Source organism: Mesoplodon bidens (assembly GCF_964165515.1).
Source record: "Mesoplodon bidens genome assembly, chromosome: 4".
NCBI classification, from domain to species: Eukaryota; Metazoa; Chordata; class Mammalia; order Artiodactyla; family Ziphiidae; genus Mesoplodon; species Mesoplodon bidens.
This window is the reverse complement of record NC_138160.1, coordinates 128,151,912-128,289,298: the sequence shown is the minus strand read 5'-3', so window position 1 is coordinate 128,289,298 and position 137,387 is coordinate 128,151,912. Positions and strand designations below refer to the sequence as shown.

At 45.3% G+C, this 137,387-nt stretch overlaps 1 protein-coding gene across 3 annotated transcripts; it reads right to left on the bottom strand.

Annotated features, from left to right (window-relative positions):
• Positions 1-54,245: 54,245 nt before the first annotated feature.
• ARHGEF37 (Rho guanine nucleotide exchange factor 37) lies at positions 54,246-121,120 on the bottom strand. 3 transcript variants are annotated; one of them, XM_081233608.1, is made up of 14 exons: positions 120,851-121,120; positions 102,040-102,236; positions 100,333-100,456; positions 90,507-90,654; positions 81,353-81,552; positions 80,041-80,171; positions 79,282-79,386; positions 76,954-77,064; positions 75,953-76,279; positions 72,288-72,416; positions 68,402-68,597; positions 66,706-66,863; positions 62,174-63,969; positions 54,246-61,186 (listed from the first exon to the last, which is right to left on the bottom strand). In XM_081233608.1, exons 1-13 carry the CDS (start codon positions 120,909-120,911, stop codon positions 63,760-63,762), a joined length of 2,097 nt encoding a protein of 698 aa, XP_081089734.1. In that variant the 5' UTR covers positions 120,912-121,120; the 3' UTR covers positions 54,246-61,186; positions 62,174-63,759. The 3 variants fall into 3 exon arrangements, with proteins under 3 accessions (XP_081089734.1, XP_081089733.1, XP_081089735.1); XM_081233607.1 differs by having other exon boundaries at positions 75,953-76,282; positions 120,851-121,119; XM_081233609.1 differs by lacking the exon at positions 76,954-77,064 and having other exon boundaries at positions 75,953-76,282.
• Between the last annotated feature and the right edge of the window lie 16,267 nt (positions 121,121-137,387).

Below are 137,387 nucleotides of genomic sequence, written 5' to 3'. Positions count from 1 at the left end.
TCTAACCAGAAACCCTTACAACTCTCAGTCGCTCCAGCAAGGCCTGCACCCCCTTGGGAGAGACAAGGAGGGGGGTGGTTCAAGGGCTCTCTTTTCCTTCCTCCCTCCCTCCCTTCCTTCCTTTCTTCCTTTCCTTCTTGATTTCTAACTGAAAACAGCTCATTGTGGCTTTATTCACTCCAGTTATTAATGCAAAACGTGCTTAATTGTAAAATGATCAGGAAGTCCAAAAAAGGAAAAAAGGAGAGAGTAAAAAGTCACTCTCACCATTATCAGGAAATAATCCCTGTTAACATTTTAGTGCCTGTCCTTCAGGTTATTTTTCTGGAATGCACACAATTTTTTTCACCATTTTAGCCATTTTAAAGTGTACAGTTCAATGGTGTTTAGTACATTCACAATATTGTACAACCATCACCACTATCTAGTTCCAGAGATTTTTCATCATCCCAAAAGGAAACCTTGTACTCATTAAGGAATCAATCCCTATTCCCCTCTCCCAGACCCTGGTAACCACTAATCCTGTTTTCTGTCTCTGTGGATTTGCCCTTTCTGAGTATTTTATATTACTGGAATCATATGTACCTTTTGTGTCTGGCTTCTTTCACTTAGCATAATGTTTTCAGTGTTCATCCATGTAGTAGCACATACCAGCACTTCATTCTTTTTATAGGCAACTAATATTCCCTGTATGAATATGCCTTATTTTGTTTATCCATTCATCATTTGAAGGACTTTTGTGTTGTTTCCACCTTTCGGCTGTTGTGAATAGTGAACACCTGTGAACATGCATATATAAGTTTTTGATTGAACAGCTACATTCGATTTTTTGGGATATATATTTAGGAGTGGAATTGCTGGTTAGATGGTCATTGTATGTTTAACTTATTAAGGAAACATGAAACTGTTTTCTACACTGGCTGTAACATCTTACATTCTTACCAGTGATGTATGAGAGTTCCAATTTCTCCACATCCTTGTCAACTCTTGTCATTGTCCACTTTTTTTTATTATATCTATCCTAGTAGATGTGAAGTGGTGTCTCATTGTGATTTTGGTTTACATTTCCCTAATGACTAATGATATTGAGCATCTTTTCCTGTGCTTGTTGACCATTCATATGTATTCTTTGGTGAAAAAGCTTTTCAAGACATTTGCCCATTTGAAAAATTGTGCTGTTTGTCTTTTTATTGTTTAGTTTTACAGTTTCTTTACATATTTTGGATACAAGAGCCTTATCAGATACATAATTTGCAAATATTTTCTTTCATTCTGTGACATTCTTTTCATTTTCTTGGTAGTGAATTTGATACGTAAAGGTTTTTAATTTTATGGGTGAAAGGTGTCAAAGGGTACAAAATTCTAGTTGAAAAAATAAGTCATGGGGCTATAACATACATCACGGTGACTACAGTTAATGATACTGTATTGTATAACCAACAAGAACCTACTGTATAGCACGGGGAACTATACTCAATATCTTGTAATAACCTATAATGGAAAAGAATCTAAAACAGAATATATATATATATCCTTAACCACTGTGCCACCAGGGAAGCCTGCTTTAGGGTGTATTTTTATCTTAACAATATTATGTCTTCAACCCACAAACATAGGTGTCCATTTATTTAGATCTCCTTTAATTTCTTTCAGCAATGTTTTGTAGTTTCATTATACAAGTCTTGCATCTTTGTGGTTAAACTTATTCCTAAGTATCTTATTCTTTTTTGGTGCTATTGCACACAATTTTTTCCCAGGTTTTTTTATTATGGTAAAATACGTATAACATAAAATTTATCACCCTGCACATTTTTAAAAAATAAATGTATTTATTTATTTATTTATTTATTTAATTTATTTTGGCTGCATTGGGTCTTCGTGGCTGTGCACAGGCTTTCTTAACCACTGCGCCACCAGGGAAGCCCCACCCTGTACATTTTTAAGTATACAGTTTGGTGGTATTAAATAAATTCATAATGTTATGCTACCATCACCAACATACAATTCCAGAACTCTTTTCATCTTATAAAATGGAAAATAGGGCTTCCCTGGTGTCACAGTGGTTAAGAATCTGCCTGCCAATGCAGGGGACACAGGTTCGAGCCCTGGTCCGAGAAGATCGCACATTCCACAGAGCAACTAAGCCCGTGTGCCACAACTACTGAGCCTGCTCTCTGGAGCCCGCAAGCCACAACTACTGAGCCCACGCACCGCATTTACTGAAGCCCACGTGCTCTAGAGCCCATGCTCCACAGCGAGAGTCCTGCGCACCACAACAAAGCATAGCCCCCACTCGCCGCAACTAGAGAAACCCTGCGCACAGCAACGAAGACCCAACACAGCCAAAAATAATAGATAAAAATAAATTTATTTTTTTAAAAAACTGAAAATATATTCCCATTAAACAATAGCACGTCATTCTCCCCTCCCCCGCAGTCCTTTGCAGCCACCATTCTGCTTTCTATCTTTATGATTCTGACTACTCTAAGTGACTCATATAAGTGGAATCATACAGTATTTGGTGACTGGCTTATTACTTTTAGCATAATGTCCTCAAGGTTCATCCACGTTGTAGTATATGTCAGAATTTCTTTCCTTTTTAAGGCTAAATATTATCCCATTGTATGTATACACCACATTTTGCTTATCTGTTTATCTATCAATGGACACTTGGGTTACTTTCATGTTTTTATTTTTTTAAATTTTATTTATTTACTTATGGCTGTGTTGGGTCTTCATTTCTGTGCGAGGGCTTTCTCTAGTTGCAGCAAGTGGGGGCCACTCCTCATCGCGGTGAGCGGGCCTCTCACTATCGAATCCTCTCTTGTTGCGGAGCACAGGCTCCAGACGCGGAGGCTCAGTAATTGTGGCTCACGGGGCCAGCTGCTCCGCGGCATGTGGGATCTTCCCAGACCAGGGCTCGAACCCGTGTCCCCTGCATTGGCAGGCAGATTCTCAACCCCTGCGCCACCAGGGAAGCCCTCATGTTTTATCTATTGTAAATAATGCTGCTATGAACACAGGTGTACAAATATCTCTTGGAGAACTTGTTTTCAATTCTTTGGGGTATATATCCAGAAGTGAGTTGCTAGATCATATGATAGTTCTGTTTTTAATTGTTTAAGGAACCGCCAATCTGTTTTCCATAGTGGCTGCATGATTTCACGTTTCCATCAACAGTACACAAACTTTATAATATCTCTACACGTAACTTTTTGAATCAAAAATTTTAACATTTGGACCTCTTTCCATGTTGGTGGTATAGAGGGCTACCTAATCATTTATGGCACTTTATGGATATACAACAATTTGTTTCAATAATCCCTTAATATCAGTTATCTTTTTAAAGTTCTAATGAATGTTGCCAAGTTGTCCTCCAAAAATATTAGACCAACACCCACTCTGAAAAGCAGTGGGAGAGGCGCCTGCTCCTCACACAAGGTCTAAATGATTTTTCCCCAATGTCACTTCCAGAGGGGCAGTACAGGGGCTTTCATATGCTCCTTCACAAGGCAGAAGCCTTGAACAAATTAGAAACAGTCCCATTCAACAGAGAGGTCTTGCTCTTAGACATAGAAGGGCCCTTAGCAAATCTTATTGGAATTTTTATTGTAAAGACAATTTGTCTGTTTTATGTTTTCACCTGTTATTTTTCTTTTCTTCCTCCAGACTGTAAGATACAGGTGGCATGGCTCTGTGTGTGGCTTGTTCACTGTGAGTGCCAATGTCTTGTACAGTGCCTAGCACGGGGAAGATGTCAGAAAAGGTTACTTATTATTAGGATAGGTAGAAGACTGCTTACCAAAAGCTGAAATTCCCTGAGAATAGGAACAGCGTCTGTCACTGCCTTTTGTGGTTCTAGGGCTGGCACAGTCTCTGGCACACAGTGGCAGCTCAGGGGGTGTTTGTCAAATGAATAAAGAAAGTGCCTGGCTCTAGAGTGTCAACAGTAGCAGCAGATCTGAAGACTCCTAGTCCAGCACCCTCTCTGCACTCTGCATCTTCTTACTTTTATTTTAATGTTTGCACTGGATTTCTGTCTTTATGGCCTCTTGGCTTCTGTGCTCCTGCAAAACAGCCACATTTCTGCTGCCAAACAGACAAGCATGGGACATCACCCGTCAGCAGTTCTGAAGTCCCATCTCACACTCCCAGATGATGTTCCAGTGGTGAGGACAAGGGAGGGAATTTCCCCATGCGTGCCCAGCTGTGACCCATCTGTGCCCCCTTCACTGGGATGCTACTCTGTGGGCTGGAGTCAGCATGAGAGCTATTTTTGACTAAGTGGCTACCTAATCTTACATAACCCTCAGCGATTCAGCCAAGGTCATTCAGCTTAGTGCGTGAAAGACATATCAGAGATAGTGATCCCCCTTCCCCAGAGCCCCTCCAGAGCCTGGGAACTGGGAGGGTAGTGCCAGTGGTTCTGGGCCTTCACTGCGAAGCCCAGCTAGGACCTTCTGGGCACAGCTCGACTTCTGTAACAGTCCCTGGGAAAATTCCCCCAATATCTTGTTTCCCAATGTCTTTGGCACTTGCGTGGAATTACAAACTCAGGATGCAGGGAGTTTGAATCCTCCACTCCCTGCCCCCAACGCACCCAGTTCCTTCCCTAATGTGGAGGTGCCTGAGCTGAGGACACTTGAGAGGCCCCATGGGTGGGGAAGATCTTTGTCTCTCCTAGAGGAGAAGTGATAAGCCCACATTTAAACCTCAATTTTGTTTTATTGGAAAAGAGATAGAACCAGGGCATCCAAGGTCCTCTGGTATCTAATCCCAAATAGCTTTCCTATCTCATCAGCAAGCCCCTAGCCAAAAGCCTGACCAGTAATAGGTGCTCACTAAATGCTTAGTGAATGGACTTCACTGGCTGCTCCCCAAGACTTCCTGCTGCACCCAACTAACTGCCACCTCCAGGTCCTGCCGGTGGACTCTGCACTCTGCATACACTGTTTCCTTCACCCTATAAGCCCTTTGCTGCATGTTCTACCTTCAGGGCCCAGTTCAAAGCCCAATGCCTCAACACGACATTTGAAGATGCCCCTAAACAGAACGTGTTGTTCTTTGTCTATATTTTCCTAGCATGCTGCTGACACTTCTGTTCTGATTTTCTTAAAACATAACTGGTCATGTACTCATCTGTTTCTTCTGCCAGACTGCGAGCTCCTTGAGGGCAGGGTCCGGCCCTCAGTTATCACTGCATCTCCAGCACATATTGCTGCCTGGCACTTATTGGGCTCCCTGTAAATATCCATTTGTTGGATGGATGGATGACTGGAGACATGAGTGAGGTCTGCGGTTCACAGAATTATTTGTTTTTCAAATCTACCGTGGGCTGGCTGAAGGAGAGAGCCATAAAGGATACTGTCCCGAGTCAATGTTCTGAACTCACAGAATCAATTATAACTTTTCTCTTTTCAAAAACTTTAATCTCACAAATAATTGGTGTCCAAACACAGCACAAGTGCAAGAAAATCACTTTTAACATTTTAGAATATCTTTTCAGACTTTTCTCTCCTATGTTTTTACAGGAATGGGACCTCACGGTGCTTACTGTTTTGTTACCCATTTCCATTATGAATATGTAGAGGATAACTGAGATTCTTAGTGTTCTTCTCCGCTTAATTCAGGAGCTCTCATGTTAGGTCAAGGAGAGCCCTCCCCGGTCTTAGTGGATTGGTCCAGAGGCAGGTTTTGATGCAGCTTGGCCCATCACAGTGTCTGGCTGCCCTGCCCACAGTTGACTGGCTGTGATTTGGGCACTTGACCTAAGGTGACCGATATATTCCTTGCTTGGGATTCCTGGATTGAAGGCTAGAGACAGCTTCAGGTAGACTCTTTCCTGTGTCCCAAACCTTGTCCCCTGCTGTCTGGTTGGCAGTGAGAAAGTGAGTCTTGTACACAGGGAGAGGCAAACATGGCAGATGGAGAGGGTGTCCTGGAGCTGAGACTGGATTCCATTTCTTTCTTTCTTTCTTTCTTTTTTAAATTTATTTGGTTGTGCTGGGTCTTAGTTGCTGCAGGCAAGCTCCTTATTTGCAGGTCATGGGCTCCTTAGTTGTGGCATGAGAACTCTTAGTTGGTGGCATGCATGTGGGATCTAGTTCCCTGACCAGGGATCGAACCCAGGCCCCCTGCATTGGGAGCATGGAATCTTAACCATTGCGCCACCAGGGAAGTCCCAGGATTCCATATCTTAAGATCTGGCCACACTGTGGTCCTTCCCAAATCTTGAATGTTCAACTCTCCTCTGGATTCCATGGGCCAACAAATCCTCCCCGTGCTTTTCCCATTTTGAGATGGATTTCTGTCACCTGCTACTGAACAGCTCCTAACACATACATAATGTGTCATGGATGTAATTTCATGTCAGTTTGCCCAACATCATTTGTAATGAGGCAAGGTATTATCTGAATTCCTACTTTTAATGAGTCTCCTGTTGTTGGATATCTAGATTATTTTCATTTTTTCACTGTGATAAGCAATGCTACGTAAACATCCTCATAAATTCATCTTGCTTCCATGCACTATTTTATCTAAATGAATTCCTAGAGGTGGAATCGCTGTAACAAAAGGTATTCATATTTTTTAACGCTTTGTGACACAACTTTTGACCCTCTTGACACTTTGTGACCACTGCCTCTTCCAGCGACACTGTTCACACTGTCCTTGGACACCTTCATGGGATTACATTATTTTGGACTGAGTTGGTCCCTGTGAGTTTGCCCTTCATTGCTCATTGAGGGGCCGGGGTGGGGGGGTGCCCAAGCTTTGACTCCAATCTGCCTATAAACCATGTCCAAGTATTCTGTTGAAAAAATAGGTATGGGGTCAGTCAAGGTCCGGAGCATTTTCAGAGGATTTTGTAAAGAGAAGGACTAGTCCCTGAGGGTACAGTGGACACCTGGGGTGTGGACAAAAGAATGTCCAGCTTCAAGCTCATTGATTGGGTTCTGAGGGTTTATTCCAGAAGGCAAGGGAAGGACATGTCTGGCACTGAACACCACGAAGCAGGGCACAGTCCTCAGTCTGGAGGTCGTGGGACAGCAACAGTCCCTGCGCTGAATGCTGGGCTCAAGAGCCAGGTTACGGGGGATAAGGCCAGGCCTAGTGGCCTGTGCTGAGAACTCTTCCCTGAGGGCAATGGGAGCTTTGGAGGGGACAGCAGGGGAAAGATGCAGTCCATTTTCCTCAGGGGGAAGCAGGGACAGATTGAATGAGAAGTAACAGAGTGTGTTTCTGCCACTTACGGCCTGTCCCAGGGGCCCAGGCTGGTGGGAACCTTCTCTGCCCATTACACTTGGATCTCAGACCTCTGAGCTCACGCCCCTGCAGTGAGAGCCAATCCAGGGCCTCAACCAGCCTTCTCGCCCTGGCTGATGCCCTTGTGTGTCAGCCCAGGCTCCTATCCCAGAGCCTCCTCTTTGAGTGGGTAAATATAGCACGCTCACAGAACAGCATACACGTGAACACATCTCCACTTCTTACATAAAGAAACAACATTCCCCCCACCCCACCCCCGCCTTGCCTCCCATACAAACAAGAATCTTTGTCATGAAATTAAATGAAATGAGATAACGGAAATGAAAGTGCTTTGTAAAAGGAAAAAGGGCTAGAACGGGGGCTTTCAGGGTTTTTTGTTTTGTTTTGTTTTTTCTTTCAAGCAGCAGAAGTCTTTTTCAAATAAAATCCTACTGTACATCCATTTATCCATCTGCTCCCATTATGTGGCCTTTGGGAAACATCTCACATTTCACATGCCCAAAACTAAGGCCTTGGATTCCACCACCGGCTTGCTCATGATTTTTTTTTTTTTTGCCATGTGGCTTGTGGGATCTTACTTCCCCAACCAGGGATTGAGTGCACCCGGGCCCTCGGGCAGTGAAAGCACCAAGTCCTAACCACTGAACTCCAGGGAACTCTCTCTACCATCCTCTTCAAATCTGCTCCTCCCATACCTTCTCATCTTAGTTCTGATACCTCTTCTCACACATGTGCTCATGCTGGAAGCTGGGCGGGGGCAAACCTGATGCCCCCTCCTCCCTGCCTCCACACTCACAAGATGTCAGTGCCCCCACCGTCGCCTGTCCTGCGGGCGATTCTCCAAAGTGTCTCTCCAACCCATTCTGAGCTTCTCATCACCACCACCACCACTTGCCTGGAGTCTGTCACAGCCCTACCTCGTCTCCCTCAGACTGCACCTGCCGGCTTTCCGCTTCAATGCTCACATACTGGCCGAGTGGAACATACCTAGAGAGCCATGCACAAATCATAACAGTTAAGCTTGATGAGTTTGTCTAAACTGCACACACCTGTGTAACGAACACCCATGTCAAGAAGCAGAATATCACCAGCATCCCAGAAGTCCCTATAGGCCCCCTCCTAGTCATCCCCATTACTCCCCCAGGACAACTACCATCCTTATTTCTAATGCCATAGATTAGTTTTGCCCCTTTTTGAACTTTATATACAAGAATTAATACAATGTGTATTATTTTACACCATTGTGTTTGAGAGATCCATCCACATTGTTCTGTATAGTTACAATTTGTTCACCTTCATTGCTGTATAGTATTCCATTGTCTGAATATATCATTATTTATTCAGTCAAGCACTGAGAGACATCAGAGCGGTTTATGGTTTGGGGCTTCCACAAAGAGAAGTTATCAGGATTTTTGTCTTCGGCCCATGTAAATATGTATTTGTGTTGGATATCTACCTAGGGGTAGAATTGCTTCATCATAGGGTATCTGTATGTTCACAGAGTGATATCTTTTTTTTTTGGGGGGGGCGGGGGTTACGCAGGCCTCTCACTGTTGTGGCCTCTCCCGTTGCGGAGCACAGGCTCCGGACGCGCAGGCCCAGCGGCCATGGCTCACGGGCCCAGCCGCTCCGCGGCATGAGGGATCCTCCCGGACCGGGGCACAAACCTGTGTACCCTGCATCGGCAGGCGGACTCTCAACCACTGCGCCACCAGGGAAGCCCAGAGTGATATCTTTAAAGCACAAGCAGGTTGCAGCATTCCCTCGCTTAAACCCTCCATGACTTCCCATTGGCTTTAGAATAAAGTCCCGACTTTTTATCTTAATTTACACGGGCCTTGCGTGTTCTGGCACCCCCGACCTCTCCCTCCCCGCCACAAACCCTGCTCTTGCACAGGCTGCTTTCCCACCAGACTGACCTTCTATTCCATTCTTGGGGCCTGCCAAGCTTTTTCCTCTGCCAAGGGGCCCACCCGTTTGATGTGCTGCAGTTTCCAGCTGGCCAGTTCTTACTCATTCTTTACGTTGCTGGTCAGATAGAATATTCTCAGAAAGGCCTCTCCTGATCCCCTAATATAAAAGAGGAATCACCGTTATTGTCTCTCATTGCCCAGCTCATAATTACGCTGAACTGAATGTGAAATTGTCTCGTCGTTAATGACTGCCTCTCCCAGTAGACTGTAAGCAACAAGGGCCTGGGACTGTCATGTTCACTGCTGGATCCCCAACACCTAGCACCAGGCAGGAACATAGTAGGTGCTCAATAAATAGCAATACTCTAATCTGCGGAGTAGATAAGAGGAGGACCGAGGCCTGCAAGTCCCCCAGGGACCAGGGTGCAAATCTTGGCTCCATTACTCACTACTCTTGTGCCGTTAGGCAAGTTATCTAAGTTCCCTGGACCTCAGTTCCCTCCTCTGTAAAACAGGGATAATCCTGTGGCCTGAGAATGTATGTGCGCACATCACAGTGTTGGCGACGTGGCAAGTGCTAATTAAGCAGTGGCTTTCTGTGCACCAGCTCTTGGAAGCCTCACCACAATCCCACAGGCAGGAACTATTCTAAATCCCCATCTCATAGATGAGGAAATTAAGAAACTAAGGCCCAGGGAGGTTAAATACTTTGTCCAATAACTCTGGCTCCAGGTCCTAGGCCCTCCTCCATGACAGTGTTGCTGGTAGCATGTGAAAGATAATAAAAACAGAGGAAGGGGCACTGGTGAGCTCCAAATAGCCAACCCCACTCACTCCCACCCCTTTTACATGCATTCATCCCCATGAAACCCAAAGGTTAGGAGTGTAGCATGAAAACCACTGGGTTACACAAACATCCGTGGTTATGAATAGTTATGAAGGAAAAAATAGAAAGATCTGATTACAGAAAAATTTCAAACTTCTATATGACAAAAGACATCACAAGTGAGGTCTAAAGATAAATGAGAGTGTGGGAGGAAATATTTAAACTTCAAATAACAAAGGCTTACTCTGCCTGGGATGAACAGTCTGCTCCAAATAAACTGGAAAAATACAAACGACCCAATGGAAAAAATAGGCAAAGAATGTGAACAGAAGAGGAAATGACAATGGGTAGCAAACAATGTGTAAGCAGGGAAATGAAAAGTAAAGAATGAGCTCCTGCATCTCTCCTAATCTTGGCAAAAATGAAAAACATTGGTAACATTCATGGCTGATGAAGGCATAAGAAAACCAACACTAAAATACCCATCATTGAGCTGTAAAAAAAATTAGAGCCTTTTAGGAAACATTTTCTAAAATATTATGACAAAAATAATGTGTGACAACTTTCAGAAATTAAAGCAATAATAGATGGTGATATAAATAGATAGATAGGTAGATAGATAGACAGATACAAAAACAGTCATTGCAACATTTTTGTAACAACACAACCTAGAAACACCTTGATTGTACCAATACAGTTGTATATTACATAGCTATTAAATGAGGTAGATCCATACGTGCCAACTTAAAATTACCTGTAAAACGCATGAAGTAAAAAAGAATGTCAAGGAGTAATGTCTATGGTTTGGTCCTATTTTCTCAGAAAACAAAAATAAGTATAACCAAATCACCTTGAACACTTCTTTAAGCAGAGAAAAAAGTAGGAAAATCAAATTTCTAATTACAGTGTGTCAAAGGAGTCAGACTAGAGGGTGTTTTGCGTAACATACATCTTTTTTTTTTTTTTTTTTTTTTTTTGCGGTACGTGGGCCTCTCACTGTTGTGGTCTCTCCCGTTGCGGAGCACAGGCTCCGGATGCGCAGGCTCAGCGGCCATGGCTCACGGGCCCAGCCGCTCCGCGACATGTGGGATCTTCCCGGACCGGGGCACGAACCCGTGTTCCCTGCATCGGCAGGCGGACTCTCAACCACTGTGCCACCAGGGAAGCCCTAAGATACATCTTTAAGTTTGAATTGTTGCAATGAGCATATATTTTATTAAAAATTAATTAATAAGCCCTGCTCATTAATAATGACTTAATAAATGTTGCCTGCCTATCTACTCTGGTAAAACCTTTCCTGCTTTAACACTTACTTTGCTTCAGTTCCTACAAATAAGCTGCTGGTTGCAAAGAAGGTGTTAATTGTCTTCTGAACAACTTCCTCTGATTAACCTCTTGGCTTGCTCTGCTGCCCAGCCTTTCAGGGAAAAGAAACCTGATATTATTATTCTAAAAAGAAATATATGTTCTGAACATGCAGTACATGCACGTAGTAGCAAATTCAAAATGAACAAAAGAGGGACTTCCCTGGTGGTGCAGTGGTTAAGAATCCGCCTGCCAATGCAGGGGTCATGGGTTCGATCCCTGGTCCGGGAAGATCTCACGTACTGCAGAGCAACTAAGCCCATGCACCACTACTACTGCACTCTGGAGCCCGCGAGCCACAACTACTGACCCTGCATGCCGCAACTACTAAAACACGTGCTCCACAACAAGAGAAGCCACCACAACGCAAAGCCCATGCACTGCAACGAAGAGTAGCCCCTGCTCACCGCAACTAGAGAAAGCCCACGCACAGCAACGAAGACCCAACGCAGCCAAAAATAAATTAAAAAGCAAACAAACAACAACAACAACAAAATCCCCAAAATGAACAAAAGAGTATATAGTGAAAGGTAAGTCTCTCTCTCTCCCTAGTACCTCAGCCACCCAGTTCTACACCATTTTCTTGTGTATCCTCTCAGAGAGATTCTATGCATATACTAGCATATGCATGTATGTAGTCTATTTTTTTAGAACACAAATGCTGTACATAATGTCTATATACATGAATACATTCATAATGGAGACACCTTTTGATTTCTTCTAGCCAGAACCTGATTAGTTCCAAGGTTGCACTTCTTTCCTGCTTGAGAAGCCAAATTTCCCCAGCAGTAGCAGTTTATCCATCCATCCATCCATCATTCTATCTGGCCATCCATCCATTCATCCAATAACACCCGCTAACAAGTATTTGGTGAGCACTCACTCTGTGCCAGGTACTAGCTAGAAGCTGGAGATAAGGTGGTGAAAAGATAAGGTCCTTGTTCTCACCCAGCTGGCCTTCTGGGGAAGTAACAAATTATGTAGAAGAAAACAAATAATAGAAGAAAACTAACACATTTCAGACAATGGGATGTGCCTTGGAGAGACTCATTCTCTGTTAAGAGAGGGGGGAAGGAAGAGAGGTGAAAAGGAGAGGGGAGGAGGAGAGAGGGCCTATTTTAGATGGATGGCCAGGGAAGATCTCCTTCAGGTGGTGACATTTAAGCCAAGAACTGAATGACAAGAAGGAGCAAACGTTACTGGTTTCCTCGCTCTGATGACTTTCCAATGAGAGAGTCCACGGGCAGAGTTTCAACCTGATCTGAGTGGTGAAGAGGGTGGGCTCTGAAGACCTGGAGATGTTCATTTGAACCCCAGCTCTGCCGCCGAAAGCCAGGGGAGCCTTGGGCAAATTATTTAACCTCTCTGTGCCTCAGTTTCCTCACCTGTAATATGAGGTTATATAAAAATAGTACCAACTTAATAGGATCACAGTGAAAATTAAGTGGGTTAAGCAATGTGGGCTGCCCAGGCTGGCACAAAGAAAGTGATAAAAAAATGATCAAGTTTTAAAAAAGTATAATGTTAGGCAGAGTTCTTAGATGAAAAGTCAAAAGTATGATCTATAAAAAAGTAATAAAAGCTTTTATCAAAATTAGAAATGTTTGCTCTGTGAAAGACTCTGTTAAGAGGATGAACAGACAAGTTACAATCTGGGAGAAAATATTTGCAAATCACATATTGGACAAAAGGCTTATATCCAGAATATACAAAGAACTCTCAAAACTCAGTAAGAAAACAAACAACCTGATTAAGAAATGGACCAAAGACTTGACCAGATACTTCACCAAAGAGGATACATTATGGCAAATAAGCACATAAGAAGATATTCAACAGCATTAGCCATTATGAAAATGCAAAATAAAACCATGATGAGATACCACTATACACCTATTAGAATGGCTTAAAAAGAATCTGACAACACCATGTGCTGACAAGATACAGAGAAACTGCAACCCTCATGCATTGCTGGTGGGAGTGCAAAGTGGTGCAGCCACTCTGGAAAACAGTTTGGCAGGTTTTTATAAAGTTAAGCCTACGCTTAACATATGCTCAGCAATCCCATTCCTAGGTGATTACCCTAGAGAAATGAAAACTTATGTTCACATAAAGACCTATACACAAACAGCAGCTCTATTCATAATCATCAAAAACTAGAAGCAACCCAAATATCCTTTAAGGGATGAACAGATAAACATACTGTGCCAAGTCCATACTACCCAAAAGCTACTCAGCCAAAAAAAAAGGTACGAACTCCCTCTACATGCAACAGCTGAATGAACGGGAAAGAAGCCAGTCTCAAAGGGTTACGTATTATGTGATCCCTTTTATATGACGTTCTTGAAAAGACAAAGCTAGAGCAATGGAGAGCAGATCAGTGGTTGCGGGGTAGGTTTGGGGAAGGGTGTGACTGCAGAGGGGCAACTCCAGGTGGTTTTTGGGCTGATGGAACTGATTTGTATCCTGACTGTGGTGGTGGTTACACAAATCCACATGTACATCAAAATTCATACATAGATACACCAAAAAGTCAATTTCATTGCATGTTAATTTTTTTTTTTTCTTTTCTTTGCGGTACGCGGGCCTCTCACCGTTGTGGCCTCTCCCGTTGCGGAGCACAGGCTCCGGACGCGCAGGCTCAACGGCCATGGCTCACGGGCCCAGCCGCTCCGCGGCATGTGGGATCTTCCCAGACCGGGGCACGAACCCGCGTCCCCTGCCTCGGCAGATGGACTCCCAACCACTGCACCACCAGGGAAGCCCGCATGTTAATTTTTAAAAACAAGAAAAATAAAAAGTGATGAATGATCCTGTCACTCTAACTCAGCCACTCACTACCAATCCCTCCTGCCTCCTTTCTCCTCATTCTCTACAGCCAGAAACTTCTTAAAGAAGAGATACTTCCACTCCCTAAATATCTGAAGACATCTTTAGTAACTTGGCTTTGTTGCTCTGCATACAAAGGTAATACATTTTTCTTGGAACGAAAAGAAGGAAGGAAGGGAGAGAGTGAGGGAGGAAGGAAGAATTCAATCTACAGAAATGCGTAACGTAGAAAGCAAAAGCCCTCAGGAACCCCACCCTCCAGAATTAACGGCTGGGAGAAGCTGCCACCAGAACCCATTCAAAGCGATGTTATACAGTTGCTTCCTCACAAGGTCAGAACCCATATGGTGGGATTACATCTGATTGATTGTTCAGGGAAACATGGAGGGCCCTGGGGTGCATGACCTTGAAAGGTTAACATCCGGGACGCCAGCCCGGCCTCATATCAAGTCAAAGCATTTCACAGCTGGATGGAGTCTTAGGGTGATCTAGTTCATTAAAGGTCATCCAGTCCCTTCCTGTCCCTCTCCACCCCCATCCCCACAAGACTCCCTATCTCACGGCAGCCTCTTGCCCACACCCGAGCTCTCTCCCTCTGTGTGCTGGCTGCCTCTTCCCTCTCAGCCAGCTCCGTTTGCAATCACTGTTTGGATCATTCAGTCAACGTTCAGCAAATCATTCATTATCTGTTCCTTCCTTCCTTCGTTCAAAGATACTTACTGAGCACCTCTTTTGTGCCGGGCCCTGTGCTGAGTCGTTGGAATACCTTGGTGAACAAGATCCACATGGTTCCGGCCCTACTAGAGCCTCCATTCCAGTCAGAGAGACAGTGCCTAACCACAAAACGATTCTAACACGTATCTCAATAAGAACTGTGCTGGGCTTCCCTGGTGGTGCAGTGGTTGGGAGTCCACCTGCCGAAGCAGGGGACACAGGTTTGTGCCCCGGTCCGGGAAGATCCCACATGCCGCAGAGCGGCTGGGCCCGTGAGCCATGGCCACTGAGCCTGCGTGTCTGGAGCCTGTGCTCCGCAGCAGGAGAGGCCACAACAGTGAGAGGCCTGCGTAGTACAAAAAAATAAAAAATAAAAAATAAGAACTGTGCTAACACCTGGAAAATGCAAGTACACGGCATGGCGATAACAATCCTGGCCAGCCCAGGCTCCCCTGAGGAAAGGCGGGCGGTTAAGCTGAGACCTGCAGGAAGAGCAGCAGTTGGCCAGGTTTAGAGCAGAGGGGAGGAGACCCAAGGCTGAGGGAACTGCACGTGCAATCCTGAGAAGTCAGGGTGCCTCCCACGCACTGCGGGGACCAGCAGGTGCTGAGGTCACAGCAGTAGACAGGGCATAATGATAGCTCGCTGGGGAGATGTTTTGGAGACCTTTGCCACTGACTCTGTGGGCTCCCTTGCCCTTTCCCTTAAAAGGGAAACAGAATGTTCCCTGTAGGGCTCAGGGTATGGGATCTGGAATCAGACGTAGGCTCCATCACTCCCTATGTATGTACAAAGAGACAACAGCTTACTGTCTGTGTGCCTCATGCTTTTCCACCTGTAAAATAGGTATGACGCTGTAACTTGGGAGGATTTAATTAGATAACCCACATAAAGTCACATCAAGTCATGATCACAGTGCTTGGTACTTCAGCAGTGCTCGTTCGTGGTGGCTAGTGCTATTGTTATTCCTATTATCAGAGGCACCATGACCCTGGAGGCGCAGTCTCTATATAGTCAAATATGAAGTTAACACAGAGCCAGGGAGGGGCTCCCAGCCTCTGGATTCCTGTAGAACCAAAGTCCAAGGTATGACCCCTTTGGAATGACATTCGTGAATCCATCAAGTATGTTTTGGGAGTGGACTCGATTTGTCAGTGACCCAGGCTAGAGAGTAGAGGACAGCTAAGACCCAGAAAGGTTCCTTAGATGACAAATGCACGCAGTCAGTGGACATCAGCCCACCCCCATCTCCTCCTCCTGCCCTGAAGGCTGGACTCCCATCCAAAGGATTCCAACAATGCTGTCGGTAACGAGAGCCCCAAGATGTCCTCTCGGAGCTGAGGGGTCACGAGTTCTGCCTTCCCAGAAAAGCACCTTTGCTCCAGCGGTAGCACGCCTTTGGGCTGATAGAGACTCGCCGGGTCCAGTTATGGGTAAGAATATTGCAAGGGGCTGAAGCTATTTTTTGCCACATGCTCTATCTCTCCAGCAGGCAGAGTGACAGTGCTTGAGATCCAGATATTCTCAGCCGTAGAAGGTCATGGAGCTGAAGGCTAGAAGTCCTGGCTCTCAAATAGCTAGATTGGGGGTGGGGGATTATTTGCATCACCGGTTGGGGGGTCCTAAGACCTTGAGCTGTCATCCCTTCCATCCCCTGGCCCAGCACCGACCACTACCCACAGGACTTCTGTTGAACCGATTCCCCTGGGCCCAGAGTCTGGTGGCAACTGTTTATTTTTAGCCTCTGATTCTCTGAGAATGTGGGTGGGCCCCTTGGAGCAGGGGGAGGGAGGAAGGAGGAGGAAGAAGAAGTTCAGGGCCTGGAGGGCCACGGAGGACACAGCCCAGTCCAAGTCCTTAGCTCAGCTCTGTGACCGACAGTCCTCTCCCTTCTTGGCCCACCCCAGCTCAGGATTAGGTTGGACTCATGTCCCCATATTCCCCTTTCCCTCTGCCCTGAAGGCCCTAGAGGCTGTGTGCTTTCCGTTCCTCTTTATAGCCACGCCCCTGCCGTGTGCCCTTGGTCCTTTGATGTTCTCATACTCAACCACAGTGGGTGTGGAACAGGACTCCTCAATCCCTCCCTTCCTCCCTGAAGAGACATCCCAGGTCCATCTCCTTGGGCCTGCCAGAGTAGGTGCTTAATAAATACTGGTAGGCTGAAAGATAGACTTCAAGGCTCTTCCATAAGGGCAAAGGCCTGAATAATGGAAGAACCAATAAGGGGAAGTTATAGGGGTTTAGAAACTTACAAAACCCTTAAGTCATTGTCTCTGGTTGCTAGTTCCTTTCTCCTTTCTGAGAAGTTCCCTGGAGCCCCTAGGCCCCGTCTTTGTCTCTGTGATCTAGAAGGAAATGCAGCTACCTCTTCTTCCTCTTCAGTTCTAACTTCAGTCTTCCCTGACAAAAGGGGAACTGCCTGATGAGCTGGCCTCAATCCTGGCACAAACTTGCCCTGTGACCCAGGGCAAGACACCCTGCCCACTGCACGACATTGTAAAGCACTCTGGTGGGATTGTTGTGAGGACTAGCGAGAGTGTGTGTAAAACGGCTGGCATGTAGTTGGTGCTTAATAAATGCTTGTTGCTGTTCTATGATCATTAAATAAATGGTACAGTAGACCAAGCCTTCTTTTTTAACATCTGCTTCTTTCACGCTATACCTGATCATTCTTCACATTTTGTAGAGCGCTTTAATATTTTATAAGGCACTTTCACATACATTAGCTCATCTGAGCCCCACACAACCCCTTGAAAAGGGCCAAGTCATCATTCCATGATTATTATTCCCATTACACAGATAAAGCCACTCATGTTCCAGAAAAATGTAGATGGGTCTCACTCACCATTACGTCGTCAGCGTCTGACGCAGGGCGTCGCACAGAGTGGGTACTGAAAACAAAACAAAGCAAAGCAAAATCCTTTTGAAGGAATGGCCTATAGGATGTAACCCTATATGCCATTTACCCTTTCCTCACCTGTAAAATGGGGATCAATGCTATAGGATACACACAGGAAATTCAAATTCTAGGATTCAGCTCCATAGCAAGGCTTGGTCTTTTTAACAGACAGAAGGCAGTGAGGTATGTGTAGCAAGCCCTTTCCCCTTCTCCTAGAGGCGAGACCCATTTTTTTAGTTTCAGGAGAATAATTGGGAAGTGCCTCAAACAGGCAGATGGTTATAGCTCATTCCTGGGAGAGGCTCAGACCAGATTCCCAATGTCCTTACATCCTGGGACTTTGGTTTCTCCTGGTTTCTCCAGCTGGAAGCTGAATTTTAGAAAGGAGATGGGCCTATGTGCATCACGGGAAGCAAATCCCAGAGGCAGTGGGAAGGGTTCTGGAGTAGAAATTAAAATGTCCTCTAAGATTAACACCATGGGGAAAAGATGCTGCCGCATTTGGAAGAGATGGGGTGAGGTGGATGAAAACATAAGAGAAAATTTACATATGTGCAATCCCCTTTTAGGTCAAAAATCATTTTACTAATTTCGGGACATAAAAATGTATTATATGTAAGTTGATTTTTACTGCAAATGATCACCATCAGTAAATTACACTTCAAAGTATAATCTTTGTTGTCAGGCAATAATTATAAATCTGTGGCTTACTTTTAATTTATTGAATTTCAAAAGAAATAAATGTTAAATTTTTAGATGTTAAATTTTAGGGAGTCTCTTCAGTTTGCCCATTGAGGAGAAGCAGAAGTCACCCACACTTGACTTCAAGAAAGCCTCTAATGTGTGGGAGCTTATGGTTTATAAGGAGAGACCACACAACTTTAAGCAAGTTACCAAGACTGTGTAGGAGGGAAAAACTCAACTCACTGCTGACAACACATGTCTCTTGGAACTGAACTCACCACTGTGTGTACATTTTCTTTTCTAGTGACTGTAAATCACATTTTTTCCCTCAGAATACTTTACAATACTTTTAGATCCTTGGAATCTAAAATAAAGCCGAGGGCTTCCCTGGTGGTGCAGTGGTTAAGAATCTGCCTGCCAGTGCAGGGGACATGGGTTTGAGCCCTGGTCTGGGAAGATCCCACATGCCGCGGAGCAGCTAAGCCCATGTGCCACAACTACTGAGCCTGCGCTCTAGAGTCTGTGTGCCACAACTGCTGAGCCTGTGCTCTAGAGCCCGCGAGCCACAGCTACTGATCCCACACACCACAACTACTGAAGCCTGAGCGCCTAGAGCCCATGCTTCACAACAAGAGAAGTCACCGCAGTAAGAAGCCCGTCGACACAACTAGAGAAAGCCCGCACGCAGCAACGAAGACCCAATGCAGCCAAAAATAAAAAAATAAAATAAATAAAAATTTAAAAAATAATAATAAAATAAAGCCGACGTTTATTAAGCATCTACTATGTGGTAGACATTTTTGTGAGGACTTTCCATGCTTTCATTCATTTAATCCTTATCACAGCCCCATGACAGAGGTACTATTATTATCCCCATTTTACAGATGTGAAAAAAAGTTCAAGGACGCAAAGTGATTGCCTAAGGTCCCATGGCTACCAAATAGCAGAACCAAGATTTGAACCCAGGTTGAGAGCAAAGTGGCAAATGGTTCAGCATGAAAATTAGGCCCCTCTTCATTTTTTTTTTTAAGATTTTTTTTGATGTGGACCACTTTTAAAGTCTTTATTGAATTTGTTACAATATTGCTTCTGTTTTATGTTTTGGTCTTTTGGCTGGGAGGCATGTGGGATCTTAGCTCCCCGACTAGGGATCAAACCCACACCCCCTGCATTGGAAGGTGAGGTCTTAACCACTGGACCACCAGGGAAGTCCCAGCCCTCTTCATTTAATCAAGTTACCTCCTCAGAGTGAACTGAGGCAAACTACCCACCTCTAGCCTCATCATCCCATGGAACCATGTGGAACACTTTTCTCCCCAGATCCTGCCCCAACAGGAACACATTCGTGACTTAGGAGCTGCTGAAAACACACCAATGCTTTTTCAATATTGCTTTAGTTTTTTGAACTCAGAGCAATTTTTAACTCTTTAAACTTTCATCTTAAAAGGATTCTTTCTTTAATCCCTTTTATGGATGATGAGGTCACAGAGAGGAGAAAAAGCTGATTTCTAATTCCCTCCCAGCTCCATATCTCTGTCATGCTCTCACTAATTTGTCTGGAACCTTGTGAGCAAGCAGAGAGTAGGATCACATTTCTGGCCCTTCCCATTCCCTTGTTCCTTTAAAACTTACTCATGGAGCCCCAGACCCTATCGAAGGCGTTAGGAACTCGGGGAAGAACATGGAGGGCTCTGCCCTCAGTCGGTGAACCTTCTAGTGGGTCGTTACTGACAGTAAACAAGGCACAAAGAGAGAGACTGAAATACAGTGACTGTATCTACGCTCTGAAGAAAATCCCCCGTTTTTTGGTTTGGCAATGTCAGTGCCCAGTCGAGCTCACGGCCCCCATCAGGGCCTGGGGAGTGGGCAGGAGCACGCCCACCACTGAAACTGAAAGTATATAAGAGGAAGCCCAAAGCGAGGGGGCATGGAGATCCCTATCTTGCAACAACAGCAATTTCTGGGTCCCAGAGGGGCCGTTTCCCCTTGTTGACCCACGCTCGGGTCGCCCTGCCCTCGGTGCCCTGGAACTGCACTGAGACCACACCAGCCACAGCTTTGCCTTCAAAACCTCCCTGTGGCTTGAGTTTTAGGCATCCCTTCAGGAGAGCAAAGTCTACCTGGTAGTGTTTGGACAACTTATCTTAAGTGTTTTATTTGGGGGAGATTGGTTTTTCAGGTTTAATGTCTTTGAGGAGCCAAAAAGTCCTTGGAATAAAATGACACTGATCACACCCCACACCTCTAACTCCTACCTTCACAGAAGAGACCCAGTGGGAGGATCAGGGCGGAGATTGCCACCTTTTTCTTTCTTTTTTAAATTAATTAATTTTTGGCTGCGTTGGGTCTTCGTTGCTGCGCACGGGCTTTCTCTGGCTGCAGCGAGCGGGGGCTACTCTTCGTTGCAGTGCGTGGGCTTCTCACTGCGGTGGCTTCTCTTGTTGCAGAGCACAGGCTCTAGGCATGTGGGCTTCAGTAGTTGTGGAGCACGGGCTCTAGAGCACAGGCTCAGTAGCCGTGGCGCACGGGCTTAGTTGCTCCGCGGCATGTGGGATCTTCCCAGACCAGGGCTCGAACCCATTTCCCCTGCATTGGCAGGCAGATTCTCAACCACTGCGCCACCAGAGAAGCCCCTGCCCACCTTTTTTTGAGCCTGACACAAGGACTGTCCCAAGAGCCATCCCTCACCGGCCAGCACCACAGAGTCCTGGAACACTTTTCCTCTCTGTGATGTCAACCAGTCCACACGACAACTGGGAGAAGGAAGACAGAGGTTCTCATCCCCACTTTCAGGACTAGAGCAGGTCAGTTGCTGAGTGGTACTTACACATAATTTCATGGTTCTAAACCCAGTGCTCTTCTTACAATCACAGTGTCTCCCAACCTCTGTCACTCAAGTCCTCCCTCTGACTTTTGCCAAATCCCTGTAACAGTTGCACCGTGATTAATACATTTTTTTCAAAGCTGCCTGCTTTTTCCTTAGCTTAAATGGCTTTGTTTAAAAACAAAACGTGCTATCACTGCTCTAATTGGAAACCTGGTTTCACTTACTGTAAATGGAAGGCAGCCATAAATATAAATGCAAGGAAATGTAGCAAATCCCAGCTAGACACTGAGGCCTCCTGATGGCTCTGAGCCTGAGGCCTGCTCTCTTTGTTAAAAAAAAAAAAAAAAAAAAGGGAGGGTAGCAAGTGTCAGAGGTGTTAAAGACAGGCTAGCTCCCAACTGAGGCTTTCTCCTGGAAGGACTGAGGGAGAATTGAGAAAGTGCTGAACTTTCTCACTATGTGAGCAAACGAACGCTCGGTTGTGCCTATCTTGGACACCGTCCAGCAGGAGCACTTGTCTTGCCCCTGGGAAAACTTGCGGTGCTGCACCCTTTCTTGGAGAAGAGAGGCGGCTCCCTTGCCGTGGCGCCTCTCAGGTTGGTTCCCCCATGCACCACTCCCGAAGTGGTCCTCTCCTGTCTTGGAGGCCGTCCTTTGCAAATCCTCTTATCTCTGCCTCCCCACTGTGAGGTTGCCCAGGCTCCAACCCTGCCCACTCGTGTCCCAGCACAAGGTCTCTTCTCTCACCCAGGCCCTCGCCTGGACCAGGGGGCAGAGCTTGGCTGGATTGCTGCAACCCCCCCACCTTTTTTTTTTTTGGCGGTACGCAGGCCTCTCACTGTTGCGGCCTCTCCCATTGTGGAGCACAGGCTCCGGATGCACAGGCTCAGAGGCCATGGCTTACCGGCCTAGCCGCGGTGGAATCTTCCCGGACCGGGGCACGAACCCGTGTCCCCTGCATCGGCAGGCGGACTCAACCACCGCGCCACCAGGGAAGCCCTGCAACCCCTTTTGAAACACTCCCTCTGCTTCCCATTCCTCCTCCTTCAATCTGCCCGCCACGCCCAGCCCAGGTGCCTTTCTAAAGCCCAGATTGATCATGCTGCTTCCCTGATAAAAACCACTTGGGGCTTCCCCGATGGCGCAGTGGTTGAGAGTCCACCTGCCGATGCAGGGGACACGGGTTCGTGCCCCGGTCCGGGAGGATCCCACATGCCACGGAGCGGCTGGGCCCGTGAGCCATGGCCGCTGAGCCTGCGCGTCCGGGGCCTGTGCTCCACAACGGGAGAGGCCGCCACAGTGAGAGGCCCGCGTACCAAAAAAAAAAACCACTTGGCGTCTCCCACTGCCCTCAGGATCACGTCCTTCCTCCCTCCCTCGTGGGCCTACGAGGCCCTGCCTGCCCTGTCCTGCCCACACGAGTCCCCAGCCTCACTCCTCCCCACTTCCCTCCCCCAGCTCTATGACCTTGCCATGTTGGACTTCTTCACTTCCTTACCAGTCTCTTCCTTGACTTGGGAATTTCATAAACAACGTTCCCTCTGCTTGAAGGGAACGCTTCTGCCTTCACCCACACGTTCTGCCTGTCTCAGCTTCAACATCACTCTCTCCCAGCAGCCGCTCCTGGTCTCCCTCCACGCAGACCCCTCCCCTTTGATGACCCCGTGTTTCTCCCGTGGCTCACGCTCTATTGGAATCACCTGTGTCTGTTCGCTGCTCTAGCCCAGAGCCTAGCAGAGGGCCTGAACTGTATGGAGCCACAGAAATGCTTGTTAATTGAATGGAGGGTTATTATTAATTCCCTGCACCTGTCAGTCCCCAATCCCAGTTTCTACCTGCCCTGCCCTTTGTCTTCATTTAACTAAATTCTCCCTCTCCCAGCCTTGATAGTCCAGGTCAATTCCCACCGCTCCCATGAAGCCACCCCTGATTGCTCTAGCCCAGACAGAATTCACCTTCTGTAGAACCCCTAGAGCATCTCTTTCTTTGCTGAATGAATGAATGGGACATATTCTATTTTTATTTGGCCACGCCTCGTGGCTTGTGGGATCCTAGTTCCCCAACCAGGGATAGAACCCTGGCCCTCGGCGGTGAAAGCACAAAGACCTAACCACTGGACCACCAGGGAAGTCCCTAGGACATATTCTAAATGGAGCAGAGTGAGAAAACGATGTCATTTAAAACTCAAACTCATGGTAACGACCTCTGTTTTTTAAGAGGGAAGGCATAATTCCTATCAGTGGAAAAATAAATCTCTAAATGACTTCCTTGGAGAGGCTGGTGGGAAAAAGAGAGACAACAGGCTAAAATCACAAGACTTTTTTGGTTTTTCTTTGAAGTAAATGTGAGACCCTAAGAAGAAGTCCTCTTTCAAAAAGTGACGTGGTTTTTTGGAAATAGATAAAAGTTTGCACATGGTACAAAATTCAAAAGGCAGATGGCCTTTCCTTAGCACGCCACATTAATGAATTTGAATGTGCGGGGAGATAGGTGTAAGTGGAATAGAGAATCCATTGTTCCTAATGATACAGTGGGGGAAACTGCATTCCTAGGGGAGTCCCCACAGGGGGAAAAGTGGACTCTAAGGTCAAGGGACCTAGCACGCAGATATTGTTCCAGGGTCTGTGCAGGTGGATGGCCGGGGAGGAGGTCTCCGGGCAGGTGGCCTAAGGGCCTCCAGGCCAAGGGCCAGCCAGCAGTTAAGTTGCCCTTGCTTGCCTTATCAGCCACACCAGGCCATCAGCCCTCAAATCCCTGGAGGGACAGTTTGGGGGGCAAACAAGGAAAGTTGGCTCCAGTCACCCTGGAATCAAACAGCCTCAGAGACAGCAGGAACCCAGGGTCTGGGGACACAGGGAGGACAGTGGCTCTGGGGACTTGTGGAAACCTTGGGAGGGCTTCCCACTGAGGAGGAATTGGGCTCCAGCCAACGGTATTTAATCTCAAAGGACACGTGACCTTAGCTAACATTGGAGTTACAAGCAGCCTTGCTTTACATTATTATCTTTCTCGTTTATTGACACTCTGTATTCCTGACTAGACTATAGGGTCTCTGAGGCCAGGGACTGGGTCTCATTTCCTCTTGTTCCACTCCCGACTTCCCCAGCCAATAACAGCGAGCTCAGCACTGAATCCATTTTGGTGGCCACCTGTGACATTCTCACTGAGAGAGCACTGTGACTGTGATTCATATCAACCCCCTCCAAACACACACACACAGCACCTGGAAACAGCCCAGGGGAGGGTGAAGGCACTGCTAGGCTGCCAGGAGCCCTGGGCCCTAGCCTGTCCCCCACTACCAATGTGCCACTTTGGGCAATCTCGGGGCAAATCCCTTGGCTAACTCAGCTCTTGTTTCCCACACCCTGGAATCAACAGCTCAAGGAGCCACAAAGCAATGTTTATGGCTACCGCACTGGCTGGATTGTAAGAAGGACAAGTAAGGCCGTTTCTAAGTAATTCCCAAACTGTTCAGATATGAAGGTTATAATGGCCAGGGACTGGCATGGGCTGGGGAGCCAAGCAAAGAAAGATTGCCAGAGGCCTTTGTAACTGCTTCTATGGCTGTACTGGTGGGGAACCAACTCCAAGTCAAATATGTGTACAAAGAGGACGCTCAAACCCCTCCTCTCAGCCCAGCCCTGGCTTGCTGCCTCCATTGGAGAGATAAGAAAGCAAAGACTCAGAAAGTTTAACACAGTCATGTGAGCATCAGTAGGGTAGTCAAGAATTAACCCCATTAGGCCAATACTAATTCCAGACTTCTTAAAGGCTCCAAGGGACTGAATTTCTGCCAAACTGAGGTTCTCATTACCTTCTAGGGAAAAACATTCTCCAAATGATGCCACCATTATAATAACAGTGTGAGACTATTGGGGGCTTATGCTGGCCATCAGCTTGGTACTCTGAATTCTTGACATTGCTCAATTTAAATTTTTTTTTTTTACATCTTTATTGGGGTATAATTGCTTTACAATGGTGTGTTAGTTTCTGCTTTATAACAAAGTGAATCAATTATACATATACATATGTTCCCATATCTCTTCCCTCTTGAAAATTTTTGGTTTTAATTATTTGTGAGTGAACTAGAATGCTCATGGCATGCACTGATGTGTCATTTTGTTGTGCCCAAATTTAAATCAGAGCACTGGGAGGCTGGTGTACTGGAAATATTAACAGTAAGTAAGGCCAGCCTCTTGCCCAGCGGCTACATTTCAACATTGCTTTGTTGTTGCCACAGGTCATATACCCTGGAATTCTCAGGAGGTTATATAAAAAAAATTTTTTTATTTTTACTTTCTATAAAATATAGTTCTTGAAAAACAAGCCAACTTGTCTTGGTGATGGAAGGGAGTAGTATAAGAAGTATAAATTCCTGTTGTTTCTTAAGCCAGAAAATAGAAGTTTTAGATGAACTGCAGAGTAGGAGATTGAACCCAGTGGAGGCTCAGATCCTAAAAGTGACAGGTTCATCTTTTTCTCTAAACAGTAATTTAAAAAAAGCAATTTATAAAACCATTTCAAGCAATCAGTGGCAACAACAATAACAGTAACAAAAACAACTCTTCAATAAGCAAAAGAAGAAACTTTAGAGAAGTCAAAAAAGCATTTGATCTGTAGCATGAAGATGTAACCCTTGATGGAGATGGGATTCTGGAGGAAGGCAATTATCTGAGCAGATTTTTCCATACATACAAATTTAGGGTGCACAAAGGTCTCCAGCTCTTAGTCTGGAGAAGATTGGAGGCCACTGGGAAGTCTTGCCTCACCATCAACTTGCTCATCCTTCAAATTTACCCCCACTCCCAGCCCATCCCAAATGGGATGTCATGATGGCGTGTCATCTAGTGGTTGAAATGATCACTGCAAATAACTGCCTTGCGCTTCCTGTTTCAATTTCATCACACCTTTATCTTTATTTATTTGTTTATTTATTTAATGGATTGTTATTTTGTGCCTGATGCTGAGACTATAACAGAGAATATAGACATGGGCTTTCCTTCAGGAACCTCATAATCTACTGGGGGGATCAGACACAGAAAATAAAATATGAGGGTAAGCTCATTATATATTATAGGGAGCTAACAGAAAACTGAGGAAAGGGCACCTAAGCTAGATTTGGTGGCCAGGCAAGCCTCCCCAGAGGAAGTACCATCAATGCTGGGACCTGAAGAATCTCGTTCATTAGGAAGTCATTCACTAGGAATTCATTAAGCGAAGGAAGGGAAGGGAAGAGCCTTCCAGGTAGAGGGAACAGCATGCTTAAAAGCCAGGTATCAAGAGTACACAACAACCAGCACAGGCTGGGCTTTGAGCTCTGTTAAGAACTTTGAACTTCATCCTTGGGTGCAGTAAGAGCCATTTCTTTTTAGGGGAAAATGAAGAAAGCCTATAGAATTTGAATTTCCCCCAGGCCCTGGCTTACACCTCTTCCTCTTAGAGTACATATCCTCAGCCCCCGGTCACACCCCCAAAGAGTGGCATGATGTTATTCTTTTTGTTTGTATGTTTTCTTCCCAGGCATGAGTTGCTCATCCCACATGCCCTTGATCTCTCTTTTCCTTCTGTCAGCAAAGAAGTTTGTTTTGCATTGTAATCATTCCTAAGCCAGGGCAGAAATTCAGGTCCTGCACAAATAGGTCTGGGAATGCCAAACTCCTTTCTAAGGCCAAAGTCCTTAATGGGGGAATAATGACTATTCTGAGGGGAAGGTCCTGGGAACCTGTGCCTCTGCATCCTCTGGCCATTTGTTAAAGAGGTAGCTCCCCAGATCCCATCCCAGGCCTGCTCAGTCCTCACTCAGAGGTGGCCGGCCATGGAATAGGCACCAGTGCCCCAGGTGACCCTGCTACTCACTCAGGTAGGAAGCACAGGTGCTGTGGCCAAGAGCACCAGCTCTGGGGTCAGTTCCCTCCATGGCTCAGTCTCAGCTCTGCCTCGACCTGTAAGTGGCTCATCTGTTTGACCTTAGGCCAATGACTTCATTTCCCTAAGCACTGCTTCCTCTTCTTGAAAAGGAGAATAAAAATCATAAAACCTACCTGATAGGGCTATTGAGAGGAGAAGATGAGGTTATGCATGTAATGCACTTGGCACAAAGTCTGGCATACAGGAAGTGCTCAGTAAAGATTAAAGAACAAGGACGGTCATGTCTTGGACCCTGTTTCAGTCATAAGTGGGCACAGGGCTTAAGGCAGCAGGCCTGGATAATCAGGAACTGAAATCTAGGATTAAACACACCCAGAGGAGTAGGCTGGTACTGAGGGGGAAGAGGGGGCCTAGGTGCATCAGACATGTTACTCTGAGAGGAGGATGAGAGCCAGCAGTCCAGACAAGCAGTCTGCCTTAGGGCAGCTGGGAAAGGCCTAACACAGGGTCCCAAGTGCACAGCAAAGGGGGTGGAAATGAAATCTCCATGAAATGTTCAGAGAATCTGATAGGAGGCTTGGCTCTGCCAACTCTGGGTAGCAGTCACAATTCTTGCCACTACAAACCAGCCTAAGCAAAAAAAAAAAAGAAAATTTGGGCAGGGGTTCATTTAACTAAAAGGGCCAAGGGTAGCTGAATCCAGTTTAAACAAAGTCGTCAACCAGTCTCCAGTTCTCAGCTCTACTTCCTTCTGTCTTAGCTTTGTTGTCAGGCAGGCTTGTTTTTTGTCATGGCGAAAAGTCAACCAGCAGCTCCAAATGTAGCTCTGCATGTAGCAACCCCAGCAGAGAGACAGCCCCTCTTCTGCCATAGCTCCAGCAAAAATCCTGAGGCTGACATTCATTAGCTTGACCTGGGTCATATGCCCATCTCTGAACCAATCACCGTGACCAGGGAAATGGAATGTTCTGATTGGCCAGGCATGAATCATATGTTCAATCTGGAATCCAAACTACATGAACTGAGCATAAAGAATTCCCTGAATAAAATAGCAGCCTTGATTCTGGCAGAAGATGTCAACCTAAAAAAGACAAAAACAAAAACAAAACCATGAGAGTCCAGTCCAGAGGCAAGGTGTTTATTTGGGACCAAAGAACTGCAATTCGGGGTACACAGAATTAGGTAGAAAACCAAATAGTGTCCTGATTACAGGAAAGGGTCTCAGGATTTTTATGGGAAAAAAAAGAGAGAGAGATGAGGTAAGCTGTTTTTTTGTTTGTCTGAGGTAAGCTGTTTTTTTAAGAAGAGTTCATTGGTGTAAGATCAAGTAATTTATCAGGTGAAGTGTTCATTGATGAAAGATGAGGTAAAGCTATATTTGTACTTCACTGATCAGGTGAAGTGGTCACTAGGTAAAAGTTCATTGATAGTCCTTTCAACAGGACATTCTGGTTTCTCTGCTGAGTTGGAATGTTGGTGGTTTTGTCCAGTTCAGAGGTACAGAAAACAGGACTTGCAAGGCAGTTCCTCTGGAATGGCTGCTACGGCTCTATTTCATATGGCTCCACTCATGTCATCTTTCATAGAGGAATGAGGACAAGAGGTGACCTCATTTTGTCCATGTGTGAGACACCCCTGAGGCCAGAGGTCCCTGGAGCCAAGTACTCAGTCCCGTGAGCATCCATCCAGTTCTGCTGCAGCCACCACAGGCTTGGTCCTTGGACAGAGGATTCCAGCAGCACTGGACATCAGGTGGGAGGAGTCTCTCCCCACAGAGAGCTACGACACTACAGATGGTGCTTGCTGAAAAAGCAGTTCTGGGGAGAATTAGGCACAGCTGGTTTGTACAAGCCCCCAGCCAGATCCCCCTAGTGTCCTTCAAGAGAATCTGTAAAGGACAAAAAATAGGGGACCTTATTAGGGGAGGGGAGTAGGGAGATGCTAAAATGCCTCTAGCTCTTCAGAAGGCTAGGACTCCTCAGCCACGGTACCTGAAGCCCATGGGGGGGCTGGCAGTCTTGGGTTGGGAGGGCATTAGGGATGGTGTTCTTGCTCAGACACTCTTGCCTTTCTCCCTCCCTTCTTCTTAGTCCATCCTCCACCCTCACCCCAGCACCCTCTGAACTATGCAGCCCTGTGAATGAACCCCTTCACGCCTGACATGAGTCTCTTGGGCCCTTGTATTCATTCAGTCACTAGATTAGCGTCTGCTGTGGGGCACGTCCTGTGCCAGGAACTGCAATTGGTCCCTCGGCATAGCCCACAACCTCTCGGAACACACAGCTCTAGAAAGTGTGCATTCTTTACTTTTAATTGCACAAGTTATGCATGCAGTGATTCTCCTTGTAAAATATTCCAACAATATCTTTACTACTAAGGCCACTTGACTCCACTCTCCCCAGCCAGTCACTCCCTCCAAGAAACCTCAGTTATACATTTGATGTTTATCTGTTGAAACAATTTTCTACATATGTACATCCTAACATGTTCACTTGCAGAAGCATATAGCTTTTGTTTTGGTGACAGTTAAAAAATAGGTCCAAAAGGGTACACCATGAAAAGTCTCCCTCCAACCCCATCCCCCAGCTGGGGATGTGAAATCCCCTCTTGGAGCAGCCAGTCAGGGTCACCAGTTTCCAGTGCATCTTTCCAGATAAGCTAGGCCAGAAGTCAGCAAACCTTGTCTGGAAAGGGCCAGATGATAAATATTTTAAGCTTTGTGAGCTTACTGGTCTCTGTCACAACTACTCAAATCTGCCATTGTATTGAGGAAGCAACCATAGACAATACATTAATTAATGAGCATGGCTCATTAATAAAACTTTGTTTATGGACATTGAAATTTGAATTTCATATCATTTTTATATATAATGAGATAATATTCTTCTTTTGATTGTTTTTCAACTACTGAAAAATCTAAACATCATTCTTAGATAGCTGGCTGTACCAAGGCAGGCAGCAGGCTGGATTTGGCCTGTGGACTGTAGTTTGCTGATCCTGGTCTATGCACAAAAAAGCAAGTACCCGTGAATATTCTTTCCCCTCTTTTTTACATAAGGGGAGCATGCTTACACATTGTTCTGAACATTGATTTTCTCACTTTGTGATATATCTTAAAGATCGTGCCACATCAGTTCATATAGAACTTTTTTGTGTGTGTGGTACGCGGGCCTCTCACTGTTGTGGCCTCTCCCGTTGCAGAGCACAGGCTCTGGACGCGCAGGCTCAGCGGCCATGGCTCACGGGCCCAGCCGCTCCGCGGCATGTGGGATCCTCCCGGACCGGGACACAAACCCATGTCCCCTGCATCGGCAGGCAGACTCTCAACCACTGTGCCACCAGGGAAGCCCAGAACTTCTTCATTTTTGCCATTGGCATACATAGTATTACATTTTATTCCATGATAACACATGTACCATAATTTACCATAATTTCCTTAGCCCACCACTTATTGATGTGTTTTTAGGTTATTTTCTTTTGCTATTATAAACAAAGTTTCACTGAAAAATCTTGTATTTATTTGTATGTGTGTGCATTTTTAGCTTTATTGAAATATAATCCATATACCTTACAACTCATCCACCTTAAGTGTACAATTAATTGGCTTTTAGTATATTTACAGAGCTGTTCACACAGCGGTACATTCAATTTTAGAACATTGCCATTACCCCCAAATAAACCCCTTACTCTTTAGCTGTCATCCCCTCGAAGTCCTAGGCAACCACTTAACTACTTTCTGTCTCTCTGGATTTACCTATTTTGGATATTTATGTGGAATCATAAAATATTGATCTTTTGCGACTTAGCATAAGGTTTTCAAGGTTAATCCATGTTTTAGCATGTTATTAGTACCTCATACAATATTCTACAATATTCTATTGTATGGCTATACCACATTTCATTTATCTATTCATCAGCTTATGGACATTTCAATCGTTTCCACTTTGGGGCTATTATGAATAATGCTGCTATGAACATTTGTGTATACGTTTTTGTGTGAATATATCTTTCCATTTCTCCTGGTTATATATCTAGGAGTGGAATTGCTGGGTCAGATGGTAACTTTATGTTTAACCATTTGAGGAAATGTCAGAATGTTTTTCCAATGTTTTTCCAAACATGTTTTCCAAGGTAGCTGCACCATTTTATACTCCCACCAGCAATGTATGAGGACTCCAATTTCTCCACAGCCTTGCCAATCTTTGCCATTGTCTGTCTTAACTTATTTCTATATCTCAGGCTTTTTTCATATATATATGTAGATCTTCTTTGTGATTGTTAAATACTAGGTGGTATGCCAGAGCAAAACTGGAGCCCAGTTCAGCCATTCCCTCTTGATGGCTATCTAGACTGTTTCCAGCTTTTTATCGGTACAAACAGCACAGCAATGCACATTCTTGTTTTACTTCCTTGTGCATAGAGTAAGGACAGTCTTTGAAGTGGAATTGCTGGATGAAGGGGTATGCACATTTACATTTTTTGAAATATTACAAACTACCCTCTGGAAAAACGCTACCAATTAACATTCCACCAACAGTGTATGAGTGCTCATTTCACTACATCCATGCCAGCCCTGGATATTACCCCCTTCATTGATGCCAACAAGCATCTTGTTTTCATTTGCATTTCCCTCATTAACGTGAGGTTGAAATCAGAGCCATATCCCAACTTGTGGCTCTCCTCCTCTTTGGCATCAGGGTGCTGCTCCTTCATCTGTGTGTCTTTCATACTGCCCAGCCCAGAGCTGAGTGCAGCAGCTACGGATAAATGTTGGAGTCAGGCACTGTGATTTTTGCAGTCCTATGTGACAAAAATATGTTCTGAGACCCTACAAAATTCTACAGTGTCTTAGATCTCCAAGATTTAATTGCGGATGTTAGAGCTCCTATCTGAGCTGTGCTGACTTCTAAGCCTTAGAGATATCAGAAATCCTTGACTCCTGGTCTAGGGAGCAATTTTTTAGTAAACAGCAAAACAACTTGAATACCTGGCAGGCTGGAACACGGGAGTCTTTCAAAACAGGTCCTAGGATCCTGGGAAGCAGGAGATCTCTTCTGTTGGAAACTTCCTGATACCATCATCCAAACAGAATGGAAAAAAACCTTAGGGGTCATTTAAAGCTATCCTGTTGTGCAAATCAGGAGACGGAGGCCCCAGCTAGAGAAGTGACTAGCTCTACGTCACATAACTAGTCAAGAACAGAGCTGTGAGCGCAGCCCAGGTTCTGATTCCAGGTCAGTGCTCTTTCCTCAGAACATGTGAAGTCAGAGGTTCACCTACAGACTCCTCCCCACACTCCTCTGCTCCTAACCGGAGAACTTGACCTTTCTCAGAAGCAGCATAGAATGGGGATTAAGGGCCCTGGTATTTGAACCAGACAGCTCTAAATTCAAAACCCAGTGCAGCCACCAAGGTCTAGTAACTTTACTCTTTGACCCTTGGTGTCTTCTTCCTTGACGGTTAATATCACCTACATCACAAGATTATAGCTGTAGTTAGTATTATTTACCTCACAGGATTATGTCAGATTTAAATGAGCGAAATTCAGTAAGCACTCATTAAACTGCCTTTTATTTTTCCCCTCTAATCTCCTCCTCTCTTGAGTGATTTGTCTGTGAGGGTGTAAAGATTAATTTATCAGAGTGTAGGGAATTCCTGGTTCAGAACTCCATGCAGTTGGGAGGATCATGCATCCCCTGCTTTGTTACTTCACTTGGCTAGGTTTGAGTTGCCACTTCCTATGTTATTCCTTTATTAAACCACCATTCACAGCAGAGTAACTGTCTGCATCCTCGTTTATTTGCATTGCATAAATTAGAAAGAGCTGAGAAAAGAGTTCCTTTGACCTCAGTCAACCTTGGCTGCCATTAGAATCATAGGGGGAACATTTCAAAAGCACAAAGACTGCACCCCATCCCTTCCCTTATCCCTTATCCTGATCGGATTGGTTGGGAGTGGGGTCCAGGTGGCTTAAAAGCTCTCCCGGTGATTCTAATTGAAGGCAGGCTGGCGATCCTCTGGTCTGCATGAGTAGAGTTTAACACGCATCTGAATCACCTATAGAGCTGGGCCCCTTCCATTCAGTAGGTCTGGAGCGGGGCCTATGAATTTGCATTTCTTACAAGTTTCCACGTGATGTGGATGCTGTCGATTTGGGGAACATTCTTTGATAAACGCTGATCTAGATGAACCTGAGAGGACCTTTGGGTTTTTTCCTTCCCAGCATCATTTCCCCCTCTGGTAACAGCTCATGACTTGCCTTTAGTGAACTACCCCTCCTCATATCTTAGGCCACAGGTGTAAGCGATACTCACCCTCCTCCCAACTTCAGGAGCAAGAACATGACAAAGTCTGGCCAATCAACAGAATCTACACCCTGGCTCCAGGGAGTGATTTGTTCAGCAACGGGCATGTCACTTAACAGTCCAGTGAGAGTCAGCCCTGGGATGTTTGCTGGAACCCTTGGGAAGAAGTGCTAAGCTGGTAAGTTGTAAACCTGGGGCTGCTGGGGAAGAACCTGCCTGAAGATGAAGCAGGCAAAGGAGAGCAGAAGAAGAGACTAAGAGAGACCAAGTCCCGATGACACCTTCTGATCCCCTGGATCCAGCCAAGCCTGAATTTAGACCTAAATATTTCAGTTATATGAGTCAATAAACTCCCTTTTGGTACATCACAGGGAATATAACCAATATTTTGTAATAACTTTAAATGGAGTATAATATATAAAAATATTGAATCACTATGCTGTACACCTGAAACTAATATAACATTGTAAATCAACTATATTTCAATAAATAAATAAATTCTCTATTTTGCTTAAGCCAGTTTGGAGTGGGTTTTGTCATGTGCAATTCAAAAAGTGCTGGGAATTCCCTGGCGGTCCAATGATTAGGACTCCGTCCTTTCATTGTCAAGGGCCCAGGTTCGATCCCTGGTTGGGGAACTAAGATCCCACCATAAGCCACGGTGCGGCCAAAAAAAAAAAAAAAAAAGTGCTGAGTACATGGGACATCTACAATGCCTTTCCACCCAAAGGGTGGGATTCCAGGTTCTTTCCTGGATGCTACTCCCATCAGGCAATGATCGTCACAAAGGCCCCAGAATGGAGCAGAAGAACTCCTAGAGGTCATTTAGTGCCATTCTCCTCCTTGTTTATGTGGGGAGACCGGGGGGACAAGGAAGGGTGAGGACACGTCCTGAGTCATGCATACAACAAAGCCAAAGGATATCAGCCCTTAGCTCTGTCAGTAAATACACCCAAACCAGTGGGTGATAACAGCCAGCAGTGCAGTGCCAAAACACTGACAAGTTTCCTTCTCAAGGACACCCATACAGGGACAGGGGCTCCCTCCTTCAACATGAAAAAGAGCATTACTGTGTCTTAGTTTCTCTAATTGCAATTGAACAAACACACAGATAAATGCTGTTGTTCTCTTTTTTTTTTTTTTTTTTTGGCTGTGTTGGGTCTTCATTTCTGCATATGGGCTTGCTCTAGTTGCGGTGAGCGGGGGCTACTCTTCGTTGCAATGCACGGGCTTCTCATTGCGGTGGCTTCTGTTGTTGCGGAGCACGGGCTCTAGGCGTGCGGGCTTCAGTAGTTGTGGCACACAGGCTCAGTAGTTGTGGCTCACGGGCTCTAGAACGCAGGCTCAGTAGTTGTGGCACATGGGCTTAGTTGCTCCGCAGCATGTGGGATCTTCCCGGACCAGGGCTCCAACCCGTGTCCCCTCCATTGGCAGGTGGATTCTTAACCACTGCACCACCAGGGAAGTCCCAATGCTGTTGTTCTTTTTTTTTTTTTTTGTGGTACGTGGGCCTCTCACTGCTGTGGCCTCTCCCGTTGCGGAGCACAGGCTCCGGACGCGCAGGCTCAGTGGCCATGGCTCACAGACCCAGCCACTCTGCGGCATGTGGGATCTTCCCGGACCGGGGCATGAACCCGTGTCCCCTGCATCGGCAGGCGGACTCTCAACCACTGCGCCACCAGGGAAGCCCGCTGTTGTTCTTTTTTTTTTTTTTTTTTTTTTTTTTTTTTTTTGTGGTACACGGGCCTCTCACTGCTGTGGCCTCTCCCGTTGCAGATCACAGGCTCCGGACGCGCAGGCCCAGCAACCATGGCTCGCGGGCCCAGTCGCTCCGCGGCATGTGGGATCCTCCCAGACCGGGGCACGAACCCGTGTCCCCTGCATCGGCAGGCGGACTCTCAACCACTGCGCCACCAGGGAAGCCCCCGCTGTTGTTCTTAATCAACGAAATGGAGTTTATGGAAATGGGAAAAAAGTTTTTTCAGGGGATAAATATGAGGAAAAAGAGGAAAATGAAGCCCCTGGTAATCTCACTACCTGTGCTAACATTGACAACATTTAGGGAGCATATTCCTTTGTGTTTGTTTGCTTTATCTATGAAGATTTACATCAGGTAAGGTGGAGATGTGCTCTGGGGGACCCAAACTATCCTTCTCAGGAACGAATTGGGGTGAACCTTGGAAGTGAAAGAGGAAAAGATTTCTTCCATTCTTGGGGGTTGTATCAGACAGGGTTCTTCGTGGGAGCACCAGAAATTAGAGAGCAGGGGATTTTTTTGGAAGGCCAATGGAAACTTACACAATTGATGAAAGGCTAGAAGAGCAGGCTTGTGTCAACAGGACTTAAGGAAACTGAGGGTCAAGAAACGTAAGTAGGAAAATCAGTCATTTCCTTTAATAGGGACATAGGTAAGGATGCTATCAATGACCCACAACTGCTATTGCCACAAAGAGAACGGCCAGAAAACACTTCCTTGTTCTTGACAGAGATAAAGTCCTGGGAAAAGAGCATTTTAGAGCACGTGTTCCCCACTGATTCACCCAGGTGAGTCGAGGAGAGATCTGACCTCTTTGACTTCAACTGGAGGAGGCCAGCAGGGGAAGGAAGGAACCAAGAAGTACCCCTTCCCCAAGACAGTCAGGGAGGGGCAATTTCCCTTAATGAAACTGGGGTGCTTTGGGAAGGAGGATGGGTGGTGTAGAGCCCCAAACTAAGAGCTACCCACTAGTGAGCCTAGAGAGGGCAAGAGCATGAGGGCTGCCGCCTCTAGGGCCAGTTTATCACTGAGCCTGCAAACCAGTCCCAACCTACTACCCTAGCACACTGTTGGTGTACTTCTGAACGAAAGCAACCATGTTTGAGCATATGTGGAAATACAGAGCTGTAACACTGGGTGTCCAGGCTATGTGTCATGGAATATGTGCAAAAAAAGTCTTTTCCCTTTCCCACATCCCCCTGGGAAGCACCTGAAGGACCAGCCAGATGGAATGTGCCTTGATCAATGAAGTGGTTTCTTTAGAGGGTAGGGGCTGTACCTGGGGCTGGGTGTTGTCGACCACGTGTCTCCAGGCGGTGGAGGAACACGGCCTTTAGGCAACCAAGTTGCCCCTTTTCAACAGTGCCCTCCTATGGCCGTCTCAGCAACTGCAGGATATCTAGTGGTCAAGCTTCTCTGTTCTCCTTCAGCAGATGGCAACTAAACTGCCCCTTAGGACTAAGTAACTGCTCTGAGAGTTATCCTGGAAGGGAGGGCCACAGGTTGGGAGGAGAGTCATTCTCAGAAGAGGTGGGATGGGAACTCAAGTCATTCAATTTTAGTAATAAAAATCACGTGACATGGTGCTTCACTGGTGGCGCAGTGGTTAAGAATCCACCTGCCAATGAAGGGGACACGGGTTCAAGCCCTGGTCCAGGAAGATCCCACATGCTGCGGAGCAACTAAGCCCGTGCGCCACAACTACTGAGCCTGTGTGCCACAACTACTGAAGCCTGCGTGCCTACAGCCCGTGCTCCGCAACAAGAGAAGCCCACGCACCTCAACAAAGAGTAGCCCCCGCTCAACGAAACTAAAGAAAGCCCGTGTGCAGCAACGAAGATCTAATGCAGCCAAAAATAAATTTTTTTTTAAAGTATTAAAAAAAAATCACGTGACATAGCATCCTTCTACGTAAACACTATTCACCAAGATCCTTTGGGTACTGATCTCCTTCTGGCTAAAATCCATCCAGCTGTCCTTGAATCTGTCTCACAGTTTTCCATCATATATAACCATGAGGATAGCATGCCTCTGCTTGTCCACTGCCTTGCTCAAGTTCAGACATATTATGTCTCTATCATTTCCTTGTCAAAGAGGGAATCGAGGGGCTCACTTATTGAAGGGAAGCGAAGGAACTAAATCCCTGACCTTCAGTGTCCCCTTTATTTCTGGGGGTGGTTTGTAAGAAACTCACAATGCACTGGAAGTTCGGAGTCTTGATCCTTGCTTCCAGCTTGGCCGTTAACTTGCTGTGTGATCTTGAGCAAGTTGCTGGAGCTCTCTGAGCCCCACAACCCTCCTCAGGCAAATAACCTCCACAATGCACACCTCAGGGCTGCTCATTGGTTCGAATGAAGTTAATGTTGCAGAAACCTAGAAAAGACAAAATAAGTAATTATTAACAACAAGTAATGTGGGGAGATTTTCTGCTGCAGTATTGGCTTTTCTGCATCCGCAGAGCTGAGGAACTAGGAAATAGGGTTCTGGTTCCAAAAAACAGCTGTTAAGGGATCTTTCTGTGTGTGTCTGCATCTCTCTCTGACTCATGTTTCTCTCTGCGTGTCCCTCTGGGTCTCTATCTCTCTCCTTCCCCCACTCTTCCCTTACCTTTTCCCAGTCTTAGGCCAGAGTTGATGTTTCTTCACAAGTGACAATTCAGGGCCCTTTTAAACCAGGTCTGCCCTCCCCTAATGGTTGTGCTAGGCAAGATGAAGCCAAGTCAAGACAGCTTCTGGGTTTCTCTGGCTCCAGGCTTGGAAGGTAGAGCATTTCAATTTCTTGCAAGTCCCAGTTAAACAGGACCTTAGTAGCAGATCAGGGCAGAGAAGTCCCAGGCTGCTGTACTAGGCTCCTGGGGAATGGGGTGGAGGGAGAGGAGGGGGAGGGGATTGCCAGCAACTTGGTGACTGACGGCTTCAGGCCAAGGTAGGCGGCACTGATGCCACCGTCTCAGCCCTGCTTCCTGCCCACCTGCTGGCTTCTGCCAGCTTTCTGCCTCTCTAGAGCATCTGGGGTCAAGACAAACCTGGGTACAAATCCTGACTCCCCCATCTGCTCACTGTGTAACCCTGGCAAATCATTAACCTCTTCTAACTTGATTTCTTTGTCTGGAAAATGAAGATGATAAGAAATAAGTTGTAAGGATCAGGTTGAATAATAGCATAGCATAGAGTGGTAGCCAGCAAGTTATAGGCTGTAGACCAAACCTGGCTCACTCCGTATTTTTGTATAACCTGCAAGCTAAGAATGGAATATTTCTAAATGGTTGGGGGAAAAAAAATCAAAAAAGGGTAATATTTCCTGACACTGAACATGATATGAAATTCAAATTTCAGTCTCTAAATAAAGTTTTATTGGCACACAGCCACACCCATTCATTTATGTATTGTCTAGGGCCACAGAACTGAGTAGTTGGGACAAAGATTGTATGTGGCGCTCAGTGCCTAAAATACTTTCTGGCCCTTTACAGAAAAAGTGTGCCTACCCTGGGCATGGGTTTAAGAGTACAAACTACCTGGGTTCAAATCTCTGTTCTGTCACTTACTAATTTTGTGACACTAATTTTGTGACATTTAATCCATATGTGCCACAATTTCTTCTTCTGTAAAATGGGAATAACAATTGTGATTAGGGGTTGTTTTAAGGATTAAATGAGTTAATATTTGTAAAGCACCAGGACCAATGTCTACATGCAGTATTATGTAAATAAACAAAGAAGATCATGTATATGAGGAATTAAGCAATGATCTTGTGTTATGGATTTGGTTGGAAGCAAAATCAGAAGGAACGGTGGCTTTATCCCTGATACCGTCCTGGGCAACATTTTTTTGGTCAGACACGTGAATGAAGACATCTGAGGTAAGACAGTGGAATGCACGGAGGGTGTGGATGGGAGTGCTTGCGGGAGGACGGAATTGGATTCCTAGAGACCCTGTCAGGAACAAATGCACTGACTATACAGGTGACAATTTGGAGGGCCAAGCCTACATGCGGCCAGTTACTCTACAGAGATATTAATGTGTGTTTTGTCTTTTGGGGGTTTTGTTTTTTGTTTGTTTTGCTGCTATTGAACATTAAAAAGAACGAGAGCTGGTTTCTTGTCTCCTCCTTGACCACCTCACCTCTCCAAGAGGACAAGATTTTGCATTCATGGAGTCTTGAAAAGAAGTTGAAAGTGGAGGCATTTCTCCCAAGGTGGAAGAGGGTTTGGAAGACTTGAGGTGAGCGAGGAGACATGACATAGTAGCGGCATGTATGACATCCATTTTAATACAAAGCATAACGCGCTAAAACAAAGTGAGTACAATATCAGGCCACGTTAATATCAATAGAAGTAGGTCTTGTAGAAAGAGGGAGGTGATGTCCTTCCATCTACTCTGGCCAGCGCACGTCCTATCCTGGGCAATTTAAGAGGGATGTGGACACATTTGGTGGTATCCCCATACCTTCTCATCAGTTGCACTGGGTTCTTCCCCACCCTCATCATCCCTGGCCCATAGGAACAGTTGATAAATGCCAGTAGCTCCTGTCTTCCAATCATTCTCAATTATGCAGAGCTCACTCACTCTTCCCTGGTGAAAGCGGGCCTGGAGGATGAGTCCTGCTTCAGATCAAAATTTCTACTTTATCAGCAGCTACAAAGACATTAACTTGATCCCTGGGTGCAAAGTTTAGCTTGTTCGGCATCTCCTAGAATCACCTGGCCTTAGGAGATCCTGCTTAGGCCCCACTGGTCTCAGAGACTGGGTGGCCCATCTCAGTCTTCAAGGACCCCTGCCATGTGCCTACAGCCTGATTTCCCAACCTTACCTTCCACTACTCCCCTTTACACTTGTATGACTCAGCCAAAGGAGAGCACAGTTCAGCTTTTTCAAAAGCATGTGCTATCTTAGTCGTTTTTTTGGTTGCAAGGGGCAGAATGCCAACTCAGACGAGGTTCACCAAGAAAGGAAAGTTTATTGGCTCATGTGACTGAGATGTACACTGCTGTCTGGCATCAGGCCCAGTTGTATCCAGCACCTTAGGATCTCTCTGTCTCAGTCTCCAGGCTCAGCGTTAGCTTCATTCACAGACCAACGTTCCCCTAGGAAGTTGTAAAATGGTTGCTGAAAGCTCCAGACTCAAATCTGGAGCTCAATAACCCTGGTAGAATTTCACTCCCCCAAGAGTTTGAGCCCAAGGCTCAGGAGATGGCTCTCTGGCAACAGACTGGGGTTATCCCAAATCAAGTCCTGTGGCAAGAGGCACTGAACACAACAATTGAATAGGCCCAAGTCACATGCCCCAAGATGCAGGGAAAGAGACCCCATTAAGAGCTGGGGGTACAATTAGGGTCCGTGTTTCTTATACCCATGACTTGAGAGTGGGAAAGAGTGGTTCCTAAAGGACATTGCATTCTGTGATTAGAAGCAGTGGAAACAGGTGATGGGCAGGCGATAGCACATGCCGATCACCACACATGCTGTACCATTCCTCCTGGCAACCTAGTGATTTGGTATCAGTCTGACAGAGAGCAAGGGAAGTAAAGCCAGGAAAGGCACCTCTGGATGTTGGAGGGAAAGTCCTGCATTTCTTTAGGACACCTTGCTGGCTCTGGGAGGGGACTGGAAGAGAGGATGAAGGAGCCATGGGGAAGATTTTGAAATTTGAAAGTTGATCTTCCTGCAAAGATCATGACTAATGAAAAGAGAGATGCCTCTGGAGCCTGGGCCCAGAATCAGGGAGGGAAACCCAGGAAGCTGGGGAGGAACTGTGCAGCATACACTACCCCACATCCTTCTTCCCCCTCCAGCCTTCTTTGAAGAGCCCTATACTGTTCAGGTGTCCACTCAGCCCAGCCTCAGGGTGAATCATGATTGCTCCAAGCCTATCATGATGCCCCACCCTCTTGCCAACAACTGGACTAGGTATGAATGTGTGATGTAATTCTGACCAATGATATGCTGGGGCCTTTTCAGAACCATTTTCTTTACTGACAAAAAGAAACACATAGGAAGACACAGACCATCCCCCTATGCTGGACACTGTCATGTCTGGAAGTGCAGCAGCTATCTTGTAGCCAAGAAGAGAGCCAGCCTGAAGGCCATGTGATGCCTGAAGAGCACAGAGAAGAAAAATGGAAAGAACCTGAGCCTTTGCTTATGACACTGAGCCACTGAATTAACCAATCCTGGAAACATCCTACTTTGGATAATAAGTTATCCTTCTTGCTTAGGCCAATCACAATGGAGTCCTCTCTTACTGTAGCCACAGCACACTAAGTGACTCACATAGGCTTTGCTTTATTGAAAGAGTATCTGAAGAGAGAGGACATTTCCGACACTGGGTGTTAAGGCTCTAGGCAAGCCGCACAGCCACTCTGGGAAGTGCAGGGTGGTGGAAAGAGGATGTGCTTTAGAGACTCATATGCCTAGATCCGTCACTTATTAGCTGTGTGCCCTTGAACACATTCATTCACCTCTCTAGGCCTCAGTGTTTTCTTCTGTAAAATGGGAAGAATAACCTGTACTTCATCGAGTTGTTGTAAGGATCAAAAACGTGTACAGAGTTCTGACATACAATTATAACGGTCACATATGGAAGGATCGCTTTTGTCTGTACGTCACTGGACCAGGATTTCAATGATGTCCAAACAAACAATGACTGATAAAGCGTGATGATACTTTACCAGAACCTCCTCAGAAGCTTCTTGAAAAATCTGAATTCCTGGACTCCATCCATGGGGATCATGATTCAGTAGATCTGAGGTAGGATCTGTGTATTAGTCTGGACCCTTTCTTTCTTTCTTTCTTTTTAATATTCCAACCCCTTTATTTTTAGAGTATCAGCACCACTCCCAGAAAATTAAGTTCACAGCAGTTTCTGGGTACCATAATTTTTTGGGGAGAAAAACAAAGCTCTCAGGGTGATACCTATTATCCCCGTATTCAACTTCCCCTTCTCCTGTGCTCTGCAACGGGAGAGGCCACAACAGTGAGGGGCCCGCGTATGGCAAAAAACAAAAAAAAACAAAAAAGGGGAAATTTACACACAGAGACAGATGCCTAGAGAGGGACGACCATGTGAAGACACAGGATAATAGCATCTACCAGCCAAGGAACATCTGAGGATACCAGAAACTAGGAACCCTTTGAAACCATCAAGATGCCAGTTTTCTCATATGGACACCAAGGGGGGAAGTGGCGGGGTGAGAGTGGGGGTGATAGTCTGGACCCTTTCAGTTGCAAGTTGCAAAAACCCAACTCAAACTGGCTGAAGCAAAAGAAAAAAAAGAAAGAAAGAAAAGAAAAGAAAGAAAAAGAAAAGAAAAGAGTAATTTATTGGCTCATACATTTGAATAGCCCACAGGAATAAACTTCAGACCTGGCTGGATCTAGGTGCTCATAACATGTCATGAGATTGCTCTATCTCTCTCTCTCTCCTCTCATCCCTTGTCATGATTTGCCTCTGTGTTGGTTTCATTCTTAGCCAGCAGTCCCAGGCTGATGGCTACCAGCCTAGAGCCTCTGAAAAAAGAGAACATCTCTTCCCCTACAGCTCTGCCAAAATCCTGGGGCTGCCTGCTCCAGCCTAGCTTTGACCTCTGGGCTGATCCCTGTGTGATTGGCCCGGCCTGGGGAACAGGCTTGCCTCTGGAGACCACCCAAACTACATGGGGCCATGTGAGGCAGTGACAGCTCTCTAAGGTAACCTAGGGGCTCTTCTCAGAAGAAGAGGAAATGGGTGCTGAGCAGACAAACACGCTACAGGTCTCAGAATCTGTATTTTTTACCCAGTCACCTGGTTGATTCTGATGCACAGGCAGGTTTGGGAATGACTGCTGGACCGATCACTGGTTTTAGGACTCACTAGAGCCATGGAATCCCTCTCCTCCTAGAAAATCTTAAACAGGAGAAAATAAACAAAACAGATATCCCAAAATGGCCCTGTCCTAGTGGAAGGAGGGGTTTGGGGGCCTTCTATCATCCCCCAAGCAGCCCCTAAAGCCACCACCCCCCTGCCAAGGGTTCCCTTGAGCTCCCTGATTTTGCTGTTCTCTTTTGCTCTGACTCTTCAGCCCTGCATTTGGTGCAGTGGACTGGGTGGGGTGGGAGGGGAGTCTCAAAGAGCTCACCTAATGCTGTCCCCGCTTCCAGCCCTCGCCCACGCCTCAGCAGCCAGTGCCAGAGGAGTAAATAGGGACAGGAAGGGCCAGTGGCTGACTTAGAAGGCACGTCAGACATGCCACATCGGATGCTTCTAGCTTTGAAAGCCCATCCTGGCCCGAGGCCAAATGGCTTCATGGGCTCTGCAGAGCGCTGGGCCCTGGGGCTGCGTGGGCGTTGATGACCCGCCTGTCTGCCAGTGACAGAGGGGATGGCGGCAGGACTGCATTAGTGGTAGCAGAGGGAGATGCTACAGGGACACACTGGCTGGGGAGACGTGGCGGAGGATGAAGTCAATTTCACACTTTATTAGTCAGTCTGGGGCCAACTGAGGCCATCCTAAAACTGGGCTGAAGCCCCGACTCTCCCTCCTCCCTTCACCAGCAAGAAAGGCCTTTATCACCTGAAACTCTTCTTGTTGAAGGAGCAGTATTTTTTTCTACTCAAAACCCCACAGCATTCAAACAAGGAGTTGGGATCCTTTTTATTCTGCAGCAGAACAAACCTGAGGGGTGAACAAATCTGATGTGTGTGTGTGTGTGTGTGAGGCGAGGGGGGGAAGTGGTGTTGAACCACGTTGTTTATTTATTCATACATTCATCCCTTACCTATTCAACAGACATATATTGAGAGCTTACTATGTGCCCGGTGCTCCGTGTAATAAAGCATAATGTCCTCAGGGAACCCTCATTCATTCCCCAGCTTTTCACTGAGCACCTACCAGGTACCTGACACCATGCCAAGCTCTGGGGATGCCATGTGAATAGGTAGACACAGCCATTGCCTTCTTGGAGCAAGGGAGAGACCCTCAAGTAAGAAGGCAATTTCAACAGAGAGGGATAAGGACCTGAGTAGAGGCACCACAGGAAGAGCACCGGAACCAAGGAAGGAACGCTTCCTGGAAGAAGTGATATGCCGCTGAGACTTGAAGGATGACTTGGACAGGGGATGGGGGAGTGGGAAAGGGTGTACCACCACGTGAAGGAGTGAGTGTGAAGGGGGCCAGAGAGAGAGCGGTGCAGATTCAGCTCAGCCAGAGCACAGAGTTCAAGGAGGGGAAGGGATAAACAGCAGCCAGACCATGAAGCCGTGGTCAAGAACCCTGGAAGGACCTCCAAGAGCCCTGGATTCAGATCTGTGTTTCTGAAAGCTGACCCTGGTGGTGGCCCTGTGAAGGACGGAAGCCTGGGGGTTCGCTGGCAGTGGGGATGGTGAAAAGTGGGTGTCTTTGGGAGCTCTGAGTGATGGCATGCTCTGGGGGGGGGTGGTTCTCTGTAGGCCAGAGGTTGAGTACTGGAGACAAAGACTGTACTGGGAGTCAGATGAAGCTGGGTTCAGAACCTGCTGTGTTCTTAACACCTATGTGACCTTCAGCAAGTATCAATACCTGTACCTCTCTGTGCCTCCTTCATAAAATGGGACTCTATACCCATCTACTGAGATAATAGTGCATGGAAAGGCATGCACACAGGGTTTCTGTAAGGGACATGAAAGAGCTTGCGAAGACAATGGGAAGAACTCAAAACTCAGTCCATAGGAAAATATCTCAATGCAATCTCGTCTGCTTCCTGCCTTCTTTAAAGCAATCATAGATCCAATGTTTTTTCCTTATAACCAGTGTTGAGATCCTAGCTCTGGACCTCTCTTTGTGGCTTTTCTGGACACTTGACTTCTTGAAGCCTCAGTTTCCTCATCTGTAAAATGGGGGTGACAATATCAACTTGGTAGGGCTGTTGTGGGGATGGACTGAGAAGATGTGTGTAAGGTGCTTAGCACAATGCTTGGTACATAGTAGGTGCTGAATAAACAGTCAGGATTCTCATTAATATTTTCCATTCTTATCATCACTCACACAGGAAACCTGAGCACTTCCTCTGTGCCAGATCCTATGCTGGGCATCAGAGACGAACTGCAAATAATAAAAATGTCTGTAAATGTTTATTAAATGCTTACCTGATCTAATGGCTTTTTATGTCTGTGTACATAGATGTTAACTAATTAAATCCCCATATCAATCCTATGCTGTACCTACTATTATTGTCGACTCCATTTTACAGAAGAGGAAGCTGATGCTCAGAGTCAGTGGACAACTTTCCCAAAGTCACACCATGGGCGAGGGAAGTTGGATTTGATCCTGCTTAGTCCGGTTCCTGAGTCCACACACGATGCCACCCAGCCTCTCAAGGGTCGGCCATCCAGTGATCCGCTCGGGACCTCCTCAATTATGAGTGACAGCTACTCCACACAGTGGTCAAGCACTCTGGCATCTGACTGCCTGGGTTTGAAGCCCAGCGCTGCTGCTTAGCGTCTGTGTGAACGTGAGCACGTTATTTAACTTCTCTGTTCCTCTGTAGAGCGAGTGACAGTAACACCCTCATAGAATTGTGTGAGGTGGCAGCCTAAATGAGATAGTGCATCCAAAGGCTTGGCCCAGTGCCTGGCACACACAAGTGCTCGAGAATGTTGGCTATTATTTTGAAGCAAAAGGAGAATTTACTGGTGCTCATAAACAAACTACAGAAAGGATGGGGTGGCACTGACTTTGGGTCACTGAACTGTGGGACTTGAACACTACCAGAGGGTGTCTTTTGGTCTACCTGTGACTCTGTCTGTCTCTCTCTCTCTTCACTCATTCTCTGTTGCTGTCTTGTTCTCTCTCCCACCCACCTGTCCTCCCTCCCTCCCTCACTTTCTCTCTTGTCTTCCCATACCGGCTTCATTCTCTCGGGATCATGTTCCCAAGATGTGGGACCATGGGCCTCAAGTAGGATTGCCAGTTAAAATACAGGGCACCTGGGCTTCCCTGGTGGCGCAGTGGTTGAGAGTCCGCCCGCTGATGCAAGGGACACGGGTTCGCACCCCGGTCCGGGAAGATCCCACATGCCGCGGAGCGGCTGGGCCTGTGAGCCATGGCCGCTGAGCCTGCGCGTCCGGAGCTTGTGCTCTGCAACGGGAGAGGCCACAACAGTGAGAGGCCCGCGTACCGAAAAAAAAAAACAAAAACAAAAAACAGGGCACCTAGTTAAATGTGAATTTCAGATAAACTAGGAATCATTTTTTAGTACAAGCATGTTCCATTTGGGACATACTAAAGGTTATTTGGATTTAGGATTGAAAAAGATGGATAAAATCCTTATCCATCTTACTTTCTAATGAGGGAAGCAGACAACAAACAGATAAACTAGAAAATAGGAGGGAGTGGTACAGTCTCTAATGACAGTAAGACAGGGTGATGAATAGTGAGTGCTGGGGTCAGGGTAGGAAGGGTTGGACACTAGCTAGATGGAGTGGTCAGCGAAGGCATCACTGAGGAGCTGACCTGTGTGGCAAGAAGCCAGCCAAGGGCAGATCTGGGGGAAGAGTATCCCAGGGAAGGGAAGGGCCAGTGCAGAGTCCCTGAGTCAGGAAGGAGCTTAGGGTAATTGAGGGACAGAAAGACAAAAGCAAGTGTTGGCCGTATCACAGTGATCAAGGTGGAAGGTGGTACATGGTTTGGTGGGAGGGAAGCAGGGCCCATCACACGGCCCGGTTAGGTCTGAGTAAGGAATTTGGGTTTTGTTCAGTTTTAAAAGGCGTGACATTCTCTAATTTACTTTTTTCGAAGGATCACTTTGACTGTTCTATGGAGAGTGGGTGAGGGGGAAGCACAGGGGTGGGAACTGAGAGACAGTCCAGAGGCTCCTGCAGAAGCATAGGGGAGAGAAGAGGAGTGGAGGTGCTGGAGAGGGGGCAAGTGGACAACTTTCAGGAAGGTTTTGGAGGTAAAGTTGACAGCCCTTGCTGAAGGACTGAACGTGGAGGGCTGCGAGGAAGAGAGCAAGTGGAGTAAATCCCAGCCTTGTTGGCGTTACCCCTTACAGGAGCCTAAGGAAGCATGACAGGCAGTGATACAATTCAAATTCCATATTTGGTTTTATTAAAAATAATGTAGGGACTTCCCTGGTGGCGCAGTGGTTAAGAATCTGCCTGCCAATGCAGGGGACACGGGTTTGAGCCCTGGTCTGGGAAGATCCCACATGCTGCGGAGTAACTAAGCCCATGCACCACAACTACTGAGCCTGCGCTCTAGAGCCCAAGAGGCACAACTACTGAGCCCGTGTGCCACAACTACTGAAGCCCGCGCACCTAGAGCCCGTGCTCTGCAACAAGAGAAGCCACCGCAATGAGAAGCCTGCGCACCGCAACGGAGAGTAGCCCCCGCTCGCCACAACTAGAGAAAAGCCCATACACAGCAACAAAGACCCAACGCAGCCAAAAACAAGTAAATAAATAAATAAGTAAATAAAATAACATTAAAAAATGTATTACGTGCATATTGTAATACATTAAGAAAAACAAAAACTACGTTATAGTCACAATACAAACTGCAAAAAGTAAATCTGGACCAGGTGCTTTTGGCTGGTATCTGTCCCCTCCAGGTGGGGATGGAGACACCTGACTCCTAAGGGGAGTGTCATGCCTTGGAATCTCTGGCCTGGGACGTGGCCAGCGGGGTGGTGTGAAGGGGAAGAAAATAGATGTTGAGATTTTTCCAGTTGTGCGCGTGTCACTGTATTTTTCTTTTATGTTCTGCCTCAGCTTTTGGTGAGGAATGGGGGAAGGTTGAGAAAGAATTTGAGGAAAAAAGTTTAGAAATGTGGGGGGAAAGAAAATAGGGGGGAGGTATACTCACAAAGGCATATCAGCAAGGCTGTCTCCCACTGCTTGGCCTGGGGCTATGAAGAAGCTTCCTGGGAGGATGAAGATGAAGTAATTCAAGATGGCGAGCTCTAATCACCAGGGAGTATCGGAGGACGTGGTCACATTACATTCCCAGGGGAACAACCTTTGGCCTCTTAAGACATCCACTTGCTTTCAGTTTGGAAAGAGCTCAGGCAGTGAGGGGCTATTTTTTCAGAGCCTGAGGTGGTGAAGGGTCAGGAACACAGACGTTAGAGCAAAGGTTGAAAGTACAAGGAGTGTTAGCGCAGAGAAGACTCGGGCTGGGGTCACTGCTGGCAAAGCTTAGGAGGAATACTTTGGAGGAGGTGGGAGCCAGCAAAAATGGCTGTGTCTTCGAGGATCAATCATTTAAGCAGCACTCATATGTCCTAGTCTGCCAAAACCTCCACGCGTGATCCCATTTCGACATTCCAACAGCCCTCTGAGGTACAACTGTTTCCTGGTTTACCCACAAAGAGGAAAGTGAGGTTTTAGAGAGATGAAGTAACTTGTTCAACGAGGTCACACAGCTGGTGAGTGTGGAGTCAGGATTTGAATTTGGACGTTTTGCAATGTGAAGTCTGGTCTCCTGGGCTTCCCTGGTGGTGCAGTGGTTGAGAGTCCGCCTGCAGATTCAGGGGACACGGGTTCGTGCCCCGGTCCGGGAGGATCCCACATGCCGCGGAGCGGCTAGGCCCGTGAGCCATGGCCGCTGAGCCTGCGCATCCGGAGCCTGTGCTCCGCAACGGGAGGGGCCGCAACAGTGAGAGGCCCGCGTACCACACACACACAAAAAAAGGTTTAAGGTATATATCACTGTTTAAAATTGCTCTCTGAGGGCTGGGCTTCCCCCTGGTGGCGCAGTGGTTGAGAGTCCGCTTGCCGATGCTCCGCCTGCCGATGCAGCGGACGAGGGTTCGTGCCCCGGTCCGCGAGGATTCCCACATGCCGCGGAGAGGCTGGGCCCGTGAGCCATGGCCGCTGAGCCTGCGCATCCGGAGCCTGTGCTTCGCAACGGGAGGGGCCACAACAGTGAGAGGCCCCGCGTACCGCAAAAAAAAAGAAAAAAAGTCTGGTCTCCTGACTACCACAGCCTCTTCATCCCAGACCCTCTCCCACGTCCAGACCATCTTGCTCCCTGGGTTCAATCCTGTCATCAGATGGGAGGGTTTCCAGCAGCTCTGGCCCCCAGGGCTCAAAATGAAGTCACTTGTGTCCAGCTCTCAATCCTGCCTCCTGCCAGGATCTTTGTATTTTTAGTGGACCTGATCCTTAAGTCTCCAGGACCTGGTACCTGAACCTCAACCCAAAGACTGGGATCCTACTGCCTGCTTTCTGACCTAGCCTTGATCTCTGTCCTGCCGGGACACAAGGTGATAGCTGTCCTCAAGGGCCCCATTATGGTTCTGGACACCTACTGCTTATCCCCACGTCTCTGGGGAGTGTGCCCTGAGATCACTGTGACCTCCCAACCTCACAACTCCTTCCCCTGACTCGTCCTTCTTCCTAGCCCTGGCAGCTGGAACTGTGTTGCCAGCCCCAGCTCTGCTCCAGGGGAGAGGCCTGGGGCTCAGCACTAACTAGACACCAGCTTATCCTACAGAATAAGGTCCACAGTGCCTGGTTGCTGTTGCGATTTGAGTTTTCTTGTTTGTTTTTGTTTTTCTTTAGTTCGCAGGTCTTGAGAACTTCTTATATGCCAGCACTGGATTAATCACGTAAAGTGGATTCCCTCACATAACCCTCAAAAAGCCCTGTGAGAAGTGAACAGAAGCTGTGGTGATTGCTAGTAGTGCACTAGCCTTTCCCCAGACCAAAGGCTCTGCTGATGTGCCTGGAATCACTGAGGCCCCAGAATCAAGACAAGCAGGCTTTTTCCTGGCCAGAAGCCTCATCTCCACTTCCTGTCTCACTGACCGGGGGCTCACTGTCCCTCCTGAGCCAGGGCCAGACTCGAGGCACTGTGGCTGGAAGGAGGTGACCCTCTCCTCCTGCCCACAGCCTGGCTCTCCTCTCACACAATGGCCCTTGGGTCTCCTCTGTGTCCTTCTTCTCTGGGCCCTGCAGAACAGCTTCAGTTGGCCCAAAGAAGGGCTGCTCGGCAGATTCTCACAGCCACTGACCCTGGAAGCGTGACCCACTCAGCTGCTGTCTATAGCTGAAGACACTTCCAAGAGATCTGGGTGGGGAGGGCCGGACTGTTCCCTGACCCAGGGAAGGTACAGCAGACCTGGTGATGGTCCCAATCTTCTCTGAGGGCTCGGCAGCCTGAGGGGCAGAGGTACCTAGGAGCCCCCCAGCTCTACTACCCACTCCCTCCCTGTATCCCTAGCTGCTGAGCTGCACAAGAGTCACTGACCAGTCAGAGAGAGAACCACTCCATGCCTTGTGAACAGAGGGACTTAGGGAGGAAGTTACACAGGTGAAAGAAGATCCTAGAAGCACCACAGGGATTAACAACAGCAAAAAGACACTAGTCTTCAGGTTGGAGGAACGCAGGGAAGAGGCAGTGTTATTAGGGCCCAGTATCTGAAGCTATCTGACAGAAACTGGAAGTATAGCCAGCCTGTCCAACGGGACCTAAGACCAAGAGGCAAGGACCATCCAGTGGAAGCGGGAACCATGGAGAAGACCAGCTAAGGCAGAGATGCTGCCTGAAGCAGAGAGAGGGAGAAATACCTGGGGTTCTCCCCTCCTTCCCCCTGCCAGTGCCTCCCATTGGACAAACCCACCAGAAAACCAGAGAACAAAGGAGCCTGGGCAATGTAGTTCCTTGAAGTACAGAGCTGAGCTGGGCAGGGAATAAATGTGAGAGCAAGCAAGCAAATAACCAACCTCTGAGATGTGAGCTGCTCAGAAGGGGTGGATGCAAGTCCTATGCCCACTCTGGCCCAATCCTCCTAAGGCTCAGGGCTGTCCCAGACCTGCAGCCACTGAGCTCTTTCTACTCACAGACCTCAAGGATGCCCAGATCCCTGATGACAGGCAAAGGGGCCCCAAACAGGGAAACCAGAACCACCCTGAGGTATCCTGGAAGCATGGTGGTGGCCTGAGACCTAACTGAACAGCATTAGCCGGTGCTCCTGAGCCCAGCATAAGTCAGAGCCCTCAAGGACAAATCTGATCTCACCCTCTCTTTGTTCCTGAATCTGACAGTGGAGGCTCCAGCAAGGAGCCTTTGTCCCCAAAGCTGCTGGGTCCCCTTGGAACACCCTGAGAAGATGCTCCTGGATGTAAAGGGCCCTGAGCCTCTGACCAGAGTTGCTGCTCCAGCGCATCTGCATGCCTGATTATTGCCTGAGTACCTCCCTCACTTGTCCGGGTGCAATGGACTGCAGAAAGCCCTCTCGCTGGGGAGAGGCAGGAGAATCTGGGCCACTCCTGCCCAAGATTGGGATTGCCCTGGAAGGGGAAATCTGCCCACCCTGACCCAGATGCAGCACCAGGGAACCCGACAAGGGAAAGTCCCAAGAATGCTTTTGGGGTGTGACAACAGCCTCTGAGGGAAGGGCTGTATCCAACCTCTACCAGGCCCTCAGGAGCCGGAACCAGGGGGCTTCATCTACATAAGGGAGTAGCCAGGCCTTGTCACCATCCCATATATATATAGAGAGACAGGCCCTGCAAACCTTCCTCCAAATGTCATGCCATCTTTTCTAAAGTCCCCATAATAATATTTATTGAGTACTAATGAGCCAGGTGCTGGGCTAAGCGATATTATATCAGTATCTCATTTATTCCTCAAAAAACCCTTGTGAAATAGGTACTATGGAGATCCTCATGGGTGGTCAGAAAATATGGCCCACGATCGAATAAATGATGACAACAATAGTAACAATAGCAGAAAACGAAACAGTGCTCCCCAGAGATCCAAGGAAGGAAAATTAACGTCTAATGAAGTAGTGAGTGAAGTGGAGACACATGACGGCATTTCACAGAAAACAGATATGAAGCTAATTCTTCAGAGGAGATTCTCTACCAGGGCAGCCAACCCACACTCTGTGCCAGAAGATGCAAAAAGGGGGACCTGTTGTGACCCACACGATCTCCACACAGATTTCACATCAAAAATCAAAACAAAACCCTGGTTTCTGGCTTCTCTTGAAAAATCAGAATCTCTGGCACCACTGGGCCCTCATTCTGATGTGGCAACACTGGTTGAAGCCAAGAAGCTGCAAGCTCCTTAGATGGAATATATACGCTCTGGTCCACCACAGTCCCTGCCACTCCCTAATGTCTTTCACCTGGCCCTTCCTCTCATTTGCACCACCTGCCCAGCACCCTGGGCATTTCAATTTGCTGAGGTGGTGCCTCCCAGCCCAATCTCACGTGATTCGTAGAGCCCTGCTGCCACCTAGTGGTCAGAGTTCACATATTCCCTCCCTGCACAGCCGTGATGCTCCTGTTGTGATCCACCATCATTCACAAGTGTTTCATTTAATCCTCTCACTCACCCTGTCAGAACAGGAATTGTACCCATTTTACAGATGAGAAAAACAGAAAACATAAGTTCCAAAATTACTGATAAGAAAACAGAAGAGCAAGGTTAAGTGAGTGTATTGTTAAGGAACCCAGCTCCTCGGGATGTTGCCAGGAGTGGAATCCAGCTCTTTCCTTACCCCCAGTCCAGGTATTTGAGTCTCTGCCCTACCACAACAGATCCTAAAATGACTTTTCCACGCTGGAAGGTAGGGCCTGGTAGAGGAAGCCAGCGACTCCTTGAGAAAAGCCAGAATTCTACAGTGAGTATTTTGGGGGCTGAGTAGGGAGGACAACGCAGGCTGGGGGCTCTAACCAAACTTCTCCACATGCAGAAACCATAATAAATGAGTTTGCTACTTGCCTATGGCCAAGAGGGCCTTGAACTCAGGGGCTTTTTTTTTGTTTTTTTTTTGCGGTATGCGGGCCTCACACTGTTGTGGCTTCTCCCTTTGCGGAGCACAGGCTCCGGATGCGCAAGCTCAGCGGCCATGGCTCACACGCCCAGCCGCTCTGCGGCATGTGGGATCTTCCCGGACCGGGGCACGAACCCGTGTCCCCTGCATCGGCAGGCGGACTCTCAACCACTGCGCCACGAGGGAAGCCCCTAACTCAGGGGCTTTAATGTCAAGTGCTGGGCACTTCTCATACTACTACACTGCCTCCCTGGGCCTGATAAGGCCTCCCCTTCCCTTTTGCTTCCCCCAACCCTACTTATCCCACAAAGCCAGCACCTGCCCCACTTCCTCCAGGAAGCCTCCCTGACCACCTCAGCGACCCCAAAACTCTTCCTTGTCTGAGCACCTATGAGCCTGGTCCATAGCACCTTTCTGGGGCTTACGGCATCCTGCCTTGTGGTGCCAGGTAACTGCCTGATGCTTGTCTGTCTTTTACAGCTGGATGGGAGATTCCTTGGAGGTAGGTTTTAGTGTTCCCATCCCATCTGGGCTGTTTATCTGAGCAATGTGTATTGAACATCTATTACTTGAGGCATGTGACAGATGCTTAGGGAGATTCCAGGATGAACCAGAACTTGTATCCTAAAACACAACTCTGGGCGTGTCACTCCTCTGCTTGAAACCCTTTAGTGTCCCCCACCACTGCCCTCAGAATAAACCCCAAATCTCCTTACCATGCAGACCTCACTAAGCCATCTCGCACTGTACCCACCACCCTTACACACACCCTGTGTTCCAGCACTATAGCATTTTAGTTCCCTGATGAGCTGTGCTTGCTCTTAACTCTGGGCCTTTGCATGTGCCCTCCCTCCCACCTTCATCTAACCTGTTACCCATCAGCTTGGATATCACTTCTTCCAGGAAGCCCTCTTAGCCACCAAGTCTGAGTCAGGGGCTGGCCTCTCCCCTGGGCTCTGGTGGCACCTGTTATCACCCTAGCCTAACAATTAACACTGTGTTTAACTGTTGCCTTTCTGCCTCCCTCATCAAACTGTGGGCTTTCGGAGGGCAAGGCCCCGGTCTCTCTGACTTCTCACTGCATCCCCAGCAGCTAAGGCCAAATCCTGGAGGCACCAAAGATGTGCAGTAGACACTCACTAAATGAGCACATGAATAAAGGAGGTGCCATTTTTATCTATGGCAAGTATCTAGTGAACAAATGTCACACTGGGGTATCTGACCATCCAATGGTTAGAGTCACACAAATTTCAGCGGCATTTCATCTTCAAGTCCTTTATTCTCAGTAGTTGACATCAGTTATTCACCAAGCTAGACTCACCACATTAACCACGAATTTGCTCATCTTTCCTTTGATATTGTAATCTTGTCCTCATGTCTAAAACTAGGTTGGAACCCAAGAGATTAAAGAGGTCTCAGTCTGTTGCACGGAGCAAGGGGCACCCCTGTGGATCAGTCTTCACCTCCCGGAAGTCTTGTTCAATTCACAAATACCTTTGTTTGTAAGTCTAATATGTGGCAGTCCAGCATTGAAATACATAAGACACAGGGCAATGGTTCTACGTATTCGGAGGGGGAAAGGCACATTACACAGAGTCCCCTGGAGAAAATTCAGGCCATTCTCCATCTTCTCAATTATGCATTTTCTCACCCTTCAGTGACTTTTAATCTCATCTCCTAGGAGAAACCATTACCCATGTGCTACTGAATACATTGTTATTTTTCCTCATGAGATAGATTTGGTTCCAAGAATATTTCAGTTTTCTCCCTTATGCCTACAAGAATATCCAGTTTTGTTCAGGTCCCTTTTAATGGCACTTAATAAATGTACATTCTGAGACCTGACAGAACAGGCTGTCCTATTTCAAACCTCCTCTCAAGCTGCTTGTTTTTTTTTTTTATATAACTTTTTTTAAAATTAATTATTTTTGACTGCGTTGGGTCTTTGCTGCTGTGCGCAGGCTTTCTCTAGCCGTGGCGAGTGGGAGCTACTCTTCGTTGTGGTGCGCGGGCTTCTCATTGCAGTGGCTTCTCTTGTTGCAGAGCACAGGCTCTAGGCGCGTGGGCTTCAGTAGTTGTGGCACACGGGCTTAGTTGCTCCGTGGCATGTGGGATCTTCCCGGACCAGGGCTCAAACCCGTGTCCCCTGCATTGGCAGGCGGATTCTTAACCACTGTGCCATCAGGGAAGTCCCTTTTATTTTTAAATAACTTCTAAAATTATTTATTTTGGCTGCGAAGCTGCCTGTTTGAAACATCTGAGCAAGTACAAAGTTTGGATGGGGCACGTCCTAGCTAACAGCTTGTGACCATTTCCAACCCCAGGTCTATCTCGTCCACCACTGTGTGTCTAGAGCAGAGGTCCCCAACCCTGGCCACACACTAGAAATACTTGAGGAGCTCTCTGAATTCCTGAGGCTGGGCCACACCCCACACCAATTACATCAGCATCTCTGAGTGGGATCCTGCCTTCAGTCATAGTTAAAGCTGCCCCCCGTGCAAGCAGTGGGCAGCCACATTGAGAGCCCTGAGCTAGGTTTCTAGCACACCGTAGGCTCTCATTAAGTATTATGGAACCACAGTTGGATTTCCTGTTTTATTATCTGTTCCCCTGTGCTTCCTGTTTGTATCAGAACCCTGAGCAGGGAAGAGAAAGGAAAATGAGTCATGAGCATCTTGGAGAGTGAATTTGATGCTAGGAGAGGGATTGAAGGGACTGAGTTTTGCATTATGTATGCAGCCTTCACACTTTCACAAGCCCAGAGGAGGTAAGTTACAGACTGACAAAGACATGTATAGACTTGTAAAGGCTCTCCAAATACCAGAGCTAACAGTTTTAGGCACTACAGTTATAATACAGAGATGTTCCTGGAATTAAGTCTAAACTGCCACATATTTTTACACACACTCTAAGGTGGGTTGGTTCCAAAAAAATTTTTTTTCCAAAAATGTTTTATTTGTAGCTACTTGGCTAATGGTCATGGTTGTAATATATATATATTATTTTTTAAAAACATCTTTGAGTATAATTGCTTTACAATGTTGTGTTAGTTTCTGCTGTATAACAAAGTGAATCAGCTATATGTATACATACATCCCCATATCCTCTCCCTCTTATGCCTCCCTCCAACCCTCCCTATCTCACCCCTCTAGGTGGTCACAAAGCATGGAGCTGATCTCCCTGCGCTATGCAGCTGCTTCCTACTAGCTACCTATTTTACATTTGGTAGTGTATATATGTCAATGTTACTCTCTCACTTTGTCCCAGCTTACCCTTCCCCCTCCTCGTGTCCTCAGGTCCATTCTCTACGTCTGTGTCTTTATTCCTGTCCTGCCCCTAGGTTCATCAGAACCTTTTTTTTTTTTTAGATTCCATATGTATGTGTTAGCATACAGTATTTGTTTTTCTTCCTGACTTACTTCACTCTGCGTGACAGACTCTAGGTCCATCCACCTCACTACAAATAACTCAGTTTCGTTTCTTTTTATGGCTAATATTCCATTGTATATATGTGCTACATCTTCTTTACCCATTCATCTGTCAGTGGATGCTTAGGTGGCTTCCATGTCCTGGCTATTGTGAATAGAGCTGCAATGAACATTGTAGTACCTGACTCTTTTTGAATTATGGTTTTCTCAGGGTATATGCCCAGTAGTGGGTGATATGGTAGTTCTATTTTTAGTTTTTTAAGGAACCTCCATACTGTTCTCCATAGTGGCTGTATCAATTTACATTCCCACCAACAGTGCAAGAGGGTTCCCTTTTCTCCACACGCTCTCCAGCATTTACTGTTTATAGATTTTTGATCATGGCCATTCTGACCGGTGTGAGGTGATACCTCATTGTAGTTTTGATTTGCATTTCTCTAATGATTAGTGATGTTGAGCATCTTTTCATGTGTTTGTTGACAATCTGTATATCTTCTTTGGAGAAATGTCTATTTAGGTCTTCTGCCTATTTTTGGATTGGTTTTTTTTTTTTTTTTTACATTGAGCTGCATGCGCTGCTTGTATATTTTGGAGATTAATCCTTTATCAGTTGCTTCATTTGCAAATATTTTGTCCCATTCTGAGGGCTGTCTTTTCGTTTTGTTTACGGTTTCCTTTGCTGTGCAAAAGATTTTAAGTTTCAGTAGGTCCCATTTGTTTTGTTTTTATTTCCATTACTCTAGGAGGTGGGTCAAAAAGGATCTTGCTGTGTTCTGCCTATGTTTTCCTCTAAGAGTTTTATAGGGTCTGGCCTTATACTTAGTTCTTTAACCCATTTTGAGTTTATTTTTGTGTATGGTGTTAGGAAGTGTTCTAATTTCATTCTTTTACATGTAGCTGTCCAGTTTTCCCAGCATCACAGTACCATACTGTCTTGATTACTGTATCTTTGTAATACAGTCTGAAGTCTGGGAGCCTGATTCTTCCAGCTCCATTTTTCTTTCTCAAGATTGTTTTGGCTATTCGAGGTCTTTTGTGTTTCCATACAAATTGAGAAAATTTTTGTTCTAGTTCTGTGAAAAATGTCATTAGTAGTTTGATAGGGATTGCACTGAATCTGTAGATTGCTTTGGGTAGTATAGTCATTTTCACAATGTTGATTCTTCCAATCCAAGAATATGGTATATCTCTCCATCTGTTTGTATCATCTTTAATTTCTTTCATCAGTGTCTTATAGTTTTCTACATACAGGTCTTTTGTCTCCTTAGGTAGGTTTATTCCTTAGGTATTTTATTCTTTTTGTTGCAATGGCAAATGGGAATGTTTCCTTAATTTCTCTTTCAGATTTTTCATCATTAGTGTATAGGAATGCAAGAGATTTCTGTGCATTAATTTTGTATCCTGCTACTCTACAAAATTCATTGATTAGCTCTAGTAGTTTTCTGGTAGCAACTTTAGGATTCTCTATGCATAGTATCATGTCATCTGCAAACAGTGATAGTTTTACTTCTTTTCTGATTTGGATTCCTTTTATTTTTTTCTTCTCTAATTGCTGTGGCTAAAACTTCCAAAACTATGTTGAATAACAGTGGTGACAGTGGGCAACCTTGTCTTGTTGCTGATCTTAGAGGAAATGGTTTCAGTTTTTCACCATTGAGAACGATGTTGGCTGTGGGTTTGTCATATGTGGCCTTTATTATCTTGAGGTGGGTTCCCTCTATACCTACTTTCTGGAGAGTTTTTATCATAAATGGGTGTTGAATTTTGCCAAAAGCTTTTTCTGCATCTACTGAGATGATCATATGGTTTTTCTCTTTCAATGTGTTAATATGGTGTACCACATTGATTGATTTGCATATATTGAAGAATCCTTGCATTCCTGGGATAAATCCCACTTAATCATGGTGTATGATCCTTTTCATGTGCTGTTGGATTCTGTTTGCTAGTATTTTGTTGAGGACTTTTGCATCTATGTTCATCAGAGATATTGGCCTGTAGTTTTTTTTGTGTGTGACATCTTTGTCTGGTTTTGGTATCTGGGTGATGGTGGCCTTGTAGAATGAGTTTGGGAGTGTTCTTTCCTCTGCTATATTTTGGAAGAGTTTGAGAAGGATAGGTGTTAGCTCTTCTCTAAATGTTTGATAGAATTCACCTGGGAAGCCATCTGGTCCTGGACTTCTGTTTGTTGGAAGATTTTTCATCACAGTTTCAATTTCAGTGCTTGTGATTGGTTTGTTTATATTTTCTCTTTCTTCCTGGTTCAGTCTCAGAAGGCTATGCTTTCCTAAGAATTTGTCCATTTCTTCCAGGTTGTCCACTTTATTGGCGTATAGTTGCTTGTAGTAATCTCTCAAGATCCTTTGTATTTCTTCAGTGTCAGTTATTACTTCTCCTTTTTCATTTCTAATTCTGTTGATTTGAGTCTTCTCCCTTTTTTTCTTGATGAGTCTGGATAATGGTTTATCAATTTTGTTTATCTTCTCAAAGAACCACCTTTTAGTTTTATTGGTCTTTGCTATTGTTTCCTTCATTTCTTTTTCATTTATTTCTGATCTGATATTTATGATTTCTTTCCTTCTGTTAACTTTGGGGTTTTTTCATCCTTCTTTCTCTAATTGCTTTAGGTGTAAGGTTAGGTTGAGATTTTTCTTGTTTCTTGAGGTAGGATTGTATTGCTATAAACTTCCCTCTTAGAACTGCTTTTGCTGCATCCCATAGGTTTTGGGTAATCGTGTTTTCATTGTCATTTTTTCTAGGTATTTTTTTATTTCCTCTTTGATTTCTTCAGTGATCTCTTGGTTATTTAGTAGTGTATTGTTTATCCTCCATGTATTTGTATTTTGTACAGTTTTTTTCTTGTAATTGGTATCTAGTCCCATAGTGTTGTGGTTGGAAAAGATACTAGATACGATTTCAATTTTCTTAAATTTACCAAGGCTTGATTTGTGACCCAAGATATGATCTATCCTGGAGAATGTTCCATGAGCACTTGAGAAGAAAGTGTATTCTGTTGTTTTTGGATATAATGTCCTATAAATATAGATTAAGTCCATCTTGTTTAATGTGTCATTTAAAGCTTGTGTTTCCTTATTTATTTTCATTTTGGATGATCTGTCCATTGGTGAAAGTGGGGTGTTAGAAAGTCCCCTACTATGATTGTGTTACTGTCGATTTCCCCTTTTATGGCTGTTAGCATTTGCCTTATGTATTGAGGTGCTCCTAGGTTGGGTGCCTAAATATTTACAATTGTTATGTCTTCTTCTTGGGTTGATCCCTTGATCATTATGTAGTGTCCTTCTTTGTCTCTTGTAATAGTCTTTAAAGTTTATATTGTCTGATATGAGAATTGTTACTCCAGCTTTCCTTTGATTTCCATTTGCATGGAGTATCTTTTTCCATCCCCTCACCTTCACTCTGTATGTGTCCCTAGGTCTGAAGTGGGTCTCTTGTAGACAGCATATGTACAGATCTTGTTTTTGTATCCATTCAGCCAGTCTTTGTCTTTTGGTTGGAGCATTTAATCCAGTTACATTTAAGGTAATTATCGATATGTATGTTCCTGTTACCATTTTCTTAATTGTTTTGGGTTTGTTTTTGTAGGTCTTTTCCTTGTCTTGTGTTTCCTGCCTAGAGAAGTTCCTTTAGCATTTGTTGTAAAGCTGGTTTGGTGATGCTGAATTCTCTTTAACTTTTGCTCATCTGTAAAGGTTTTAATCTCTCCATCGAATCTGAATGAGATCCTTGCTGGGTAATCTTGGTTCTAGGTTTTTCCTTATCATCACTTTAAATATGTCCCACCACTCCCTTCTGGCTTGCAGAGTTTCTGCTGAAAAATCAGCCATTAACATTATAGGGATTCCCTTGTATGTTATTTGTTGCTTTGCTGTTGTTCTTGCTGCTTTTAATATTTTTTCTTTGTATTTAATTTTTGATAGTTTGATTAATATGTGTCTTGGCATGTTTCTCTTTGGGTTTATCCTGTATGGGACGCTCTGTGCTTCCTGGACTTGATTGACTATTTCCTTTCCCATGTTAGGGAAGTTTTCGACTATAATCTCTTCAAATATTTTCTCAGACCCTTTCTTTTTCTCTTCTTCTTCTGGGACCCCTACAATTCGAATGTTCATGCATTTAATGTTGTCCCAGAGGTCTCTGAGACTGTCCTCAATTCTTTCCATTCTTTTTTCTTTATTCTGCTCCCTGGCAGTTATTTCCACCATTTTATCTTCCAGCTCACTTATCCGTTCTTCTGCCTCAGTTATTCTGCTATTGATTCCTTCTAGAGTATTTTTAATTTCAGTAATTGTGTTGTTCATCACTGTTTATTTGCTCTTTAGTTCTTTTAAATCCTTGTTAAATGTTTCTTTTTTTTCTGCATTTTTTTTCTGAGATTTTGGATCATCTTTATTATCATTACTCTGAATTCGTTTTCAGGTAGGTTGCTTATTTCATCTCATTTGGTCTTGTAGGTTTTTACCTTGTTCCTTCACCTGTAACATATTTTTTTGTCATTTCTGTTTTTTTTTTTTTTTGATGGGTGGAGCTCTGTTCCTGTCTTACTGGTTGTTTGGCCTGAGACGTCCAGCACTGGAGTTTGCAGGCAGTTGGACAGAGCTATGTCTTGGTGCTGAGATGAGGTCCTCCAGGAGGCCTCACTCCAATTGATATTCCCTGGGGTCTGAGGTTCTCTGTTAGTCCAGCAGTTTGGACTCAGAGCTCCCACCACAGGAGCTCAGGCCCAACTTCCGGCCTGGGAACCAAGATCCCACAAGCTTCATGGTGTGGTAAAAAAAAAAAAGAAGAAGAAGAAAAGGAGCAGTACAAGATCAAAGAATAAAAAACAAAATAAAATTAGAAAGATAAAAAATATATTAGGAAAAATAATGAATCAACAAGGTAAAACAGAACCCCAATCTAAAAGAGGAAAAAAAAAAAGCCTTGGCTATGTGGGCAGAGTTTAGGCAGGGGTGGAACTTAGGCAGGGGTGGGGTTTAGGGTGGGTCGGGACCTAGGCAGGTAGGGGGACATTCAAGCATGGGGCAGGGCCTGTGCTTAGGATCTGCACAGAGGAGAGAGGCAACACGTGGAAAGGGGGGCCTTTGGAGTGTGGAGTTCCGGAGTTTGGGGGTAGGGCCCTGAGTGAGGGTGTGTGGGTGGGGTTTAGGCCCAGCACATTGGACGGGGTCTCTGAGTGTAGAGGTAGGGCCCTGGGTGGGGTTGTAGGGCCAGGGCTCGGGCTTTGCACGGCAGGAGGGAGGCTCCAAGGGTAGAGGATTAGGCCCGGGAGCCCAACGGGGCTCCAACTGACCACGTTCCCTTCCGTTCCTTCGTGCCCCTACCCCACCATCTCCCCCAGGGTCTCCCCCATCACAGCTGGACCCCTAACCATGGGTGGGTCCCGCTGGGTGTAGGAACTCCTCCCCTCCCTTAGCCACCCTTCAGGGGTGCTGGTCCCGGAGGTCCGGCCTTTACTTTTGCTCCCTCTTCCCTCCCTCCCACTCCCTCAGGACCCACGCGGCTGGAGGGGTCCTCGGTGGGCAGAGGATCAGGCCCAGAATCTCAGCAGGTTCCTGGGGGCCTAAGTGGGTAGGGGAAACCTGGCCATGCTCCTTTTTGATCCTCTGCCCTCCCAATGGGTCCCCAATTTCCCTCTTTGGGCATGGGATCCCTTCCCCTCCCCCAGCCGCCCCTCAGGGTGCCAGTCCCCTCCCGCCTCCACTTCTCCTCCCCCTTCACTCCCCCCACGCCCCACGTCCTACCCGGTCACTGTAGGTTCCTCCCGTCCCCTTAGATGTCCGTGGTCGCCCACTGGTGCCCGGTAGGTGCCCTAGTTGTGAGGAGACGCGAATTCCGCGTCCTCCTAGTACACCATCTTGACTCTGCCCTCTCTGTAATATATTTTTAAACGATCTGTAATTTGTTTTAAAAGTTACAATGGATCACCTTTTCTCTCTCCTGTGAATCTTGCAATTTATGTGAGCCCCAAGTTACAACCTAGAGATGATGATCCAATAGCGGCTGCACCCAAATTTGCCCCAGCGGTCAGTCTTCCTTGAACAGGAACTGTTTTGAGGGGCTTCAATTTCTAAGTTCTAGAAAGGGATGACAATAAGTTTGATCTCACCAAGTTCAAGAGTTTGTTTACCTAGATTGCAGCGTTGGGAGGGATCCTGGGTTTATGGGAAAGGATGCCACAGTGATTAATAATGTCCATCATGGCCATGGGCATGGTGAGTGGCCAGCCGATGGCTGGGGCCATCCTGAGACCACTTCCTAGACATCCTGCAATTTACATTTATATCACACTTCACGACTTGCAAGGAGCTTCCACATCCTTAGCATCATGTCATTCTCACCACAAGCCTATGAGTTAGGTCTTTATAGATGGGAAAACTGAGGTTGTGTCCTATGTCTGAGGGGCCACAGCCAACTGACATCACCTCCACTGTTGCCTCCAAGCCCTCAGCAGCCTCCTGAAACCACTGGGGGTTCCACTGGCTCCCCTTCTTCCAGAAACAGGAAACCAAGTCATTACCCACCCACCAGGCCTTTAGTTACCTGCTTCACAGAGTTTCCTCTATGACTTGCATACCCCTCTGTCTCCTAATCCAGAGAACACAGCAGCAGTGTACAACTTCTGCTAACAGCCTCACACACCCCACCTAACACACCCTCAAAAATCCCCTCTTCCCTGGAGCAGCCTCTGCATTTGCCTTAACACATTCCAGAATCGTGACTTGCTCACACCTACTCCTTGGCACAGCCAAAAGTCTCCTGGGAACCTCTCCACTGCCCCAACAAGCCCTCGTTCCCTTGCTAGAGAGGGCTCCCAGGGGTTCATCGCCCAAGATAACTCAGCTCCCAGCATGGAGAAATACAAGCTGACTGGTCGGCTGTTGTATCTCTTTATACCACAGGAAGGAAGTGAACTGCCAGGCCAGGCGGTTCTGGACTCTCCAGTGTGCCTCCATGCAACCACACGGTGCACAGGTAAAGCTCACCTGGGTGACCCACTCCCATGGGCGGGAACAGACGGGGCACAGGTAAGATTGGCCATAAGCAAGTCCTGGCCAATCAGCTGTGACCTGCCATCCCAGGTGTTGTGACTCAGGTTGGAACGCCCTCTTCATGCAGACATAATGAGCCGTCCTGGTTGGAGCCTTTCATGTCCACCCCCACGCCAGGCACTCTGCAAGGCCCACCTACCTCTTCTGGCTGCCTTCTGGGTACCCTTCACCCCACCCTGACCTGATTTCCCCATCCACCCCACCTTCTCTTTGCTTCTTTTCCCTCCCAGGGTCACAGCCTCTAAGCCTCTTGGAACATGGGCTCCAAGGAGGGCACCCTAAGAGGGAAGACTCCAGCCCCACAGAGCTGGACCTGGGGCCCTGGCCAGGAAGCTGGAAGGCACATAGCCCCTCTGTCCGTTCACTTCCACAAGGCTCCATTCTGGATTCCCCTTCTTGTCCTGGGCCTCCAGGACAGTCACCTGCTGGCCTGCCTGCAGACTCACTTCATGGCTGCTTCTGGCCACAAAGGGGTACACTGCCACCACCTGAAACACACGGGGAGTGACACAGAAATGGTCAGGGTGGGAGGACACACAAACCTGACCTAGAGAAGCTGTTTATCCTCTTCCCTCCCACCCGACTCAGTCCCCATCGCTGAGCAGTCATTGCCTCCCAAATACATCCTTTGTCCAAAGCCATTGGCTACTTCTGCCACTCCCACTGCTAATAGCTACTATGTGGCAGGCTCTTTGCCTGGTTTTGATTTTCACAATTCTATAATTCTGTTTGCCCCATTTTTCAGATAAGGAAATTGAGACTCAGAGAAGTCAAGGAACTTATTCAAAATCACAGAGCAGTGAAGCTGGCCTGTCTGACCTCAGAAGGGGTGCTCTCAGTCCACTGCTGCCATCTCACTGAGCAGGGGACTCAGCATCCCTTCCCACCACCCTCCTCAGATCAAAGGGTGTCATCTGCCCAGGCCAGTTTCCCAGCTTGGAGCAGAGACAGGAAGGAGGTTAGGTGACTTTGTTGAAAGGCAAAAAAAAAAAAAAAAAAAATTGGAGGAGAGGGCATTTGTTAGGCTGATATTTCACCTCCCTGGGCCTCATTCTCATCATCTGTGAAATGGAAGTAATGATATCCTTCCCTCCAGGTAATTGTGGGAATTTAATGAATGGATGCCTGTGCCTGGTACATAGTAAGGGCTCAACAAATGCAGGCTGTTTTCGCTATTTTTACCATGACTTTTACTACTGTGTGCCAAGGCTCAGGAACCGTCAGGGGCAAGGGGGAACTGGGATGACCTCATGTGAGTCCCACTGAGCAGCCCCATGACCAAAGAGGAAGCGGCTGCTGTGTCTGGGCAGATGGACGGCTGAGCTCACCACGTGAGCCCCTGGGCGGGTGTTCTGGGACACTACCCACACTGGCGGCCACTGAGACTGAGTTGGGTGGCCAGGCTCTCTGGAGGGATCCCTGTGGGTTCTTTGCTGATGGGTGGGTATGTCCAACAGGAGGCAGCCCTGGTGTACCACTTCTAGCTAAGGCTCCCAGCACTGGCCTGAGAGCCTTCCCAGCATGTGCCACAGCTGTACATCACAGCTTCCGCAGGCTTCTATGCAGCCCTCCTGCAGCCCACTCCAGGCTCCCCCAGCCACCCTAGCCTGCGGCATCCCCTGGCTATTCACTGCAAGCCTCTGGGCTCCCACCCCTCAGCCTGGGTCCTTTCTGTTGTTCATCCATCACCTGTGAAGCTCCTCCTTTATAACTGTGAGTGCAGCCTCCATTTACTGAGGCTCACATGTGCCAACCAGCTAACTACCTCAATCAGCCCTCACAGTGACCCCACTAAGCTTCTGCCCCGAAAAGCCTTCCCAACACTTTTTTGTTTTGAGATATAATTCACATGCATACATTCACCCTTTCAAAGTGTACAATAAAGTAGTTTTTAACATGTTCCCAAGGTTATGCCACCATCACCATTATCTAATTCCAGAACATCTTCATCATCTCAAAAAGAGACCCTAGAGCACTTAGCAGTCACTTCCCATTCCCCCTGCCCCCAGCCTCTGCCAACCACTGATCTACTTTCTGTCTCTATGCAATTGTCTATCCAGGACATTTTGTATAGAGAATCATACATTACATGGCCTTCTCTACCGAGCTACATGTGGTAGCATGTGTCGGCACTTCATTCTTTCTTATGGCTGAATAATACTTGATTGTGTGAATGTGCCACACTTTGTTAATTCCTTCATCAGTTGATGGACATGGGTTGTTTCCACTTTGGGGCTGTTATGAATAATGCTGTGACGAACATGCATGTACAAGTTTCCCATGGCTTTTTTTTTTTTGCGGTACGCGGGCCTCTCATTGTTGTGGCCTCTCTCGTTGCGGAGCACAGGCTCTGGACGCGCAGGCTCAGCGGCCATGGCTCACGGGCCCAGCCGCTCCGCGGCATGTGGGATCCTCCCGGACCGGGGCACGAACCCACATCCCCTGCATCGGCAGGCGGACTCTCAACCACTGCGCCACCAGGGAAGCCCTCCTCCCATGGCTTTTAAGGGAAGGCCGACACCCTCACCAAGGCCACAGGCCCTGCTGGCTGGCCCCGCCCACCTCTCCAGCCCACCACCCTCACCGTCCCAGCCCCACTGGCTCCACTCAGTTCCTCACTCACCCTGTCCTCCCCAGCCCTGGGCCTTTGCATTCACTGGGCATGCTTTCTGGGAAGCTCTTCCCATCCACAACCATTTATCCAATTACTTCCTAACCACCCTTCAAATCTGAGCAAAAGCATGATTCTTCTCAGAAAGACCTTCCCTGAACCTCTCCCACACCTAAGGCTCTGGCACTTAGCACTAATAGAACTGTGATTATTTATATGGTTATTTTATTAATCGCTGTTTTCCCCACCTCCCAGATTATAAATCTGAGGAAGGCAAGGGCCAAGGTTGACTTCTGCTCATCACTGCATCTCTTATCTAGCACAGTGCCTGGTGAATACTGAATAAATGAACAAATGCATGAACAAACGAATGAACGAAATAATCCCACGTGCTCTGCTAATGGGGAGTGAGGGATTAACTCCCTGCTCTTGATGTGGCAAGGACGAGAGGCTCCTTTCTCCAGGTCCCACCCTGGCCAGGACACTGGTGTGGCCACTGACCAAGGCCCTGGCCTCACAGGGTGGTAGCCCCTCTGGACAGGAGGAAAATCAAAGCCCCACTCCAGATGGCCATGGGGATGTGAACCACCCCCCCGCCCTCTTCCAGGCTCACCTGGGTCACTGCTGGGACAGAAGGGACAGGGGCCAAGGTGGGCTCTGGAGTCTGACGTTGGGAGTCCCTGTGAGGCCTCGCCTGCCCTCTGAGCTCCTCCTCACAGGGGACCACGTGGTACAGCTCCAGTTTCCCAGCTGGCACATACCCTCGATGTCCTGCAGGACACATAGAACGTTATCTGGCTGTGGATCACACTGCCCATCCCTTTCAGAGGTAGAGGAAGTCACCACCATTCATGGATGTGAATATCTCCAATACAGCTTCTTCACACTAAAATGGACCTCAAAAGGTTATCTCGGAACCTCACAAACTGCCCCACCCCCCGCACCCTGCACTCACTCTTTCTAGCTTCTGCTTGTTCACCCCAGTGACAGTGAGCTCATTCCTTGCAGAGGCAGCCCACTCCATTTGGAACAGCTCTGGCAGAGATAAAAAGTTCTTCCTTGGAATGGTATGAAAACTATTTTCCTGGTGCTGGCACCACTGGTATCCTTTCCAAGCAAGGCCACTTCCTCACCGCAGGACTGCCTTTCCCAGGAGGCAGAAATTGCCTTTCTCTTCTCCAAGTGCCCCCAGTTCTTTCTCGTGTAACAGCTACTCCAGTGGTGCTCTGGTTGCTGTCACTGTGAATGGCCATCACCTCCTGAGAGCTTGCTTGGTGCCAGAACTGGCATCTGATCACCTAGTCTTTCCATCAACTCTCGAGGTCCGTATTGTTATCTCCATTATATGGCTGAGCCAACCGAGCTCAGAGAGGCTCCATAACTCCTCCGGGATCATGCAGTTAGTACAGCGCAGAGTTGGGGCCCAAACCCGGTCCTCTTGACCCCAGGGACCTTATTTTAATCCCCATTCAGCTGTTTTTCAACTTGAGTTAGGATTTGACCCTTTCATGATTCTTGCCAGATTTGTACCATCTTCTTAATTTTTTTTATAAACGCACTTTTTAAAACTTAGTGTTAAAAAAAACCCAAAAAAACCCTTAGTGTTGTACTATATAATAATGAATAAAATCACGGGTTTCTGTGCTAGTTATATTTTTTCTAATACACATTAAAATACTGAATTAAAATAAAATGTCTGAAGGGGGAAAACTGTTGGCAGATCCCCTCCCAGTAATCCTGTGTAAACCTCATCTTGTGGGTCACATGCCCCTCTGTGGAAGACACTCTGCTGGGCCTTCTCCTCCTGGGTTCATGGTGCTCCTTGCCTCCTGCCCCGCTCCCTTCTGGGGCCCCTACGTCTAAGCAGCACACCCAGGGACATGACCAGTGCAGAGGGAACAGGATAACACCTCCCTTGTTCTGGATGTCAGACTTCTGTCCACACAGTCAGGATCTAAACGTCCCTTCTCTGCGTATCTCCATCCCTTCTCCGTCCTTCAAGGTGATGCTGAGTTCTCTCTACACAAATGATCTGTGAGGTCCCCAAGGCAGATCTTTGTCTTCCTTACACAGCACCCAGCACACAGTAGGTGCTTGGTAATGGATATTGCAATGTAAGACTGAATTTCTCTTTTTGGCATATCATGCACCACACTAAGCCGGCTGTACCCCACGCCCTCCATGTTCACCTGTGTTCATTCCCATCCTGGATTTGCACCCCTGCCCACAAGAGTGCCTATGTCTCCCCACTGGCTCCTGTTGGACAGTTTTCCCAAAGGGTTGGGAAGTGCCCATGAAGTCCCACGTACCTCCGGTGTCCACCAGCCATCGGCTGCTGTTGCCTTTGGTGTCCTTGTCTTGAAGGAGGGCTATGATGTGGCCCCGAGGCAAAGTCAGGTCCAGAGTCCCAGCCCCGCTGATGTTGCTTGTCACCTGGTACAGCTTTCCCGGGCCATACCTGCTCAGGAGAGCCTGCACCTGGCGTTCAGCCCCTGGAAGGAGTGGCTAGGAGAGAAAGGACAGAGACAGACGCAGGTGTTGGTGCTGGAGTGTTAAAGCTGGCGCCAATGTTGGCCCACGTGCTGACAGCGAGGTGTCCTGGGCCAAGCACACCTCTGCTGCCCATCGGTCCATCCCAGTCGGGGCAACCGTGTCCTCATTAATAGATGGCTGGATCAGATGAGAAACACATGCTCTTAGTATCCAAAGGCATTTCAGAAGAAACTTCTAACTTAACTTCTAAAATCCTTCTCTGGTCTAAACTTCTTGGGTTTTCTAAACTCCTAAGGCAGTTTCTGAATCTCTCCATTACAGAACTCCAGGACTGGGGCCTCAATTCTGCCCAGAGCATCAAGCTAAGCTGTCCCACAGGAAAATGCCTGACACACGTCTTTTAACCCCAATGAGCAAAACTATGAGCTTCATGTGGGCACCAGGCCTTACTCGCCTGGCATCTTAAACAGCCAGCACAGGGCCAGCACATGTAGACACATGTGTGAACAAAGAGAATGTGGTTTTTTATTCCATGTGTTTTGAGGTCACAAGTATTTATTGAGCCCCCTACCATGTACAAGGCATGGTAAGCCTTGTGAATGGTATAGTAGAAACAGATTTTCCCTGACGGAAAATGCCATCTAGTTGAAGAGAATGATTCAGTGTATTTTCAGAGCATCCAAAAATCTCCTGGCACTGCCTTTGTTTTTTCATTCACTGCTTCCAGCTAAAGTATCAACAAGAAAGGACTCAGGCGATTGTCCCCTTTTTGTAAAACAAAGAAGAAATTTAAAATGTTGGATATAGATTTATTATATATTCTCTCTCGCTAGATATATATGGATGGATATATATTCATCATATTCTATATGATTATTTCCAGGTGGAGAGGTGCTGGGTGTAGACAGGTAGGCAGAGGTGCCCTTCAGGGACATTTGGGCATGGACTCTGCCATTACCCCTACCTCCAATGGGTTCCTGAATCAGGATCAAGAACCAGGAGAACTCCAGGTTTCTAAACAGGCCCTCAAATGGAAGTGTAGAGACAGGGTAGCTCTTTTTCAGAATGGTGGTGTTAACAGGAGTATGGGGTAGCAAACGTTTGCCTTCTTTCTCAAGTCTCTGCCCCTACCTGTGCAGAGAACAGCAGTGCTCCCTGGAGGGACCGGGGAGGCCTGTAAAGATCTCACTGGGACTCTGCTGTCCTGGGTGGCCACCTCACTCCTCTGGGTTCTGTACCCATAGCCAAATAACTCAAGAATTTATAGGAGGGTGTGTGCATGTTGCAGGGGTGGGTGAGAGAAGGTGGGGAGGGTGGGGCTGGGGGGGTGTCTCCTCTCTTCCTACCAACACACCAGGACTATGATGTTCCCATTTGTTTTTTATTTTTTCTGTATCTTCTTTTTTTTTTTTTCTGCAATCAGCATGGATTGCTTTTCCAATAAGAAAAATGTTATTTTGTCTTAAGTAGAAAAAGATAGAAGTTTCCATGACTCATCTGAGTGGCTGCTCTCTTCTTGATTTTCTGCACCCTTCCTCTCCCCAAGCTGCAGAGCCCATGAGGCAACCCTGATGAGTCCTCTGCTGGGGCATCTCAGGGTGGGAGAGGAAGTGGGGACAGCTGTGGCCCCAGGAGGAGCCAGCCCCACTTGAAGTGCACATACACCTCTGATGGTCTTTGACGTCCTCTGTGCTCTGGCCAGGTGCAAAGGCCACCTGTATCTGTCCAGCTCTGCTGGGCTCCTTTACTGCCCCTATGTCTCTGGGGCCCCCTTCTCCCTTCTGGGGAATCTTGGAGCTGTCTCCTGACCCTTCACTTCACATCTCACACGTGACTAAATACAGTTTGTTTTCTCAAACCAGGTTTCATGATGCTCTGGGAGCCCGTGCTCCCTTCAGCTACTTCAGTTACTTTTCAAATATAGTAAAAGTAACTACACAATATTTTATATATTCTTGAAGAATTCTTCAAGTGGACTGCAAGATACCCTTTCCCTATATTTTAGAGAAAAATGTTTTACCAAAAAAAAAAAAAAAAGACTTTGGCTGGCCAAAGTTTTGTAAACCACAATGCAGCTGAGATACTGTCCTTTGCAATTAAAAATTCCACAGCAAAAATAAATTATAAATGACTTCTTATTCAAATTTTTTATTCATCCTGAATGCTGGTATTTGAAGCAGGTTCCATGAGAAGGTGGTGAGGAAACAGTAAATTTTGATGAAAAATTTGAAGAAGTTCCAAGTTTCAGGCTGTAAATGCCACTTAGCCATTATGATGTCTAATCTCACCTAAGAGTAAAAAAGTTTGCATTTTCCTCCTCCTGACCTGCTCTTATGCTTACTGGCCATGAAGAGCATGTGTGTGTGTGTGTGTGTGTGTGTGCGCGCGCTCTCATGCTTACTGGCCATGAAGAGCGTGTGTGTGTGTGTGTGTGTGTGCTCTTATGCTTACTGGCCATGAAGAGCGTGTGTGTGTGTATGTGTGTGTGTGCGTTCTTATGCTTACTGGCCATGAAGAGCATGTGTGTGTGTGTGTGCGCTCTTATGCTTACTGGCCATGAAAAGCATGTGTGTGGGGGCTTCCCTGGTGGTGCAGTGGTTGAGAATCTGCCTGCTAACGCAGGGGACACGGGTTCGAGCCCTGGTCTAGGAAGATCCCACATGCCGTGGAGCAACTAGGCCCGTGAGCCACAACTACTGAGCCTGCGCGTCTGGAGCCTGTGCTCCGCAACAAAAGAGGCCACGATAGTGAGAGGCCCGCACACCGCGATGAAGAGTGGCCCCCGCTTGCCACAACTAGAGAAAGCCCTCGCACAGAAACGAAGACCCAACACAGCCAAAAATAAATAAATTAATTAATTAATTAATTTAAAAAAAAAAAGAAAAGCATGTGTGTGTGCGCGCGCTCTTATGCTTACTGGCCATGAAGAGCGTGTGTGTGTGTGTGTGTGTGCTCTTATGCTTACTGGCCATGAAGAGCATGTGTGTGTGTGTGTGCGCTCTTATGCTTACTGGCCATGAAAAGCATGTGTGTGGGGGCTTCCCTGGTGGCGCAGTGGTTGAGAATCTGCCTGCTAATGCAGGGGACACGGGTTCGAGCCCTGGTCTAGGAAGATCCCACATGCCGTGGAGCAACTAGGCCCGTGAGCCACAACTACTGAGCCTGCGCGTCTGGAGCCTGTGCTCCGCAACAAAAGAGGCCACGATAGTGAGAGGCCCGCACACCGCGATGAAGAGTGGCCCCCGCTTGCCGCAACTGGAGAAAGCCCTCGCACAGAAACGAAGACCCAACACAGCCAAAAATAAATAAATAAATAAATAAATAAATAAATAAATTTAAAAAAAAGAAAAGCATGTGTGTGTGTGCGCGCTCTTATGCTTACTGGCCATGAAGAGCGTGTGTGTGTGTGTGTGTGTGTGTGTGTGTGTGTGTGTGTGTGTGTGTGTGTGTGTGTGTGTGTGTGTGTGTGTGTGTGTGTGTGTGTGTGAGAGAGAGAGAGAGAGAGAGAGAGAGAGAGAGAGAGAGAGAGAGAGAGAGAGAGAGAGAGAGAGATTCCCACCCGACCCCCATCCCCAGCTCACAGAGAAAGGAGAGGGGGAGGAACACTGGGAAAAGAAAAGGGAAAGGAAATAGGGGATTGACCTCACTCCACTGGCAGGTGAAGGACTGGATAGTCTTTGCAGGGGAGGGAGGGACGCTTACTTGTTTGGTGAGAGGTGGCAGCACTTTCTCGAAGTTCTCTTGAAAGGAGTGAAGCTGATGACCGGTCCGGCCCAGTGCATCCTCCACCAGCTTCCTGAAGGCTGGATCAGAGATGCGGTGGTGGGGAAGCTAGGTGGAGACAGACACTGTCATCAGAGCCCTCCTTGGGAGAGAGGGGACAGGGAGACCCTGACAGCCACACTCCAGCCCCAGATGTGTTAGGATGGCCCTTTATGTCTTGGTCAGCTGTTGTTTTGGCCTGGCTACTGCCCCACCTTCCTTTAAGGAAGCGTCCCTCTCTGGGGGTCCAGTGGTATTACCCCTCCTGGTGCCTGGCCACAGGACTGACCGTCATGGCATCCCTTTTCCTAAGCACTGTGATCGGTCAGGGAGTAGACAGTGGAGCAAAGCAAGGCCAATTGGAAACCACCCATCAGATTTTTAAAAAAAATTTTTAATTTATTTTTTACTTTTTAATTTTACTTTTTTTTTTTTTTTACAGTAGGTCCTTGTTGGTTATCTATGTTAAATATAGCAGTGTGTACATGTCAATCCCAAACTCCCACTCCCATCAGATTTAGTACATGAAGGCTGAGAATGAGAGGGTGACTCTTAGATTCTGAGATGTAAAGATAAACGCTTAGAGCTGTTGGGAGCCACTCTCTCCAACTTTCCAGAAAAGGCCTGCTTGACAATAAAGCCAACCCAGAGAGGGAAACAGCCAGGAGATGGAGTGAAAGTCAGAGCCTCGACAACACTGACTGCAGCTGGGCAACAATGACTGCAGCTGGGCCCGAGGCTTGATCCCCTCCTCGGCCTCCCAGTTATACAGGTCTTTATGCCTGAGCTGGTTTGGAACCCGAAGAGTTCTGAACGATGGTGCATCCCGGGACCTTGGCCCTGTTGGTCATCTCCTGCATTCTCACCAGACAGCCTAAGAGTGACCAGGGCCCCACAGCTAACAGAGACATGTCCTCTCTGCTGGTCACCAAAATCACCACGCTTCATTCTAGCTCAGAGCCTTTCCCCTACCCCCAGGATGAAGACAGATTGAGGTTCTACCATGTGGGCCTTTCCCAGGCTCCACAGGACTGTCCAGGTGAATGGGCCATGGGACACACACAGGAAGCTGGCATCAATCATTGACAGGCCCTAAGATTCTGTATTACAGGATCAATCAAGAAATGTCCTCTTTCTGGGACTTCCCTGGTGGTCCAGAGTTTAAGACTCAGTGCTCCCAATGCAGGGGGCATGGGGTTCGATCCCTGGTCGGGGAACTAAGACCCCGCACGCTACACGGCGCAGCCCCACCCCCCCAAAAGAAAGAAAAAGAAAAAAAGAAATGCCCTCTTTCTGCTCTTATGAAGTTGACTTCCCCATTACTGTATCCTACAACACTCCCCAGCCCTGCACATCCCCGTCTAAATACAAGGGGAGCTGGCCACCCTGGACAGAAAACTAGAGGGTGAGAGAAGAATGAAAAGGTCATCTAATCAAATTTACCCTCTGCCTTCAGGAAAGAGAAATGCTTCTTTTTGCAGATGGTTCAGGCTTAATTCAAAAAGAGTGTCTGGGGCTTCCCTGGTGGTGCAGTGGTTGAGAGTCCGCCTGCCGATGCAATGGACACGGGTTCGTGCCCCAGTCCGGGAAGATCCCACATGCCGTGGAGCGGCTGGGCCCGTGAGCCATGGCCGCTGAGCCTGCACGTCCGCAGGCTGTGCTCCGCAATGGGAGAGGCCACAACAGTGAGAGGCCAGCGTACTGCAAAAAGGAAAAAAAAAAAAAAAAAGAGTGTCTGGGCTTCCCTGGTGGCGCGGTGGTTGAGAGTCCACCTGCCGGTGCAGGGGACATGGGTTCGTGCCCCGGTCCGGGAAGATCCCACATGCCGCGGAGCGGCTGGGCCCGTGAGCTATGGCCGCTGAGCCTGCGCGTCCGGAGCCTGTGCCCCGCAACGGGAGAGGCCACAACAGTGAGAGTACCAGAAAAAAAAAAAAAAAAAAAAAGAGTGTCTGAGACAGAACTCTGTACTAAATGCTGTGAGGGCCAAAAAGAAGAAAAGCTCAATGAGGGGAACCGGCTTCATCCATCAGGCCAGCAGGAGGCAGGCTCTGATAAGCGCTTAGCAGAAGCACATCCTAAGGGCTGCTGGGGTACAGAAGATGGAGAGGTGGGTTCTCCCACCTGGAGGAGGGGGATTCTGAGAGCTTCATGGAGAGATTCATTCGTCACATATTTGGGCAGGTCCCACCATAGGCCAGGCACTGCAAAAGGCATGGGGGCAACGGGGAGGGACATTCCGGGCTGAAGAAGGAGTCTGTGCAAAGGGACCGTGGTCACACTCAGAAGTGGTGCACTGGAAGTGGAGGCTGCAGACGCAGAGTGAGACTATGGGTTGGAAAGGTAGGGATGGGGGTGGGTGGCAAATTTTAGAGGAATTTTTATGCAACAGATTGGATGGGGAAAGCTGAGCCGGGGCACATGAAGCACAGGAGACAGCATGCGGTATGAGCAGTACCGAAATTTCTCCAGAGCTTAGATCCACAGGCCATTAAGCTCTGATGTTGATATCAGAGAGAGATTTAAGAGTTCTTTCCTATACCAACCCAATCTTCAAAATTCTAAAATCAAAGTTTGCACTTGGAGATGTGTCTAAACCTCTTTGTGACCTATTTATGCTTTCAGCAGACAGGCTGTCGGGCGCTATGGTTCAGAGCCCAGGCTCTGGAGTTGAACTGCCAGGATTCAAATTGAGCTCTTAGCTGTGTGGCTTTGGGCAAGCTGCTTAACCTCTGTGCCCTGGCTTCCTTTTGAAACGAGAATAATAATAATACCTATTCTGTAGGGTTATTGTGAGGATTAAGTGAGACAATATATGGAAAGTGTTCCAAACAGATGCACCATAAGTGCTCACAAGGAGGCAGCTGCTAGAAGTAGTTAACAGTGTCAGGAGCACAGCTTGAGACATTTACTCCTGACTGTGTAGAAAGGACCCTGTCTTCTCTGTTACCTACTTCTTTTTGTTTTGTTTTTTTTTTGGCTGCATTGGGTCTCCGTTGCTGTGCGCAGGCTTTCTCTAGTTGCGGCGAGTGGGGGCTACTCTTCGCTGCAGTGTGCAGGCTTCTCATTGCGGTGGCTTCTCTTGTTGTGGAGCACGGGCTCCAAGCTCACAGGCTTCAGTAGTTGTGGCACGCGGGCTCAGCAGTTGTGGCTCGCAGGCTTTAGAGCGCAGGCTCAGTAGTTGCGGCACACGGGCTTAGTTGCTCCGCAGCATGTGGGATCCTCCCGGACCAGGGCTTGAACCCGTGTCCCCTGCATTGGCAGGCAGATTCTTAACGACTGCGCCATCAGGGAAGTCCCATCTGCTACCTACTTCTAATACACTCCAGGGAATGGCCCCAAGGCCTGTATTTTCCCAGCAGAGCCTCCTGTGCTTCTGAGTCCCAGAGCCTGAGAGTGGCCTGGAGTCCCAGTTCCACCCTTGCTTTCATGGTCTGACTCTATTAATGGAGGGAGAACAGGCATAAGAGAGATCCAGAAGGTCCCCACAACCTCCTCCTAAGCACCTGTTGGAAGGCCCAGACCAGCCCCTGCAAACAGCTGGCTGAAGGGGCAACCAGGCCCTGCCTGGCTATTCCCCAGGGGCACCCCAGTCCCAGAGGCCTTACCTGGGCCAAGCTGTCCTCTGCCCTCTGCAGCACTTGCTTTGCAAGGTCCCTCTGGAGGGTCACAAATGTGCACAGGATCTGGCCCAGCCACTGCATGGCCAGCTGCTTAAACTGTGGGAGCTCAGCCACTAGCAGGGAGTTGAGTGCCTCGTACATGTGCCGGGCCGCCTCCTCCTCATAGGTCATGCTGCCCACCTCCAGCAGCTTCTCTTCCACCCTCTCAAAGTCCAGTAGTTTGTCCAGACGCTTCTTGATCAGATTCTGAGGGCCGTCCAAGGCTCTGGCCAGGCTGCACAATGGCTGCCACACCAGGGCTTCCAGCCGCTGCTTCTGTGGGGAGAGGTGAACTTGGGAGTTGAGGAAGGAGGTGGCAGAGGGCGGGGCACAGGGAGAAGGGGCTTTGGATGTGGGCAGGACTGGGCTCCAGTCCCACCCTCACCGACCAGCTGTGACCTCTAGCACGACATCTAACCTTTCTGGGCCTCAATGTGCCCATCTGAAAAATGGGGACAATGTATGTAACAAGCTTAGCAGAGTGCCTAGCGCAGAATAAGTATTCAATATATATGTCACTTCTTAATACGGTTACTGTGCACAGATGTTGAAAAAATTTTGTATGGAATGGTGGTCAAAAGCATAGCCCTTGGGGCACAGATCCTTGCCATTGACCATCTGAATAACCTGGGAGGTCACCCTCTCTGAGCCTCAAGCTCTCATCTGCAGAATGGAGCTATTAATAGTATCTACCCTGTAAGCTGTGTTGTGAGGATTAAATGAGGGGAAGAATGGAGAGTTTAGCACAGTGCCTGGCAGATAACAAGGGTCAGTAAATGTTAGCTGGGGCTATTTTTATCAGGAAGATGCACTAATAATCATCTCTGCCCTGCTGACTATCCAGGGCTGTTATGGATGTGACAGTCATGCAGAAGGCCTGGCTTCTAAATAGTATTCTTATAGGCTCTGCCACCTGCCTAAAAAAAGAAAGGGGAAGTTCTGCTCACAAACTCAGGGAAGGCCTGGAGCTGCAGGTCTCTTGCCAGGTAACAGTACTGCACCACAGGCCCCCCAGGGATGTCCAGATCGTATTCCTGGGGCCGGAAGCGGAGGAAAGCCTAGATGGGGTCAAATGAGAGAGCCAATCATGGCCCGTCGTCGCCATCTCACACCTGAATCCCCCTCCACCACAGACCGGAAGAAGTGCCCAGGCTGTCTGCACACCCTCCCTGTGTCTGCACACAGCCTATTCTATCCTTGCACAACTTGGGTGATTAGAAAGTTCCTCCTTAGACTGAGCCAACATCTTTCTCCCTATTCAGTGCTGCCTCGATTTCACACATTTGCATATCTCCTTTGTGATTTTTTTTTGCCATGTCCATGTTCCTCGAGTTCTATTAATATTTTTCCTTAAACGAAATTGGGTCATTTGTAGAGACGTGGATGGATCTAGAGACTGTCATACAGAGTGAAGTAACTCAGAAAGAGAAAAACAAATATCATATATTAACATATATGTGGAACCTAGAAAAATGGCACAGATGAACCAGTTTGCACGGCAGAAATAGAGACACAGATGTAGAGAACAAACGTATGGACACCAAAGGGGGAAAGTGGTGGAGGTGGGGGTGTGATGAATTGGGAGATTGGGATTGACATGTATACACTAATATGTATAAAATAGATAACTAATAAGAATCTGCTGTATAAAAAAATAAAATTCAAAAAAAATATTTTTCCTTAAATCAACCTAGCATCCCTATTTAAATCAATGCATTAAAAAAAAAAAAAACACCTTATGGGGAATTCCCTGGTGGTTCAGTGGTTAGGACTTCGTGCTTTCACTGCCGAGGGCCTGGGTTCAATCCCTGGTCGGGAAACTTAAGATTCTGCAAGCCACATGGCACGGCCAAAAAAAAACCCACCTTATGATACTCCCATAAAGGGAAAGCCAGTAATAATTGCCATAAATAAGCATGTAAGAATAACTGCTATAAAAACAATGCTATTAAGTTCTGTCTGGGCGTGATGGCCTGATGAAGGTTTCCAGCCAGAGACTTGTTCTGCCTGTTTATTTAAGACATGTCAGAAAAAGAGGCTTTTCCTGGACTCTGAGGATTAAAAGAGAGAGTCATTTTCTCACTGTGGGATTCCATGTCAACACTGTATCCATCGTGTAAGTCCTGCATTTATGGAAATACTGCCTTAATGCTTCCGAATATCTGTTCTACTCTGCAAAGCCAGATGTGTCTCTCATGGGCCTCTGGTTTCTCTCTTTCAGGGCCCCTCCATTCTTTCTCTGAGGGCCTTCCTCTTCTGCTTCACTGTGCTGTCCAGATCTTTCCTCTGGGGGCCCCAAGATGGAGCAGGAACAAGCAGGGAACGTGCCCCACAGTGAGGAGTGTAGAACGACCTCCATCCTTCTACATACTTCCAATAATGCCACCCCAAATCCTATTATCCAAAGAGCCTGTTATTGTCTGACTGAGCTGGTTTGTGCAAATGGACGTGATTGAGAACAAAACCATGCAAAAGGGACAGAGTGGATGGAATGAGTCAGCACCCATGACAAGAATGAAGGGGGAATTTTGGTGAAAGGAAAGTGATGTGCTGGATGGGAATGCAAACTGGTGTCCCTGTGGGCTGAATGTGGTTTGCAGAAATATATTTTCTTGGGCCCACATAACATTTAAATTCTTATTTAATTAGCTTCTCACATGAACACATGGTGAGATTTCACCTAAAGGTCTGGATTTCCAGTTTTCTTCTTCCTTCAAATCAGGAGAACTGGCAGCACTGGGTCCACATTCCCGCACAGGAACTCCTGTGAGCCAAGGAATATCTCATCCCTTTCATTTTATCTGTTCATTCATTTATTTGGTCATTCACACTCCAACTATTACTACATACTGAACTCTACCAAAAACGTCTCATAAATAGACAATAGGCCTTATACACCTGCACACTTCAGTCAACAATATTACCTGCCTGGTCCCTTTGAGCACCTGTGTTCGTCAGCCCTGCTCTGGGTGCTGGTCTGGCAGGATCCCTCCAGAGGGCTCTGATTCCAGTGAATTCTGACCCTACCCAGTGAGAACACGGTCCCCCTGAGAACTCAATGAACTCAGAAGCTGCCCCAGTCAGATGACCTGTGGGCGGAGGAGTGCTTGCGAACGGCCCCTCTTCTGGCCTCCAGCCAGCAACTGTATGACCTCTTCCATTTGGTTCCTGAAGTTGGTGTCTTTGTCAGCTTGTTCAATGGGCCCTGCATGACTCCTTCCCCGGTGATCTCAGCCCCGCCCCACCCTACCCACTATTAACCACAGGATCCTCACCTCCAAATTATCCAGGTAAGCAGCCACATTGTTCTTCAGCTCGGTCACACACAGCGACACCCAGTGGAAACTCTCTTCTAAGTCATCAAATTCCTTGTCTTCTGTCTGAGAGTAAAGTTATGCTTATGAGGGCCGAGAACATCCACATGGGGCCAGTGTACACCCATTTCCCAAGTTATTACCAGGGACCACAGACCCACCCATCAGAGCCAGTCCCTCCAGCCCCAAAACTGAGTGGGACGGTTAGAGGCAGTAAGTGCAGCTTGGTGGTTCTGTATTCAGACAATGGAATCAGACACAAGAGCCCGTGAGTCCTGGTTCACTTGCTTCCTGGTTGTGTGAACTTAGGCAAGTGTTTTACTCTCTTTGACCCTGTTTCCTCATCTGCAATATGGGAATAGTATGAACTTACTTCATTGTGTGGATCCACTAATGCCTGGTTCAGAGTAAGTACTCAATCCACCTGAGCTGCTACTAGCACCTATTCAAGGCTGGTTCCTTGCCCAGACCCAGACATCTCCTATCTGTATCAAGAGACCCCAGAGAAAGAGCAGCACAAGATGCAGAGGAGAAAGCCCCACCCTGGCTCTCCAGAATCAAGTGGTGGTGCCTACTCTGCCTCGTCCTGGCTACGCATGCTGGAAGTTCACTCCCTCAGCCTCAGTTTCCTCATCTCCGAAAGGAGTCTAAGACCCTGCACTGCACAGTCTTGCCCCTTGGGATGGCTGGGATACCACCCTTCCTCCCGTCTGTGCTCACCTTGGGTACGAGCCCCGCCTCCTGCTTCAGCAGATGGCTCAGCCGGGTGGTCTTCTTGGAAAGGGTGTGCATATTGATGCGGGCCAGTCGCTCCCGGAGGCTCAGATGCTCCACCTTGGTGTACTTGGAGGCTGCACCAACAGAGGAGAAGGAGGGCACAGGAACCAGAGCTGACCCGGGAAAGCAAGAGCCCCTGACATACCTGGCAAGGCATCTCTTGGGCCCTCTTCTCAGATGTCAGTCACACCCATTAGAATGGTGAATCTCGGAGGAAAAGCACAGGGCTCAGAGTCCTCACTCTGATGTGAGCACCCTGACCGAAGAGCTTCCTGCCTGCTTGACTTCTTAGGCCTCAGTTTCCTCATCTGTAAATGAGGCTAGCCACCTCACAGGATTGCTAGGAGATCACATAAGATGATAGGTCTGGAGCAAATGACTTAAGCTCTCATTTTACCCAACTGTGAAATGGGGCTAACATTGCCAACCTCAAGGCTATCGTAAGGACCAAACAAGATAATGATTGAAAAAAACATGTCATAGTTAGCCTTTAGTAAACATTAGCTAAATTATCATTACTGCACGGTCTGAGTTGTGCAATTGAATCTTTCATCTACTTGGGACACTGCTTCACTTTCCAGACCTTTCTGTTTTAACAACTTCAGAGGCAGCAACCTCCCCACTTTCTCCTCTTACCCTCACCCCTGATAAATACACAGCTCTTTGCCTCCCCAGTATTCATTTCTTAGTATAGCAGACATGTGGTTTAGATAAGATTGATTCCACTTTAGTTCAAGGGGTGGGTGCTGACTGTTATAAGCCAGTTCACACAATCCCCCCATCCCCTGCCACAGTGATAGGTTCAAAGAAGGGCACATAACCCAGGCTGAAGCCAATCAGTTCATGGCATTACCCTAACCATGGCAACTGGTTCAGGGTGAGCATACGACTCAAATGAGTCCTATTAGAGTGAAACTCCAATTTAGTTTTTACAGCTAAGGGGAGAAAGGGCCCATCTTATCCTGGAGGATGTGGTGTGCAGATGCGAGTCTTAGGACAGCAATAGCCCTTTACTATTATGAGGGAGGCCAGCCTGAAAAGGAAGGTGACACATAGTAAAGGCCAGAGACAAGAGAATTGCAGGGAAATGATGCCAGCACCCTGATCAAACCCTACTTAAAGCCCACAGTACTTCTGGACTTGTGGGTTACATGAGCTACTATATTCCCTGTACTGGTGAAGCCAGTTTGAGATGAGTTTTTTGTAACTAGAAGCATTCTCACTCATGTATCACCTAAATGCCCCAAGTCCTTACCCACTTCTTTGCGCCTCTTGTACTCATTGATGTTGGTGACCACGTCCTGGAGGGCAGAGGTAGCCCTCTGAAGGACAGGGTAGGCACTGGCATCAGGGAGTGTGTTCTCCAGAATTTTCTGCAGCAGCAATGGGTATTTGGTAATCCTCTGCAAAGGAATTACCAGCAAGAAACTGAGGCCTGAGGGTCCAGCTTGAGGCCTGAGGGAGAAGGCTGGTGTTAGGTAGGTCAAGTCCACCCTTGGGGGCACCAAGGGGCCTGGGCTCTAGTCCCAGCTCTGCCATTTAACTCACTGTGTGATCTCAGGCAAGTCACCCTCCTTCTGTGGTCCTCAGTTTCCTCATCTGTAATCTGTGAGGTCTATATGTTAGATGGGTGCTTCTAGTTCTCACTTTACCCTTTTCTGGGCCTTGGTTCCCCATCTGTACGAAATTTAATGGTCAGTTCTCTGCCCTCAGCTTACTCAGTCTCTCAACAGCAGGCACAGCTGACCACTCCCTCTTTCTCGAAACACTTTCTTCTTTTGGCCCCAGAGACACTCTTCGTCCTGCTTCTCTCACTCCATAGGCCACTCTCTTGGCCTCCTCTGCTGGCTTCTCTCCAATGCTGGAGTGTCCAGGGCCTCCTCTCCTCCTTCTCTCTCCACTCACTCTCTTACTGACCTCATTTAGTCCTATGGCTTTAAACACATCCCAAACCCATATCTCCACTTCCTACTTCTGTCCAGAGCTCCAGACACACACGGTCAACTGCCTACTCGAAATCTCCACTTGGATACGTCTCAAGCACAACTCCATCTGCTGGACATGCACAGAATATTTCATTTAATAAAATGGTTCTGCTGCTTTAAAAAAGAAGAGCTTTTAAAATCACAGGAACTTGGGAATTCCCTGGCAGTCCACTGCCGTGGGCCCACCCAGATTTGATCCCTGGTGGGGGAACTAAGATCCTGCAAGCTGTGCAGCATGGCCCACACCCCAAAAAAAGTTTTTTAAAATTTAAATCATAGGAACTTAATGTTTAGAGATGTATTTAAGGGTAAAAAGTTGTAATTATCTGTAATTTCCTGTATAGTATATAGCATAAAATTAGATACAGCAAACAGCAGACATTAATACTTGTTAATTTCAGGTGGTGGGTGTGTGAGTGTTCATCACATTATTCTATTTTTCTTTAGGTTTGAAATTTTTCATTTAAAAAAGTAAAATATAAAACAAAACACAGGAACTGATAGTGTCAAGGTCCCTTCCAGATGCACCATTTGATGCATAGATGATTATTTCTAGTCCCCTTCCTGATGATGTCTGGAAGTTGCAGAAAGAGTGCCCAAGTCAACAGCATCTGGGACAAGGCTCTAAGTCTTTCCTTGATCATGACCAGTAGCCCTCAGACCCACCTTCTGAGAAACCCACAAGATTTTCAAACCACAATGTCTAAGCATGCCTCCTCCACGAAGACTCACAAATGTTTCTCATGACTATTATCTGGCCTCCTCTCCACGGTACCCTTGCCTCTTGCTCTTCTTCCTATGGAAAAATCTCTAGATCAAATGTCCAGGAAAGATCAGCCATGAGGCTAGGAACAGACAGAGCAGGTGGGGGTCCCTCCATTAGTTGCAGGGGGTTGGGATGCAGGGGTGGGATTACCTGTCAGGACATGCCTATGCTGACCATCTGCTCTCACCAAGGGTTGCCTAGTGCTTGGCTGACTGTGGGCAGGAGAGGTGGAAACAGTTGCAAGATATTTGCAAAACTCTGTCCTCTGGGCTTAACTTTCCATGGGAAAGGGACAACTGTCACCTTACCAAGGGAGTCTCTGGTGGGATCTTTTTTTTTTTTTTTTTTGTGGTACGCGGGCCTCTCACTGTTGTGGCCTCTCCCATTGCAGAGCACAGGCTCCGGACGCGCAGGCTCAGCAGCCATGGCTCATGGGCCCAGCCGCTCCGCGGCACGTGGGATCCTCCCGGACCGGGGCACGAACCCGTGTCCCCTGCATCGGCAGGCGGACTCTCAACCACTGCGCCACCAGGGAAGCCCGGGATCTTTTTTTTTTTTTTTTTTTTTTTTTTTGCGATACGCGGGCCTCTCACTGTTGTGGCCTCTCCCGTTGCGAAGCACAGGCTCCAGACGTGCAGGCTCAACGGCCATGGCTCACGGGCCCAGCCGCTCCGCGGCACGTGGGATCTTCCCGGACTGGGGCACGAACCCGTGTCCCCTGCATCGGCAGGTGGACTCTCAACCACTGCGCCACCAGGGAAGCCCTCTGGTGGGATCTTTTTAGAGAGCAGTTTGGCAATTTATGAAATGTACAAACCCTTTATTCCCTCAATCCTACTACAGAAATCTACCCAGAAATATCAACTCAAGGACTTCCCTGGTGGCACAGTGGTTAAGAATCCGCCTGCCAATGCAGGGGACATGGGTTCGAGCCCTGGTCTGGGAAGATCCCACATGTTGTGGAGCAACTAAGCCTGTGCGCCACAACTGCTGAGCCTGCGCTCTAGAGCCTGCGAGCCACAACTACTGAGCCCTCACGCCACAACTACTGAAGTCCGTGCACCTAGAGCCCGTGCTCTGCAACAAGAGAAGCCACCACACTGAGTAGCCCGCGCACCGCAAGGAAGAGCAGCTGCCGCTCACTGCAACTAGAGAAAGCCCACGCACAGCAACAAAGACCCAACACAGCCAAAAATAAAATAAAATAAAATGAATATAAACTCAAGTGAGCATGGATAAAGGTAGAAGTTATTCAGCAACTCTATTTATGACAGTAAAATTTCGGAAACAGTCCAAATATACATCAATAGGGAATGGTTAAATAGACCACAGACTATGAGCTGCCCTGGGAAGGAACTCTATGCAGTCATTAAGAAGAACATGGTAGAGTAATTCATATTGTCCTGAAAAGATATTTATTCATGGCCATGATTAGGTGAAAAAGCAAGTTCTAAAAAAGCATGTAGAGTAGGAGCCCCTTAAAAAATTCATTCATTCATTCACTCATCCTATCTATCTATCCATCCATCCAACATCTACATGTTCCCATGGAAAGTCTATTTCCTGTCTGTCTGTCTGTAAATATACAGAATACAGTTCGGATGGAAAATGTTTACTAGGGGGAGGGATGGGGAAACGGGAAACCAAAGGGGAATGGACTTTTTACTTTATATACCTGTGTATTGTTTGAAATTTCTTTTTTCAATAACCACATGTTACTTTTAAATTTAAAACAAATTAAAAATGCCAGTAAAGGAAAACATGTCATCTGCCTTTTCCAAACACTGCCTCAGCTGTTGTGGAACTGCAGGTGCTTTGTGCTGGACTGATCCACCTCTGTAAGCAGCCTCCTACCCCTGAAAGCTATGCCACTAGAATGGTCCCTAAGGCAGAGCTTCCTGCTGGCTGCAAGGGCAAGCCTTGATTCCCTTGGCCCCCAGGTGGGAAGCACTGCCTTAAAAGACAGGATAAACTGGGAGTTCCCTGGTAGCCTAGTGGTTAGGATTCTGGGCTTTCACTGCCATGGCCAGGTTCAATCCCTGGTCAGGGAACTGAGATTCCCACAAGCCGCACAAAGACTCTATGCTTCCACTGCAGGGGGCGAGGGTTCGATCCCTGGTCAGGGAAGTTCCGCATGCCACACGGTGAGGCCAAAAACAAAGTGGGGGGTGGGGGGAGAGACAGGATAAACTAGACACCCCACCCACTTACCCATCCAAATAAAAAGTGGGAGGTGGCATATATTTTAGAATCACAAAGATCTAATTAGATGGTACCATCTATCCTACCTGGATGAGAAAGAACCATTTATGGCTGGTGTGATTCTAGTTGGCCAAACTCCAGAAAGAGTCCCATGATCATCAGCACAAGAAAGGCAGGATTATTGTTTCAAGAGGGAAGGGATCAAAAGTTCTAGAGCAGCATGTATAGCAGGAGCCCCTCAAAAATTCATTCCTTCTACCTACCTATCTATCTATCTGTCCATCCATCCATCCATCCAATGTCTACACTTTCCCATGGGAAGTCTATTTTCTGTCTGCCTGTAAATCTACCGAATAAAATTTGGATGACAGAAAGAATGTCATTCCTGCTGGAACATTAGTCCAGAGCATTTCGTTGAGGGCATTTTTGAAACTTGTAGGCTCTGGTGTGCTGCAGGCATTTAGTTGGCAGGGACCCAGGGATGCAGGCTATCCTGCAAGGACAGTCCTGCATTATGGAGAATCTTCCTACGTTTCATGTGCCCCTCTTCAACATTCGGAGACTGAATGAATGCCTTGCAATGGGCTGCGATTTCAAGAACTGAGATATTGTTGTGACACTTGGACTCCATCCTGTCACATATCTTAACACTGGGAATTACCATGACACACCTTTTATAAATAAGACTGAGGTCATTTGCAGGAACACAGTCCTTCCTCATTTCCTCTGCCTCCTGGTGTGTAATGTTATCCCTACTTCAGTTATGTTATTTCCTTCTTTCTCTTATCATACACAAGGAAATCAAGTTTGTTATCATTGCTCACTGTTTTTTTTTTCTGTATGTGGGCCTCTCACTGTTGTGGCCTCTCCCGTTGTGGAGCACAGGCTCCGGACGCGCAGGCTCAGTGGCCATGGCTCACCGGCCCAGCCGCTCCGTGGCATGTGGGATCTTCCCAGACTGGGGCACGAACCCGTGTCCTCTGCATCGGCAGGCGGACTCTCAACCACTGCGCCACCGGGGAAGCCCTCATTGCTCACTGTTATTGCAGGGTACACACATTCTCTGCTCTTTTCTTTTTCTGTACTTCTCGTACACAATGGCTTCTGACTCTTCTTTGCTTAAATCCAAGCTTATTTATTAAAGTAGGTACAAGCATCTGATTGCTTCATAATATTTTCTAGTGTAGTGTTACACAAGCATTTGCACACTGAAATACATATTACTTTATTAGAAATTATTTTCTTTTTATTTCTCCTTTAATTATAGTTAAGCCATTATATTGATTTTTTTCAGTTATGTATATAGACAGGAGAATTTTTTTTTCAGAATATAACTCAGGATAATAAATTTATTTAATGTTTGTTATAAAAAGGGGGCGTTGGGACCAACGGAGCTGAGAACCACAGTGTGGTCTCAGTGAAGCATAATCCTTGCCTAGCCAAGGGAACCACAATAGCTGGGAATTTTTGCATGTTACTTGCATGCAGTGAGTCTATGTCCCCATGAGCTGTTGTTATTACTCCCACTCCACATGTAGGGAAACAAAGTTCTGAGACACGAAATGGCTCTGCCAAGGTGAATAAGGGGCAGAGCCTGATCTGCTGCCAGGCAGCTTGGCGTGAAAGCCCATGAGAAAAGCCTGGACTTGCCTGGCTGAAAAAGACCTGAGTGCAGAAGACATGACAAACAGCAGCCTCTGGGGCTTCCCTGGTGGCGCAGTGGTTGGGAGTCCACCTGCCGATGCAGGGGACACAGGTTCGTGCCCCGGTCCGGGAGGATCCCACATGCCGCGGAGTGGCTGGGCCCGTGAGCCATGGCCGCTGGGCCTGCGCGTCTGGATCCTGTGCTCCACAACGGGAGAGGCTGCAGCAGTGAGAGGCCCGCGTACAGGAAAAAAAAAAAAAAAAAACAGCAGGCTCTGTGCCAACTAGGGCCCCCCACATAGTGTTTCTAACATGTCTGAACTAGATGCCAATATTTAACACTTGGGAGACTTACATCAAAGTTTCTGGTTTCTCTTGAAAGATCAGAGGATCTGGGCACAGTGGAATCACATTTCTACATGGCAACGGAGGGAGATGGTTTATAAAAAATGGCTGCAATTATTTCACTCTCTGTATCTACACCCTTTGAATATGACTTTGAAGCTTCTCCCATCAAGAAGTGGGGAATACTTCTCCACCCCTTGAGTCTGGCACAGCATGCCAATTCCAAGCCGAGATCTCAAAAGGCAGAGCTGAGTCTGCTTGTATGTTCCAGATACATAAGAGAGCCCAGCCAACATCAGCAAAGCTGACCCGCAGTTGATCACAGACACATGAGGGTGTTCAGCCAGGACAAGAAGAATCATTTACTGAGCCCAGCTAAACCACTAACATGCCTAAGTGTGACCTAAATAAATGTTTGCTTTAAACATATTTTGGGGATGATTTACACTTTAAACCACTATATTTGGGTCAGTTTGTTATATAGCAAAAGCTACACAATACAGCAACAATCAGCCGAGGCTGGGTTGCATCTGCACTCTATACAGGGTCTCTTGGCTCTGGTTTGCCACAGTCTCCACTACTCCCTTTTGTCCCACATCTGGCATCTTGCTTTCCTCATTGCTCACTCCTGTAGAAATGTATTTAGTGACCCTTGCAAAAGCCTAAGTTTGTAAGTTCCATGAAGGGATCAAAGGAAGCAAAGGAGAAAATGAATGTGGGTTTTTTTGGAGGCTGGGAAGGGTTAGGACATGGGTACTTCAAAAGGAGGCTTCAGGGAGTAGAGGGGTAAGGATAAGATAAGGAAGAGGAGGAGAGGTAGCAGGAGGCTCCACATGAGATAATATCAGCTTCAAAGCCCTAAACCTACACTGTCTTTCTCTTGGGTATAAAGGAAATGTCTAAGTAAGATGAAATAACAATAATAACTTCTGTTCCTCCTACTCTACTCTGCTTTCCAGAGGATGACCTTCATCTATCTTCATTTGGTGAGCCTGTCCTTGGGAAGATATAAGCCTTTTCAAAACAGAAAAGAAGCAGAACAATTCACAGGCAAGGAAATACAAATACCTCTTAAATATATAGAAAGATATCAAGGGACTTCCCTGGCGGTCCAGTGGTTATGACTCTGTGCTTCCAATGCAGGGAACGTGGGTTCAATCCCTGGTCAGGGAACTAGGATCCCACATGTTGTGGGGCAACTGAGCCTATGTGTCACAACTAGAAAGGCCGAGTGCCGCAACGAGACAGCCTGCGTGCCACAACTACAGAGCCCACGCACTCTGGAGCCCTCGTGCCACAACTACAGAGCCCACGTACTCTGGAGCCCACCTGCCACAACCAGAGAGAAGCCCGTGTGCCGCAACGAAGAGCCGATACACTGCAACAAAAGATCCGGCGTGCCATAACTAAGACCCAACACAGCCAAAAAATAAATAAATATTAAAGAAAAGGATGATCAACTTTTTTTTTAACATCTTTATTGGAGTATAATTGCTTTACAATGGTGTGTTAGTTTCTGCTTTATAACAAAGTGAATCAGTTATACATATACATATGTTCCCATATCTCTTCCCTCTTGCATCTCTTGGAGATAAATGCACAATGAAACATTACTGAGATGCCATTTTTCACCTATCAGTGGTAAATACTCTAAAGTTTAACAACACACTGCTGGTAAGGCTGTGGAGAAACACCCTCATATGCTGCTCATGGGAATATCAATTGGTATAACCTTTACAGAGGGCAATTTTGCAATACTGCCAAAATTATCAATACATCATACTTCCTTTGACCTAGCAATTCCACATCTGGAAATTTAACTTACAGATATACTTGTACCTCAGTAAAATAACATGTTCGTGAATAATCATTGTAGCACTGCCTGTAATATGAAAAGAATAGAAACACCTAGAGTCTGTCATACAGAGTGAAGTAAGTCAGAAAGAGAAAGACAAATACCATATGCTAACACATATATATGGAATTTAAGAAAAAAAAATGTCATGAAGAACCTAGGGGTAAAACAGGAATAAAGACACAGACCTACTGAGAATGGACTTGAGGATATGGGGAGGGGGAAGGGTAAGCTGTGACAAAGCGAAAGAGAGGCATGGACATATATACACTACCAAACATAAGGTAGATGGATGGTGGGGGGTGGCTGCATGGCGCAGGGAGATCGGCTTGGTGCTTTGTGGCCGCCTGGCGGGGTGCGGTGGGGGGGTGGGGGGGAGGGGGACGCAGGGGGGTGGGGATGTGGGGGCGGATGTGTGTGTATGACTGATTCACTTTGTTATAGAGAAGAAACTAATAAAAAAAACTATAGTCATTAGTCACACGTGTTTTTAAATTTTTAAATGTAAATTCAATAAAATTCAATAAAATTAAAAAAAAAAAGAATAGAAACAAACCAATGTCCATCAACAGAGACCAGTTAAATAAACTGCGGAACAGCCACAGAGTAGAATATGTAGCCATTCAAAGGATCATACATGTATATATTGAAATGGAAAGACCTCCAAGATATAATGTAAGTGAAAAAAAATTACAAACTTTCATTAAAAAGATGGGGAAAATAAGAGTATATATTTGTATTTGTTTGTATAGGCATAAAGGAACTCTGCTAAGGTCCATAAGTAATTTAAAAGTGGTTACCTTAACTTTGTGGGTAGGAGCAGTAATTGGGTGGATAAAAGGACAGGGTTGGAAAGGTCTTTTTACTGTGTAAATTCAGATGTTTTAAAGATTTTGAAACATGCAACTGTTACCCATTCAAAATTTTAATTTAAAAATATATTTTTTCTACATATCTCTACCTGGAGCTCCCCACTCACTGGTACCAGCTCTGGGCTGTGAGGCCACCCAGAGCAGTTCTGATCCTTTTCCATGGGGCAAGACTCTAGCCATCTGTCGAGAGGTCTCCCCAGGTGATACAAACCTGTTTCCTGCCACTGCTGCTTACACCACATGGTTCCCACCATCTCACTGCCCTCCCTATGGTAGTCACGAGTGCTGTTCACCAAATATTTCTGATTTTCCACCTCTGAACACATGGCTGGATGGCAGGCCCTGGCCTCCTGGTAGCTGGACGAAGCCATGTGATTAGCTCTGGCCCATGAACTTTGAGAAGCAATGAATATCACTTCTGGACTAGCAGCATTTAGTTACCAGTGTTAGAACCCCAGAGCACTTTTTTCCTTTGCCAAGTTACTGGCAATATTCCAGACAGTAGTTGCTGTCAGCTTGAGTCTCAACATGAAGAGCCCCAAGTTAACCTGCAGTGGAGCATAAGGAAGGTAGAAACCTTGTTGGTCGAAGCCACTGAAAGAGTTGGGAGCTGTTTGTCTCTGCAACATAGCCTAGCCTAGTCTGACTGGGACACTCCTGAAGCAGTGTGAGCAGCACCAAGCAGGGGTGAGACTTTAACAGCCTCTGACCTCGGGGTCCATGAGGGTCATTATACTCACAGCACTGCCTCAATGGTGTCCTGGATCTCCCCTTGCAGCCGTGGCTCCTTCCGGTAGGTCTCCACCAGCAGCAAGGCCTGTTCATAGCTGGCACAGTACACTTTATAGACTTGCTCCAACTCCTCTTGGAATTCCAGGAATAAGTTGCCTGACAGTGAAAAGCAACAAGGAGTTCTCAAAAGCATGCCTGCATGTCCTCTTGCTTAGGACAGAGAGGCGGTGAGTGACACAGCTAAGCACTCCAGCTCTGGAGTGAGACTGCCAGGCTTAACCAGTGTTGTTGCCTTGGGCAAGTAACCTCATTTTCCTGAGCTTCTGTTTTTTTCATCTCACTTTCAAAAGGCTGCTGTAGGATTAAGTAACAGAATGATGTAGAGCTCAGACTGGTGCGCTGCCTATATTTAATAAATGGTAGCTACAATTATAGCAATAATATTGATAATTCTCATATTTGGGCAGTGCTTTATAGTTTACAAAACACACTCATATTATATCTTTACAATTACTATGTGTGGCAAGTACAACTCCAAATGCTCTTTTTGTAAAGTATCCCTACAGCACGGCATGGATAGTCACAAATGTGGGCTTTGGAGTCAGAGAGAAGTAAGGCCAGATCTCCAGCCAACCCTTTCCCAGTAGCGTAATCTAGGGCGAGTATTTGACCCCTCTAACCCTCCATATTTTCACCTATAGACTGGAATAAAAATAGTGCTCACCTCCAAATGTTCATTGCAAGGATTAAATCAAATAACGCATGTAAAGCACCTGACACAAACTTCATTCACCAAAAATTTACCAACTGCTTATTTATTGACTATGTGCCAGGCACTCTTCTAAGTTCTGTGAACAAAACAATGACCCTGACTCATGGGGCTGATATTCTAGTGGGGAAGACAGACAATAAATAAATATATTACATATGCCAGGGAGTGGTGAGTACCATAAATCTAAACAAAGCCAGATAAAGAGTTAGAGAGTGGTAGGAGATCTACTTAGGAAAGACCTCCATAAAGACATGGATGTTTATCAGAGACCAAAAGAACCCAGCCCTGCAGAAATAGACACAGATGTAGAGAACAAATGTATGGACACCAAGGGGGGAAAGTGGCGGGGGGGGGGATGAATTGGGAGATTGGGATTGATGTATATACACTAATATGTATAAAATGATAACTAATAAGAACCTGCTGTATAAAAAATAAATTAAATAAAATGCAAAAATTAAACAAAAAAGAACCCACGTCTAGGAATGTCTGGGGGAAGAGCAGCACCAGGCTTAGGGAAGGACAAATGCAAAGACCTGAAGGCAAGTGAACACTTGACAGGTGGGTGACACAAGAAGGCAGGTGTGGCTGGAACACAATGAGCAAGGGCACAAAGTAGAGAAAATAAACAGGAAACTGAAGCCAGATCATGTAGGGCCTTAAAGTAAGTAAGGTGTAGTAAGGTGTTTGGATTTTATTCTTATGGTGGCAGAAAGCAAATGGAGGGTTTTGAGCAGGGGTGACATGATCTGGTTTCTGTTTGAAAAGGATCATTCCCATGCTCAATTTCAGCAGCACATACATTAAAGGTAGAATAACACAGGACAGATTAGCATGGCCCCTGCACATGAATGACATGCAAAGTTGTGATGCGTTCTATATTTTGAAATCAGAAACTTATGAGATTGATTATTTGTAAGGGGAGATAGAACAGGGTGGAAAGAACAGGGAATGGGTCAGGGTAGTAGGGATGAGAGGGGAGCAATGCTTCACTGAATATACCTTTCTATATAGCTCAGATCTTGGAACCATGGTAATGTTTCACATACTCCCAAAATAAATATATAATTAAGACCAATCAGGATGTGGAGGGGGAACCCGAAATAGAATACAAACAATAAGGAATGAACCTAATTCTATTACAAATGAATAACATAACCACACTGAAGGGTGTAGGAAGAAATTAACGTAAGTAACTATTTTTCACAAAGGCACAGGTTAGTAATGCTGATTATAACATAATAAAAAATATTTTATGTGTCTACTAACTTTGAACAAATAAGTAAATACACTGAAGATAATGGCAGCCATTTCTATCTGTCACAGAAAGATGCTACAAATGAGAAAAGGCGAAAGACTAGAAAGAACCCTGAGGTGCTGGACTGGAATTGGAGGTTATCAGTAGGAACTCATGGTTTTAAATATTTTAAATATATAAATACAGATGGATAGATACAGAAAGAAATGTAGATATGTGTACATGCACGTGTTGGTATATATACATATATTTCCTAACTCTGTCAGCTAAGAGGGCCTAGAAACAATGACACCCCAGGAGCAATGAGCACACCTAGATCTTAGAACCTGGTGTCTAAATACCATTCTCCAAAGGTAGGAACCAGCACTCCTAGGAAAAAAGCTGATTCCAAGGATGAGGCAGGGAAAATACAAGATGAGCCTAGAACATCCTGTGGGGTCAGAAAGTAAGAAAGTGCTCACAAATTGTTGGAGACATACTGAAAGGACACAGGTGCCAACTTGAAAGAGTTCCCTATGGCCAAAGCTGGTAAAATTTGAGCAAGAAAATGAATATTAATAGTACTGGATTCTGACTCATGGAATAAAGTAAATATTCATGAGTTTATACTTATATAAATAGTTGAATAAAAAAATGAATGGGTGAGGGACTTTCCTGGTGGCGCAGTGGTTAAGAATCCGCCTGCCAATGCAGGGGACACGGGTTAGATCCCTGGTCTGGGAAGATCCCACATGCCACAAAGCAACTAAGCCTGTGCACCGCAACTACTGAGCCTGTGCTCTAGAGCCCACATGCCACAACTACTGAAGCCCGAGCGCCTAGAGCCCGTGCTCCGCAACAAGAGAAAGCCACCACAATGAGAAGCCCACACACCGCAACGAAGAGTAGCCCCCGCTTGCTGCAACTAGAGAAAGCCTGCATGCAGCAACGAAGACCCAATGCAGCCAAAAATAAATAAATATATAAATAAAATTTATTAAAAAAAAAAAAGAAATGAATGGGTGGGACTTCCCTGGTGGTCCAGTAGTTAAGAATCTACCTTCCAATGCAGGGGATGCGGGTTCAATCCTTGGTCAGGGAACTACGATCCCACATGTTGTGGGGCAACTAAGCCCGTGTGCCACAACTACAGAGCCTGTGTGCCACAACTAGAGAGAAGCCTGCCACAACAAAGAGCCCACACACGACAACAAAGACCCAGCGTAGAAAAAAAAAAAAGCTGGCAAAATTTGAATAAGGTCTGTAGAGTTAATAGTATTGCACTGATGTTAATTTCCTCATTTTAATAATTGCAGTATGGATATGTAAGATGTAAAAATTAGGGGAAGCTGGAAGAAGGGTATATAGGAGCTCTCTGTATTATTTTTGTAACTTTTCTATAAGTCTAAAATTATTTCAAGATAAAAAACGTAAAAAAAACCTTGAAGACATTATGCTAAATGAAATAAACCAGTTACAAAAATACATATACTATATGATTCCATTTATATGAGGTACCTAGAGTAGTCAAATTCAGAGAGACAGAGGGTAGAATAGTGGTCACCAGGGGCTGGTCATCAGTTTAGGATGAGGAAAAAGTTCTAGACATGAACAGTGGTGATGGTGGAACAACAATGTGACTGTACTTATTGTCACTAAACTATACACTTAAAAATAGTTAAAATGGGGCCTCCCTGGTGGCGCAGTGGTTGAGAGTCCGCCTGCCAATGCAGGGGTTACGGGTTCGTGCCCCGGTCCGGGAGGATCCCATATGCTGCGGAGCGGCTGGGCCCGTGAGCCATGGCTGCTGAGCCTGCGCATCCAGAGCCTGTGCTCCGCAACGGGAGAGGCCACAACAGTGAGAGGCCTGTGTACCGCAAAAAAAAAAAAAAAAAAAAAAAAGTTAAAATGGTAAATTTTATATGTTATATATATTTTACTACAACAAAAAAAAAACTTTAAATAAAAGACTTTTTAAAACACTGCACACAGACTTCCCTGGTGGAGCAATGGTTAAGAATCCGCCTGCCAGTGCAGGGGACACGGGTTCAAGCCCTGGTCTGGGAAGACCCCACTTGCCACGGAGCTACGAAGCCCGTGCACCACAACTACTGAGCCGGCACTCTAGAGCCCAACAGCCACAACTACTGAACCCGTGTGCCACAACTACTGAAGCCCACATTCCGGGGGCCTGTGCTCCACAACGAGAGAAGCCACCGCAATAAGAAGCCCGTACACCGCAACGAAGAGTAGCTCTCACTCACCGCAACTAGAGAAAGCCCGTGCGCAACGAAGACCCAAAGCAGCCAAAAATAAATAAATGAATAAATAAATGTATTAAAAAAAAACCCTGCACGCTAATGTTATAACTGCTATATTCATAATTGCCAAAGCCTGGAAGCAACCAACTTGTCCTTCAGTAGGTGAATGGATAAATAAACTGCACTATATCCATACAACGGAGTATGATTCAGTGATAAAAATGAAATGAGATATCAAGCCAGGAAAAGACACGGAGAAACCTTAAATGCATATTACTAGATGAAAGAAGCAACTCAGAAAAGGCTACATACTGTATGATTCCAGCAATATGACATTCTGGAAAAGGCAAAGCTATGGAGACAGTAAAAAGAGCAGTGGTTTCCAGGGGTTGGGGTTGGGGGAGGGATGAAGAGGCAGAGCACAGAGTATTTTTAGAGACGGGAAACTATGTCTGAAACTGTAATGGTGGCGTCGTACATTATACATTACTCTAAACCCACAGAACTGAACAACACACAGAGTGAACCCCAATGTACACTATGGACTTTAGTCAATAATAATACATCAATATTCATTTGTCAGTTATAATAAATGTACCACACTAATGCAAGGTGTTAATAATAGGGGGAACTGTGTGGGGGGAGGTACATGGGAGCTTTCTGTACTTTCTACTTAATTTTCTTTTTTTTACAGATTTAATTTTATTTATTTTTGGCTGCATTGGGTCTTCATTGCTGCATGTGGGCTTTCTCTAGTTGTGGCGAGTGGGGGCTACTCTTCATTGTGGTGCACAGGCTTCTCATTGCAGTGGCTTCTCTTGTTGCTGAGCACGGGCTCTAGGCACACAGGTTTCAGCAGTTGTGGCACACAGGCTCAGTAGTTGTGACACATGGGCTTAGTTGCTCTGTGGCATGTGGGATCTTCCCAGACTAGGGAGCGAACCCATGTCCCCTGCACTGGCAGGCAGATTCTTATCCACTGCATCACCAAGGAAGTCCCTGCTTATATTTTCTTTTTTTCTTTTTGTTTTTTTTTGCTTTTGTTTTGTTTTGTTTTTTGACCGTGCTATACGCCTTATGGGATCCTAGCTCCCCGACCAGGGATCAAACCTGTGCCCCTGCAATGGAAGCGCAGAGTCCTAATCACTGGGAATTCCCTCTACTTAATTTTTCTGTAAATCTAAAAGTGCTCTAAAAAATAAAGTCTATTAGAGCTATACTATGCTGAGACTAAACCAGAAGTCAAAATGGAAATAGGAATAGCTAATAGTACCCGTGAAATACAACAGGCCCCGCCTTGAGACACATCAGATGGTACCTAGACCAGTGCCGTCCAGCTCTCAGCAAAGACTCCCACAGCAAGACTCCCACCCCAGGAACCAAACCCTCTCTCCAGTGCTGGTCAAGCCAATCCTCAGAGAGAACTACCTCAGGAGAAGCCTCCAGAACAAGGGAGAACATGACCAGGAAAGATTACCCGAAATTGCAGCTAGGGAGAATGTGTATGATAGGGAGATCAGCCAGCTGCAGAGATGATCCCACTAAGAGATAGCTTGGGTGTAGCCCTGAAACCTAGGGCAGTTCCCACATTCTTCATTACTAGGGTGATTCTGCAGGAATGCAACTAATGCCAAAGAAAACTTACCATACCAGTACATGGCCAGAGGCAGAGGCACTTCAGTAACTGAAGGGTGGAGGAAGGCAAACTCCCCTAGAGCAGAGAGCAGAGCTGTCCAACAGGCAGGAATGCTTGGGGCACCAAAGACTTATTTCCTCTCCTCTTGTCCTTCTTAGTCACAGATTGGAAAGAAGTCACAGCAGCAAAGAGTTACTCCCAGTATCAAAACGGTACTCTACCTCTAGCTGGGAGAAAGGAGAAAGGGAGGCAGGAAGGCCAAGAGCTGGGGCTGTAGTCTGAAAGAGCTGCTCAGATCATGACTCAGCCTGGTCAAGCTGTGTGACCTTAGGAAAGTTAATTAACCTCTCTGAGTCTCAGGTTTTCCTCATAATAATCAACAAGTAACAGTGTCATGAGAATAAAAAGGGCTACTACATGTTAGGTACCCACAGTTATGGTTGGCACAGAAACGGGTACTATTTTCATGCAGAAGGCATGAAACTGAAGTTCAGAGACATGAAGGAGCTGTGGGTGGCAGAACCTTGTAAGTCAGACTCCAAAGCCCCTGCTCTAAACCACTCAACCTGCAAGCCACGGCCACAGATGGCTACTGGGCACCTGAAATAGGGAGAATCCCAACTGAGATGTGCCGTCAGTGTAAAAGGCACCAGATTGCAAAGACCGTACCAAAAAAAAAGTAAAATGTATCATGAATAAGTTTTATATTGATTACATGTTGAAATATTATTTTGGATACATTGGGTTAAACGAGATATATCATTAAAATTAATTTTACCTGCTTTAGTTTTTTTAATGTAGCTACTCAAAAACTTTAAATTTGGCTCACACTACATTTCTTTTAGACAACACTGGACTACAGCATGATGCCTTCCCGTGACAGGACCCTGTGTGGGAACTCCTGTGAACATCTGCGTCGTGTTTGTAATCATTTGTAAGAACATGGAATCTGACTCACTTGGGAGGTTCACGCCCAAGGTCCAAAAATCTTTTAAAATGCTGGGGCTGGGACTTCCATGGTGGCACAGTGGTTAAGAATCCGCCTGCCAATGCAGGGGACACAGGTTCGAGCCCCAGTTCGGGAAGATCCCACATGCCACGGAGCAACAAAGCCTGTGCCCCACAACTACTGAGCCTGCGCTCTAGAGCCCGTGAGCCACAACTACTGAGCCCATGTGCCACAACTACTGAAGCCCGCATGCCTAGAACCCATGCTCTACAACAAGAGAAGCCACAGCAATGAGAAGCCCACGGACCGCAGCGAAGAGTAGCCCCCGCTCACTGCAACTAGAGAAAGCCCGCACGCAGCAATGAAGACCCAACGCAGCCAAATAAATAAATAAATAAATTTAAAATGCCATGGCTATGGAATTGGGAAAAGGGCCTTCCTTGCATAGCAGGGCCTGGGAGCTGAGAGGGGAATAGAGAGAACTGGTAGGAGCCAGCTCAGCCTTGATTAGGCACAAAGTTGAACCTAGGAGAAGAAAAGCTATGTGGATTCTTTGTGCCTCTTTTTGGCTAACCACAAGGGGCAGAGGATGAGGAGGCTATTTTCTGTAGACTCAGTAAAGGCCAGGGAATAGGTTTGCCGAATTAGGGAGGGGGGGATACAAGATGCTCGGTTAAATTTGAATTTCAGATAAATAATGAAGAATATTTTAGTATAAGTATGTCCCAAATGTCCCGTGGGATATACTTATACTAAAACATTATTCATTGCTTATGTAAAATTCAAATATAATTGGGCATCCTGTATTTTATGTGGCAACTGCACCAGGGAAGTAGTGAAGGCAGGGAATGGAGATGTTACCAAGTACGCTCAGAAAACAAAGCAGCACCTTGACTCTTTGCAGGTCAAGCAGGAAGGCAGAGATGGGTAAGTGAGGACCCTTAACAAGGAATTAGTGGACCCTAGAACCCATAGCAACAGAAGATGCTAAACTCAGAGTCCCCAGAACCTTGGATTGTCTTCAACCTGAGGTTATAACAATTTCCACTCAAATAAGTGGTAATTATTAACAGGAATAAGGATAAAATGATAAAAGGTAAGAATATCTACCTAGATACTTAAAAAAAATCTTGTTCCTTAATTTTGCATTTAAATATTCCTCACATTGCTGTTTTAATGAAGAATCATAATTTCAGGAGAATAGTAAACACACTATACACAGGCTTCAATCCCACTCTCTACTGCATGGAAGCTGTTCAGTGCAGTAGTTGAGAGCACTGGCTCCAGAGGCCACCTGCCGCAATGCACATCCTCCTGGCTCTGACACTAGCTGGATGACCTTAAGCAGGCTACTTCCTCTCTCTGTGTCTCAGTTTCTTCAACTGGGAAATGAGACGACAGCAACTACCATTCAGGGCTCTTGTGAGGATTAACTGAGTTAATACGTGTACATCAGAAGAGTGCTGGTCATTTAGTGAACACTCAGAAAGTTGGCTTTTTCAAAACGTGTATATTTGTTATTTTCAATCCCCACCATCATCATTCATGTCTAAGAAAAGGTAGAAGATTGGGGGTGTAAAGGCCAGCGTCACTTGGGTGGATGCCCCCACCTCATCCTGTTTTCTGCCTAACACCATTCACCCTTGTCCCCTGACTCCATTTGAAAACCCTTGACCACAGAAATTTTGTCAAGCAGATGAGAAGAGACTGCAGAAGACAGGGATGAGGTTTATACCCACTTGTCCCTCCTTCTTTACGTCTGGTCATCCTAACCATTTCACAATCAGGAGTCTACCTTCATCTCTCACCTAGGTGGAGGTAAAGCCACCAGCTGGTCTCGCTACTTCCACTCTTGCTACCCTCTAACAATCCATTGTCCACAGCTACCAAGGGGATCTTTGAAAAACAAATCTGATATCACTTCCTTGCTCAAAACTGTCCAACGGGGCTTCCCTGGTGGCACAGTGGTTGAGAGTCCGCCTGCCGATGCAGGGGACACGGGTTCGTGCCCCGGTCCGGGAAGATCCCACATGCCGCGGAGCGGCTGGGCCCGTGAGCCATGGCCGCTGAGCCTGTGCGTCCAGAGCCTGTGCTCCGCAACGGGAGAGGTCACAACAGTGAGAGGCCCGCATACCGCAAAAAAAAAAAAAAAAAAAAAAAGAAAAGAAAAGAAAACTGTCCAGTGACTTCTCATCACATGTAGAATAAAATCCACACTACTTACCAAGACCTAGAATGCCCTGCAGGATCTGGTCCTTCTCTGCCTCTGCTATCTTATCTCCTAATACACTCCCCTCACTCATTCCCCTAGAGCTACACCAGGCTTCTTTCTGCCTGTCCTTCAAAAATCCCAGGCTCATCCCTGCCTCAGGGCCTTTGCAGAGCTCTTCTCTCTACTCTCCTGCCAGATCTTCTCATAGCTGGCTCCTCCCTAACAGCTCTCAGTTCAAGTGTCCTCTCCTCAGGAGACCTTCTCTTTTCTCAAACGTTACTAAAATTGTCATTCTTTAAATTACAAATTACTACTTAAAATTCTCCTGTTTATCTGTGTGTCATCTGTCTCTCTCGCTAACTTGTTAACCCACGAGAACAGAAGATTGGACCCTCTGGTTGATGCTGTGACCCCAGCACACAGCACAGTGACTGGCACACTGCAGGGGCTCAGTAAGTAACTGTTGAATGAATGAATGTGAAAGAATCCCAGAAGAAAGTCTCAGCCACTCCACTAACCAATTTTGTGTCCATTAGGATGTCCTCCCTGTCTCTAGGCCTCAGTCTCTTCATCTGTAGTGACAGGGTTGGACTGGATATTATTTGAGAGTCCTGCCAGCTCTGACATGCTATATTTCAGGGATCCCCAAAACAGCCTCTCACTGAGCTGCATTTCCCTGGAATGCTGGAGAAAATACAGCAATGATCACATGCCGAGACCAATTCCTCAGGAATCTCAGGCTGCTAACTGCCTGGTGTTTTGCTTACCGATCAGCTGCACTTGTTCCTCTTCCCTGGCGGCTGTCTCCTGCAGATCATGAAGCAATTTGCTGTTCACCTTGATGATATCATCGATATTTGAGAACAGGACATCCAGATCTCCCTGCGGCAGCTGGAAGGAACAAAGGCACCATGGGGGGTCGCTTAGGAGTTCAGTAGAGTGACTTTTTTTTGTAGGCTTTGGACAGTAGTCCAGAACGGTCACATCATTGGGGTTCCATCACTCTTGGGAAGACTGTCCCAGTGGAATGTTTGCAAGGACTTTGAAATTTTATAATTAGGTATTTTCATTACTCTACAAGAAGAGAGAGAGAGACAAAGTGCTCAGCATGAAAGGAAAGCTGAACTGTATTATCCTAGGTCTGCTGCCAACTATAATTTTTCTTCTCTCATTTTCCCCATCTGTCATATAAGTGTGGGAAGTTGGACTTCTTTCCAGCTCTGACATGCTTGGCACCTACCACCATTACCTTGAGATATATTCTGAACTCCAGCCCCTATGAACTAAGCTATCCCACTGTTTAAAAGGATGCAGGACATCTATATATGTGCATGAACATATATAGGATATATATAGAGATAGATGTCCTGGATGCACAATCAAGTGGGAAAAGCTAACTGTAGAAAAATAGAGTATGCTCTTATTTTTGCTAAAATAAGTAACAGGGAATTCCCTGGCAGTCCAGCAGTTAAGACTTGGGCTGTCTTAACCCCGACAGTGCTGTGGACCCAGGTTCGATCCCTGGTCAGGGAACTAAGATCCCACAAGCCATCTGGTGCAGCCAAAAACAAAAACAAAAAATAAAATAAGTAACAATCTATATTTGTTTGTTCAATGCCTACAGAGAAAAATCCCAATTTCTAGAGGGTGAAATATGAGAGGGCTTTCACCTTCTACATTATCTATTTGATTATTTCATTCATTCAATAAACACTAGTTGAAGTCCACTGTTTACGTGTCAAGAACTGGGATACATTGAACTAAACAGCCTTTACCCTTATGGACCTTACATGCTAGGGGATGCTTGACATTTTAGAGAGACAGCCTGTGTTATTTCTGAAATCGGGGGTGGGGGGGAAGACGTAAAAAATTAACACTAAAATAGAAACCCATCACAATGATAACTTTTCCATGTTACCACCCTCCAAATGAGACAATTAGAAATAGGTCACTTAAAAGAATCTGTTCTGGGCTTCCCTGGTGGTGCAGTGGTTGAGAGTCTGCCTGCCATTGCAGGGGATACGGGTTCGTGCCCTGGTCCGGGAAGATCCCACATGCCGTGGGACAGCTGGGCCCGTGAGCCATGGCCGCTGAGCCTGCGCATCCGGAGCCTGTGCTCCGCAACAGGAGAGACCACAGCAGTGAGAGGCCCGCGTACCGCAAAAAAAAAAAAAAAAGAATCTGTTCTAAACTTAATAAAGGGCTATTTTATCCATTAGTTCACTTAATTCTCTGAGGTAATTATTCTCTGCCCATTTAGCAGATGAATATACTAAGGCTCCAAGGTGTTAAAAGCCTTGCTGAAGGTTGCAGGGCCAGTAAGTGGAAGTACCAGGGTTTACGTCTAGGTGACTTCACATCCACCACACTTCCCCCTCCATCAGGCCTGTGCCAGGAACAGATGTGAGGTTTCAGGAGCTGGGACTCACATTTGCCCCTATAAAGACAGGCTGAGTGTGGCCCCACCCAGGTACCTGCTGCAGGTGGCTCCTAATGTCCGAGGCACAGAGCTGGAGCACGTGCAAGTAGGAGACCTCGGTGTCGATGAGTTCCCTGATGGCCAGACTCTGATGCAGCAAGGATCTCTCCTCAGGGACCCGACCTTCCCCGTCTGGACTCCCTGTCCTAGAGGACAGCTCATCATCCCCATGATCAGTCATGTCAGCAGGTTCTGGGAAAGACAAACACATCCGGACTCACTTCTGGGAGCTCTATTGGGACATGCTGTCTCTAATCCAAAGACAACTATTCATCAGATGGCCTAAAAACATCTTTAGCTGCCTACAGAGTCAAGGTGAACTGCGTATAAGCATTTGTGGGCAGTATTTGAACAATCTTAAAAGGTAGAGTGCAGCTCAGATAATTGTTGACATTTTAAATTCATTTCCCAGGATTCAGACAATGTGCCTGCCTGGCTTTTCTTCTATTTTCCCCCCAGCTCTTGACCTAGATTTCTTTATCTGGTTCAGCTGAGTCTCTCTCACCCTCCTTCTCCCAGCAGTTCCCTCTTCTCTACCCACTACTACCCCATTCAGGCCATACTACCTATCGCCTGGACTATTTCCACCGCCTCCAGGATCGGTTTTTCAAATCCACACCCCTCTCCCACCTGCTGCCACCCACATCCATTCATCCTGGATATGCTTCCAGTTTAAACTTCCTGAAACAAAGCTTATGATCCTGGTATTCTCTGCTGTGAGACTGTAATAGCTATCTGCTGCTCTGTGGTCTACCTCTGACTTCGTTTTCCTCTTCCCTGACACACACCAGTGAAAGAAAGTTATGTGCTTTTCTCCATACCTGCATGGTCATTTCCTGCCTCCATGCTTTTGCACCTGCTGTGACCCTTCCCATGTCCCTATGCTCTGACATTCATCTCTAAGGCCTTTCCTGATCCTCCCAGCCAGATGTACTTTTCTCCTTTATCTCTAAGTTTAAAAAGTACAAATGGCAATACTGTGGACAAAAAAAATCTCCGTACTACAGAACACCTAGAAATGCTAGATCAGCTATAACAAACTTCCTTTTCACTGCATGGCAAGGTTTGCAAGAAAGTAAAGGAGGGACTTTCCTGGTGGTGCAGTGGTTAAGAATCCGCCTGCCAATGCAGGGGACGTGGGTTCGAGCCCTGGTCTGGGAAGATCCCACATGCCGCGGAGCAACTAAGCCCGTGCGCCACAACTACTGAGCCTGTGCTCTAGAGCACACGAGCCACAACTACTGAAGCCCGCGCACCTAGAGCCTGTGCTCCGCAACAAGAGAAGCCACCACAATGAGAAGCCTGTGCACTGCAACGAAGAGTAGCCCCCACTCGCCGCAACTAGAGAAAGCCTGCGCGCAGCAACAAAGACCCAACGCAGCCAAAAATAAATAAATTAAAAAAGAAAGTAAAGGAAATCAGCAGGGATCCGCAAACAGGGAACTGAAAACCAGATCAGAAGCAGCTAAGCTGATGCAGCTGTAGCCAAAGTGGACAGGATGGGCAGGGAAGAGGGCACTGCCCAGCTCTGTGATCCAGAGACTTGGGCATCAGTGCCCAGGCAGAATCAGGAAGCAAGCTCCTCTCCAGAACTGGGATCCCTCAAGCATGCCAGTGAAATGGTGGATTAGAAAAAAAAGTCTCCCTACCCACACAGAAGATGACAAAGATGTTTCTGCATCTTGGCTTGGGTCCTGAGTAAAGGAAAAAGTCCTTTCTGAAAATTCATAACAACAGGCCTGCTTTCACTGGGTTGTAGGTTCAAATGTATACTACACATGTGGTCCAAGGAGCTCAATGCTGATAAATAAACAAAAAAACAAGTCCTGGAATAGTGCTACTATGAGTACCCACAGAAAAAATAAAGTGTCTCCAGGAGGACACATCCTTAACCTAGGCCATATGGTACTCCAAGAGATAACCCTGTCCTGAAGATGAGCTTAAAATCCAAAATTAGAAGAACTCCAGTGTAAGTGAGCATCATCAGAGACAACAAAGAACAGGATTAGACCCCAAGAACATCAGATAATCAAACTATCAAATAGAAACTATAAAATAAGCAGGAAAAGAAAAGATGTACAGAAAATAAAGACCAGTATGATTTTTTAAAGCACCAAGCACGGCTTCCTTGGTGGCGCAGTGGTTGAGAGTCCGCCTGCCGATGCAGGGGACACGGGTTCGTGCCCTGGTCCAGGAAGATCCCACATGCCGCGGAGCGGCTAGGCCCATGAGCCATGGCTGCTGAGCCTGCGTGTCTGGAGCCTGTGCTCCGCAACAGGAGAAGCCACAACAGTGAGAGGCCGGCATACCGCAAAAAAAAAAAAAAAAAAAAAAAAAAAAAAAGCACCAAGCAGAACTTACAGAAATTAAAAACTTAGTCTTTGACATTAAAAACTAAATGGACAGTTTAAACACTTAGGAAAGAGAAATAGTAAAGGGGCAGATAGATCCAAAGAAATGATCCAGACTGCTAAAAAGAAAGAGAAAATCATGGAAAATATGAAAGAGAGTTAAGGGATCTGGATATTGAAATAAGAAGATCATGTACCAAATCTGTGTTCCAGAAGACAAGAATAAACAGAGTGAGAAGAGGCAATATATGAAGAGATGAGACTCATAATTATCCAGAATTTATAAAAGATATTAATTCTTAGGTCTAGGAAGTACAAGTCCCAAGCAGGATAAGTTTTAAAAAAAAATCACATCTAAACACACTGAGAGGAAATTTCAGAACCTTGAAGTCCTGGAGAATTTACCTTATAGTTTCCTTGTCAGGAAATTATGTTCCACCAAAATAAAGAAATAAATCACAACACAAGATACAGGGAACTGGTGATCTAATATATGAGAGGGGCTGAGGAAATCCCTAGGATAGGTGAAAGGAAATTCTAAGTTTGACTGTTGGTGACAGACAGACAGCAAACAATCTGGGCTAGAGTATTAGAATGTCTTGAGAACAAATTTATTAATCAGTAGAGAATATGGTCCTTATGTAGGCATAATTACACAGACGGGGACTTCCCTGGTGGTCCAGTAGGTAAGACTCCGCACTCCCAATGCAGGGGGCCCGGGTTCGATCCCTGGTCGGGAACTAGATCCCGCATACATGCTGTAACTGAGAGTCTGCATGCTGCAACTAAGAAGTCAGCATGCTGCAACTAAGAAGTCAGCATGCCACAACTAAGAAGCCTGCATGCTGCAACTAAAGATCCTGCATGCCATAACTAAGACCCGGCACAGCCTAAATAAATAAATATTCTTTTAAAAAATTACACAGATAAGACATACGAAACTAAGAAACAAACCAACAAATAAAAACAATTGTTATAACAAAATATTGTACAGAAAAGATAAAATTATGTGTCACTACCCAATTCAGTTATAAATAGAATCTACACAAGTAATAATACAAGTGATCTAATTCATATTATGTACCAAGAGGACAGGGTGATGGAGAGGGAGAAAAAATGAGCTAAAGCCTCATCATCCATAGTGGAAATCAAGAACAATGTCTAAATTGAAAGCTCAAGAAAGAGTAGTATATGTGTGTTATAAAACAATCAGCTAAAAACAACAGAAGGAATTGCCTGGTAGTGGCTGGAGCAGGAAACAGAAGAGGACAGGCTGCTTTTCATAACAAACGTTGCAGAATCACCTCTCTTTCTTATCACAAATGTAGAACTATCCGTCTCTTCATATTACAGCTTTGAAGTGAACTAAAAACTAAATGTAAGAAAAAGTGAGAATTCCTCAATTTTGCTGGAGATCAATATTCAAAAATAAATCATATTCCTGTGTATACCAACAATTTTTAAGAGTGCAATTTAAGGAAAAATAGCAGCATAATAATAAAAAGATTTAATAATAACACATAATATTTATTCCTTCCAAAATATCTTAATTTAACAAAAGATGGGGAGTTCCCTGGTGGCCTAGTCATTAGGATTCGAGGCTTTCACTGCCGTGGCCCACATTCAATCTCTAGTTGGGGAACTGAGGTCTCACAAGCTACGCATCCAAAAAAAAAAAAGATGTACAAGATCTTTATGAAGAAAATTATAAACCTTTATCTAAATATATTTAAGAACTAGTTGGGAATTCCCTGGAAGTCCAGTGGTTAGGACTCTGAGCTTCCACTGCAGGGGGCCCAGGTCTGATCCCTGGTCAGGAACTAAGATCCCACAAGCCACACAGCACAGCCTGAAAAAATAAAAACAAAACCACAAAAAAGAACTAGTTACAAGTAGAGATATACTATGTTCATGGATAGGAAAAGTTAATATCATAAAGATGAAAATTGACCCAAACTGATTCAATACAATTTCAATAAAACTCCTGATAGGGTTTGGGGGTTTGGGTTTTTTTTTAGTAGAACATAATACAATGATTCTAAAATATATATGGACAAAAAGGCTCAGAATGACTAAGGCAATTCTGAAGAACAAGGTGAGGGTACCTGTCCTACCAAATATCTAGATACATTTGAAAGTCATAATAATTTAAAAGTGTCATATTGACACAGGGGCAAACAGATCAGTAGAATAGATTAAAGAGCCCAGAAGCAGACCACAGTAAATATGGAAACTTGATATATGACATACGTGTCATTATAAGTCACTGGGAAAAGGACGGTCCATGAGATAACTGGCCTCCTCTATAAAAAATAAATAAACAAATGCAATCCCACAGCACACACCAAATAAACTCTAGATGGATTAAAGACCTAAATGTTAAATGTGAAACTCTAAATTCTTAGAAGAAAATGGGAAAATATTTTTAAACTCTCTAGATAAGAAGGATTTTTTTCAACAAGACATAAAATGTACAAACCCCAAAAGAAAAAATTGATAAATCTGACTACAGTAATATTGGAATGCTCTGTTCATAAACAATTCTAAAATAAAAAGGAAAAGAGGGGCCTTAGATCAGAAGATATTTGTAGTGAATACAACTGACAAAAGTTTAATACCTAGACTATATAAAGAACTTCTATGAATCATTAAACCAAGGCAATCTGTAAGAAAAATAGATAAAGGATATGGTTGCAAATACAGTGTTTGAGTTCATTTAGTGTCAATTTTAACCTCCTCCTATGAGATCTTGCTGTAATGCTGAAACTGGAGAGCTAAAACCCAGCTTTCCAGACTTGTTTGCAGCTAAGATTCTAAGATTCCACCAATCAGATGATCTCATGTGAGCCAGAATTTAGAAATTAGATAAGTAGGAAGAGAAGTGATGCTTGAAGTAACTATTTAATGGGGCAGGTGCTGCATTGTTCTGAAATCAATAGTTCTGGCAACAGATTGTAGCTAAAGTCATAAAATCTTGAAGCCAGCAGCAGGGGCAGCAGCTTCCCAATTCTTCAGTTTCTGGATTGTTACAGAGGGTAGTGGCTTCTTTGGAGCAGCTTTGGAGCTGTATTATTGTATTATTACTTTTTTTTGGCGGGGGGCCGCACCATGCAGCATGTGGGATCTTAGTTAACCAACCAGGGATTGAACCCGTGGCCCCTGTATTAGGAGAGCAGAGTCTTAATCACTGGACCACCAAGGAAGTCCCTGGGACTCATTCCTAAGGCCCATTCTGTGGACTGCTTCTCCAGGCCTTCCACCAATTTGGTAAGCTCTTAAGACCCTCTTTTATTTATTTATTTTTAAATTTTTTATTTATTTATTTTTGACAGCACTGGGTCTTCGTTGCTGCGCGCGGGCTTTCTCTAGTTGCGGCAAGTGGGGGCTACTCTTTGTTGAGGTGCACGGGCTTCTCACTGCAGTGGCTTCTCTTGTTGTGGAACATGGGCTATAGGTGTGTGGGCTTCAGTAGTTGCAGCACGTGGGCTCAGCAGTTACGGTTTGTGGGCTCTACAGCACGGGCTCAGTAGTTGTGGCGCACAGGCTGAGTTGCTCTGCAGTGTGGGATCTTCCCGGACCAGGGCTTGAACCTGTGTCTCCTGCATTGGCAGGCAGATTCTTAACCACTGGACCACCAAGGAAGTCCCAAGACCCTCTTTTAAATCCCTTTCTGGTTAAAATAGAATGTTTCCTGTTATCTCCAACAAAATCTTGGCTAATACCAGCACAAAAAGTTAATTCACAAAAGAAGAAATTTAAATGGCTAATATGCAAATGAAAAGATGTTCAATTCACTCTTAACTAGGCAAATGTGAATAATTAAAACCACAGTAAGGGAATTCCCTGGTAATCCAGTGGTTAGGACTCTCTGCTTTCACTGCGGAGGGCCCAGGTTCAATCCCTGGTCAGGAAACTAAGATTCCACAAGCTGTGTGGTGCAGCAAAACAAAACAAAACCACAATGAGATACCATTCCATGCCCAAGAGATCAGCAAAATATGAAAATAAAATAAAATGTTGGTAGGACTGCAGATGAATGGGAAATCTCATATACTGGTATGATAATGTGAATTGTTGCAACCATCCTAAAGAGCAACTTGGCAATATTTAGTAAAGTTGAAAATGCACACACTGTCAGGCCAAGGAGTTCTACTCCTAGGTATACCTCGCCTTCAAGAAACTTTCCACATACACACAAGAAATGTAGACATGAATGCTCATTGCAACACTGCTGAAAAAACAAAAACTTAGAAAAAAACTAAAAGCCCCAATGAAAGTAGATAAATAACTTGTGGTATAGCCATATAATGGAATTCTGAACAACACTGAAAGTAAATAAACTATAGATTCATGTATCAATATGGATATCCTCACAAACACTGTAAACAGGAAAAAATATATATAAACAAGTCCCAGAAGGATACACAGAGTATGACACTATTTTTAAAAGTTTAAAATGTGAAAAGAAAAAAAAATAATAAAATTTAAAAGTTTTTAAAAGTTTAAAATATGTGAAACAATGCTAGATATTGTTTAGGGACACATACACATGTAGCACAGGTATTAAATTTTTCATGGAAGTGGTTAGCAATAAATCCCAGTGATTAAAGAAATTTTCACATATTGAGCTATAGCGAAGTCATTCTGGCTTATACATGATTTAACTTGATTTTCCGCTAACTAAAACAGCCTGTTGGGCTTCCCTGGTGGCGCAGTGGTTGAGAGTCCGCCTGCCGATGCAGGGGACACGGGTTCGTGCCCCGGTCCGGGAGGATCCCACATGCCGCGGAGCGGCTGGGCCCGTGAGCCATGGCCGCTGAGCCTGCACGTCCGGAGGCTGTGCTCCGCAACGGGAAAGGCCACAGCAGTGAGAGGCCCGCGCACTGCAAAAAAAAACAAAAAAAACAAAAAAAAAAACAGCCTGTTTGTGGTCTGACATACATTGTCATATCTGCTTTAATTATTAAAGAAAAGGGCACAATGATCACAACTAAAGAATGTCCATGTTAAAAATAAAGATTAAATGCCTCGTTTCCTAGAACACCAATGCTGGTACTGCTTCGACGATAAGACTCCTTTCCCAGGAGCCAAGGTCATACTGACTCACTGTGTACATGCTGATCTGTTTTTTGAAACCTTGAAGGAATATATTCCTGACTTGTTTGATGTTCATTGGTCTGACATAATAATGTAAAACTGTGCTGAAAACCATGCTTCTCTGGAGCAGCTCTTTAGAGTTATCTGAGAGGCTGTCTTCCAGGCTATAGTCCTCAGTTTAGCCCAAATAAAACTCTTTTTTATTCCTATTATATTTTGTTTATTATTTCCATCCACACAGGATAAAAGTAACCTCTGGAAAGGGAGCTAGAGGAATATAATTGGGGAGAGTATCAAAGGGGACTTAATGGTATCTGAGGGGCTTTTTAAGTTAACCTTTTAATTCTGAGATAATTAGAGATTCACATGCAGTTGTAAGAAATAATACAGAGGTTCTGTGTATCCTTTACCCAACTTCCCCAGTGACAACACTAGGCAAAACTATAGTACAATCTCACAGTCAGGATGTTGACACCAATACAGTCAAGATGCAGAACAGTTCCATCTTAAGGATCCTTCGTGTTGCCTTTTTACCCCCTTGGCTCCAGCCTCATCCCATCTTTAACCCCCAGCAAATAAGAATCTGTTCTCTATTTCTATACTCTTGTCAGTTCAAGAATGTATGTAGGTAGTTCCCTGTGGTCTAGTGGTTAGGACTCGGCACTTTCACTCCCGTGGCCAGGGTTTAATCCCTGGTCAGAGAACTGAGATCCCACAAGCCGCATGATGCAGCCAAATAAATAAATAAATAAGTAAAATAAAAGCTTATAAAAAAAAAAGAATGTATGTAAACCACACAGTATGTATATTTGAATCATATAATACATAACCTTTTGGGACTGACTTTATTCAATCAGCATAATTCCTTGGAGATTCATGTAAGCTGTTGTGTGTTATCAATAGGTCCTTCCTTTTCATTGCTGAGTATCTGAGATGTTTTATTTGGTTTTTAAAAAACTGCAGATTTTTAAAAATCTTTTTTAAAAAAGATTTTTTTAAAAAAAAGCAGATCTTTTTTTAAAAAAAATCTTTTTTAAAAAAAAGCAGATATGTCAAAAATGTTAAAATTAAACAAAGCTAGGTAGTAAGAACATGGGCATTTGTTGTTTTGTTCTTTGTTCTTTTCTGGATGGTTAAAATATTTCCTAATGTTTAAACTGACATGCATCCCATTCAGCCTTGTACTCAGGTTACTTAGGGCTATGCCTCATCTTCCTGGCTAGACACTAAGCTCTTGGAGACAAGATGAGCACCCATTCATGTGTCTTCCTCTCTGTCTCACAATGCTGATACATACACGAATATGTATTTGCAAATATAAATGGTCTTTTTCATGTATTAGTAGCAGAAGTTTCTGTCCTGGGTCATAAGCACTGACCCCATGGATCAGTGCTTATATACATGTGCTTGGCGAGAGCAAGGTTGTTCAGAAGGCAGAAAGCCCAGAAAGATCCTGGAACATATCTGATGCACAGCTCTAGTCCAGCTCCTGAATGCTGCCTTTGGCCTGCTGACCTGTCCCTGGCCTGAATCACTGACATTCATCACTCAGTGCATTGCTTTTCTAGAAAGATCTCAATAGGATTTCAGGAGAGCTACTCAGGTTCCACTACTCAGAACTGTTGCTAAATAAACAAAAACCATAAATAATACTTCACAGAGAACTGCTAAATATTTAAAATAGCACTTAGGTTAACTGCAATCCAGACCTCTAAGCAGGTCTGGCAGAACTTCTCCGTAGCAGCATTTTGTTATTCTCTTAGTTTATAGCCCATGTAATGGAAACACATTTTTATTTCTTTAAAAATATAGTATTTGGGCTTCCCTGGTGGCGCAGTGGTTTAGAGTCCGCCTGCCGATGCAGGGGACACGGGTTCGTGCCCCTATCCCGGAAGATCCCACATGCCGCGGAGCGGCTGGGCCCGCGACCCATGGCCGCAGAGCCTGTGTGTCCGGAGCCTGTGCTCCGCAACGGGAGAGGCCACAGCAGTGAGAGGCCCGCGTACAGCAAAAAAAAAAAAAAAAAAAAAAAAATATATATATATATATATAGTATTTGGCAATGAAAAGGAATGAGCTACTAATGTGTGCTATAACATAAACAGATCTTGAAAACATTACACTAAATGAAAGAAGTTAGCCACAATGGACCACATACTTGATTCTATTTATAGGAAATGTCCAGAATAGGCAAATCTATAGAAACAGAAAGTGGATTAGTAGTTTCCAGGGCTGAAGGGATAATGATTTGGAGTGTGGTAGCTGGGTTTCTTTTGGGGATGGTGAAACGTTCTAAACTTATTAGTGGTGATGGGTGCACAACTCAGTGAATATACTAAAAACCATTGATTTGTACACTTTAAATGTGTGAATTAGGGACTTCCCTGGCGGTCCAGTGATTAAGACTCTGCGCTTCCACTGCAGGGGGCGCAGGTTCGATCCCTGGCCAGGAACTAAGATCCCGCATGCTATGCGGCATGGCCAAAAAAAAAAGGGCGAATTATATGATGTGAATTATATCTCAATAAAGCTATTACCCCCCAAAATATAATATAATACGAAATGTTGGCAAGGATGCGGAGAAACTGGATCTCTCATACATTGCTGATGGGAATGTAAAATGGTACATTTACTTTAGAAAACAGTTTGTCAGTTTCTTTAAAAACTAAACATACACTTACCAGCAATCACACCCCAGGGCATCTATTCCAGAGGAAGAAAACTTATGCCTATACAAAAACCTGTCTATGAATGTTCATCAAAGCTTTATTTGTGGGCTTCCCTGGTGGCGCAGTGGTTGAGAGTCCGCCTGCCGATGCAGGGGACACGGGTTCGTGCCCCGGTCTGGGAAGATCCCACATGCCGCGGAGCGGTTGGGCCCGTGAGCCATGGCCGTTGAGCCTGCGCGTCCGGAGCCTGTGCTCCGCAACGGGAGAGGCCACAACAGTGAGAGGCCCACGTACGGCAAAAAAAAAAAAAAAAAAAGCTTTATTTGTAATGGCTAAAAACTGAAAACAACCAAAATGTTGTTTTATTAAGTGAATTTAATAGGTGGATGGCTAAAAAAAAAAAAAAAAGTTGTATATCTAAGGTCACAGAATACTCAGAAATAAAAAGGGATGAACTACTGATACCCTCAAGAACCATCCAGTTGTGCTGCCTGAAAAAAGAACAACCTGAAAAGCTTACTGTGTGATCATTTATAAAACATCTAAAATTATAGAGACAGAGAACAGATTAGTGGCCACTTGGTTAGAGATGAGGGTGGTGGGCACCTGGGTGTGGCAATAAAGGAACAGCACAGGAAGAACTTCACGGTGATAGATCTGCATCTTAATTGAAATGGTGGTTACAGAAATCTACACACCTGATAAAACAACATCTAACAATCAAACACATGATTATATCAATGCCAATTTCCTGGTTTTGATATTGTGCTATTGAGATAAGACGTAACCACTGGAGGAACCTGGTGAAGATACACATAACCTCTCTGTACTATCCTTGGAACTTCATGCTTTCCTATACTTATTTCAAAGTAAAAAGTTAAAAACAAACGAAATATTAGATAGCTTAAGTTATCCACTATCTTTGCAACACTCTCAGGACAAATGCAGCTTAAAAGCCTGGGAGAGCAGGCTGGGTGCCTTTGTTCCATTTCCTGGTCTGGTCTGATAAGGAGGTTTGTCTTGGAGAATATATTTGGGAAAATATGTCTTTCAATATAGTCCAGTCCATGCTCAGTCCTGAGATCTCTTTGATGCCCTGTGATAAGCAATTAAGAACTAAAATCAGTCTAGCACATAGTGGGTACTAAAAAAAAAAAATGTTTGTTGAATGTTATGCAGTGACTGCTTCTGACTCTAGGATAGGATAGGATAAAACAGTTAATTCTCTTCTTCTCTCTCCTCCTCTGTCCACACTCACACAGAATAATTTGGGCATTCACACATTTATTCAACAAATATTTGGAGTAGCTATTCCATGCCAAGCATTTTTCTGGACTGTGAGGATACAAAGTTAAAGGCGGGAAAAAAAGGGCTCTACAATAAAGATAGGGCATTTATTTTTTTGTTTTTGTTTCTTGTTGTTTTGTTTTATTTAATTTTGGAAATGGCTCTGGGGTACTTTCTTTTTTTTGTAATTTTATTTTTTTTTATACAGCAGGTTCTTATTAGTTATCTATTTTATATATATTAGTGTATATATGTCAATCCCCATCTCCCAATTCATCCCACCGCTTTCCCCCCTTGCTGCCCATATGTTTGTTCTCTACATTTGTGTCTTTATTTCTGCCTTACAAACCGGTTCATCTATACCATTTTTCTAGATTCCATGTATATGCGTTAATATATGATATTTGTTTTTCTCTGACTTCCTTCACTCTGTATGACAGTCTCTAGGTCCATCCATGTCCACGTCTCTACAAATGACCCAATTTCGTTCCTTTTTATGGCTGACTAATATTCCATTGTATATATGCACCACATCTTCTTTATCCATTCATCTGTCGATGGGCATTTAGGTTGCTTCCATGACCTGGCTACTGTAAACAGTGCTGCAATGAGGGCTTCCCTGGTGGTACAGTGGTTAAGAATCCACCTGCCAATGCAGGGGACACTGGTTTGAGCCCTGGTCCAGGAAGATCCCACATGCTGCAGAGCAACTAAGCCCGTGTACCACAACTACTGAGCCTGTGCTCTAGAGCCTGCGAGCCACAACTACTGAGCCTGTGCACCTAGAGCCTATGCTCCACAACAAGAGAAGTCACCGCAATGAGAAGCCCACGCACCACAACTAAGAGTAGCCCCCACTCACCGCAACTAGAGAAAGCCCGCGCGCAGCAACAAAGACCCAATGCAGTCAAAAATAAAATAAATAAATTTTTGAAAACATAGTGCTGCAATGAACATCGGGGTCCATGTGTCTTTTTGAATTATGGTTTTCTCTGAGTATAAGCCCAGTAAGGACAGGGCATTTAAAATATCTGGTTATTTGCTCCAAGTTTTGTTCCACTAAAAGCAGAGGGACTAAGTAAATGTTATGGACATCCTGATGATTTCACCCCTTTTAAGACAGAAGTAACAAGGAAAATGATACTGTGAACCTAATTCTGACCAATCAGAAGTGAATGGAGGGCTTCCCTGTGGTGCAGTGGTTGAGAATCCACCTGCCAATGCAGGGGACATGGGTTCGATCCCTGGTCCAGGAAGATCCCACATGCCGTGGAGCAAATGAGCCCGTGCACCACAACTGCTAAGCCTGTGCTCTAGAGCCCATAGGCCACAACTACTGAGCCTGCATGCTGCAACTACTGAAGCCTGCGTGCCTAGAGCCCGTGCTCCGCACCAAAAGAAGCCACTGCAATGAGAAGCCCATGCACCGCAACAAAGAGTAGCCTCCACTCACCGCAACTATAGAAAGCCCGTGCGCAGCATCGAAGACCCAATGCAGCCAAAAATAAATAAATAAATAAAATAAATTTATATTAAAAAAAGAGGTGGTTACTCTTTTAAAAAAAAAAAAAGAAGTGAATGGAGACAGGGACTTCCCTGGTGGCTCAGTGGTTAAGACTCTGTGCTCCCAATGCAGGGGGCCCAGGTTCCATCCTGGTCAGGGAACTAGATCCCACAGGCATGCTGCAACTAAGAGTTTGCATGCCACAACTAAAGAACCTGAGTGCTGAAACTAAGGAGCACTTGAGCCATAACTAAGGAGCCCGCCTGCCGCAACTAAGACCCAACACAACGAAAGAAAGAAAGAAAGAAGTGAATGGAAGTAAGCAGATCCCAGAGGAAAGTGAAACCATCATCTTAAAAGTTCTTTCAGAAGGCAAAATGTCATGGCAAGAAAAGATGAACATCCATCAGGCTCCCACCCCAGGTTACAGAGGGAGGTCAATTTAAACATTTAAGGGGAAAAAAAGGAAGTAAAAACTCTAGGGATTAGGGTTCATGGGAAGACTGTTGAAGGTGAAGTTAAACATCATGCTAACAAAAGACCCTGTTGAAGAATAAAGGGAGGAAATACCTATGGAAATGAGAATGGCCACATAGGGATCCTGGCTAACGAGCCTTGTTTATAAAGATACATACAAAAGTCAGAGTAGTGGGTCCTGTACAAAGAGCTTCCAGAACTCTAAAACACAGAAGTGTCTGGGATTAACAAAATTGTAAGAATAACCTCCACAGCTCTGCCCCTACTATGACTGCCAACTAAATTTTAACATTCATGTTCAGAAAAAGTAAAAAATAGGCACTCTATTTGATGGCTTTGCTTTCCTCTTCTTAGCCCTAAAGAGTGACTGCAGGGGTCACTATGAAGGTTAGAAGCCTAGACCCTGGAGCCAGAAAACCTGATTTCAAATTCTGATCCTGAGATCAATCAGTTGGCTTTCCTGGGATAATTATATAACCTTCCTTATAGGGTTGTTATAAGATTTCATATGATAATCCATGTAAAGTGTATAGCAGAGTGTCTGCTACATGGTGAGCTTTCAATAATGGTAGCTGTTGTTTTTGTTACTATTACTGTTAAACTGGAAAGAGTAGCATGACCGTGGATCAGAGGGATGAAGTTGTCTAAGGACACTTGGCTGATCATATTCAAGCAGATGGTGAGAACAGCTAATCACGATGATAATAATAAGTAATACGAACTACACAGCAGAGGCTAACTGACAATGCAGCTAATAACAAATAAATGGAGCTGAGAGATGGAGAGACCATGAGACTAAGCCCTGATGGCATTACTTAATCCAGCCATGATGGAGACTGCTTCCCTTCGGATTTTTTTTTATGTGAGCTAACACATTTTCATTCCCCACCCCACTTTGGCCTAAACCACTCTGAGTTGGGTTTCTGCCACTTGATTAAAACAGATGGTCTATCAGCCCTTGGAAAGACCATCATCTGTCTATGAAACAGACATCACTGAGAGCCAGCATAGCTTAACAGAAAAAAGACAAACAGGTCATGCCAGACTATCCTCATTCCCTTAATGAAAGTTGACTAGATCAGTAGATCAAAGGAATACCACAGGCTACTGCAACTGGACTAGGAAGGTACTGCTGGTCTCTCGTGACATCCTTACAAATAAGGAATAAGATGAGGTAATGGAATAAGATGTGGCGATGGGGAAGCAATAGGACAATACTATGGACTAAAAACTGATAAAATACCAAATTCAAAGAGTGTTGGTCAGTGTCAACCTCTGGGATCTGCCCTGTTTCCTTAAGGATAGGCATTAGTTCTTTCGGTGCTTCCCATCTCTAAGACCACCTGAGCCTAAACCTCCACCATTTTCCTCCTGAATCAGTACAACAGCCTCCTGACTGGATGCATACACAGCACGAGAGTGGAGTGGTTATTCAAAAACATAAAACTGACTGCTTTATTCCTCTGTCGAAACCCAGACAAGTCTTCCCTGAAAGTCATCCCCCTTCCAAAGAACCACTCCTTTCCCCCAATAATTATGTTTCCTATTCAATTTGTTTTACTGGTTCATTCAATAGAGCAAAAGCTCCACAAGGGCAAAGACCATGTTTCTTATATTCATCAACACATCACCTAGTGTCTACTCTAGATCTAGCACATAGTAGGTGCTCAATTAATTGAATTAATGAGTGAATGACACAGATGAACACTGGCAGAATAGTGATCAAATTGCCAATGACACTGTTACAAGTGGAGTTAGACACACAACTCTTGGAAGCCACAACAAAGTTTGAGGTCAGCTAAGAGACAGAAACTGTCCTTGAATTTTATCTAACTGTAATTACATAGTATGTACACTTTTTTGTCTAGCTTCTTCCTTTCAACAAAATTATTTTGACATTCATCCATGTTGTAGCATGTATCAATAGTTCATTACTTTTTACTGCTGTGTAGTATTATATTATATAAATATACCACAGTTTATCTGTGCACTGGATAAAAAATTGGTTGCTTCCTGTTTCTCAATTACAATAAAGCTGGACCTAGGAATGCAATGTTTATTTTTCACTTTTTTTTTTTTTAGGAATGCAATGTTTAGATCACAGATAGGTATATACTTTTAAAAGAAAATGTCATACTTTTAAAAAGTAGTTGTACCATTTTACTTTCCCACCAACAGTGTATGAGTTCTGCAACCTGGTCAACACTTGATGTAGCCAGTCTTTGTATGAAGTTTTATCTGCTTGTGGTTTTAATGTGCATTTCCCCAATGATTAATGATCCTGAACATCTTCTCAAGTGCTTATTTGCCACCAATATATTTTCTTTGAACATCATGGGTTTTTTGTTTGTTTGCTTAAATTACAAAAGAGGACTTCCCTCGCGGTCCAGTGGTTAAGACTCTGCCCTTCCACTGCAAGGGGCTTGGGTTCAATCCCTGGTTGGGGAAATAAGATTCTACATGTCATGTGGCACAGCCAAAAAAAAAAAAAATTACAAAAGAGGCTCTCACTTATTACATAACTAGACAAACAATACAGAAATGTATAAATAATTAATAGTCTCCCACTCCCCAACACAGACATAGGCAACCAGAGGTGCACAAGAACCACCAGGAGCACTTATCAGGCATGTAAATTCTTGCCCCCACTCTTGAAGATTCTGATTCAGTAGGTCACAGATGGGGCATTTTGACAAGCCCCTAGGTAATTCTGACACAAGCGATCTGTAGATTTCATAAGAAAGTCTGCTCTTACTATTGTCCTCCTAAGGAATAGTTGAAGGAATGAAGACAGTGAGTCTGGAGAGGCAAACGCACAGAAGGGGTACACGGACTGCCTTCAAATAAGTAAGAGCCTTTGTCTCAGAGAATGACTGTGTGTGCTCTATGTTGTCCCATGGAACACCAAGAGTTTGGAACCTAAAGATCAAATAAAAAAAAAAACTTTCTAGGGGCTTCCCTGGTGGCCCAGTGGTTGGGAGTCCGCCTGCCGATGCAGGGGACATGGGTTCGTGCCCCGGTCCAGGAGGGTCCCACGTGCCGCGGAGCAGCTGGGCCCGTGAGCCATGGCCGCTGGGCCTGTGCGTCCAGAGCCTGTGCTCTGCAACGGGAGAGGTCATAGCAGTGAGAGGCACGCGTACCGCAAAAAACAAACAAACAAACAAACAAACAAAAACTTTCTAAGAGAGTTACTGTGAAACAAAATCAGGCAACAGAGCCAGCAAGGGAAGGAATGGGCCAAAATCACCAAGCTTGCAGAAAAAGGACTTCTCTGGGTTGAGAAATGAGTGCTTGAGGTTAAGCAGACAGAGGGCAAAAGACGTTCCAGACATACACATACACATTCTCTCTTTCTTTCTCTGAGGAAAAACTGCCCCTTATAAATACACAGAGAGGAATGTAACCACCAGACAGGTAGTGTGTGTGTCTTAACCCAAATTAAATAACAGTTATTTGCCCTAAGCCATATTTCCCTGTCTCTATTGGCAAGGCCTAAAATGGTAGAGAAAGGAGACAACACAGTATTTGGTAAAGGCAGTTCCTTTTATAGATAAGTAGGCCTGCCCAGGCCCTCTCCTCATAATTTTGGATCCATCGATTTTAAAGAGCTTAAGCCTGTCAATAAGCAACAGGCTTTGGACAATCAAACTCAACAAATGCCATTTTGCTTCAGTTACAGCATCCAAAACAACCTCCCTCCCCAATCAGTTAAACAAAAAGCCATTTATTTGTTCTAGAACAGAATCAACCAAGGCACTGTTTACCACAGCAAGCTGCTGATCCAAGAGGGATATGAGCCAACTGCCAAGTAACTCCTGTACCCTGGCAGAAACTCAGCTGAGCCTCCATCTGTGGGCAAGATTAGGGAGGCGCCCAGGTTCCCATGTATGTCCTCCTCTTTCCTCTCATTTAAAAACAACTATACAGATGCTGGCTCCATTCAAAAGGGGCATGTGAGGCCCAATAAACTGTCCTTGTTAGAATGTCTGGTAGTTTCTACTTTCAGCATTTGAGCTAGGGTCAAATATCGAGTGTTGGGCATTATTCTAAATAGGTGCACTCTTATTTAGGTTACTATCACCAAGGTATGTGCAGCCGCTTATAAGTCATAATAGGGCTGACTTTATATTTGCATGTTTTAAATTTTTTAATTTTTTTTTCTTTTATATCGGATACAGCCCAACTTCCCGCAGGTCGTCACTCTTTTTTTTTTTTTTTGCGGTACGCGGGCCTCTCGCTGTTGTGGCCTCTCCCGTTGCGGAGCACAGGCTCCGGACGCAGGCTCAGCAGCCATGGCTCACGGGCCCAGCCGCTCCGCGGCATGTGGGATCTTCCCGGACCGGGGCACGAACCCCTTTCCCCTGCATCGGCAGGCGGACTCTCAACCACTGCGCCACGAGGGAAGCCCCCGTCACTCTTTCTTAACTGGCACGGCTTTGACTCACTGGGTTGTGTGCGCCAGCCCTTTTATTGAGCACCTACTATGAGCAAGGCACTGGGCTCAACGTTCATTTGTAGTCTGACAACAACATGAAAGACGAAGCAATCTTACCTCAAGTTTACAAAGAAAACTGGGCCTTGGAGGGGTTAAACAATTTGTCCAAAATCAGGCAGCTCAGGGCGTCGGAAGCTGTCTGAACTCAGAGCAGGAACTTACTCCTTCACCTGCCTCCCTTTACAGGAGCAAATAAACTATTCTGAAACAGGGCAGCCTGAGTGCCAGACTTCAGTCATTCCTTACAGCAGGAATGCTTCATACTGCTGTCAAATCCGAAACTGTGTGCAAGATTATGTGTGAACCCTGGGGAGGGGACCCAGATTTTTAAGGAGTCAGTGATCCCAAGAAGGTTAAGAGCCAGCACCTGGGCAGGCTGTCAGCTTCCCCATTCTCTGAGTTCCTGGCGCTCGCTGTCCAGGGAGCCATGCGGCAGGGGTCGGAAGTTGTGGCTTCCAGTCCCAGTCTTGGCACTACTTCTCTGAGGGCTGTTGGCCCAGGCAGCTCACCTATGGACCACAGATTTCCTTTCTCTTTTCCCCTGGCCTTGACTCCCTATTTATAATTATACTTTCCTTGTTAAGGATTTTTTTTAACCATTGTTTTATTCCATTGTTTTAACGTGTATGGAGTCATTAAAAAGTCGCCCCCAATGCTACACTGAAGCAGAGGGATAAACAATGCCAGGCCAGCTTACCTCTCTGGGCCTCAGTTTTCCACCTGTAAACTGACCCGCTTGGGTCAGCTGGATCAGGTTGCTTGCATTCCCATTAGGCTCAAGACACAAAGCTAGCTACCGAGCAACCCGGACCGACGTCGTCGCTCCCGCACTCCCCCAACCTCCCTTTCCGGATCTGATCAGCAGCTGTTATCCCGCGACCCTCCCTGGCCCTATCCTGCCAGCCCAATCACTCGGGCGGACTCACCGCTCGCGCAAGGTGCCAGCTGCCGGAAGGAGCTCGACCGCCCCGGCGATTGCGCTGCCATGGAAGGAGAGGCGCCGGGCTCCCGGCCCCACGCCGCGCTGGGGCGTGCGCGCGCTGTTCCTAGGGAGGGCGCGGGCGGGCGCGGCTCTGCCCACGCTGCGTATGTGCGTGCGCCGAGAGGGGGCGGCCCCGGCTCTCGCCTTTGTTAATTGTCCAACTGGAGGCAGGTTGTTTTCCACTGGGCGCTCCCTGCAGTGGGTACCAGCCGGGGTGGCCCGGAGACTGCAGCAACTGCCGTGCGCTGGCCGGCAGCCAGCGCGAAGCCTTGCAAGTGGGTGTCAGTGCTGCGCCCGGTGAACCACCCACCCGCGACTTCTCATTTAGGCACCTACTCCTCCCTCGGGCTACTCAGCACCAAATCAGGGACCGGCAGTTAGGCCATCCGGTGGGAATGTTGACCCCAGGATCCCTGACTGTGGTCCTTCCCGAATCACCAAACTTTAGGGCTGGACCTTGATTTTAATTCTGAGTGCCAGCTGCCCAGGATTTCTGGGTTCCTATCCTAGCTCTCTTGGGAGCCTTCTGCGCAATCTTAGATAAATCTGCCAGTCTCCCTGCACCCCAGTTGCCTTTTCTATGACTCACAGTAGTGAGTGGGACTCTGTTCTAGGCACCAAGTATTCAGCAGTCAACATAACAGACAAGGTCCCTGCCCCCTTGGGGCGTGTCTGACAATGAACACACACTTGAAAGTGATCATTACGAAAAGTATGGAAAGTTTCATATCAGGGCAACCAAACCTTGTTTATGGAGTCATAAATGGACTAGATTAACTTTTCTAAATTCTCCGATTCTAATATTCATTCTTACTCTCATTATGTGAACGTTATTACTGTTATTAGTGGTAGCACTAGTAATATTGCTTACTCAGTGCCGGGTACTGTACTAAACATTTTATTTGTATTTCCTCATCAATCAGATTCATAACTTCTCTAACGATAGGTATACCTATTATCATCCTCATTTGAGAGAGAAAAACTGAGGCTAGAGAAATGAAAGTAACTTGCTCACTGTCACACAGCTACTCAGTGACAGGACCAGTACTCAAATTCAGACTGGCTGAGGCCTCAGGGTGCTTAAGCACTACTCTACGTGCATAAAAATATGAAGACCAGCATGGTGTTGTATCTAGAATGTGATGGATGAGAACAACAGAAGAGGAGGGGGTGGTTTTAGTCTGTAGAGGAGAAAAGCAAAGGAAGTTGAGAGATTTCTTAAAGAGCTGTCCATGGATCAGACTTCACGTACATGAACTTAGAGGTCACTAGCATGGGGAAAGCTATAGGGAGACAAATTGCAAATATGTAAGGAAGAATTTATCGAACAATCAGAGCATTTCAAAAATGACATCAGTTGCCTGGAGAGAGTGAGCATCCTGTCACTAAAAGTCAGCATTCAACTAGAGAGGCTTATTGGTTATTGGGGATGCTTCAAAGAGGAGTCATGCAAAAGTTAAAGTTTAGGTGATCTCTAAGTTTCCTTCTAATTCTGAAGGAATTCTGAAGAGAATTTGAGTCCTAGAGTGGTTAAGTGACTTGTCCAAAGTCACCCAGGGAATGAAGACCTGACCCCCAAAACAAGTCTGACTTCTAGATCAGACTTCCTGTTTATGGGTGAGGGTCTTGTGAGTACTCAGCACCTCACTTTATGCTTCTTTTGTGTGTGTGTGTGTGTGTGTGTGTGTGTGAGAGAGAGAGAGAGAGAGAGAGAGAGAGAGAGAGACCACTTGTCCCAGGTGTCTGGAATCATCTGCTTTACCTATTTACTTTCCATTACTAATATGTGTGTGCCCTTCTTCCTTGCTTGTGTTGAATATTCTGTGTTTTCAGATAGAAGTGTCAAACCTCCCGGGGAAATTACTATAATATAGGGGTTCAAGAGGTAGTGGAGTCCCTGCTTCCCTGGAGTACAATTTATTTCATAAGTTAAGGAAAAGGAGAGAAGCTAGATGATATTTTTATTTGAAACTGATGTTTCTTTGATTCTATTTTAGGACTATGGGTTACCTTGAGTTAAATTTCTAATGCACTGGCACTAATTCCCCATCTTTCATCCTAGTCACAAATATTTTGATAAGCAGAAATCTAGTTGTCAGCTTCAAAAGAGGCATTCTTTTTTCAGAGCTCTGGAGAGCTACTTGTTTGTTTTGACTGGAAACCCTAACAAAGGAATCCAATTGCCTTTTGGGATTGATTTCTAGAACATTTACAAAGAAATGGATATCACCTTGTCCCCAGTGATACTAACTCAAAGATAAAAAGAGTTCCCCTTCACTTCTACCCTCAGAGTGATCAATTTTTTAATTTTTTAAATTAAAAAAATTTTTTGGCCTCATCACGCAGCATATGGGATCTTCCCCAGCCAGGGATCAAACCCGTGCCCCCTTCAGTGGAAGTGCAGAGTCTTAACTACTGGACCACCAGGGAAGTCCTTAATTTATTTTTTAAGAAAATATATTTACCTGGTTCAAAATTTCAAAGTATACTGTCAGGGCTACAGCTTATTCATCTTTGGACTCCTCTCAGTGCCTGGCATATTGTCCTGTATATAGTAGGTGCTTAATAAGTGATTATTGACTGGGTAAGTGAATGAGTGTGAATTAAGAAGTTGTGGGAGATAGAGAATAGTTGGTTTAGGGTGGGGCAGCAGATATTTTCCCTGAGGTGCATGGGCTTAAAGGAAACCTAGACAGAACTCGTAGACCAGTTGCATATTTGACCAGGACTTTATCCAGAGATCTGTACTAAAAGCAGCAACATCAGACTCTTTTGGGTTGACCATTACCTAAAGACTATGTACTAGCCAGTATTTTGGTTGTACACAACAAAACACGATTTTAGTTAACTGAAGCAGAAAAAGAATTTATTCAAAAAGTATTGGGGAGCTCAAAGAATCAATGCAAAGACTAGAAAACCAGGCTCAGAATACAGGAAGCACCAACGTAGGCTGGGTGGCCAGACCCACAGAGGAAACCACGCCATAGGAAGGATGCTACTGCTGGACACTGGCAATGTCCTGGGGACTGGGCGCCATAGCTGACCCAGCTGCCATCACTGCCACCAGATACTGAATACCACCACTTCCAGAGTAAATTTTACACATTGCCTGCTTCTCTCTCTCTCTCTTTTTTAATGTATTTATTTTATTTATTTTGGGCTGCGTTGTGTCTTTGTTGCTGTGTGAGGGCTTCCTCTAGTGGCAGTGAGTGGGGGCTACTCTTCGTTGCGGTGCATGGGCTTCTCATTGTGGTGACTTCTCTTGTTGCAGAGCACGGGCTCTAGGAGCCCAGGCTTCAGTAGTTGTGGCACGCGGGCTCAGTAGTTGTGGCTCATGGGCTCTGGAGCACAGGCTCAGTAGTTGTGGGGCATGGGCTTAGTTGCTCCGTGGCATGTGGGATCTTCCCAGACCAGGGCTCGAACCCATGTCCCCTGCATTGGCAGGTGGATTCTTAACCACTGTACCACCATGGAAGCCCTGCCTGCTTCTCTTGACCCCTATCTCCAGAATCACAATCCTGGAGGGATGGGCTAATCAGTCATGTTTGGGTCCCAAGCAGTCAACAATCAGGAAAAACCGATACCAGGGCCTTTTGGCTTCCAGGAGTGAGATGTAGGGGCCTGCCTCACACCATGGCCTGTTCCCCAAACTTATAAAGGCAATTTGGAGGCTGGGCAGCCAGGAATATGACAAATGTCCACTATAAAGTCTTCTAATAATTTATAGGCCAAAATGGAAAGAATAAAAGAGTATAATCTGTGTAAAATGCTTAATACAGCACCTGAGCTGAACTCTCAAAACCAGAAGAGGTGGCTGTCATACTTATTACTCAACTTGTTAAAATTTTAGCTAGTCAAAGAACTTCTTTACAGTAACAATATTTTCTTCCCAAGCCTCTCCTTTTATTTCTTATTGGAATCACTTATAATTGCAGAGTTGAGCAAAGAAAGGTTGCAAAGGGGTAAACTGTGTCAAAAGTGTACTTAGCAGCACAGTGGGGACAGTGCCATGAGTATAATAAATCCAATTTATTTTTCTGATAAATTTTTAATAAGACTGCCTACCTCTTTTAGAGTCTCAGTCTTGGGATCGTATCTTTTTTTTTTTTTTTTTGCAGTACGTGGGCCTCTCACTGTTGTGGGCTCTCCCATTGCGGAGCACAGGCTCCAGACGCGCAGGCTCAGCGATCATGGCTCACGGGCCCAGCCGCTCCATGGCATGTGGGATCCTCCCAGACCGGGGCACGAACCCGTGTCCCCTGCATCGGCAGGCGGACTCTCAACCACTGCACCACCAGGGAAGCCCTGGAATAGTCCTGTTCTTAATCTGTAGAAATATGTGGAGCCTTGGCTATGAAGCTTAGGAGAGTCCCTCTAAGTCTACTTTGCTGGAACTCCATCACTGATTAAGTGCCTTAGTTCTAGTAACTGGTTTTAACGCATTACCATCATGATTTGTTAGCCAAGTTTGGGGGAACTTACTTTGCTTCTACTGTACTCCTTGTATTAGTCAGTACTCCTTTGGTTCTAGTGGCAGAAATCCAGCTCATCCAGAAGCTATAATGTCTATCAGAAGAAAAGACCATCTCTGCCTGTGTGTCTCTTCAAGAGATCAAACCCTCCAAAAAGCTGTCCAGCAGACTTCTATATCATTGACTAGAATAGCATGTCCATATCTAACCATACCTAAACCAATCACTGACTGGCTTAGATGAATGAACATTCAACATTGGGCCAGCTCCCTTCTGAAGCATATAGTCATGTAGCCTTGACAAAACTGGAGTCTTATTGGGAAAGAGGAAAAATAAGGGGGAATGTTCTTGGGTAGGCAGCCAACAGTATCTGCTGTAGGAGGGAGACAGCAATTCTACAGGGAGCTTGGGGAGCCAAAGATAAGGTAACCCTTCCTGCTGAGTCTTTAAAGAGAATTTTTACCAAGCAGATAGGCATAGAAAGTTACACCAGGTAGAAAGGACTACATGCAAAGGCATAACAATATGCAACTACCTTGTGTTTTTCAGAGACTGCAATCACTTCATTGTAACTGGACCGAATGATATACATTGGGGTGTGCGGTGACAGACAGGCTCCAGATCATGCAAGCCATGTATGCCATGCTAAGGAATTTATACTTTACCTGTAGGCGATGGGGGAGTCACTGAGGAATGGGGATAGCATGATATTGCTAGAATTTTAGAAAGATCATCTGTCCAAAGAATGGAAAATGGATCCCAGAAGGAAATAAGGCTGGAGAGTGAGAGACCAGTGAGAAAATTGTACTTTTCAGACAGGGGAGAGAGAATAGGCTTCAGATTGAGGCTGCAGTAATAGTGAAGTAGAGGGCGGGAGGGTAAGAGTAAAATGCTAAAGAAATATCTATAGAATTTGAGGACACCTACAGGATGTGAGGATGGAGGGCCTATGCTGACTCTGAGATTTATGTTTTGGGTAACTAGATGGATACTGGTAGCCTTCATTAAATAAAAATCACCCTAGGGGACTTCCCTGGTGGCACAGTGGTTAAGAATCCGCCTGCCAATGCACGGGACATGGGTTCAAGCTCTGGTCCGGGAAGATCCCACATGCCACGGAGCAACTAAGTCCATGCGCTACAACTATTGAGCCTGCACTCTACAGCCCACAAGCCACAACTGCTGAGCCTGCAGGCCACAACTACTGAAGCCTGCATGCCTAGAGCCTGTGCTCGACAACAAAAGAAGCCACTGCAATGAGCACGCGCGCTGCAACGAAGAGTAGCCCCCGTTCACCGCAACTAGAGAACGCCCATGTTCAGCAACAAAGACCCAATGCAGCAAAAATAAATAAATAAATAATTTTTTTTTTTTTAAAAAAGAAAAAGAAAAAGCTCCTAGAGAAGGAAAGGTTTGGGGACAAGTAATACAACCAGTTTGGGACTAGCTGACCCCTGTGGCTTATCCAAGTAGAGGTGTCCAGTGGGAAGATAGATGTAAGGTTCTGGGAGACAGAAGTTTGGCTTGGCAATATAGATTTGGAGATCACTGCCATATCTACTGTACAGGGAGCTGTAAGAATGAATGAGATCACCCTGGGAAAATAGGAAAGACATAAAAAGAAGAAGCCTAAGGACAAAGACCTGGTGAACACAGCCAAGTGGCAGGCAGAGAGAAGGGAGCCAGCAAAAAAGACTGAGAAAGAACAGTCAGATAAAGCTGGGAGGAGAGCCGGACTTTTATTAAACTTCCTTATGAACAACTTCCTTCAACTGCTGTGTTTCACCTGGTGTGTTTCACACCACCAACTCCTTTCAACTGGTGTATTTCACACCACCAAGTAAAACTACAGTTGAAATATTTGACCAGTGCCTTTTCAAATATTGTTTGAATTATTGGAATATCAGATTTTTATTCATTGGTTTTTTGTTGGATGTACCCTCTGTCAGGTCAAAGCAATGCTTTCCTGGAAACTGCATGAGAAAGAAGTCTAGTGAGAAAAGGAAACTCCCTCTCCTGCAGTATGCATTCACCACCCTGGAGTATAGCCTCAAGGTCTTACTGCCACGTATTTAAAAATCAGCAATTGGGTGGGCAAGGGTATAACCAATTAGTAAGAGTGTGAGTTGACAAAACCTTTTTGACTCAGGAATTTCACTTCTATTAATTTATCCTATAGAAATCCACACACAAGTGCACAAAGATACATGCATATTGCTGTGGTTTGTGACTTTTAAAAAATCTAAGTGAAGGGATAGAAACAGCTCAAAAACTATCAGCAGGGGATAGTTAAATAAATTCCAGTATGTCCACACCATGGAATACTACACAACCAATTAAAAGAACAAGGTTTATCTCAAGGTACAGACATGTGGAGAAGTCCATGTTATAGATATGATATATTGTTAACTGAAAAAAGGCAGGTTTCAGAGCCATATGCTGAATATGTACATATGTAAATCTACATTATATATACATATATTCCATTCAATCATTCAACGGCTATTATTGAGGCAGGCACTGAGCTGGGGATACATTAGTGAATAAGACAGAGAAAGTTCCTGTCTCATTAAGCAAATGTTCTAGTGAAGGAATTAAGTAAATAAAAGAGTTTTATATATATATATATATATATATATATATATATATATAAAATTTTAGATACTAGTAAGTGCTGTGAAGGAAAATAAAGTAGGGTAAAGAGCTGAAAAGTAACTAGGTATGGTGAGGAGGTATGTGTAAGGGGTTATTTTAAATAATTTGGTCACGGAAAATGTTTCTAAGGAGAGAACATTTTAGCAGTGACCTGAATAAAGTGAATGAGTGTATTAGAGTTTTCCAGAGAAAAAGAACCAACAGGATGTGTGTGTGTGTATGTGTGTGAGAGAGAGACAGACAGAGAGAGAGAGAGAAAGAAATACAGAGAGATTTATTTTAAGAAATTAGCTCATGTGATTGTGAAAGCTTGGTAAATTCAAAATCTGCAGGGTAGGCCAGCAAGCTGAGACCCAGGGAAGAGTTGCAAAGAGTTCCAAAGGCTGTCTGCTAGAATTCCTTCTTGCTTGGGAGAGGTCAGTCTCTGTTTTATTAAGACCTTCAAATGACTAGATGAAGCCCACCCATATTATGGAGGGTATTTTGCTTTACTCAAAGTCCATCTATTTAAATGTTAATTTCATCCAAAAAATACCTTCATAAAAACATCCAGAATGTTTGATCAAACATTTGGGCATTATGGCCCAGCTTAGGTGACACATAAAATTTATTATCACTAGTTCATTCCTTGTTAACTTGGCATGCACATGCATCTCCTTAAACCATACCTGGTCTCCAAATAAAGACAATAACAAGGTCATACTTCCACCTACCATGATACAACCATCTTGTATACAATTGAAAACACACTAACTCTTTCCCCAGAGAGGAAACAAAGTCCTTGGGTGATGTTTACTCTTCTTGATAACCTGTAACTGCTTTCTGCCATGAGAAGTTGGCAGCTCAGAAGAGGGCTTTTACCGGAACTTGACCTTGCTGGAACCCTGATCTCAGACGTCCAGCCTCCAGAACTGTGAGAAAATAAATTTCTGTTCTTTAAGATACCCAGCCTATCTATGGTATTTTGTTATAGCATCCCAAGCTGACTAAGACTGGCAGGAAGGGAAATTGTTTTCACCCAGTGATGCAGGAATAACTGGTTATCCATATGGAAAAGACATACCTTTGTTTTCTTCTCTCTCTTATCCTTTTATCATGTAAACATAAGATGCACTGACTTTATATCATAGCATTCAAGTATTGTTAACGAGAAATAATGCAATGCTTGATCTTGTTCAGAAAGCACAACAGGTTTGCTCAAACTCCTGACACTTGCTTAGCCCCTCAAATGTTATTCTAAATTCCCCAGCTCCAACTCTTTCCTGGGCATTTAACATTTCAATGTTCAGATCCAACTAGGTGATTCTGGCCCAGCACGATGCTTGGCTACAGAAGCCAGCTAATGCAACAGCAAATGATCATATCCACAAGATGGCAGCATTGTATAATCATTGAAAACCATAATCTGGCATGGGTTCTTGAACATACCTTTCTGTGGCATATTATGTGATCTGTTAAGTGGACTTCTATATATATCTTCACTTAATCTTGAAATAAATGAGCAGTTTCCTTCCCAGAATGTTTTACAGTTTTGAGAAGCATGGACTGGAGAAATAAAAAAGCAGATTCTTTAGAGTCAGAAAAAAATCTGAGTTCAAGTACAAAATGCACCCCTAACTTATTTAGGGCACTTGAGCAAGTTAACTAAGATCTCTGGGCCTCAGTCACCCTATCTAAAAATTTAAAACAATGAAATTACTTTCCCCACAAAATCTTTTTTTTTTCTTTTTGACATAGGTAATGTGAGTACGAACAACACTGCATGGGAAAATCGATTAGAGTAGATGCCTAGATACTGAAAACTCAGTATCTTCAGGTTGATTAGAAAAAAGGTTCTGAGGCCTTTAGAATAGCCTAGAATATATTATTTCTGTTTCCTGTGACACATCTTAAAAGCCTATGGTGGTGGCCTTGTCAAAAGGAATCAACTACACAAAGAAATCAGTTGCGGTAGTATAATAGTCGATACACATATTTTTGGTTTGGGGTAATAATTGTTAAGTTCCAATTTCAGCTGACAGCCTGTCTTCCTCCACCGGAAAGGTTAGAAAAAGTCACCTCTGGCTTGAATTGCCTAATTACAGCAGCAGGGTACATTTGTATGGGGTTTATGGCTTAAACACGGTGCTTTTACACATCCTATTTCAACTAAGCAGAAGCTATGGTAATTGACGACATAGTGTGGGCCAAGAAAATATAAGCTAAGAAGGTCAACAGAATTTGAAATTCTAAGCAACAAAAGAAAATGTTTCATATAGGTTAGAAGGGACTATCATTTGCCTAGACTAGAAGAACACAGATAAGCAGTCTTAGGAGTTCAGGTCAGATTCAGGGTCCAACAGGAATTAAGGAGGGTCTGGAAAGTCTGCTAGGTAAGTGACATTTAAATAGGTCAGTTGGCTTTAGAATCTGAAAGGAGGAGAGGCAGAAGTAATTAACACTGGTGAGGCAAGAGTAAGCAGCATTGTCCAGGAGGGATGGCTGGAGGTAAATAATTGAGGTCAGGTAGCCAGGATCTGTGAACAGCTGTAGAGCCAGGGGCTACAGGGTTTGAGATTCAGACATGGAGGAGATGGGTGTCAGCCCTCAAAAGTGTGTGGGAGTTCAGACACAGCTGGTCGGAACCCAGACCATGCTTGAGCACCAAGTTGTGTAACTTTGACACTGAGAGATCAATTGAGCTGCAGGTGGGCTGGGTCAACCAGCTGGAGGGGGATGATTTAAATCAACCGTACCATCAACTGAGGTAGTGACTGCTAATATACTCTCTATCCAGATCTAGAGCAGGCGCCAGGGTCTGGACAGGACATGCTAACTGTGAGAGTGAACAGGCATACTTTATAGGACACTGGTATGGATCTTAGGGAGTTCTTAAGAAGTCACCACACCTCTCCAGAGCTTCAGCTTCATCACACACAAGATGAATATAATAAGAGATGCTTTACCTATCTCTAAAACAGGTCAGGAAAAGCACAATTTAGTGAATGAGAAATTACTTTATGAACTGTAAAGGGCTCTATAAACATAATTTGACATCTTTGGCTTTGTGGATTAGGGGCCTACAATCCAGAGTTTTTTTGTTTGTTTTGTGTGTGTGTGTGTGTTTGTGTGTGTGTGTTTTCCCCCAATCAGGCCCTGGGCTCTGCTCATTGCAGAAAGTCTTTTTGCAGTGGTGTTGGGCTTGGTCAGCATCAAATGGAGCAGCTATTCCATTTTCTGTGATCAGCATCAGTGCTTCCCAGCATTAGCATGAGAGATGAGAGTTAACAGGATGTGTTCTTAGGACCTGTTCTCCTCAGGAATGGCAACTCAAGCATCTTGAAAATTTAGTCTCACAAAGAAAAGAAAAGTAGATCACTCTAGTGAGTAATAGTGAGTCATTGGGAGCAGGGTTTCATGTCCTTGCTAATGAACAATGCAAGGGAAGAGAACAGAGGCTGAGAAAACAAAGGGACAGAGAAACTGCAAGAACTCCAAAACACTAATGAAATGCTTCCAAATAAAAAGTAGCCTACCCAGGACTTCCCTGGTGGCGCAGTAGTTAAGAATCCTCCTGTCAAGGCAGGGGACACGGGTTTGAGCCCTGGTCTGGGAAGATCCCACATGCCACGGAGCAACGAAGCCCGTGTGCCACAACTACTGAGCCTGTGCTCTAGAGCCCATGAGCCACAACTACTGAGCCTGCGTGCCACAACTACTGAAGCCCGCGTGCCTAGAGCCCATGCTCCACGACAAGAGAAGCCACCACAATCAGAAGCCCACGCACCACAGCAAAGAGTAGGCCCCGCTCGCCGCAACTAGAGAAAGCCCGCGCGCAGCGACAAAGGCCCAACACAGCCAAAAATAAATAAATTAATAAATTTAAAAGTAAAAGCCTACACCAATATCCCCGAATGCCATGCATGATAGTGCATTTCCAGCAATTAATAGTTTGAGTTATTAAAATAGACATTAAAAATATAATTGGATTATGTAAATATTTCTAGGTCAGACAGACTGACCAGAACAAGATAATGGGGATGAAGTGGGGAACACAGGGGAAACCTAGGCATTTCAACTTTTATAGTGCCTGTCAAGGCCTGGCCTTGGTAAGGTTTTCAATGTGTACATGGAACATCAATGATTTGAATTTCCTCCCTGTCAGGACATCTCTCTGGCGTTTAATTATTACACTGCAGAATGTTCATTGCAGACAAATGAGTTAAAGCCTCAGGCATTATTTCAAAGCAGCTCTGTCTGAGAGGGAGCGGTGGGGCTGGTGTACACAGTATTAGAAGAGGATATGAAACAAGTTTTGCTTGATTTTCACTGTTGAATCTCATTCCTTGCCAGGAATACAACTGTGCTGAACAGTAAAATCGTTTTGTGCTTGCCCTGTATGAGAATCTAAGCAAGGATTTTTTTAGACTGAAAGGGACCTACAGAGGTCATTTAAGTGAGGTCCCTCCCCGACCTGAGGGGAGAATTACAGCCTCTTAAATATTTTAAAAAGAAGATATTTCCCAAACTCTTCTAATTTGGAGTGTCTTCTAATTTCTAATTATCTATGTATTGCTATGGTTCACTGTTAAGAGAATTTGATTTTTCTGACAAGTATTAAGGAGAATGGGTGAGGATCTGCCCATCAGAATTTTACATATTATCTGAATTATAAGAAGCTATAAAAGGCAAAGAGCATGTTAATGTCTTCCTTCTACTTCAAAATACAGGACTCATCTTTAGTATATAGTACAATAATTTTTAAACCTGTAAAGAGCTTTAGAATCTGACTTCTTTTTTAGAAGATTACAATATTGAAGCCTCAGAAAATACTTAAGGTAGAGTCACAAATAAAATTCAGTTTTTCTGAATACTTAGGTCAGGATACATTTCCTTACACCATTTAACCTAGCTCTTAAATACCCAAACAAAGGGATATTCCATCTGGTTTCTCCTCTCTCACCCCAAACTACTTTTTAAGAATAAAATGTGTCCACTACTTTAGTATCATTTCCAGGGGCTCTTGCTTTAAGTTAGTAAAACTTCCAGGTCCTCTGCTACTCTAAATGTAGATGGCAATATCTTATTTTTATATAGGTGGCAAAGGAGGCATTCTCATTGAACAAAGTACAGTGAAAAGCCTAACTCAAGCATTTAAAATATTTCTGTAGTAAAGTCTGTGTTAATCTCAGTTTTGGAACAGTGACCGTTTGAATTCTTCCCCATCTCTAAGACCCCACACATTTATTTTTGTGAGAATACACTTTTATATCTATGGGAATAATTGAGCTCATGCAAAATACGAGACATTTGAGCACATATGAGATTCTTCTGTTTTTCATACTAAATTAACTATGTTCTTGGTTTTGAGGGTCCTTTGATCCCCATTCTCTCTTACAGGAAACAAATTTTCCCCCTTCCTTCAACTGAATCTACATATCTAAAGAATGCAATTGCTTCATCAATTGCCAACAAATGTTAGCAACTGTTAGCTGTGTCCATAAAGGGGACATTTTTCATCTTTTGAGCACATCCCTGTAAACCACGGATTTACAAAATACTTGAGATTTTGAAATGGGTGGGGAAGGGAATAGGGGAGTTGCAAAAAAAGCTCTCTTCTAATTAAGTTTATTAGGTTTTACAACAGTGGCTGGTCAGTAAAGATAATCTAACAACCTCTTTCAAGGACAGAACGAAAGGATAAAGATTTAAATTTGTAAAGATAAATCTATGTAATGAGAAGATAGGATTGCCCATGAATATGGGTTTATTCATCACAAACTACCAAAACAGAATCAGTTGTTGTTTATGATACAAGGGATTTTAAGACCTTAGCATTTCTAAAAATATATCCTAACCAATTAATTCTGATGTGGGCAAAGATTTAGCTATAGGAATATTCACTGAAATTGTTTATACTAGCAAGATTGGAAATAACTAAAATACTCCATTGGGATTGGTTAAATGTTGTTCTGTCAATATGATACATATTTAATATAGAGACACTAAAAATGATATTTTGGAAGATTACTTAGTTATACGGAAATATGTCTCCAACAAATCATTAAGTGAAAAAACATCTCAAAACTGAAAGTGCACTATGACGACCTGTTGCAAATTTTAAGAAATAAAATTAAATATATGTGTGTGCACACATATGTACTGATAAGTATACATACACTCAAGATACACACAAACACACACAGAATACACACAGAAAAAAAAGACTGGACACACAGCAAATGGTTAACATTTCGTGATTATCTCTAAGAGATTTTTGTTTCCTTTTTTCTGATTTATCAAACTTTCTGAATTTTTCAAATGAATACTTGTCACTTTTATAAGGAAAAGAGCAGTCAACATCTTATGTGTAAGTGACTATTAAAAGATCATTGGGTAGCATACATGTGGAACTTATCAGCTTTAGAATCCTGAAGGCATATGGTTCAAAAGCACAGATATATATGTTCAAAGAATTAAATTAATCGAAATAAATTTATGGTTAATGACCCCATAAAAGGTAAGAAATGTTTGCAGAATGTCTCAAAAGTGTTTGAAGTTGCTATCATAGATGCAGCAGTATACTTTCACAAAACCTTGTGAATAACTCAGAGGGGGAGAACAGGAACTGAGACAAGAAAGGAACATAGAAACAGCTGTCACTGTCAAAGATTAGAAAAAAAACGTAATGGATTATCACTCTGATACAACAGGACATTTCTGATGTTCTCATGTTTACAATCACTTAATTAACTGGCTTATCTAATACTGATCATGCACAAAGCTGCGTAACAGTAACAGTTAAACAACATGTGAAAAAGCATTTGACATAGTCTCTGTCATTCCATTTCTCTACTTATTTGTACCAAACAACTCCAGAGATGGGCAGGCCACCTTTGTGATTTTACTTTCTTCCTTACTGCACCTATCTATAGCTCTTAAGCTTGTCCTCATCATTTTACTTAAAACACACTCTGCTTTCCAGTGACCTTTCCTTGGGTAAGCACTGTGGTTTAAAAAAAAATTTTTCAATTCATCTTGATCTCTCTTTGAAAACAAGTAATCAGTGGGGCATGACTGTCCCTATTTACCTTCTACCCTTTTCTTTTTCTCTTTTAGTTAGTGGTTGGGGCTCTAATCCTTTCTCTTTTTTTTTTTTGCGGTACGCGGGCCTCTCACCGCCGCGGCCTCTCCCGTTGCAGAGCACAGGCTCCGGACGCTCAGCGGCCATGGCTCACGGGCCCAGCCGCTCCGCGGCACGTGGGATCCTCCCGGACGGGGCCACGAACCCGCGTCCCCTGCATCGGCAGGTGGACCCTCAACCACTGCACCACCAGGGAAGCCCCTAATCCTTTCTTTGACACTAAGATCTGTATGATCTTGGGCAAGCCAGTTTGTCCTAGCTGAGCCCAACTGGTATGTGTGAAAGCACTGTGTAGATTGCAAAGCATTTACAAATATGATTATTGAACTAGATGATCTCAATTTCATTCAAGGTCTAAAATATTTATTCTATACTTTAAATTATATTTTTGGTGAATTCAGCTGATCCAGGAGTCAGGAATTGCATTTTGGCACATTGCAGAAGATTCCCTCCGTTACAGTAAAGCTGCTGCTGATTCAAAACAACAGAATGGGGAATTCCCTGCTGTCCAGTTGGGACTGTGTGCTTCCACTGAAGAGGACACAGGTTCCATCCCTTGTCGGGGAACTAAGATCCCACAAGCCGCGTGGTACGGCCAAAAAACAAAACAAAACAAACAAACAAACAAAAAACCCAGAATGATTTGTAACCAAAAACAGGTTCAATGACTTCAATTACTGAGGCTGAAAGTTACCACGAATAATACATGATTTTAAGGAGAAGGCTGAATTCGTAGCCAACACCTAAAATCCCCATTTTCTACATTAGAAAACCCAACTTTTGCCCTTCTTAATCTGATAAATTTAAATCTTAAGATTTTCAACTGAAATCACATTTGAAAAGGCTACTACCACTCATATAGCATTTTAGTACATTTTGCTGGATATTGTCAATGTTGGAATAGTGATTACAGCAGGCAGGAAACAAGTGAGGAGACACACCAAAACATACACATAAAATCATAGACTCTCAGAGTTGAAAGGGCTTCTAAAAGTTACTTAGATTAGTGAGTCCCAGAGTGTGGCATTTCAAAAGCTTATAAAAGTTAAAAAAAAAAAAAAAATGGTGGGGAGGACAGACATAAAGTATCAACTTTTAGTTTTGCCAAACAAGGATATCAACAAAACAACCATCTACCATCAGGACCATATTATAAAAGGGCACTTCAACAACACATATATAGGAAGATAAAACCTCATAATAACGTGTAATTTGAAATTAGATAAATTAAAGAAAAAACGCATTATACTTCTCTTTTCTAGTTATCTCATGGAAAACTTGATTTGCCCCTGTCCACGCACAGACCTCTGGGAATCCCTAATCTAGTCCACTCCATGCACACCGTTATCCCCCAACCCTGAGTTGAGCATCTGTATCCTCACTACAACAACAACAAATCCGTTTAAATGTATACCCCATCCCTTATAGGGAACTCCTTAAGCTGAGGAATCCATTAAATTTTGGATGGCTGTGGTGGAAAATCAGCAAAACAGTAGCTATCTCTGAAAACTTGGAAACTTCAAAATGCTTAAACTTGACTTTTTTTTTTTTTTTTAAGACCAAACTCTAACAGTGGAGAATTTTAAGTAGGCCAGACATGCTTTAGGGTCACCAAAGGAGATTGCCTAACAGTGTTGATTTGGGAGTCAGGTGGCCTGGGTTTTGGTAGTGCCTCAAAACTTCCTGCTAACCCTGAGTCTTTTCACTCTGTTTTCAAATTCAAGACATTTAGGTCAGCGCTTTATGAATACAAATATTTAAGCTAGAAACAAGAGTAACATGTAGGAATTCCAGTTATCTTCCAGGATGAACCCCATTACTAACTACTTCATCAGCTTTCAAACTTGCAGTTAAGTCTACATTTTTTCCAGTTTTAATGAAATTATTTTATTTGGGATAGATTTTGCTTAAATGTTCACAACTGAGGTTTTGATTCACTCATTCATCAGGGTTTGATTCATATTGCAGGTGATAGCATCGACACGCAGCTTTCTTCTGTGATCATTACTACCAAGCTCAATTTTCCCAGGTCAAATTTTGTAAACCAAAATGTGCTCAAGATTTGATTCGTTGACTAATTTTTAGTAAAAATTTTACTGTGTAAAGTTTTAAACATTGTCAATTTCATTTTGTAAGTTATTTCTACCCTATGTTTTAGGGTCAACACTGCAGTTTTCAACACGACCAAAATATGATTCTTCAAGGTTTCTTTTGCGGGGGGTCGGGGGCGA

Excerpts from the sequence above, each read along its gene's own strand:
- ARHGEF37 (XM_081233607.1), bottom strand. The coding sequence starts at position 120,911 with ATGGCAGCGCAATCGCCGGGGCGGTCGAGCTCCTTCCGGCAGCTGGCA. Across the intron at positions 100,457-102,039 it reads TTAGGAGCCACCTGCAGCAG|CTGCCGCAGGGAGATCTGGA; the intron begins GTACCTGGGTGG and ends TGTTCCTTCCAG. Across the intron at positions 90,655-100,332 it reads GGAACAAGTGCAGCTGATCG|GCAACTTATTCCTGGAATTC; the intron begins GTAAGCAAAACA and ends TTTCACTGTCAG.